Here is a 112,928-nt window from a genome sequence, read left to right on the forward strand (position 1 = left end):
CCACGCTGCGCCCACCCGAGCGGCTCAGCAGTCCCAAAAGGCCCGGAACACACGGGTGGCATCGTGCCGAGGCACCGGCCAGGCACCCGCGGGCTGCTCCCCATCGTTCCCCGCGCCGAGCGGCCCCAGCACGGGCGAGCGCACGGAGACACCGCGGGGCTCCCGGCTCCCGTGCGAGCCGCGGTCCCGCTTCCAGAGGCTATTCCACCACGCGAACGGCCCATCCGGGTACCTCGGGAACGCCTTCTCCCGGCTCACAGCTTTCCCTGACCGGACTGACGGCCCCGCCGTTCCCAGCGCCGTGCCCGGCGGGCGGGCGGGGCCGCTCCAGCCCCGCGGCGGGCGGGCTCTGCTGGGGCGGGGCGGGCGCCTCCTTCCTGTTTCCGCTCGGGATCCCGGAGCGCGGCAGGGCCGCGGTACCGCGGGGCAGCGGCGGGCGGGGGGCGGCCCCGGCAGCGCGGCTTGGGCGGGCGCGGGACATCGCCGTCCCTTCACGGCGCCGTGTGTTCTCTCCGCCGTGTGTTCTGTCTCTCGGCTCGCCCTTCGCCGCTCGGCAGGCCCGGAGGTGCCCCGGGCCGCAGGTGAGGCGGTGCCGGCCGCGGCGGGGCGGGAGGCTCGCACAGAGGCGGCCGGGGCCGGGGCCGGCAGCGCTGCGGGGGTTTTGGGTGCCCCACGGCCGCCGCTTCAGTACCCAAAGCATTGCCGGGGCTCCCCCGCCTCCCTGGTGAAAACTACAGAGAGAAACCAGCCGGGCTGGCTTTCCTTCACTTCCAGGAAGGAAGGTTCACAAACTGCACTCTTTTTCCATTTAGCAACACATTCTTGGTAGCGTTTGTAGCTCTGTTGGATTAAATACTAATAATTCTATAAACGCTGAACTTTAATATAGGGTCAGTGCTTTGTATTGCACTTTCACATACTATGCACTGCTCTTAACTTCTAGCAAAAATGATCTTGCCCTTTAATAGTGAACAAGGACAACTTATATTAAAATGGTACTTTGTATCATAGAATCGGTAGGGTTGGAAGGGACCTCTGGGATCATCCAGTCCAACCCCATTGTGAAGGCAGGGTCAGCTAGAGCAGGTGACACAGGAACCTGTTGACCTGAGCTTTGCGTATCTCCAGAGGGAGACCCCATGACTTCCCTGGGTTGCCTATTCCCATGATCAGCCACCCTCAATGTAAAGTTGTTCTTCCCCATGTGAAGGTGGAACTTCTTGTGTTTTGTTCTTTTGTATGTGTGCTTTTATTTTGCTGAGTACTCAGAATTTATTTATTTTTTAAAATATTCTACAGGGTTTCCTCAGTAGGAGAACAGAAAAGATGTTCGACATTAAGGCTTGGGCCGAGTACATCGTGGAGTGGGCTGCCAAGGACCCCTACGGCTTTCTCACCACCGTGATCTTGGCTCTGACACCGCTGTTTGTCATCAGTGCGGCGCTGTCATGGAAGCTTGCAAAAATGATTGAGGCCCGGGAACGAGAGCTGAAGAAGAAACAGAAACGCCAGGAGAACATTGCAAAGGCCAAAAGAACAAAGAAGGATTAAATGGGCAAAAATGGCCTTCCTTGTGCAAATAATCCACTTTTAAAATGAAATACTTGTACATTTTGTGTTGCAACTGTCCTTTGATACTTGATCCTGTTATTTCTTGAAGTATGAAATTTAATACTTCCAGTGTATTTTTTTCCTGCTGATTTGTGTTAAAATTTGCCCAGGTGACACTTGTTAGAGTAATTTAATTTACTACTTGTATTCTAGTGCAGGTTACTTTTCTAAATTTGCATGTTAAATTAAAAACCTCTTGGATGGCTTTGGAGGTAGATTTTTTTTTCTCTTAGCTCAGCTATGACTTAACAAGTGTCTTAAAATTATCAAGTTTAGGGGAAAATGTGAATTATAAACTGGATTACAGAAATGCAATTTTTGGCATACCTTGAGCAGGGCTGTAGAGACAAGCTACCTGTAGCATTAGATAGCAGACATGACTGGTTTCATTTAAGGTCACTGCATATGGCTGTGTGTGCCCATAGTGGCTGCTGCAGTGTCTTTGATGGTGCTGCTTGTCTGCAGAAATAACCTACCTTAGCTTTTCCTTCTTCCTGAACTACAAGCCATCAACAGACTTTAACCAGCCCAAGTTCTAGGAAACTGATTGCTTGTTCTTATTAGCTTCATTTCTCTTAAGGCACTCATGTTCTATAAAATACAGTACTGTTGTTTGATCTTCTCTAACAATCACCTGAATGCTCCACCCGTAACTAATTTAGTTTTGCCTTCATAAATTCTTTATGCCTCAAAGAATAGCCATAAGCTGGGTGAGACTGAAGACCCAGGTGGCCTAGTGTTCTGCTATAGCAGATGGCTGTGCAAGGGTGTTGCACGAGCTGGTGACAGTAGTTCTGGTGACAGTAAACACCTGGCTACCTTTGATCTAAGACTTGAGTTTAGGTAGGATTTTTGTTCTCATGGCCCTTGAAACTCTACTGCCTTATGGGTTGCAAGATGCTGACATAGTCAAAAAAGTCAGGTTTGTGTTGTAAATACATCAAAATTATTTAACCTTATTTCCAATTAATCTTTTCTTAATAGACTTGATTAATTTTTCAAAGCCTAATTTTTTAATAATAGTCTCTGTTGTCCTCTACATAGTCTAGTTCAAAAGAGCTTGTAGCAGTCATTAAGATTTTACATTTTGCATCAGCACAGAGTTGTGCATTCTAGCAGCTACTCATTGATCAGGTTTAAAAATAAAACCTTAAAATAATACCATTGTTCAAATGAAGAGACCCATAGAGCTGGCTGACACCAAGGGGGATCAGAAGTGGGGAGTCTAACTGAAATTACTTTCAAGTAAATTTGAAGTTGATCCCCTTTCAATTTTGTTGGTGAAAGCAAGCATTATTAGAATATGATACTTGGGCATTTTATAAATATGTGAGATTAAGTCTCCATGTTTTGTATGAAGTGTTGTCAAATATGTATGTGTTCTACCTTTGATACCTACACAGCTTGAGACACAGGGAGGAAAACTGATAGGGGATATACTCCGTAAATAAATTTGATACTTTTTGAAAAAAATTGTGTGGTCTTCATTTTTATTTGAAGTTCTCAAACATCATCTCTAAGCAAATAATCTCTAAACTATGGCCAAAATGATCTCATCATCTAGGGAAGTCCATGGATATACAAGGAATAAAAACTAGTATTTTTTAAAATATTCATGACAGCCCCTTTTCCCAGACCTAGTGTTATTTTCCAGCAGCTTTATCAAGTACTTCTAGCTTATATTATAGCAGTTATATGTATTTTAACTGGTTTTACCCTGTGCAAATTGCTGTCTGCAAATCAAACATTCAATATGTTGACTGTTTTAAGTTACAAAAATGTCTCTATGATGAGTACAGTGCGTAATCAGTGTAGTGTCATAGTGATTCCTGTTAATGAAATCAACTTTTCCGTCTGCTTGCCAGCAGAAAGCATGCTGGCACTGCCAAGGGATGTATTCTGAAGAGATATCTTGGCCAAGGCTTGGGAAAATGTAAGTGTACAGACAATAATTCTTACATCAAGAACAGTTTTAAAACTAAATTAGGCTTCAAGGAAAAAAGCAATTTAGACTTTAAGAAAATTTAGATAGTCTTTTAAGTATGATTTCAAGAGTAACTGATAAGCAGCAATTGTCAAAACCAAACTTAGTAACACACTCTCTTTTTCACAAAACCCAAACACTTCAACAATACTTTGTCATGATCAAGCCTATTTGAATAGTTCTGCAAAAGTAACTCAAACTGCTTTAATACTACTTTATTGTACTCTTTATATATCAACTGTGTATGTCGTCTGTTAAAATATTAACCCATTAACAGCGCCTGTCCATTAAATTACTTATTTATTTTGACTACTACCACTGCCTGGTGGCATCCAGGCACCTGGCTGGAAGGTATTTGCAGTGCTCGTGGGGTCTTGTGAGGGCTCTTTCTTTCCATAGTAAGGGGCAGATGCATGGCCTTTAACCTGAGTATGACTTGGTTCAGCAACAAGTCCTTCCTCATACTCCTTGGCCTGAAGCAGCTTATCCTTTTCAGATACATCCTTGACTTTCTGCTTCATTTCTTCTCTGTAACTTTCATTCCTAAGAATCTCCTGAAAACACAGTAGAAAGATAATTAAGTCAAAAGCAAATGCTATATACAGTGTTTCAATAAAGCATTTTAAACAGTCGTTTATTTTCTTAATTGTATAACCCACATTTGCAAGTATTAAAGTAAAATAAAATGTGGCAAAATCGTTGGTTTTCCACAACTGCAAATTCAACCCTAACCGTATTGTGTCCACTTCACTATTCTCCTGGAGCAAAAAGAAGAAATAAAGAAATTAAATACACAAATGTGAAAGCACATTAAAACTAAGGCTACTTTTTGCATCGTTTCCTATGTAGGAGTAGATACTTACAGCTATTTATCATTTGCATGTGTTCTTGTAATTCACTATGCCTGTGGTGTTAGGTACCTGTCCCTCAGGGCACAGATTTGGGAGAAACAGATGTGCAACCTTTGGGGTCTTGCTTCTGCAAGACTACCAAATAAATAACTAAAATCACAAAATCACACATTGGTCAGGTTGGAAGACAGCAGAGTGGGTCATTTGGTCCAAGTTTATTCAACCTCTATGCTCCAGCAGGGTCATCCCAGAGCACATGGCACAGGATTGTGTCCAGATGCTGCTTGATTATTTTTCCAGTGAGAGAGACTCCTCAATCTCTCTGGTCAATCTGTTTCAGTGCGCAGTCAACCCTACAGTAACATATTCATATAAAGGTGGAAATTCCTGGGCATAGGTGTCTGCCCATTGCGTCTTGTTCTATTGCTTGGCACCACTAAGCAGAGCCTGAATCCATCCTCTTGACACCCTCCCATCAGACACTGATAGACACTCATCATGTCCTCTCTCAGTCATCTCTCACCAGCTTTTCTGGGTAGGACGGGTGCTCCAGTCCCCTAATCAACTTCATTGCCCTCTGCTAGATCTGCTTCAGGAGTCCCATTGTCTCTGTTGTCCTGAGGAGCCCAGAACTGGACACAGCACCCCAGCTGAGGCCTCATTAGGGCTGAGTACAGGGGCAGGATCACCTCCCTCCACCTGCTGGCAATGCTCTTCCCAATGCCCCCAGGGTACCATTGGCCTTCTTGGCCACCAGGACACACTCTGGCTCATGGACAGCTTCTTGTCCACCAGGACCCCCAGGTCCTTCTCCACAGAGCTGCTCCCCAGCAGGTCAGCCCCAGCCTGTGCTGGTGCCTGGGGTTCCTCCCCAGGTGCAGGACCCTGCACTTGCCCTTGCTGAATTTCAGAATGTTCCTCTCTGCTCACCTCTCCAAGCTGTCAAGGTCCTCTGAAGGGCTGCACGGCCCTCTGGGGCATCAGCCATTGCTCCCAGCTCTGCATCCTCAGCAAATTTGCTCAGAGGCAACTGTCCCTCCACCCGAGTCACTGATGAGTAACTTAAACAGCCTGTGCTGAACCCTGAGGAACAGCACCAGTGACTGCATCCAGCCAGGCCAGACCCTGGCCAGTGACTGCATCCAACCAGACCCTGGCCAGTGATTACAGCCCTCTGGGTTCTGCCATTCAGCCAGTTCTCAATCCACCTCACTGTCCACTCATCCAGTCCACAACTCTTGAGTTTTCCTACAAGGATGCTGTGAGAGCCACTATCAAAAGCCATGCTGAAGTCGAGGTTCCATTGCTCTCCCTTCCATCATCCAGGTACTTGTTTCATCATAAAAGTCAATCAGGTTGGTCAAGCATGATTTATCTGCAGTGAATCCATGGTGACTACTCCTGATCACCTTCCAGTCATCCATGTGGATAGAGATGGCCTCCAGAACTAAGAAAAAGGCTGAATTCTTTTCTCTATACCAGTACACTCCTCTGTGAACAAGAGACCATGATATTATTTTAGGAATTCGGGTGCTAAAATACATGGGGTACTGTCAAGAGTTTAAATAGCAACTATGAACACCTAAGAATGCTTAAAAGAAAGTAATGAAAGAAAACCTTATGTAGGGGTGTTGACAGTGGTCACAAGGGTTTCAGGGTGAAGGAAGAGACGAGATGGGCTCCATGATCAGAAGGCTTGATTTATTACGTTATGATATAAACATCTATTTAAACTATACTAAAGGAAAAAGAAAGGGAAAGTTTCCAGAAGCTGCTAGCTACCTAACAATAGAAAGTAAAGAATGAATAACAAACCAGCTCTCTCAGACTGTGTCCGAGAGATCTCAGTTCTGGACTGGTCACCAACTCCAAACATCCAAACTGGGCCAATCCAGGCAGACCTGCCACATTCCACAGCAGCAGATAACCTATTGTTTATGTCTGGTTGCTGAACTTCTCAGCTTCAGCAGGAAAATCCTAAGAGAGGATTTTTCACAAAAGAAATGTCTGTGACAGTAGGGGGTTGACCATGGCTGAATGCCAGATGCCCACCAGAGCTTGTCACTTCCCTCCACAGCTGGACAGGGGGAGAAAATACAGTGAAGAGTTCACAAGTTAAGGACTATAAGATATCATGCACTGAATGCCATCACAAGCAAAATAGACCCAATCCTGTTGCAGGATGATGATAAATAAAATTAAATCTTAAAATCACTTCCCCCCTACCCCTCCCTCCTTCCCAGCTTTGTCTCCTCCCCGTAGCAAGTGCAGGGAGACAGAAAATGGGAGTTATGGTCAGCTGGGATCTCCATGGGCTGCAGGGCCACAGCTGCCTCACCATGGTCTGCACTAAGGGCTGCAGGGGGATCTCAGCTCTGTGCCTGGAGCACCTCCTGTCCCCCCTTCTCCCCTGACCTGGGTGTCTGCAGGGCTGTTCCTCTCATATATTCTCACTCTGCACAAAAACTCTACAAAAAATTTTTAAGTCTCTTAAATATGTAATCAGAGAGGCATTTCCACCATTTCTGATGGGGCCAGCCTTGACCAGAGGTATGTCCATCCTGCAACTGGCTGGGACTGTCTCTTCCAGACATGGAGGAAACTTCTGGCAGCTTCTCACAGAAGCCAGCCATCCTTGTAGCTTCCCTGCTACCAAAACCTGGCCTATACACCTTATTTTAGAGGTACCATGGAAAGCAACGCCTTTTCTTGTTCTTAGCTGCTTCTGTACTTAAATTCACAGATACAGAGAGCAGAGGCAGAACCCTTTGCATACAAATGGAAATTGAATGGAAATACACAAGTAATACACAAATGACACAAACTGAAATGGGGTGAAAATTCTAACATGCTCAAATAGAAATATTGCCAAGCTTACAAGATCAAATTTTCAACAGTCAGTATAGCAAAACTTCTTTGTGGGATCTCTGAATTCTATTCTTGTTTACCACATGCCTATGTAAATCCACCACAACCTTACTGATTTCCAGGGGATTACTCCTATGGTGCTTGTGATAAACCCCTACTAAGAAACAAGTAAAGCAAACACCTTTGTGATAACTGAAGGCTCCATCATTGTCTCTGGTAAAACCATGGGAAGTGATTTATTAAAATACAAATACAACCTACTTATTATGAACAGCTATTAATTTAAAATCTCTTCAAGTGATTACTTCGACATAAAGTTATCTTAATCAGGTAAGAGCAGCTGTAACTAGACACCAAATGCTCCAAGTCCATTTTAAATGTTGATATATAATTTTTCTCTGGTTTTCAGACTCAAATAAGGCTCTTTTAATCAGCTTTCTGTGGACAAAGTATAATTGTGATAGAGTAAAATGAAAAAACTGGATCTCAAAAAACCCAAAAAAAACCATGAGAAATTATTCTTATTAGCAATTGCAAAAAAAAAAAAAAAAACCCAACTGAAGTGACTTATTCAGAATTTTCTATACAATTTACCATGATAAAATTTTTCTACTACAAACTGTACATATCCATTTTTGGCATTAAACTCATGTCACTAACACGTACACTGAAATCACTGGGTTCCTGTGCTCAAGGTAGAGAAAATATGAGTTGGAAATATTGGGTCAATTGGCATGTTAGAAAAATTGGGTCAAATACATTCTCACTTTGAGATTCCACTGCTAACCAACCATTTACTGTCTGATTTGCTATAAAAAGTAACTGAGGGCTAAAAGTTTGTTTGTTTGTGTGTTTTTTGTTTAAGTTACATTGTCAGGTTCAGAACACTTATATTCTCTCTTTCTTCAAGATGAATCACAGTATCTTATAAGATGGCTATCTTTACTAAAAACTGCCCCCCAATAGTTTTCTGCTAAAATATAAGTACACAAACACATAATGTGCTCTGACCATTAAGCAAAGTACAAAATCTTTCTATCCAACCCAGAGAACACATAAGCTATCAGATATCTGCAGTTTTTAAAGGATTAGCTTGTTCTTCCAACACTCTCTTTTTGCACAAATAAATTATATAAGCTCTTTGAACCAGCAATTCTCAGGAAATACATGGCATCTCAAGAGTACCAGAAATGTCCTTCACCAGTTTTACTAAAAGAAAATTCTAAGAACTGGGGCTATGCTGCAAAACAAAAAATGCCTTAAGATATCCAGCCACATTTTAAAGCAGTTGAACTCCCTACGTGCAGATGTTCACTTTGAAATGTATCAGCTCCCAGCATACAGAACAGGATACATATGATATGCCAAGAGCTACGTTCAACTACATGTTCTGCAGCTTATTTTTAGGTGGAAAGTAAAACAAGACATTTTATCACTGCAGGTTGTCCAGCTTTGGTGATTATTTTAAGTTGTATGAAGTTTTTAACACTTCTAACGCTTGGAGCTGCATGTCTTTCTTCCTTAGGTGGACAGAGTTTAAGAAAGTGCTGCCTAAGGTTTCCTTGAAGAACATTATTATTAAGGAAATACCAAAGTAGCCCTTTGTGGAGTTTGAGGCAGCTGTTTTTCATCCACAAAACTGCTGACTTCTGCATAATCTGACATCTTAGTATTGGTAACAGCTGCATGATCAAAGAATGAAAGATAGCCTGCTCCTAGGAGCAACACAAGCTCAAGACACGTTGCTGTCTTCCAAGGGTGTTTCTGCAAAAGGCATCGGGCTGTATTTCCTGCCACCAGCATGAAATTTTCACTTCTGTTGCAAACTATGTATTTTTTGAAGCTCTGACATAACTCCAGCAACTGAGTTGTATCACAAAGTATCCTCTGTGGCGTGGAAACTGTATTCACCTCCACTCCATACAAGGAGAAAAATCTAGACAAAGGATTTTGGATGCCTACCTTACTGTACTGGAAGAGCTGCTTTGTAGGGTAAATATTTGCAATGCAGTGTTTTTTTGCTCTTAAAGACTCCCATATTGTCACTCCTTTCCCCTTCCTGAAAAAACGAGTAGCCTTACAGAATGAATAAAATGAGTTGCTCTTGGAAGGAAGATGTCATGAATACAAAAGAGGGCTCTCTAGACACACTCACTCCTTCAGGCAGAGTCTGGCTCAGTAGTGACCAGTCTTTGCTGAACACTTCTTGCTATTCTTCTCCACAGGCAGATGGTGTTACTGAACCCTTTCTGTCCTGCAGCACCTGCTGAACCCCACACCCTGAGGAACCAGTTCTCCCCTCTCTGTGTGTCCCTCAGTCCTTAAGCTAGTCATAGTCACATCAGCACCTGCCTCCCACAAAACACATTCCAACTCCCAGGCACAAAGTGTGAACAGAGCTCTAAGGACGCAGGTAAATAGGCAGTACTAATGTACAGTCTCTAAGGGGCGGGGTTTAAGGGGTATTTTAACAGACTGGCACTTTCCAGAAGGTTTTTTAACCACCTAACCCTTTCATTACAAGGGTTTTATTTATTATTAATTTTGAGAAAAATATCACTTTTTTTCAGATGCATTTGTATTTTGATTAAATTAGAAATAAATAGTTTCTTTATGTTGTCTTAGAAACTATTTCTACTTCCCAAGTTACCGTAAGTTGAAGTACTCCTGATTTCTCTTGATTTGCCTCTTGTTAGCTAGTTACTATTTGATGCCAGAACTGAGAAACAGCTGGACAGATTTTCTAAACTGTAGATGTGCAATTCATAGAATACTCACATTTTGTGTCTAATTTGAATATTTTATGTTTAATTATGAATTAACTTGAACTTAGAACTCTGCCTGTTAAAAATTCATACCTGTAGGTTGACAAAAATTTAAAAAATAACAAATGGGATGAAAAAATTGTTTTGGCAAAGTATTAAAGAAATTGATGTAAGACAATTTAACATGTCAGAATTTTTCTTCATTATCAAATTAACTGAAACTCAAGCAAAATCCTAAAAGTTAAGCTGAATCACTATTTTTTAGAATATCACCAAACTATTACACTAAACTACATTTTCCAGTTTGACAAGTTAAGTAGGCAAGATGAGATAATTGGCTATTACATCATATTTCAAGAGTAGGAGGCAGAGAGACGACCTCATCTTTGGGAAGCACTAAATGTTGTGATCCAGGGCAGGTCTTGATATCTCAGCAACTGAACCTAAGCCCAGCAGTACCAGCTTGGGAATGAGAAATAATGTGGTAAATGAAAAGCTGTCACTACACGGCAAAAACAGAGGAGCAGTTTGAAATAGAAAGGCTTATCTGGATTAGCCAAAATAGTTATTTAAATCAAACAGTGACTCAACTGACTGCTAATTTTGTAAAGAACATACACTAAATATCCTTGATCCATCAACAAACAACATTAATCAAATAAATTTAAGATTTGTTTTATGCAGGTTCAGTTTTTGAGCAATATTACAATATTTAGTTTTACATGCAGAGCTAATACCACATTTACTACCATGCTAAGTCAGTTAAATATTAATCATAACTCACACTACTTTTTGTTTAAATTAAATCTGCAGACAAGCAGTGCTGAGTATTACTGAAGTACTATAGTGCTAGATATGAACTACAGAATCTCTGGCATGAGCTGATATAGTTTCTAGGGCACCACAGTGTAACACACTTGTGTTTGGCAAGAACATGTAGCAAGAGGCAAAAGGAAGAGACACCACACTGTAAAGCATATCACCAGCACATGGAGACAGTAGGGGTTTGTGCCTGAATTATTTTTACAGTTCTGCAAAGGTATTTGTCCAGAACTACACATATATTCAAGATCACAGATGAGAGTTTGTAGAAGCAGCAAAAAACACAAATTAGCCTGGCACCACTGCACTCTGCCTTGAATAAAGGACAACACATAGCTCTGATATCCACAAAGCAAACGAGGAACTGTAGCTGTGACACAGTTCAGTTTGGTCCTTGCTTTCCCTAGTCTACATATGATGTAATTTGTACCAGCCCTTTTCCTGGTACGCTTCCCTTTGCCCTGCACCCCCGCTCAGCTGTGCTGTCAGTGAATCAGGACACAGAGCCAGTGTTCCATGAACTCCTTCCCACATGGACAGGAGCAGAAAAGCAGCAGCAGCTCTTTCCTCTGCCACCTTGGAATCTGCAGCATGGGCAAATTAGAAGCAATGGGAAAAATTGGTGCCTCAAAACTCCTCTGTGGAGGTTGGGCAAGAAGTTATATTTCAAACTTGAAGAGAAAGTAAAAATGAACAAGAGGTAAAAATCCAAAAGATGATGGCTTCTGCAAATGCTCAATTTTTTTTTATTGACTGCTATGACTACTCCCTTCTATTTAAGGTCTTTGTAGCTCAGTTCTTTATATTGTCAAATTTTATTGCCCTTTTGCATCAAATAATAATCCTCCCTGTAAAGCGTATCACCAGCTTTACAGGGATCCATATCTCTGGAATCATGCATAATTTACTGTGCAAAATGCTATTTAGTGCAAATTAAGTTACTGAATATGGCCCAAATCCTGGTTGTGATTCTGGACAACAATGGTGGGAAATATCCCTGTGCTTTTAAAATGTTTTTTCCTTGAACCTGTTAATCATACTACAGCTTTTGGTAGCTTCAGAAGTAAATTACTCATGCACTAAATCCTAATCTCTACGTAAGAATGTACAATCTCCATATCAGTTCTCATTTTACAATTTCTCAACTGAAGCATCTGAAAGCAGACAGAGGCAAAACTATAACATGCAATCCCCAACAGTGTCAAACAAAGCATTTTTCTAAACTGCATTCCATTCTCCTTAAAGGAACGTAAATTCTGTGTAAACTACTCTACATGAATGAACCTGCTTTTGATCTCTCAAATAAGTAATACTTATGATCAAACAAATGGGAAGACTGGATATACATTGTGGGAACTAAATAGAATTTAATTTCAATGTAATTATTTGGGGGTTGAGAGGAAGAAACCTTATGCTTATTACAACTCACTGAAGTATGTTTTTTCCTCACTTGACAAGGAGTTTCCCATAATTATGGATACCCTAGAAATAGTTTGAAAGAATAGAGTTATCATCACATTAGGTTTTTTTAGCATTTAACCTTCTATCCAACTGTGCAATTCAGAACTCACTGAATTTTATTACTGTGTAACAAGTACATACTGCATGAGAAAAGCAGCCATTTACCGTGGTTTTCAATTTCAACCTATTTTCAGGATCTTGATGCTAATTAAAGGAACATACAATTCTACTTTACATCCCATTAAATGTATGTACTTCCCACTAATGTAACACACACATACAGAGCAACAGAGAGCTTTCAGTTCAAACTGAGATTTGTGGCTGTGCAGCCCTACGTGTGCTACAGAGGAAGCAGCTTCTATATCAACAGGGAAGTGTTATCTAGTACAAAGACCTGTGTACACAAAGATGTGTTACTATGGGTTCACATCTACCACTTTCAGGATACCATGATGGTGGGTTCAGAGATAAACCACATTTCCCTCCATACCACTTTCTCTCAGCATTGCCATAATTGCAAGTTTCCTGATTAGTTTTCTGACACCCCAACGAAGTCTGTAACTTTATTTCTGTCTCCATTCTACAGACGTGGCCTTAAAGAATGCCAGGTTTCTCAGATACCCTTGAACTTCAGGACATTGTCAGAAGTAGTGTGTAACTAGAAGATCTGTAATGGGAGAAAATAAGGGTTAGATTTCCAAATATATTTGGATATCTCATGTTATAAATGGCAGAATTCTTTAAAAGCTTCTGCAAATCTGATGCCCTCTAAAGTAAGAGAAAAAAATCAAATAGAAGTTAGGCACAGAAAGGTCTGAAGAGAGGTTTCCTCCTTGTCTTCATGAGCATCTTTTCTTTCCTCTCCAAACAAGATACAAAAAATCCAAAATATAAAGATGCCTGTTTTAAATTTCCATAGCCAGAAGGAAAACTGAGGGGACGGGGAACATGTAAGACAGCACATTTACATTTAACTTGGAAATTTTTGCATGAGCTATACAGAAGGTGGACTATGGCTCAAAGAGGGGAAGGGAATAGCCGCTTAAAGAAATAATTTCCATGGATGGGACATTCTTTCTATAATACAACTGCTATATTTCAAGACAACTTTTCTTAATAAATTCTAACAACATTAAAGCTGAGCAGGCGAACTAACACACATGAGAAGTGATAAATTATTAAATCTGCTTCCATGAAATAGCATTTGATTAAAATTATTTTAATATTAGTAACCTTTAAAACATTCTCATTAATTTAAAACTGTAAGGTCCTTAGACAGTGACATATTTCCTATTTGCCAAAACACTTGCTACATACATCTAGTTTCCTATAAACATAATAAAGAAATGTATTAGTCAACTTAGTTATTAATCCCTAGTTAAATTGGTTAAAATATAATTTAGAGCTGCACAGGAATCAAGGTAATGATTTTCCTCAGCCAACCATATATGATCATACTCAATACACATATAAAGGGAGAGATGACAAGATGCTACGGTACTGCAAAAATATTTGTATTCAATCTCAGATTCTCACTGTTACTAAGGAGTATATATACACATACTGTACACATGGTCAAACAGGACAAAGGTGTGATCCAGAATTCTACAGCAAGACAGATTCCCCGATTACCATAGGAACAGAGTATGTTTAAGCAGAACATCAGAAACAATACGATCTGCACTAATTCGTCAAGTTATCACCCTTATCATAACTAAGCTGAGACTTAGCATATTTCAAGCTGTAAAAAAATCAAAAGGCAACCAACTGTTAACCAGTATCCCAGAAAATTATTTTAAAACCCAAGGCTTCCAGCATTAACATTCCTTATGTAAGTGGCCAGGTTAGAAATAATGAAGGTGATGAACAGCATTCATGAATTGTGTCTAGCCAGACACAGAAGGCCAAGTGACTTCCTTCAAAAATGGGAAAAAAGGGATGGGCAAACAAGGAGGAAAGAAACCATTAGGGATGTGGTATATTTAACACTGCACAGGATGACTAGGAGCATTCGTCCATTAAAAAAAAAAAAACAAACAAAACAGGAGACAGAAACTAAAGAGAGAGGTAAAGCAACTTCTTCTAAGCAAAAGTGAAAACTTTATAATGGAAACAAGCAAACAAACAAACAAACAAACAAAAAAAATCAGGTGTTTGTGGAAAAAAGAATGGCTTGATTACAAAACATTATCAAGTCTCAAGAAAACCACCAGCAGACTTAGCTTGATGTCATGACTCAATTATTCTGACCACTGTCAGGGATGAACAACTCACATTTGTTCTCACTTATAATGACTGGCACGTCCTGATGATTATGAATGACATTTTGTTACCAAACCATTGGTTCCCAACATGTGGTCCTCAGTGTGATCAGTAAGATCCAACTGCTTTGTGAAGCTGTAACTCTGCAATATATTCAATTAAAAATTCATAATGAAACCTGGTAACCTGAGTAGTTGAGCAACCTCTATCATCAATAGCCAAGAGCTAATAAAAGATAAGACAAATATAAAAACCCCATATATATGATTCAAAAGGGGGATGGTAGGCTAACAGAAGTGGAACAGAAATCGTAATAAGTTTAACATATATCATTTGATATCAGAAAGAAAAAAATGAAGGGCAAAGGACAGGAAAGAGAGGAAAACCATTCAAAAAAGTATTTTTACAGACTGCAAAGGTAGGAACACAGGCACAGCTCCAGAAACTTACGCTTTAGGATCTTTAGGGTTGTTACAATAAGATGATGACAGCAAAATGTCATTAAAGCAAAACCATAAAATTTGTGGGGTTTACATCGTTTTTCAGAAATAGTCTGGTCTCATGAGAAATACACAAAACAACAAAGATTTGTTATACAGGATTTCAGCATGGAATGTGTCACAAATATTCCCTTGTTTCATAGCTGTCAAACAGCAGTTTATCATACCATCTTTACGGTCAAAAGGGGAATATAATATGGAATAGCAGCCAGTAAGGTTTATGTAGCTAAAACACTAAATCAAATCAGCCCTACAAATAGGGACCAAACAATATGCTATATGTACTTCACTACTGTAATTATATTGAGACGTAAGGATTTGTGCCAGTTTCAAATTAGGAGAAAAGTAGATCCTATATAGGGCGCCAAACTATTCTCCATAATAGAGAAAAAAATTAGGCTTTACTATCACATATTAAAAATATGACTTTTTTCGAAATATTAGGAAGAATTTTTAACATACAAATATTTGAACTACTTTTTCTTACACAGGAAAAAAACTGTTTAGAGATTACTTGAAAAGTTAACTATTTTCAAATTCCTAGTTTATAATTTCTGCTCTGTGATATGGTCAATGCACAGCCCTGCAGGTGAAGTACCTAGCTGCTAAACTATTTCTCAGATCTATTACCCCACGAAACTAAAAATATAAGAAGTCCTGTAACTCTGAACGCACCATTAGTCACAGCAATCTTTCACTCTCCATAAATTGCTTTTTCTGGAAGGTAAAATATTTAGAACACTATTGTTCCACAATTCTCTCACCTGTGGAGACTTCTTGTTCCCTATTTCAAAAATGAACCAACATCTCTAGCACCAGAAGGAGTTTTATTGCACCAAGACCAGACCCAAGGCTGCCTGTCTTGGAGATTTACCTCAGAGCAACTATCAGAGCAGCCTGGCTCACAGAAATGATAGAACAAAAGACACACAACATTTCCCATCTTCAAACATCACCTTAAGTGGTAATTTCAACAATAAAAGTTGTTTGCATAGAATTGGTATAAAGCCAGAAGTAATTAAAATTAGGTCAGCCCGAACTTAGATGGAGCAACTGTTGTAGTATCAGTTCCATGGCTCTACATAAGTAACTAGACTGGGGAGGAAAGGGAAAAAAAATAAAAAAAAAAAAAAAAAAACCAAAATCCACATTTACTACTTCCCTGAATAGGTTTAAGGATAAATTTAACTTAAACTTCTTTCAATCATGGATATATTATAGTCCTTACTGTCTCTATAGCCTCAGTAGCAAGTGTGAAAGAGGGGCAGAGAGAATTAGTAGAAAAGCTGTATGTTGTGTAGGAGCTTCAATGACAAGGTTCCCCAGGTCATCTCAGCTCACAGGCAGTCAGGACAACTTTTCACAGGCCAGGATGTTCCAGAAGATCTCAGCACCCAAATGGCTGGATATGCCAACATATCTTCAGACAATGCTGAGCAAGTCATGTATGTGTGTGTCTGTGTCTGTGTGTGTGCATGTGTATGCATCTGCATCCACAGACCAGCAGTCAAACTTGTTTCTAAACTCCTTACAAACTCATCAGCATAAAAGACACTGGGGGACATTTCTCTGCTTTCTCTTATGGAAAAAGACATAGCTGCAACTCCCCGTAGCATTAGCACGGTAAAATGCTAGTGCAATTGGTTTTCCTGTTTTGATAAATCCACTGGCAGCTGGGTTTGAAACCCACATTTTAGTATCAACTACCATGAAAAAACCTTACATTAATTAAAAAGCTATAGCAGTAATTTTAAGAATTTTTTTAATTGAAGAGACTCTTCAACAGTTACAATCATCTTAAAGAATCTATGTATATCATAAAGGAATTAATACAGAGAATGACTAAAGAATAATGGAGTTTATTTTACTTTTTGATAAGTGTTAGATATCTAGTCAGTATGCATTTTCCTCAATTAGGCAAGAAACATACTAAATTCTCCTCCGTAAGTGGCAGATTACTGCACAGATGAGTCCACTATAAATTAATTATGGTAGTTTCATTTCAATTGAAAATTTAAAGACATTTCATCTCACCTCAATTGTGGGTGGATCTTCTCTCTTTTTTCTTATCCATGCTGAAAAAAAAAATCAAATGGATTATTTCAAAGATCACAAACAGTATTAAAACTCAAAATTATTATTAATTTGTAACAGAAAGCAAGTATTTATGAAAAAAATACAACAGAATCCACCACAACCTGGCAAACCTGTCATTTCCCAAAATGTAGGCACAAGATGTTATTTCCTGTTTCAATACTTGGTCTTCAGAGAAGGGAGAGGTGGGGGATGGTGTCACCTCTGCGTGGAGACATTGGGCACAGTTTACATACCACCTTAGCTGTCAAAATAGGGCTTAAAAAGCAGGACTTATGGCACAGGCTTATTGTTGAGCTTGCAGTAGAGTTGAGGTACACTCTAAGAAAATTACAAGCTGACTGATGGAAAGAACAGCCTTAGACCACTCTGGTGAAAAAGGATTCCTGCACGTGGTTCAGACATTCTTAAAGCTGAAAATTTTTTATGTTACTACCAGGTAGAATTCCTTTACAGATATGAAAGGTACAGCCCCAGACGTGACTGAGAGACTGCAGAGCCTGGACTGAACACATCATGTGGCTCTGTGGGATTGCTCACTGCCAGGAGGGGCAGGTACTCTGACTGGGGGAAGGATCCGCTGGAAAAGACAGCAGAGGAATGGAGGAATGAAAGCAGTGGTGACGAAGCTGTCCTGTGGCTCAGGTTTCCTGAATAAGATCCACGGATATTTGTCTGCTCCCATCACTATCACTGCTGTTAGCTGGACTGTCAGGAGGCAACAATCCAGACACCACACCACAGACACTGACAGGTCTCACTTTGTCAATGAATTAAGAGAGAGAGCTCCAACTATTACAGACATTATTTAGAGGAATGACCTGACACCACTTTTTAGAAATACCACAACTGTAGCATTTTTTCATGGTGTTTTAATCTACACAATTCTTGGCAGATTCTTGGTTTTTGGTCAGATACTTCCAAGACATTTGTCCTTTCTGCACATATTTTTCAAATTAATTAGTAGCGGAATGCAAGTAGCCACTAATGAACAGAATGACAAACATAAGGAAAGCCACTTCCAAGTGCTGAGATGCAGAAAAATGTTATTTCATATGTTTGTTTGGGCAATTAAGATTTTTGTTACTATGCTTGAAAATTACAGCAAAAATAACATTTTGCTATAACACACTCAAATTCCTGGCCTCACCTGTTGCCATCTATAAAATACAGAAATGTTTTAAGAAGTAAATATTCCATGTTTTAATTTTCTAATACCATCTGTGCTGTATTTTGAAGGGAACCAGGGAATGATTTAGACAAGTCTAAGACACTAAAACCTGCACAGTCATAACATCACCTCATTTCTGAAAATGCAACTACACAGAAGGTGAAACACTAACACCAGCAGCAGTATGCAAACTGATTTTAGGGAGAATAGGTTCCAATTAACATAAGAACAAAGGGAGATGAAATGGTAGAACAGCTTGGAATTTATCCAGGACAGCAAGGCCAACAGCCTTGGTTAATGGTAAAGTTTAATGGTAAAATACCTGCAAAGATATGAAGCAAGGTAATACATTTGGTTCTTGCCTATCAGATGCCATCTCCTGAAGATATGTACTTTTAAATGTCTTTCTCAGACTACTTTTCTTAAAAGCAGCCTCTGTCATCTCTTCTCAGCATTCCTAACAAAAAATAGATCCAAATCTATTGTCATTGTGGAGGAGTGACAGAGCTATGAAGAGTTAGCATCACACTTCCTGCAAGTTTTATGTCAGTGGAAAGAAAAACAGCCCATTAATGTAATTCAAAATAAAACTAAGTGACATTCTATTAAAACTATAGAACTTTGGAACTTTTTGCATGTACCTGTAGTAGCACTTACAAACATTTAAATTCTACCAGGACTTCAAACTGCAAAATCTGGTAAGATGAAAGACTAAACTGAGACTGCCACTTCTCAGCTGGCAGCCTTGCATACACTCTGTAACAAAACCAACCATGCTATTGAAGAAAATCTTATCTTATCACATAAGCATTCCCTCCTGAAGGAAGTTACCTTTGTCCATACTCAGCAACAGTTTTAGATTACTGAAATACTTGGCAACGTCATTCAGAAAAAAGAAAAAAGCAGTAGAGATTTCAGATACAGCGAAGTGTGTATACTAGACACTAATCAATAAAAGATACAGCTGGAGAAAGAAAGGGAAAAATACTAGTTCAAAATGTCTTATAAAAAGTAAAGCTTAAACCATCCAAATTTAACAGATTACTTTCAACGAAATATCATCTTCTACCTTGCCACGACTTGCTTCTGACCTACGGAAGGATAGTACCACTGTTTTCAATCCCACAGCTCTCAACATGTAAAAATTGCTTTACTCTATTTGAAATTGCCAGTATTTTCTTAAAACACCAGCTGCATTTTAATTTCAGATCTTTATAATAACTGATCCCTAAAGAAAAATTCGAAATAAAAATTAAGCTGCAGTCAAAAAGTACTGCTGAAATATAAACAGTACAATAGATTTTTTTTCAAGAGCACCTGTGACTTTTAGCAGTTCTTTGACTAATGATTTTCAGATGAATGGAACACTTCTAGCAAATGATTTTATAATTTAATTATCTACCACATTTTAAAAGCTGCAAACAAAACAGTGAAGGGTAACCCATATGTCCTGTGAACAGAGGCTGTGAAATAAGGACCACTCCACAATACGTTTTCATTCATTAACTGAACTCAGCACCAACACTCAAAAGCAAAGAAACAAATGTTAATTCAGGAAGAGTTTTCGTATCAAGCATTCCATATAGAAGTGTATCTATTTAAATACATTAAAATGCACACAGTTTTAACACTGTGCTCTTTTTCTTTCCAGTTATAACAACACTTGAATACTTTGTTTTATTTGAGCTATTAACCTTTCTGTTTTCTAATAAATGTCAGGGGTACAAATATTTTTCAGCTTAACGGTACATAAAACTTGGCACAAATATTGATACTATTTTCTGAATTACTACAAGTAAATTTATTTTAATATCTCTCATGAACTGCATAAGAAAGTCATTATTAAATGAAAGATTTCTTCACTGCCATGTAGCTGAGGGAGGAATATAGTATGAAAATTTACTAAAATCTTCGTATATCCATAAGATGAAGTTAGTTAGACTTAATGTTATCATACTTGTCTGTGCAAATCCACTTCTCAAATATTCTTCATAAAGCTCAAGAAGAAATATGAGCTTAAAAGCAAAGAAAATTTCATCTGATTTCAGTATATTTTAGCACACTGCAGTTTAGCATCCAATAGTTTTATCAGTCTTTCAAAAGAAACACATTTTCCTAATAATTCACCGGACCACTTAATCTTTGGGGCTAAGAATGGGAGGACTCTTAATTCTCACCAGTTTTTATGTGGTTGTCTTTGAGATAGGAGATTTTTTAAAAGCCTTTAAAATCCTTGACTTTTAAGTTATCAATAAAATTATGAGCACCCAATACATGGTTCAAAAAAAGCACCAACACCTCATAACTCAGATGTAAGAGAAATTCATGGTAGCAAATGGAGAATGAAGGTGTACAAAAATATAACTGATTTCCTACTGAGTTAGCACTACGTTTAACAAAATTCAAGTAAATAATACGTTGAAGTTTATACATTTTGCATTCTCTTTATTTATCTGCATATATCCAGATACAAAATACATATATCTGTGTATACAGCTGAGTAAAGAAAAAGTTCTTGTACTTTTCTTTATGATCTGCATTACACCTTTGGTGAATGCATTTTTAAATTACTCAACAGCTTCATACTATAGTCAAATATTTGTTGCTGGAAACAAGGTAGGTAGGTAGGTGCTTTATTACCTTTTATTTGAAAAACATATGCACACATATATATACTTAATTAAAAGTTGACAGTTATAGCTGGTAAAAAGTTTTTCATTACATTCTCATTCCCCAAGCTAACAAAACGAAATGCCTTCACAATTGTCAGCCAAGATGTTTTAAACCTGGCAGAGAAGGTAAAATGAATGTACTGAGTGCAACCAAAACATCCCCCCCTGCACCTCAAAACTTTGGCTAATGAATCATTGCCCCCATTGAAAACTGCTGCTTCTAATTTTATGTGGATGTACTCATGTTAATTACACCTTTGTCTAAAGGGAATTTTGCAAGTAAGCTGGACATTTCCTACCTTGAGACATTCACATTCTTTCATCAGCACTCATTTGCATTCTTATTAGTATGCATGAAATTTTCATTGAACTTTAAGTCTCTTACTGGCAGATAACACACTGCAATGGCCATAAAAGTGAACATGCAAATTAAGACTCCCATTAATCACTAAATGTTACCAAGAAAAAGAAAATTGAGATTAGGAGTAGATGGCAATTAAATGCTGTATGAAGCACGCCTTCTCCTGAATCTCTGTGGGCTGTAAAATTTCAGATGTCCCCTCATGAGCACTACTGACATGTCTTGAGGAGATGTAAATCACACATATTTAAGTAGGTGAACATTCAGAACTAAAATACAGAAATGTTATCTGTTGTGTGCATCCATACTGCCTAAGGAAAAGTAGGCACTCACACTCTGAAGTAAAATATAAGAGACTTCACTGAAACAAAACCAGGCAATATAAATATTATTGTTGTATACAAATATTTGTATATGGATTGCATTCTAAATTTAAAACTACAGTACAAGAGGAAATACACTTTTGGATTTTTAAAATTAAAATTAAAGATGTACAAAGAGCTAACATTGAGGATAACACAAGGGATTCTGTTTTAGCTTTACAGAAGCCTTAATGTACATTCCAGAACTTTTAATAATATTCAGAGGTCTGAGAATGTAGATAATTCAATCCTCCAGAGCACTGAACACTAACATCTTTAGGATAAAATTTCCAGATGAGTCCTTCAGGAATAAACCCTTGCCCTTCTATTCACTAAACTCCCAGGATCAGTACACAAACAATCTCTCCAGAGTCAAAGGAACAGCTTGCACAGATTGAGTCTGTGATCTAGATGATGCTTTATAGCTTTCTACTTGGTCTCCCTTTACTTTATTACATGTTTAAAACTTGATAAACACAGTACCAGAATCAGTTCCTTATGTTACCAGCTGTCCAAGTTGGATATCTTAGGTACAGAATGAGATTTAACTTGTCCCCTCTTCCAATTTCTCTACAGCCAGTTCCCACTCCTTACACTATCCTTTGTCCCTGGTTTCATGTAAGTTCTCCTCAGACAAGTGATGCCTGTCAGTATCTCCAGGGATGGTACTTTCATTAATTTTGGTCATAAGAGGTTTCTTTTTCTAGTCATACAGTCAGTCGTACAGTTGTGCAGGGTAACAAAGAAAGGGAAAGGGTGCTGGGATGACTGCTTTTAAATGAGGTGGCCATTTAGAATTGTCCACAAATAAAAAACCCTGAGTCCTGGCAGAACAAAGACAGTACAGGTAAAAGCAGCTCTCTACAGGTCCAGAGAAAAGGAGCAGATAAGGCAACAGACTCTTCAGCACAGTCCTAAAAGTGAAAAGCCTGAGAGGAATAGGAAGGAGAGCCAGCCAAAACTTAAGCAGAGGCCATGGATGTCAAAGTACATACACAGGGTTTGGAGAGGAGGCACCTGGAGATGTGTGTGCCCAGCAGAGTCCAAAAGCAAAGAGAAAACAAAGTAGGAAATAACAAATAAGATTCTAACCTTATATTTATCTTTTACTGTTCAGAGGAAACAGCAAGTATTTTAGAACTCCTTCAGCAAAGTCTCAGGCTATTTGCTGGAATGATCAGCATCCATAATAGCATGAATTATAATGTGAACACCCACAGAAAGAATGTACTGGGATATTTTTAAGCATCTGGACAGAAGACACACAGTGAAAGTTCAGCACAGGTCCTGTGGGCCAGGGAAACTTCTAGACCAATGTTAAAGAGGAAAAAATTGGGACAGAAATGTAATGAGCATTTCAGCAAGGAGTGTCTAAAAATCTTGAATTAAACTTTTCTTACTCAGATAACTGGCTTCTATAGTAGTATTTGAACTATCTACACTTTCCATTCTTCTCATTTTAACTAATTCAGAATTTCTTTTTTACAAGAAGCAAAAAAGAAATAGTGATGAATTGAAATTCAGAGCATCCTAAATCCCTCACACCCCACAATATGCAGCCAAGATATAATAGGTCTTTCAAAAGCTTCTCTACCCATAGCAGAAGTACCAGTTTTGGCTTGTTAAAATTCTACATCCATAAAACTGTTTGCAAAAGTTAGACTAGTATAGGACAAAAAAGTACAGGCTAGCCTTTTTTCCAGAATTCCCATCTTTATCTCTCAGAAGTATACACTACACACCCTTCTGGTTAATAAATTCACTGGGGAAAAAAGCATGCATGTATCTCTTCTTTCTAGAGAAATTCAGCAGTGTTGTAGTTGAGGAATGGGACTCTCCAGTTTACTCCACCCACAAAAGTTCCCCAAACCACACTGCCAACCACTAGCTCCCTCTCCCCTCCTCTTCCACCCTTCCCCACTGAGGGTGGCCAGGGAGGAGAAAGGGAGGCACAAAAGGGAAAGATCATGGGGTGAGACAACAATTTACTGGTAACAGCAGTGAGGTAACAAAACAAACATAAATTAATGCTCATAATAAAAGCATACAAAAGAGAGGGTAATTTACATGCAAAATGCTCACCAAGGATGATGTGAGATGACCACAGCCATGCTTTTTCCCAATCAGAAGCTACACCCTTTTTCTCAGAAGCCAGAGTCCCTTTCCCCTACTCCCAGCAATGACCTAAGGTAGTATTGTATAACATCTTGATTCTGGCCACACCCTGTTAGCCACACCCTCTCCTGGTGATTACAAAAATTAACTCCATCCTTGGCCAAAATCAGGACAAGTACTTAAGAGGAAAAGACTATTACTCAATCTGCAAACTGCAAATCTTCCTTTCCTCTGTGAATTCTTTGCTGACAATGTATTTGTATTTGCTGACAATATCACAAAGAGAAAACCTCACAGTTACAAAGATGAGGAAGTTAAGCAATAAAAATGTAAACATAGCTCATAACAACAGGACTGGCCAGGTAATCGCTTCTTCACTAAAATCTGAACAGGATGCCTTGATTTGAAAAGTGTGTCTCAGGTCTGCCAGCGGCAGCTTTTTAGACAAGGTCCATATATACTTCAGGGTACATGGTATTTGACTTCAAGGTCTTGTCATACACACCACATCCCAAAAATCTGCAACTTTCAAGGCACTATACTGTCAAATCCCATGGATTTGTGCGAAATTTCTGAAGAGAGATATAGCAGAGGATTTTTAGTGCTACACAGATCCCAATAGCACGAAGCAATGGGTTTGTATAGCAATTTGTTTGAACACTGCAGTCTAACCCCATTTGGGAAAGGATGATTAGCCCACACCCATCTGAGACAGTCTGACTGTCCGTGTTGTGCTCCTGTTAATTCCAGACAAGTGCAGACAGAGACTACCAAATTGTCCTGGATGAGAATTCCTTCACAGGGGAGCAGAGTTACCTGAAGCTTCATATATGCTTCTTGGTGACTGTGATGCAGTGTTTGCATGACGGCCACAGAGAACTAAGATGAGCTCTCACTGATAGTTAGAGAACTTTTGGACAAGGAAAAAGACCTTCAGAAAGCTGGATGAATAGCATTCATCCAGTCAAGCACCAGATGATTTTGTTAGGACAAGCCTAAAAGGCTGCTACTCTCCTTCAGCAGATGGCTCTCTTGGACTGACAAAGAAGCAGAAACATATAGAGCAAGACTTGCCAACCCCCTGTGGGTACTGCAGCAGTAGAAGACAGAATCTGTTGATACCGTGGTTTCACCATAGCTGCCAAACACTGCCAATAGTGTTGAAACACTTTCAGAAGCTTTCTGTTCCTAATACTAGCCTCAGTTGATCACAGCAAAAATCCTAGGAATTAGTGTAGTGACAATGATAAAAAACAAGGTAAGAATGTTTTCTATTTCTCCACTGACTCCATTAAGGGATATAATGGGCCTGAAGTTTTCTTTTTGTTCAGTATCATCTCCCTCAGGGAAGAGCATCAAGCATAAAAGAAAGAAAATGAGGTAAAGCAAGTATAAGACATTTCCTCCAAACATGTTGTAGACTCAATTCATTTGCAGCTAATTGACAAATGAAACCACAGTAATATCTGTATATATAACATAAGAACAATTTTTCTTCCACCAATACTTCTAATCTCTTACTAATTCATGCAAACTTCCAGCAAGTAGAATAGTCCATGACAAGGAATTCCAGAGCTAAACTACATACTGCTTAAAATCTGTTTGCTTTAAACCTAACAATTTCAGGGAGATGTCTAGGTATTTTACTCTCCCAAAAGCATGTTGAATAATGGGTAGCTTCTACATACTATTTCAGGGATTCCTTGCTTTATGCTACAGAGTCCTGGATTTTAAGTCACATTTAACCCCACACTTGGCTCAAGCACCTAACAACCTCAAAGACCAACACATACTCCTCTTGTTTTTCTCTAAGAGCTGATCAGCTAATCCTAAGGAAATGCACTAACTTCCCTGAAATGTTTATTATATCACAAATTTTCAGACAAGAATTTAATCAGTAGCACTTGGACAAGATGGTTACTTATTAACAGGTTCTCCAACTCTCTACTAGATTGCGCAAGGGAGAGTATAGGAAACCAAATACACCATTAAAAAGCAGCTCCATCACTGGTGACACAAATATGTACATCAACTGACCTACATATTAACACTGCAGTGAAGGAATAATAAGGAAGTTTTATTTTATTTAATGCACTTCATGCTGGTTATTCAATCAGATCCTCCACAGGCATAAGTGCTTTCACATTTAATAGAAGTCATCTCCACATAGGCTTTACTTTCATTAAGTACTGACTTCTTAAACAAAATTTATCCTATTTTTAAAGAGGCTACTTTAAGAATACATACTGTTATGCAGTTAAATAAAAGCCTGCCTTACCAAAAATGAAAGATAACAAATGACTTGTTCACACAGTCAGGCTTTCCCTTAAAAATACAGAGCCTACATTCAATGGCAAAATTTTCTTGAAATAAAACCAAAATATTTACCTTCCCATTCTGCTGGAAAGTCACCAATTTGATACTGATACGCTTCATGATTTACTGCTTCTACAAATCTTCTTTCTGGTATAATCTGCCCTAAAGCAGAAAAAAAAAGAATGAAAAATACATATCTTTATATTATATATTTTCTATATAATCTTATATAGCTATATATATTATATAAAATATTTAATTATATTTATATATTTATATAATAGGCATTTTATATTATAGATTTCTATATAAATTTATAATTGCTGATCACCTTATCATCTCAAAATAATGTATTTATTCACGAGTGCAATGACATACAGGATGAAAATGAAAGATTAAAATACTGAGAAAATTATTATCATCTAGATGCCAATTTGAAACATGATATTTCAGTAACTTCAAGAAAAGCTTCCATGTTCTATTTTGAAGTTACTTGTACTATTGATTATGAAGAACAGCAAAGTTCACTGGTTAGGTTTGCAAAGCCATCAGGCCACATCATCTCCAACCACTGGCACCTGCCTTGTGCTTGTGAGACTTTTCACAACTGCCTGTAAACTAAATATTTTGTCAAAAACCAAAAACCAGAAGGTAGGAATCTGACAGGGAACACTCAGTATATTGAAAGGCTAGACAGTGTGGGGAACCTGAGTCTACATCCCACATTCTGATTCTATTACTACCAAAGAAGAATAAAAAACTTTGAACTGTAAGATGGAACACAGGAGATCAACTGTCAGATATTATGCTACTTCATGGAAAAAGAGTATTTTAAATTGCTTTTTAAATTAGCTGGTTCTGGAAATATATGCAAGGTTCCCATCCCTCACAGGGGAAAAACCCAACAGTATTCCCTAGGCTCTTTCTACCAGCTTCTTCTCTTCCTGGGGTGCTGATATGGAGAAATTTGACTTTTTGAGGAAACATTAAGTATATCTGCATAAAATATTTTATTTCATAATGAAGTTATTAATGCAGTTCATTCCTTTGGTATGCTTTCAACAAGTATTTCAACTGAACCTATTTTAAAACTGATACCAGCTGGGACTTGGAACCATTAGTAGCTAAAGTTCACACTATTATTCATTATTAAGTATTTATTACAATAAAATAAGAACTTGTATATAATGTGAAATACCGTTTTTAAGATTTTTCTTTAGCTTCATATTTTATTTTTAAGCAATGCACCATTTTTATTTTTTCAAGGTATGCAATCAGGCAAAGAATATTGTGCAGAATGCCTCCATCTTCAAAATTAGATATTTTTCATCAGTGTTGGAAGTTAGATGATTGATACTTATTTGTAACACATTTTTTTTTCAACATCATGGATGATTTAATTTCTTACACTGTTCATCTACAACAGTGATGAACAGTGTTTTTTTGTTCGTCAACAAAAAAACAAAACCAAAAACTCCAGAATTACTTTCTTCCCATGCAGAAGATTTACAGAAAAGCTGAAGAGGTATCTAATTAGGGCTGATCCTATACAAGTCTCAGAAAAAAACATTCCTCTCCAATCTTGTAAAGTTACTAGACTTTACTGTAAGAACAGCACCTTTTAAAATAAAACTGTTCTTGAGTATTCTTGAGTATCATCTGAATAAAGCACTATTAGAAAGAGTAGTGAAGAACTGTTTTTTTCTAACTGCCACCACAACTTGTGGTGTTTTGTACGAGTACAAGTTATTGTGCACTTAATACTGATATTATTAAACAAAATATTCCACTTCTTATTCTGCTGCAAGCTTTCATAAAACTCACATAAAAACTCATCTTCCAGATCCCACAGTCAAATCACACTGTAGAGCTAAACTCAGAAATTATTTCCCAAATGTATTATTTTGAGTACTGCTGGTGGCTTTTAAGCCTCTCTGCAGTTGTGATGCACACATGACACTAATTAACTTCAACTGTCTGATTTGCCATATCCCCTAGGTTTTTTTTGGCAGACCACCACTGACAAATAATTTACACAGGCTTTTGTAGGGAAGATCACACTGAGGCCTCTTTAGAGGTAATTAAAACATTTTACAGTTTAGGGAAGTGTTTTTCATACTAAAGATTGACTTTATTGACTGTTCTGCTTCCTATTAATTCATCCCCATATTTTCAAACAAATACTTGGGTCTTTGCTACTCCAATGCAAGAAACTTCACTTTTAAGAGCATACATATGAAACAAAAATAGCACCATCAGAACAGTTTTAATTTTAAAATTAACTTCATTTGCACGTGACCACTGGGTGCTAGAAACACTGAAGAACCATAAATGCATCAAGTTGGGATTATATACATAACACAATATATCCAATTGCATCTTGAAAAAATAGCAGGTCACTTCAGAAAGAATTTAGCAGATGCACAGAACACTAACACAGAATATCAGATACAACATCATTTTACACTGAACACCAAAGCAGCCAAGATTTGCAGGAGTGTTCAAGCCTGCAAAACGGCCAAGAAGACTACGCAGATGAGAGATCTTTCAGCAAGTGATACAGGATTTACATTTGTTACATTTATATATTTTCTCACTTTGCATATTTTCTCAAAACCTTTCAGTCCCAGTCAATGCTTCATGACTGAAGTGAATTTGTATAAAAGTCCCAAAACAAAAGTGTTTAGCAGAAGTTTTGAGGCCTGCTGGCATAAGAAGGAGACAGTCAAATCCAGCAAAGGAAATACTCAGTGAAACAGAAAGGGGTAGCCAATGTATAATGAAGCAGTTTCTAAATATCTACAGCCTTATCTATACTCTAAGGAGACCAGAAACCAGGTAATATTTTCACAAAAAACCCCATGGTTAACAGTAGATATGCACAGATGTTATAAAATTAATATTTTAATTTTTCAGTAACTTCTAAGGAAGAGTCTTTCTATGGACAAAATATCCTAGTTAATCCATGGCAGTCATTAAATATTATATATATATGTATTTACATTTAGAAAAAGCCATTGAAGAACCTTTCAAATGAAAATAATGAATCCCAAAATTGTGGTGTTCTATGAACAAATTATTACTATTCTGACACCAATTTTGGGAGGAAAAAAAAAGTATACACACTATTCTAAAGATCTTCAGGAGCCCTAGCTTGATTTTCACTGCTTACAAAAGCATTATTTGAAAAAGATTTCCTGTTAACCCTCAAACAAGTTTGTACAATGCATACAGCTAAACAAACTATGGCCCACATAATGAGTGAGAGCAGAAATGGAACCAGGAACAGGGAACTGGATGTTTCTGGTACCTCAACTGAGCTACCTGAACAAGAGCCCCTGCCAGATGTAAAATATTGGCATGTTTTGCAGTCTGCAAATGCAAATAGGGTCTCCCTCTCACACACTACTCATGTGAAAGTTACCAATCCCCATTCAAAATGAATGAACATCAGATGTTCATGAGAACTCAGGACCAGGACTCTTTTGGCTTGCTGATTTGCAACATCTGCCTGCTAAGAGTCCATGGAAGAAACACTCCACTAAGATGTTGGGGGTTTTTTAATGCACAGACTGAACTTGCAGCTTTGTGAATTTAAGGCAAATGGCCTAAATTCCATTTTGCACAGCAGCGCTCTAAACTTCATGATGAAAAACACACTTCTAAAGCATACTTTTTTACTGAAGTGATATGTAATTTGAGGAGATTAAATTCTACTTCATTCACTAACAGCCTATTATTTCCTTGTCAGCAACCCAACATAAACTTCACTTACTCAAAACAAAGGTTTTTAAATTTTTTTCAGCAGTATCTTACAACACTCAAGTAACAGGTCACCCATTTCTTTCCTGTTTGGTAACCACCAAATAAACTATAGTTTTTGCTAAATGTGAAGTAGTACTTAAATTACCAAAGCACCTGAACCAAGCAAAGGAAGAACTACTTCTCTAAAAGTAACAAACGTATCTATAGGCTGCAGAATTTATGTATCTATAGGCTGTAGGAACAGTCCATCACTATCAGAACAGGATCAAGAGTTTTCATCTCCACTGAAGAAAGGAAAAAAGTTTGTTATAAAAGACAACCCTTTTAAAGGTGAGTATTAGTTGGTGAAACCACTATCTTTTCTTTGCATAGATTTTTAGCTGAGAGAGTCTGTTCACTGATGATTGTGTTTATGTTACCTCATGGCCATATTTCCAGTGTTTCTGCAATAATTATCTTTAACTTAGGAAAGACAAATATTTTAAAATAGTATCTTTTTCCCAAAGAATTATGGGGTTTTTTTCCAAATTTAGACTGCTATGAGGTTAATTAACTTTTGGTTAGTGAAAAATTAGTAACTTCCAACAGTTCATTATATTCAATAATAAATAAATACAATATCCTGAAATAAATACAATATCCTGAAATATGAAAAATATTAACTATTTGCACCTAACATCTATCACTTACAGATGTAGTTATATTTTCTCCAATAAATAACACACTTGAAATCATCTAAAATATTTTATGCTTTGTAAAATCATAACAGAAACACATTTTAACTTTTAAGAGCTAGCAATGCCACAGACGTTCAATGGCTCTGATTTCCATTAACCTGAAATGAACCAGACCAGTGATTTCCAGTTTTACAGCAATGCAAGATCAAGCAATATTAAACTTGTTAAGTGCTGACTCCGCAAGTCCACAAGAGCTGTAAATACCAGGCATTCACAGTCAAGAATTGTGTTTCAATTTTGCTACTTATATTTACATTTTAACAGCAATACATTTGGCTTTCCAGAATTGCCTGCAAGTACTAATTTCTTCCCAAAGGAAGACACATTTCCTCAGACTTCTACTGAAAATTTGAAGCCAGGGAAATTGCTTCAATTCTTGGGAGCATGTACTGTCAAAGAAAAGGACTGACATACACTACAAACATCACAGTCCCTTTTCACTTCCCAAAAGGATTGTCAGCTGACAAAGTCAGTAACTTTCTCTGGGATAAGTGCCCATGGAGTTCATGTATGTTCACACAAATCTTGTGTTTTGAAAACCTGCTGTGTCTTAGAGTGTGGCATTTAAATTAAGTAATATTTGTTCAAGAAACAATTTCCTTCAAGGGACAGACAAATCCTTCTGCTAAATATCCACTGCCATTGTAGCCCCTGGGCTCCCTTAATCTGGCTGCAGGATGCAGCACCACCAGTTCCCACTCCCTGCTCATTGGAAAGCCTTATGTTCTGTGAAGCCCATGTCTTTAAAAAGAAGCACTGTTTTGTAAATGAGTCTACAATAAGCCTACTAGAATTACACAACATTACATTGTTTTGGGAACACAAATGCAAACGATAGTAGTACAAATGACAGTTCCTTGGAGAGCTGATGGAAGCACAGTGGTCTGTCACAGAGAAGCTTTCTTCCAACCGTTCTTTTGGTCCATCAGACTCAAGAAATGCTTTTCTATCAATTACTGTCAAAATGTGAACAAATCCAAGAATGAGGCGCTTAATTTATTCTGTAAATGTATGGGAAATGGCTTAAAATGTGAACTTAGCATGTATAAAGGGAATTTAGCAGGTTGATAGAAAGTGCACAATAACTTGTACTCGTATAAATAAAAACATAAGGCAGGGAGACAAAAAGGCAGTGATACAGGGAAGAGAAACGGGTAAATGACAGCAAGAGTATGAACTGTAAATAAAATTAAAAGAAAGTCACAGCTGTGAAGAACGTCCATTCTGCAGTATGACAACACAGCAGTATTACGGACTGGTTTGGATGATTCATTACATTTCAATTAGAAATGAATTTTCAATGAAGCTTTTGCAAAAACTCATTTACCATCTCCAGAATACTTTTTTACTTTTTCCAGAATAAATAGAATTATTACAACTAGTTGCACATACATTCTCAGGGTACTAATGCTACTTTTGGGGGTTAGAATATTTTAATGAATTTTACAAAAGGACTACAGCTGTGAGATTTGCAAAGAAAATTCAGTCTCATACAAGGTCTGAACACAATTACAGCTAATACTGTACCGCACTTGAAGAATTAAAGAATACTGGTACTTCTATTTTATTGTGTTTGCTTTTCATTGTCGAGGTTAGGAAAGAACACACGTGTTTCAGCCACAGTCAACCCAATAGTGAAACTTCTGAAGAAAAGTTAGCTAGTGTCCTTGAGATGTATTACCCACTTCATGTATATGCATATCCTACAAACATTTCAAGAGCCTTAAATGTTCTTCTTTTTTCTACAAAATGGCATCTTTAATTTACATAGAAATAAAGAATGTTTAGTTTATTTGGTTAGAGTTCTAAATTAAACAAGTATTTCAAAGGTTTTAAAACTTTTTAAAACAATGTTAAACAACACATACTAGTAAGAAATATTTTAGTTGATTAATGGTAATGTAAAACCATTTACCATTCAACAGGTTGTTGTTTTGGGGTTTTTTTATTACCCTCTAGCTTTACATTATTAGGTTACTTTCAAAGTTCTCTTCAAAAGTTTGTTTCTTCAAGCTGGCCTGTGCACATGCACCCATTAGTTAAGGTACTTTCCTGCAACACTGATCTGGAGGAAAAAAACACATAGTTTAGCTGATTTTGGTGGGTTCAGAGTGGTGTAGGTGGTGAAAAAATAAAAAAAGTCTTCACATACCCAGGAATTGCAGCAATACCTGATCTGCTTTAAAACCTAATCTAAGCACAAAAAAACCCTTAAAGTGCAACAGCTGAGAACAAGGACTAACCATAAGTTGAAGCTTTTTACATCTGAGTCAACCCATTATTTTATTTTATTCTTCTACTCAACTCTCAGACTTTGTGTGGTCTCTTCTCAAGTTAGAATGAGCAAATGCATACACAAAAAGCAACACAGAGTTGAGAGTTCTAATTCCACAGTCCCAGCTTAACTAAATTGTAGATTAAACAGAAAAAACTGAGGTTTATGTGCTTTTACACTGTGTAGGTAGGTACCTAATCATCAAGTACTTCAATACCTATTTGAGTGCTCATTGATTTAAGAGCATTGCACCAGGGGCAACTATTGTAATAGCTGTCAATAAGTTGTGAAAGCATTTACCCTGATGTCAGAGAAAGAAAAAAATGACCACTTTTGGATGGTGACCTTTAGAATTGTGTAGCTTGTAATAACTGTAATACAAATGTTTGACACGCAGAGTTTACAGCCACCAAAAACACAAGCTGTGATACTTATAAACTCTATAAACAAATTTCATTTCTTTATATATTAAAGACTGGAAGGTACCTAAGTAGTACTACCTACTACTGGTAGTAAAATTAAAAACAGTTACTCTATTATGCTTTATCAATTTAATGTCTAAAATGCAAACTCTTAGAAATAAAGACACAGAGATTCTCATTATTGCAAAGTTGCCAAATTAACCTAATTAGCATTCTAGCTAATTTTTTGGTGTGAGCAGCTAAGGTATAAGATCCCTATGTCTTTGTATTAAGATGTCACACAAGCACTTTAATTCTTAAGTATCAAAACCACATGACTTGTGTCTCACCATACTAAATTCTCCATTGTCCAGCTGCAGAGAATTCCCTTTTTAGATTCTGCAACACTTGAGTGCCTCCTGATGTCAAAACTCATATTTGTTGATCTTCCTTAACTGCAGCAAAGGATGGCACCAATGCAGACTACAAACTATGAGGAAAAGGCTTCTGGACACAGCTTGGTGTGTGTAGCTGCCTTGTAGAGCATTGACAGCTACAGGCAGAAATCTCTAACATCAAGATTATAGAAAACATCTCAACACTGAACTTCTCCACAGTCTCAAGATGCACAGATATTCAGAAACAAAGTTGTCAATGGATTGACAACAATGATTGTTTTAATGCTTTACTGCTTCTATTAAAAAAGAAGATACTTCAGAAATATTTGACCTTTTCCTTCTCCTGCCCTCTTTATTCCATAAAATCAGAAAGGGATAGAAATATATAAAATATTGTAACCGAAGAAGATAACATTTGTTATATTCTACCATACTATTTGTCACACTAGCATTTCTTACTATTTGTTTTGATAACATGAATCTGTTTCTTGTAACTGGATTTTTTTTGTAAATGACAAACATAATGAGACTTGTTACTCAGACAAATAAATCCAAATCTTACACATTATCTCCTATCTATGTATGTGTATGAATGAGAGGGAGCATGCCACAGATAAGATGAGATTTTCACCCCTAAAAAGATAATCTATTTTAGTATATTTCAATACTGTTCATTTTCTACCCTGGGAGTTCATTATACAATCAAATCACATGTGTGATAAATCTTCTGCAATTATCGGTAAGAGTCTTTCAGTTTAAGGACACTTCTGATTTATAGTTGCATTTTACATACTGCACAGATGACTGCATGTGTATTTAAAGATCAAAATTCAAATATCTTTAGTTCAAATCAGTTAAACTGAAAAATCTTTCCTGGCTGCCTGTATTTCTCTTTAATGGTGGTCAGATCGGATCTTATTACAAGCAATTTGTTACTATAGGACTGAGGAAAAAATGCTAGCCTCACAAGTTTTGTCATTTTTCCCCCCACTTCCCCTGCAGGCTGCTATTGTTGATGGCCTTTATGGAAATATAAATTCAATCAGCAGCTGCAAATTTCATGAGACATCCATCTTCATGCTGAATTTCTAACTGAGTGTCAAAACAATCTGTGGATTTCTCCCTGATGAAACACACTTTGAATTGTAAATTCCTGCAATTTTCCCATGTTAGAATTTGAGCTGCACTAAAATAGAGCCAGCCCAGATGTAGTGCCTGCCAGATTGAGACAAGTAATTTTCCCTTTCATTATCTCAACTCTGACATTGAAGGGGTTAAAAATAACCCATAAAGATTATCTGTTTCTTTTTTATTTTACATAAAAAATAAAATCCCATTTGTTCTTTTTAGCAGAAAAATAGAAAGGCCTTCAAAACACGCCAAATATTCTCAAATCAGTTATTTGAACCTGCTATGCATTTTACAGTATTTTGAAGAGATAAACCCCCAGCAAGTAGCTGCAATAGAACCTAAAGAATTTCCCGTGGTGTCAAAATAGTTCATAGAGATAGCTCATTTCTTCTAAGTCCCAATTTACATTAAATGTTGATGGAAAACAGAAAATAGATGCTTAAATTACAAAAATCAAAACTTTAGTGGAGTCTTGTACTGTTTCCTGAACACAATGAAACAAAATAAAGTTTCTCATTCAACTACTGTTTCTTGTAGTAGCTTAGGAGGCACATGTAGCTTACCAAGTATATTATATCAGTTCAAATATTTTGCTTTAGATAAATATTTGTTTCTCTCTTCTGTAGGCATTGACATGAAATCTATAAAACAATACCACAACCAATTTGCAAGCAAATTAATTAGTCTGTTTATTATATAGAAAGGAAGTAAGAAATATTCACAGAAAGAAATTCACTATTAATGATGATTCATCTATTATCTATTCATGTAGTTGAGAACTACTTTCTGTTTATTTTCTGTTTATTTTGAGAGACTTTCTGTTCATTTTCTTCTCTCTGGGATAAATATTGTGATGGGATGGGTGAAGGGTTTACTGAACTGCACTTCACCATCACTGAAAAGAATGACATTGTATTGGATGTTTCCGTACAAATACCACATTCTAAAACACAAGACTGTCTTTCAGTTTAGAGAAAATTCAAATAGGCATCTTTTTTTGTGTACACCAAACTTCCAGTTCATTATCAGAATGAGAAAAGAAACCTAAAAGTGAGCTACAGAGTAATTCCATTGCAAAAGACTTTCAATGTACTACAGTTTTATCACTCTATCATTTCTACTTCTTTTATCACAACATCATTTCTTCAGCTAAGTCATTCCACATTCCCTGTCCCCCTCCTTCAGTTACCTGCCCTGCATTCTGGTTTATGTGAACTGGAATGACCTGAGAGTTGATCACAATTCCAAACCCTCAAAACTGATCTACACACTTTTCCTAACTGGTTTCTTAAACTCGAGTATAATTCACTGATTTAAAAACAATAAGTAGGCAAGAGCCCTAGTCTATGTCAAAAATAAGGTTAGTCTCCAAAAAATACCCAAGGAAAGAATGCTGGTATGCAGCTGGAGAAGGACTTGCACTAGTTAGGTGAAATATTATGCTCTGGCAAACAGTAGGTCAGAGGGGCACGTTACTCAGAGGAAAATTACAGGGCTTCCGACGCTTACTAAACTGACTCTTATAAACTTGCTATTCTTAGAATGTTTCCTACTCAGCATGACAAAAACACCCCTCAACTTTGCTGAAAATGTTATTTTGACAGAACTCTGATTTGGTTTTATTGAGTTACAACATCCAGATCAAATAATCTTGATACTTTCACATTTAGCTGTCATACACTTACTAGCTTTAACAGCAAAACAAGGACACACACCAATCTCTCCTCTAATACAAGTAATTTTATATAGTGATGCAGGTGTTCTGTCCCACATGGTTTCCAGTCACAAGTTTTAGCTATAAATTCTGCTTGGGTAGGTAGCAAGAGTGGTAATTACTGAATGTACTATAATAGCTTTCATTACAACAGATTCTTGAATATTATTTGGTTATTTTTATCTGCAGAACCTACCAGAATGGAAGGTAGGCATAACAAGACAATCTAGTTCTATTTCTCAAAATATTGAGAGTACTACTTATAAGAGTTTGTAATAATTTCAAAGCACAGGAACAAAGAATCCTTCCTAACTGTATTAATCATTACATAATAGCTGGCCTCCTTATGATTTAATTTTATTTTGTATTATTTCAAAACCTCACCATTTCTCAAAAGCAATTACTTCTATTTTATCTATATCTTCTAAGTTCTAGGCCATGACGCCTTGTAAAGTGCAGGGTGTTGAAGCACTTCCAAAGGACGCTGATTAAACTTCCACTGAATCCATGAAAGTGCAGAATTTTCCAATTTATGTGTGCAATCAGGTTTGCTAACCTCTAGGCATCCTACCAAAACTGAAAACACCAAAGTAATTCAAAACGTAGGGAAGTAAATGAACACTGAAAACAGTTTGAATAAGCCACACAAAGCTATATAAAAGAAAACACACATTAATACAAAGCCAACTGTGATCCTTTAAAAACTACTATGATTTATTTACTTCCCCAATGCCATCTTCTGCATTGTAAAGCCACTGAAGAAGTGTGATTCTCTTTTTCCTTCCAATATAACCTAGGAAAACACTAAACTTGTACTTTGGCAAGGTATCAGAAGTACCACAAATAAGCAAAAATTGTAACTTTTATGGTATTAAGGAACATCACCTGCAGATTGCATTATTTTTCCTCCCACATTAAAAGCTTTGCTCTTAATTTAGTAACACCTCCTGCACATACATGCATAGAAGATTTCCTTTTTCTCACCTTCTTCCTAAGACTACTAGAAAAGTTTGTAAATGGCAAGACTGCTTATAAAGATTGGAAGCACTACTACCTTATGAAGCTGATTTTTAAAATACAGCATAATCACTGCTAATACTGGAAGCAAGCAAAAGTGAAGGGAATAATAATAAAAAAACAAAAGATCCATTACTTTCTCGTCCAAAGTATTCTGTTGCAAGGCAACCCCTATGTAATCTAATCATTCCATTCAAAAAAAAACTTGAAAAATATCTTGTTGGAAATTGCTGTGAAGTTTAACCAAGTCTTATAAACAAACAATAAATAGTTTCCAAAGCAGGCACATGCATGGTTAAAACTGAATTATTTGGAGGACAGCCAGTTGATTCACCATAGGCATAAAATACACACCCTCTCTGGGAACATGAACTCCCATATGTCCTATGTGGCCTTCAAAGTTTATGGGACTTTGACAAGGGAGAAGGGATGTGACACACAAAGAATACTGCAACAGTGGCCAGCTGTTCAGTGCCATAACCTTGTACCTAAATTCTCTAAGAAAAAGCTTGTGGAAAAGCATTTGCACACCAGAAAGAAGAGAAAAAAGAAACATTACAGTTGTTACCACTGAGAGAGAAGGAAACATAATCACAGTACTTCCATCAGCTGATGGATCCCTAGAGAAAAATTGTCATATTAACCCAGTAAAGTCCCAGAGAAATTAAAAAGTGAATGGAAATGTCAGCTTGTCCCTCAGGCAAAACCTGATTCACTTCTAGAATTCTATAAGCATTGCTTAGATAATGGCATCTATAATAACACTGCATTATCCCTAACATACACAATGTTTATATTTTAAAAGAAAACATGGCTAATATCCAGCCTCCCCAAAAAAAATTCTCAATATAATAGAAAGCTGTATGCAGGTTTTAATGCTTGTGTTCCAGACCTTTGAACCATTAGGAAAACTGTAAGAATAATCGTGTTGCTTAGTGATCTCCAGTATCACTATTTATGATAGCCTCAAAAGCCTCATCTGGAGTGACGCCATGCTAATTAATGCATAATCAAGCAAACATTATCCTTTTTCTGTTATTCTATACATTAAGTGTAATTTTCAAATGTTTTCCATCAATGAGATGATCAACAAAAAGAATTTCGAATCACCAAAAGAACCTCAAAAGGCTGTGCACATAATATAAGACTTCTCTAAAGCTTGATGTAAAAGGAAAAATATAATCACTGAACAATTTCTAGGTATCTGCCATCAAATCCTAGCCTTCCATGTTCATTAATATTTACAACTGCATTCCTAGTCCCCACTAAAACCAGCACAAGTTTTAATGTTTTTCTTTCACTTATACAAAGATTAGCTCAAACTGCTTTGTTATTTGCCTATTTTCTCTTGACAAAGGGAAAAAACCCAGCTAACCAACTACCATCAAAAAACTGTTTCACAGTTGTTTCCTATGACATTGCATCTCCTCTGTGAAAACTTCCCTCCCACAAAGGCATGAGTCTTACAGAACTTAGCAGCCAACAATGCAGACAGAGACACTAAAGTCTGTCTAAGTTTAATTTCTCTTGTAATCTGCATCACAAAGAGCAGGTTCGTAGTACTGTCCTACAGAGAAAGTATTGAAAGGACAGCACTGAAAAGGAAAACTGAAGTGTGGACTTTGTATGGATTCTCCCATCCAGGGCTTTCTACACCTTTGGAATAAAAAAGAGGCAAGCATAGGAGATCCACCTTTTTTTCTGAAGGCAAACAGTGGAAGTCCTGTCTATGACAGAGGGTGGTATCCACCAGACTAATCCAACATCATATCCTATACTTCCATCAGGCAAGTTATCTTCTAACAATTTTTTTCACCATTTTATTTTCTTTAGCACCTATGAAGCATCTATTAGTTACACTATCTAAACACTTACTATACTGAAGAAACTACCAATCGCTTTCCTTTCAGTCCACTATTTTGTTGTTTTTCAGATGCCAACACGGTATTTGTTAGGTCTTTATTATACTTTAAAAAATATCTTAACGAATAATAGTTCTATTCTCCACGTTAAATATGTTTTGCATTCTGTCATCCATTTTACGACAAGCTCCAGGTTCTCTTTCTCTACATAGAACTAAGTACTGTGTTTCAGTCCTCATTCATCTTCAGCAATTTTTTACTCATCACATTTACACAGATCTTCAGATGCATCCAATAGCATCTTTTCTTTTGAGCCAACTCTGTCACCTTTTATCCTTTTGGCCAACTTCCTTATGCTGTATGTTTTCCTAATTAGCAATGTCATAATTTTTTTAGTCAGCTCAATCTTCCTTCTAGTCTTCTCTTTTCTCCCCAGTTTAGATGATCTAATTGAAATAATTTCATTTAGTCCAACTAGATATGGGTAGACATATATACTTACAGATCCAAATCCAGAGCCAATGCATTCTTGAACTTCATTGCACAGAAATAGCTCAGTATTTTACAGAAACACATCAGAATCTCTGCATCCATGCCTGTTCACTTAAAAATGCATCAGAACCCCATTATCCCAATGTCACTCCAAGAGTTTGCCATCTTATTCATGCAGACTATCCACTCTTGCCTAGAAATTACCTCCTATAAACTGTTTCAATTCATAAGTAGTTATGAGGTCTTCTATTACATATGATTTCATATGTAACAGAATGATGAAAACATCATTTTTTAGAACACTAAATAGATGATGAAAACGTCATTATTTTAAAACACTAACACTTTAAAGTATTAAATAGTGATGATTTTACCTACTGTGTGAACTTTACAGTAACATAAAAGTTTCAGTCTGCCAATAACTCTTAAAAAATAAATCTGAATGCCTTTTGAAAAGACTCAAAATAAAGCAATACTGAGTAAATTACAAACCGCCATCTAAGAACACAAAAATTTCCAAATTCACAAAAATATTGCCTTCATTGTCTGCAAGGTCTTTCAGCACAACAGAAGGCAAACTGCAGAACACGCCTTGGGAAACAACCCTGAGAAAAAGAGGCATGTGCAGCTATTCAGATATATGCTGGCTACAGATGAGCTGGGTAGTCAAAAGGGGTAAAATGTTATTGCTACTTGTGAATTGTAACTAAAATTATGCAAAGTGCTTGCTATACTTTTCACAGCTTGATGGTATGAGGGGGAGGCAAGTGAAAAAGAGAGAATGAATATTAGTGAATACTGCACACATATCATAATTTATGTGGCCCCTGTAGGGCCACAGAACTGACAGAAAAAAACTCACAATTTGAGATAGGTCAGTTTTAAATATAAAATCACTTCTTTCTGAATCAAAACTGTACCAAGAGTCACGTTAGTATAAATAAAACTTAAAAAACCCAAAAAAATGGAATATGTTGTCAGTTTTAGAAATCATTATGTGCTTCCAAGATTAAACGTTCTCCACAACTGAATAGACAGAATTTCTTATTGTTTGTTAACTGGACCAATACTTAAAATATAGTTCAAATTAAACTGAAAGACACTGCCTTCTAAGAAGAGGTGCATAATCCCAAAAATAATGAGTGCTGCAGAGATTGAGCTGACATCATTATATCACATTATACATTTATGCAATACTTAAACTAAATGTTAAAGACTAATAAACAATGGCTTAATTTGAGGGAAAACACCCACATTTCGTATTGGTAGTTGTCATCAATAAACGATCTTTTGTGTCTCTGTTTAGGAGGAGTCTGTAATTTTGTATCTGTAGTTATTTGCTGTAATTTCCTGACCATTGCTGCTCTGCTTGTTAGTAACTGGTACTTTTTCATTTGTATCTACTCATATTCTTTCCTTACTGATGGAATTGGTTGGACCAATTGGATTGGAAAGGGAGGGATTGGTTGAACCCATAAATGGAGGAAACTCATTCTGAAGGGTTCACCTTTAGTGTCAAACCAAGACAGCAGAGGAAAAAAAAGAACAAAACACTGCAGCATGATACTCCTCTAACTCTCAAATGCCGATACATTTCTACTCACTTTCCCCCTCTGAAATGTTTTATTAGTTCAAAAATCAGTTATAAATACAAATACAATACAAATATCAATCACCATCCAACATTAATAAAGCTCCCACGAAAGAGTGCCTTTAAAATTTTCCAGTCCTTTTAATTCCATTTGTTTTTTAACTATATTCATTATGAGGAAAATTTCTGGTTTGATCCAACCCTTTTCCACCTCACCCTATTGTCAATGCTTACTGACTTGGCCTTTCATGACATCTCTATAAAGTCTGTCAACAATACTGCTTTCAAAAAAAAAAAAACCAAAAACAAACACCCTCTTTCTCACTAGTGTTGCATTTTCTCTCTATGCTACTTCATTGGCTTCTTGCTTTTTCTGTCTCATCACCAAGATGAGCTAGAAAAGCTCCAGTGTACTACTGCATTTACAGCAATGGTTCTAACAGTTACACTCAGAAATACGTAACTAATAATTATCCTGCAGTACTTATAGGGCAAGTGCCTCATGGCACTGCCTGTCCTTCATCCCTGCTTGCCTTCCTGTGTTTCACCTCTGGAGACACTGCAATCTCTGCAACAAAAACACTCTTCAGACAAGTATTTGTTGTACAGATACCACAACATAAATCCAATCACTTTTACTATTTCTTTCTGATTCAAATTACTGCTAAGCATCCTCCACAGTTCTGCTGAATTTCCTATCAATGTTCACCCATCTTATATACAGAAACAAATTCTTCTCTACTAAGAGTTTAGTCCTGCCTCCTTCTGTCTTACCATCTCTCTCTCTCACTGGCTTCTCCAACACATGTATAATTTTCCTATAAAAATTGCATGTCTAAACCAGGTCTTATTATCCTCCCTTTCACATATTCATGATCAATGCCATCATTCTCCTCCTTTCTTTTTTGGTACTCAGGATTTCTCTCTAATGTATAGATTCTTTCTGTATGATCTTTCTGATTTTCCATGCTGCTAAATCTGCCATTCAGACACAACTACAACAACATAATTCCCCCATGTCAAGGCATATGCATTCTACTCTACTCACAAATTTGTAACACTGCTGCTAAGATTGGTTATCTAGTCAGGAACCATGGGAACTCAGTTGTGTCTTTAGACCCTCTACAAGGTTTCTACTTTTCACTTCGACTACAGAGTACTTTGTTTTCAAACTCCTATGCAAGGAGGAGTATCCTTTGTACTCTTCTCCTCTTTCTATTGCCTGAGATGTGGACTTCAATCACATATAGGTCTGTATCAATCAAGCAAAATTTATTTTCTGTTTCTATTAACTAAATGGAAGAACTCCATGAATATCCACAAAGTAATTTCAAAGTTTTTTTTTACCTTCTATTTGACATGAAGTATAAAATTTCTGCCATGAGTGGGTTGTGGTTTTGCTAATAAGGATAGCTATTACTATCCATATTTACCTACAGTACTTCTTAGGCATCAACTTTAAACACCATGAATAAAGGCTATCCTTCCATCTTAACGACCAAGTAGGTACTAGAGATGCAAGACACTGCTGTGGCTCATACGCATAATAAAAATCTAAAAATAAATTGAAACAAGACAGATGGGAAAAATAGTGCCACACTATACAGGATGATAAAAGAAAAGTAGATATGGCCCTTGTTCTTTTCTCAGCAGTACAGAAAATTTTGAAGTAGTTCTACAGCAGATCTTTTCCTACTAGAAGATCAAAAATTTGAAATAACTGTATGTAAGCAAATACATTTCACCAGCAGCAACTGAACCTCATTATTCTTCCAATTTAATTTTTTTATTCTAGTTCCAAAAGAAGGTGCTTCTTTTCAAGGCTTTTGGGGTGTTTTTTTTCTGTTTGGTAGAATATGGAAGATAGAAAACAGGCATCTACTAATAATGAATTTGCAGTAAGGAGGAAGTTAAATATTTGATATTTCCTAACTTACTTTTTTGTTTGATTTTTTTAAACACCTGAAGGGAGAAAGAGATAGTAAGGGAGGCTGACAGAAAAATGACAAGGAATCATCACTGCTATTGCATTATGTTGAGCAATGCCAGTATATGAGTCAAGATGCCTATAATCCACTTGGTAGCCTTGTGCTGGTTTTGGCTGGACTAAAGGCAATTTTCTTCCCAGTGACTGGCATGGGGCTCTGTTTCAGATTTATGCTGAACACAGGGCTGACAATACAGAGATGTTTTTGTTATTGCTGAGCAGAACTCACACAGAGCCAAGGCCTTTTCTGCTTCTCCTACTGCTGGTGGTGAGGGGACTGGGGGTGCCTGGGAGGCTGGGAGGAGACACAGCCAGGACAGGTGACCCCAGTTGGACAAAGGGATATTCCAGACAAGGTGACATCACACTCAGTATACAAAGCAGGGGCAAAAAGGAGTAAGGGGGGGACATTTGGAGTGATGGCTTATCTTCCTAAGTAACCATTGCTATCACTGAGATGGCTGATTTTCTTCTACATATGGCTTTCACTTTCCCTATTGAACAGTCTTTATCCCACCCCTCAAGTTTTCCAGCTTTTACCCTTTCAACTCTTACCCTGATCCTGCTGGTGGGGGAGGAAGCAAGCACTGCATGGGACTTGGTGCCTGGCTGGGGTTAAACCACAAGCCTCTATAAATTCACACTAGATAACACGCAGAACACATGATCTAGCATCAGTGATTTTATCATTTAGTAGTGCCTAATTTATCTAATATATCTATTACACCTGAAGAGCCAAAAAGCTAGACGCTGAAGTCAGACCTGATCTCAGGACTTGTTTGCCAACAGAAGAAAAAAAACCAAAACCAATTTTACAGAACAGCAGGTAAAATTTATTTCCTTCCCTCACCCATCTATAAAGAAGACCCACATTTGCACTTAACACATTTGAACAGGACACAGCATCACACTGAGTCTGTCTTTGGTTTCCACTGTGCTACTATAAAAGGTTATCAATTTCTTCTCTTCTAGCTCATGTGGTTTATTTCCACTTAATTGCCCACTTACATTTAGGTAGTTATAGTCCTCCCTCATGTTATGCCACACTTTGGTACTAGAGAATCATTTCCTTCATGTGCTCTACGCCAGGATAATACAGCTATAGGGATTCAAGAACACTTGAGAAGGAACACAAGCCCTTTCAGCTTAAAAGAGGGACAGAGTCTGCAAGTTGATGTATTTTAATCCCCAGTTCCTTTGTTTTGATTAACAGAGGTAATGTAACTTTGTGCTGGCACGTCCATTACAACTCATTTTAAAGACTACCAGCCCTTCTGTAAACATGCACCACAAACCAGATTACTGAATGCATTCAGTTTGCATGGTAAGTACATGGATGTTGGTAAACAGTCTGAAACTAAGTTTAGATATAAACTTCTTGCTGTTTTAGACCTTTAAGGACAATGCAAATGAACTTTTTCAAGATGAAGAAGTCTTTGGAAACGTTTCAAAGCAAAAAAAGCATTCAACATAACAGTTTTTCCAGCACAACAGATTCCTAAATTTTAGCAAGGAATGGCTAACACACAAATGCTTGAAAGCCAGTTTCCATCTTCACCCATAATCTCATTCTCTCTTCTTATCCAAAATAGCCGCAAGGTGGGAAACTCAAGAAAGTGCACCTCTACTTTCCTACAGTTCCTCGTGCTAAAGTCCAGGAACAACACCAGTAAGATTTTCATAGCCCCCGCCCCCCCCCCGTGAAAACTTAGATCATCTTTTAGATTGGAGAGCCAGCAGTATAGAATCTGAGAGATCTCCCTTTTCCCTTGGGTAGGACAAGATGAGTGTTTGCCCCTATTCTGTCACTCCCCCAGAACCACACTGGTTGTGATAAGGTGACTCCCTCTCATGCCCAACTAAACAATACTTATACCCTAATCAATCCAGTGGTAAAATTCAACAGAGTCTTTTTTGGGTTGTGAGATAGTAAATAATACTAAAAGACCTGATGTCTTATGTACTTCAATAACTTACAAATGTATTATACTAGATAGTTTGATGACTACCCTTCATGCTAAAGGTACAAGTGCAGAGATACAGTCATAATTTGTAAAAAACAGATACTAAGAGACAGTGCCAAGCTGTCACTTAGGAGGCAGGTTAGGATGTGTAACTAGCTGAAGCCCTCTTTCCTTTTTAGACGCAACTGTAAATGGCTGTAAGGTGCTTAGGTGCCACATGCCTGTTTCTTTACTTCAACAGTCTGCTCACCAGCTGCTTCAATATTGTTAAAGCAGATCTAATACACAACAACTAACTTGTGACTTATAGAACAAGCATATTTTTTGCTGGTCTTCTGGTACATTGAAACTGTTTTGGTAGGCTCATACGGTTAAGGATTCAAGGCCTCTAACTCTGATTTGGATCAGCCAACTTTCTTTTACTGAGGGGAAGATGTGAACAACCAAAGGACATGGAACAATCAGGCTTATGGACTGTACTGAACTGTCTCGTTGCACAGAAAGCAACAGAGCAGCAGAAATCAGTTAACTGATTAATTACTCCAGAAACTAATTAATTACACCTCTTTGAGAATACCTATAGTCTGTTTCAGAGGATAGAGTTAGGTATATTTGGAAATAGAGTTAGGCACATTTGCCTGTTGCAAAAGTCTAAAATCTAATATGCCCTGCAGGAGACTGCACCTTCCTAACTCCTCCCTGCTCTGAGAGGAAAGTCCTGGTGTGGAATGGACAAGGATCTCCTCAGAAGCATTACCTTACTATTGTATAGGATCTCCTCAGACCGCACAGACCTTTTAGTAGACATTCCATTGGCAAAAAGTTTCTATAAAGCTTGTTAAAATACTCAATTTGATTTCTTCTCTTCTTATGACAGGGTTAAATGGCTTCTTCCAAAACTGAAAAACAGTTTAATATACCTGCCAAAACATTCTGATCATAGCAACAGATCACAGTAAGCTTCCTATTTCAGCAAAAATTACCTTCTTTCTCAAACAAGAGATTTGTTTTAATCTAAGACAAAACAAAAATCAAAATCTCATTAGTAATTCAATAGAAACACTATGGAGCAAGCTACATAAGGAGGCATGTGTTCCCCTGGCAGCCTTCTAGGTTCCTCCACCCAGAGTCACCAGTCTCCCACCGCACTTTAGCTCATAGGTTCCACCCTCTTTCTTTGTCCCATCCTCTTAACTCAGAGAACCACAAGCTCAACTTTTTCAACTGAATTAAACTAGCTCAGCAACAGTTCTCATGAATGCTACCTTCAGCTTGAAGAAAAGAAGATAAAGGATGAATGAGATCTCTCCCTTTCATCAATGACAAACTCACGTTAATCAACAGAGCCAACCTCATTTCACCTTCAGGTTCACAACAGACTCTGGCTCCAGTTCTTTGGACTTTTTCCCACGCTATTACATATCTGGGTCAGACACAAATCCGGAGCAGCCCATTTTCCAGCTCTGGCTCAGTAATTGCTTACACAGCATGTCTTTTCAATCCGAGATGATGAAAATGTCACAAAACCAGATGATTTCATAAACTACCTGTCATCTCCCACTTAATCATTTCAAGAACAACCTGGGAAGTTTTGGTACATTACGCTGAACCAGCGTCAATGCTCATGGATATTGATTCTTGGTTCTTAAATCAGGGATAGACTAAGCAAAATTTTTTTCCTGAAATTAGAAAATATCCAGATAGAAATATCAAGTGCATTTTAATAGCATAGAAAAATGTCTCCATTTTGATCTGAAGAAACTCTTACAGAGTTACAGTAATTACACTGAGTAGTAAAAAAAAAATCCCGAACAGATGACAATGATCACAATTTATTTCTAAAACTACCTTTTGATTATTTTATAATCATTACATAGGTTTAATCTAGATTTTTGTTTTGTATAAAACAACAGTGGCAAAGTTCTATTGCTATTACAAATGAGAACTAAGAAAAACAATATTTGCAATCAGTATTTGCAAATCGCCAGAGACAGGTAAAAATGTAGCCTTTGACTCTCTATAATTACCCAGATTAGTAGTTCAACTAGCATTTCAAACTAGAGGAGAGACAGAAAGTAGCCAACTGGGATTGTTCTCATTCCTAGATGCTTTTTAGCTCTTCACACAGCTTGTGCCATGAACCAGACAAAGTAACTCCTCTTGCTGAAAAAAATCAGCACACTAGGTTAGATAGTTAGACCTAGCACAAGGCTGCACAAACACTTGTAATGAGTATTAGAAAGCAGACATGAGCAGCCAGAGGAAGGAACAGGACCACTGGTTTTTGTCAAAACACTAGACTCTAACAACTCAGATCACATTTACTTTATCACACAAATAAATATGGATAATAATTTTACTATAGCCAAGTAGTTTTGCAGAAAATTGAACTATTAGAAGTTTAATTTTTGGCAGTTTTAGAGTTCAGTGTTTCTATCATTTTGCCTAGATCAAGTATTTACACTTTAAACACCAGAACATACTACATGCATTAAATTAGCCATTTAAATACAGAACTCTCTCAATACATATTTTCCCAAAATGACAAAAAGTGGAATTCTCAAAGGTAACAAACATTCTGTCATTGACTTCAAAAGAATAAGTTCTGTCTCATTTCTTATGGAAAACCATTCAAAGTCTGCGTTTTAAAAACCTTATGTAGTAAAAGAGGAAACATAATGATTCTGACCATAACCAAGTTATCATATATCAACAAACATTTCCTAACTGACTAAAAATAGGAAAAGATACATGATAACTGCTTATGAAAGTTGTGTCATTATACCTGAAACATTCATAGTTCCACAGTTAGAGGTTGTTGGCACCATACCAAACCTTTTTTAACATTTCTGGAGGACCAGTCCATCTGGAGCTTTAGATGTTTCAATACTGTGATGACTACACTGACCAGCACTGTAGCTAACAAACAGGGAAAAGCCACCACTTTTAAAGTACAAGTATATAAGGTCTGATGGCTAAACATCAATTCTAGCAGTTTTCAGGCATACTTAAACAGGTTTTTTTTCTTTGCAGTCTCCTGGTACTCCTGCTCTGTCTGAACCTTTCACAATTCTCACACAGCAATGAAGTTCTAGTGCATGAAGGAGGCTTATCTGTTTTTTAGTTTCTTTCAACACAAAATGAAGGCTTGTTGAAAGGAGAACAAGGAAAGCTCCTAGATACAAAAAAAGTCAACTTGCTGTGCCTGGTTGGCCTTGGGCTTGTCTGAAAAAGTAGCAGCCAGCACCACTTGGAGTGAGAGTGCAGGACCATCAAGTAGACAACACCTACTATCTTTAATTGCAAGGTCTTTTAAAATTGCCGAAGGTTTTGGGGGTGTTATGTCCTCCTCACCCCCCATAACTGCTACTGTTAGTAACTGTTCTTCTTTACAAATTAAATCATTCCTGATGTCTGGTCATGGGAGCAAGTGTTCCTTTAATACCTTGTTATCCGGATGCATCTGCTCCAGGTAACAGCCACCAGTCTGGAAAACACAGATCTTGACATTCTGAGTGCCTGGGAACTTTATTTCCCCCTTCCTCAATTCCTAATCAGTAGGTCTGCTTTACAGGAGAAAGAGCAGAAGCAGCCAGCAGCCTCCTTTGAGTATCAATTTATTGTACTGAAGACGCTGAATTAAGACACAACTTCTAATTCCTCTCTTATGCACTGTACATTCTGAGAAACAGTATCAATATTCGGCTGATCTAAGTTTAAATATGCAGCAATAAATTTACTTACTTACCAACCTCCATGACCAACCTTTATACAAATCAGATATGAACTATACTCCTGGATGAATTCATCCCCTGATTCAGGCAGAACCTTCACCTTGACTGCTATCAGTCTTTGGGTAGCCCATTGTAATCCAGAGAGCAAAACATGATATCAAAGAGCTCAATTTGTTTATCTGAATTTCTTCATTACATTGTGTATCTTCCTGTTACAACTACTAAATTGGGGTACTCTTGGCCATAATGAATCACTGGTATATAAATAAATAAATCAAATAGGGTTTGTGTGGCCAGGTTCTGTTAGTAGAGGGGATGCCTCTTCCCTGAGAAGCTGTGAGAAGCTCCTCCATGTCTGACAGAGGCAAGGCCAGACAGTTCCAGCACAGATCCATCACTGGACAAGGCCAAGCCCATCAGCAGCACTGGTGGCACCTCTGGTATAAAACACTTTACAGAATTCACAGAACAACTAGGTTGGAAGAGACCTTCAAGATCATCAAGTCCAACACATGCCCTAACACCCTAACTAAACCACAGCACTAAATGCCACATCCAGCCTTTTTTTAAACACATCCAGGGATGGTGACTACACCACCTCCCCAGGCTGACCATTCCACTACTTTATCACCCTTTCCATGAAAAACTTTTTCCTAACATCCAACCTGTATTTCCCTTGGTGCAGCTTGAGACTGTGTCCTCTCATTCTCTCAGCTGCAGCCTGAAGAAAGAGACCAACCCCCACCTGACTACAGCCACCTTTCAGGGAGTTGTAGAGCGTGATAAGGTCACCCCTGAGTCTCCTTTTCTCCAGGCTAAACACCCCCAGCTCCCTCAGTCGTTCCTCACAGGGTTTGTGCTCCAAGCCCCTCACCAGCCTCGTTGCCTCCTCTGGACCTGCTCAGGTGTCTCTATGTCCTTCCCAAACTGAGGGGCCAGAACTGGATGCAGCACTCAAGGTGCTGCTGCCTCACCAGTGCCGAGTACAGGGAAGGGTGACCTCCCTGCTCCTGCTGGCCTCACTATTCCTGACACAGGCCAGGATGCCACTGGCCTGTATGGCCACCTGGGCACACTGCTGGCTCGTGTTCAGCCGCTGCCACCAGCACCCCCAGGTCCCTTTCTGCCTGGGCACTGTCCAGCCACACCGTCCCCAGCCTACAGGGGTTACTGTGGCCAAAATGCAGGACTCAGCATTTGGACTTGTTAAACTTCATCCTGTTGGACTCTGCCCATCCATTCAATCATTCCAGGTCTCTCTGCAGAGCCCTCCCACCTTCCAACAGATCAACACACACTCCCAGCTCAGGGTTGTCTGCAAATTCACTAATGAATGACTCAATCCCCTCATCCATGTCATCAATAAAGATATTGAACAGAACTGGCCCAGCACAGACCCCTGAGGGACACCACTGCTGAGCAGCCACCACCTGGATGCAGCACCATTCAACACCACCCTCTGGGCCCGGCCATCCAGCCAGTTCCTAACCCAGCACAGAATGCTCCTGTCCAAGCCCTGGGCTCCCAGCTTTTCCAGGAGTGTACTGTGGGAGACAGTGCCAAAGGCCTTGCTGAAGTCCAGGTACACAACATTCACAGCCTTTCCTGCATCCATCAGGCAGTCACCTGGTCATAAAAGGAGCTCAGGTTGGTCAAACACAACCTGCCCCTCCTAAACCCGTGCTGGCTGGGTCCAGTACCCTGGCCATCCTGTACGTGCTGTGTGCTGGCACTCAGTATAAACTGTTCCATAACCTTACCTGGTACAGAGGTCAGGCTAACTGGCCTATAATTGCCAGGATCCTCCTTCCCATGCTTTTTATGAATGGCAGTCACACCAGCAGCTTCCAGTCCTCTGGAACCTCACCAGTGAGCCAGGACTGCTGGTAAATGATGGAGAGTGTCTTTGCAAGCTCATCTGCCAGCCCCCTCATCACCTGGGATGGATTCCATCTGGGCCCACGGATTTATGAACATCCAAGGGGCTCAGCAGTTCTGTGACAGCCTCCTCCTGGATAACAGGGGGACCATTCTGCTCCCTGATACCATCGATAAAATAAACCTGCGCAGATGAAATTGCAACCAGAGAAGAATGAGAATATGTGTGACGTAAAACTCTGCAGACACCAAAGTAAAGCGAAGAACGAGGGTAAGAAGGTGTTCTAGGTGTGAAAACAGATTTCCCTGTAGCCCAAACTTGATCAGATATGAGTCTTTTGAGGGTCTTCTTGTGGTCACTTGGGAACACCCCATTCCTCAAAATTCACTTTTTTGGTCCCAGATCTTCTGATGAATCTTCTTTCCTTGAGAATATCTCAAATATGTGGTCAGGTCATGATGCACTTCTCTTATCATGCTTTACTCCAGCACTGTGTGTTCTCAAAACTAAGACATCAACTAGTACATATTAATCATTAGTATAAATTAACAATGAAGCATTAGGTGTCACAAGACTTAATAGTCACAACAGGGAGTTAGCACAAGGCCACACTGAACTCTGGTATTTGTACTAAGCACTGTGTGGTACAAAACTAAGCACTAACGACAGGTCATTCACTACTGTGTGAGAGTTAAAAGAATTTTCCTGCATCTTTCCCAACTGCTGCACAGACTTCTACTTGAAGAAATATCACTTGTTCAGTAACATCTGTAGTGGATGTTCTGTTTAGTGGACCTCCTGCTACATATTGCTATGTATCTTTCCATTCTATCTTTCTGTTTGTAGTTGACTGCACTAACTTTTCTTCATCCTGGAGTTTGATATCCCTCTAACAGACACAAAATATCAATCAGTACATGTGCTTAATCATTCCAAAGCCAGTAACATTTTCAATTCCTACAGCACTGACCAACGCCTGTAGATGTCTCCCAGAATCCACCCATTCTTTGACCTCTTCTAAAAATTTCATACTGACTGCAATTCCTGCTGATGGTGTCTCCAGTTCATCCAGTTGAAAGAGCCTAGTCAAATCACTCCTTCACTTCAAAAAGGATGAAATAACATTGTTTTTTGTACACAGATGGCCATAAACAAGAGATATTTGGATTTTAAGATCTCACCTCCCTATCTCATCACTTCCATTCCCTCAACCTGTCATATTCCTTTCTCGATGTTCTTCCCTTCTGAACAACCCCTGTGCCCAGAGCCTGAGTAGGAAACTGACTCTACCTTTTCCTCAAAGCAAAACAGTTCTTGGATTGGCAAACCTGATGTTAAAACTATAAAGCCTCTGATGACAGAAACTTTGTTATTTTAAAGATTTATAAAGAGCACAATAAACTTATTGCACAAAGCAGAAGCCAGACCTAATTCTTTACCACTTTCTCTATTCTTCAGGAGAACCTTAAAAGGTTATAGTGGCCCATAGGGTAGCATGCCAACATTACTCAGCTATTTTTCATCTCATGGTTTCTCAACTGCAATCTTTTGTTAAACTCTTTGTGATTTTATCTTTTTTAAAATGACACCACTGGTGGGTAGCCCCAGCACTTTCATTTAAATGCTTAATTTTGTTTGCACTCTTATTTGACACTAACAAACAATTCCTAAAAGAAGATACACCAAATGAGGTACCAGCAAAAATGGACACCGCAAATTTTCACATCCAAATCACAAGTAACAAAGCATGTATACAGTATTTAAAATCTTGTTTACCCAAATTCATGTAAATAATGTGCTGAAATTAATTATACACACACATAATAGGAAAAAAGTTGCCTGTACCTGCTACTGACTACTTGCACTCTCTTCTGTAAAATCTGTTCTTCATTCCACAATGTAATTTCAAACCCTAAAACTTTAAACACAGATTTGTTCTTCTTATGCATATTAATGATGGATTGTTTTCCTCCTTTAGAAGCAGAAAAGTAAGTTGAATTCTCCTTGTATTTCAGAATAATGAAACTAAAAGGCATGGAATTTAGTCACAAAGCAAGCATGATGATTTACCAATGGTCCTGATTGATCTAATGATCCTGTCTGCAGCACACTCAGCCCTATTACTCTCAGCTCTACGTTAATAGCACTACACCACCTTTTTCTCTCTATACACCATAGAAGAGAGTTACTAATACATGGAATTTTTTTAATACTAACACATGGAAATTTTAGAATTTTTTTTTAACTATCTGATTTTTTGGCAACTGAAGAAACCTAAAAAAAAAAGATACCCTTTCAAGTACCTCTTCATACACCTCTACTGAAAGAATCAAAACAGCTTTTCAAGCTAAATGCACAATAATTAACTTACAAATGTACAGCATATGAATGTTAATAGCAGCATGCAGAATTCAAAAAGATCAGCATCTCAGTTTAATACCAATATACATGCTGAAGATCAAACCTGGTTGTAGCAATGGCCAGATAATATGCAAGTTATTACCTGCCCGCATGACTACTTATTGCTATTCCTGGTTTTTCAAGTCAGAGAGATTAACACCATGCCCCTTGCCAGTTTGCTTCTGGCAACTAAAAGAAAAACATATGGAACAGATTATCATGAGTGCTCTCATGCGGCACATCCAGGAGAACAAGAGGATCAGGTCCAGCTAGCGTGAGTTTAGGAAAGGCAGGTCTTTCTTGACCAGCCTGATCTCCTTTTATGACCAGGTGAGCTGCTTAGTGGATGAGAGAAAGGCTGTGGATGTCACCTACTCAGACTTCAGTAAAGCCTTCAACGTGGTGTCTCATGGCAATCTTCTGAAAATGCTGGCACTGTCACTTGGACAGATGCACTTATCTCCCTAAAAACTGTCTGGATAGCTGAGTCCCGGGAGTGGTGGTGAATGGAGTTCAGCCCAGGGAATGGTGGTGAATCCAGCTGGTGGCTGGTCACCAGTGGAGTTCCCCAGGGCTCTGTATTGGGGCCAGCCCTGTTCAATTTCCTTACTGATGATCTCAGTGAGGGGACTGAATATGCTGTCAGCGAGTTAGCAGATGACACCAAGTTGGGTGGGAGCATTATCTCTTCAAGGGATCTGGGCAGGCTGGATCATGGCTGAGGCAGATGGTGTGAGGTTCAACAAGGCCCAGTGCTGGGTCCTGCCCTTGGGTCACAACAACCCCAGGCAGCTCCACAGGCTGGGGCAGAGTGGCTGGGAAGGACCTGGGGGTGCTGGTGACAGCAGCTGAACATGAGCCAGGCTGTGCCCAGATGGCCAAGAAGGCCAATGGCATCCTGGCCTGGATCAGCCATGGTGTGGCCAGCAGGGCCAGGGCAGGGATTGTCCCCCTGTGCTGGGCACTGCTGAGGCCACACCTCCAGTGCTGTGTCCAGCTCTGGGCCCTCACTGCAGGAAAGGCACTGAGGGGCTGCAGAGAGTGCAGAGAAGGGCAATGGAGCTGGGGCAGGGTCTGGAGCACAAGTGCTGTGAGGAGCAGCTGAGGGAGCTGGGGGTGTTTATCCTGGAGAAAAGGAGGCTCAGGGATGACCTTATCGCTCCATGACTGCCTGGCAGAAGGGTATAGCCAGTGTAGTGACACCAGTGGAGGAAACAGCCTCAAGTTGCACCAGGGGAGGTTCAGGAAGAATTCAGGAAGAATTTCTCCATGGAAAGGATTGTTAAACATTGAAATGTTCCGCCCAGGGAAGACGTTGTGTCACCATCTGTGAAACTTTACACAAAACCACTGGACACAGCAGTTACTGCCATGGCTCAGTTGACATGGTGGTGTCTGATCATAGGTTGTAGTAAATGAACTTTAGAAGTCTTTTTCATACCTTTATGATTCTATATCACCACAGACAAAGACGGGTTTTTCAAATATTAATCTTTTATAATTTGCAATGAGCTCTCCAAAGTGTAATTGCTTTGCTACATAATGAATCATCCAGACTGAAAAGCTGTTTTGTCATTCCAGAATTACTGCCCTAGAAACTAGCAGTCTGCAGTGCAAGTTTTACTTCTTTACAAACATACATACACACAATTATTTTAGAATTCTGTTTCTGTATTCTAAAATCTCTCCATAAAGGAATACTCAAGACAGCTGTCAGCATCTGCTGCTCTGTTTTTGAAACAATGTTGCCACCACCTGGACAAACCTCTACCTGACGGGCATTGCTGCGGTGTGAGAGTCTGTACATGAAAAAAACCCCAACAAACTCTCACTTTCTCCATAGAATTATTTCCATAACCAAGATAATTAAACAGTCCAAAATTTTTTTCTATTCATGAATGAATATTCAAATTCTGTGTTTCATTAGAATTTTAACATTAGACATGTAAAACTAAAATTTATTAGCTTTCCACCAACATTTGAAAAGCTAACTTGAGAAGCTTCTTTTTATGTTCAGTAATATGATATACAATTATCTGCAGTTCTCAATAATCAGCTTACAAATGCTTAATAAAATCACAACCAGTTTCTGTCTCTTCCTCAGACTTCATTCCTGTTAGCGAGGAAGCTAACATTCAGACTCAGAAGAAAATCATAGCTTTTATCTCTGAAGACATGCTTTGGAGATTTGTTGCTTCTTCCACTCTCTGCCATAAAGCACTACAGGAAAGCTTCAGTCTAGCCTTCAATAAAAAGCTGTGTTTTATAAAAGATTTTGAAAGAAAGTAGAAATTCTACTCTAAACTTCTGATGCACAGGAAGGTGACAGGTCACTGCCTGAAACAGGAAACAAGGAGCAACTAAAACTACCATGGAGGATTCCTTTAGTCTCAACAGAACCTTAAGTCTTTCTAACTTTCATTAAAAAGTGTACATACTTCTACTGAAGACTGGATTCAATCAGATATAGGACAATTATATATATATATAATGCAACTGAATACTTAGTACTTTTCCTTATATAGGTTCTTATTTATTTACACTTTTTTGGTTTGTTCAAGATTTACTGCCCAAGATACAGGCTTATGCAAATGTGAGTAGGCATTTCAGATGAAGAAAATGTTTCCCACAGAAGTCAGTGCACGCATTCAATTATTAGCAACAACATTTACCACTGAAACTTGGTAATGCCACATGTATTTCTCAATGGTATTTGATAAGACTACTGAGAAACTTTAGCTCATAGCATCAGAAACTTAGGCCACATATGGCCCCTAATGCAGAGCTTGTGCAACATATAAAAACCTATGGAAAACAGAATGCTTCCTGCTTTTTCCAGCAATTCCTGGTAAGCTGATAGTCTAAATCAAAACAAACCTGAGTCTGCTGCTCACATGAAGAGAACTTTAAAACTTAAACCATGCTTTTAACACTCCTACATCATCTTTGAAATAAACTGACTTCTTGATGATAACCTACTGTTCATATAAAAATTTGCATATGGTGGTACTTTACAGGGCTCATTTTAACTCATAATCATTACAATACATAAGAGTGCAAATGAACATATTGAAAATGTGCAAATATAACCTGCTCAGCCTTTTGATGAAAAAATTATATACCAGATCTTGAGTATTTAGGGCCCTTTATCTTCCTGCGTTTTTAAACTGAAATGGTTATTAAGAGTCTTTATAAATTATTTTCAGTGGAAAATGGAATCAGCTATTTCCAAAGACATATTTGGCTGTAATAAATGCATAAATTGTATGAGGAATTTGTTTTTCAATTTAAAATATACGAACACTCTAAGTCCTACTCCATGTTCTACTGCAAGAACAATTAGTCTGTACCAAAGCTATGGCAATGGCCTGGCAGTATGCTATATAATATAAGAAAAATAAATTACTTACATTGATAAGTCTAGTCTGTTTAGTGAAATACTTGTCCAAGATACTGAAATGAGTCATTGATCACTATTACTCAGTCATCTATTGCCATCTTTTATCACAACCAACTGAACCAACTCATCTCAGAGTTAATGAGTTATGCTGGATGTTCCTCTCATGACAAGCTTGGTATAGTTGCATTTTATCACTGTTGTCACTTTAGGATCATCTTGTAAAAATCCACCACTTACAGAATGTCATTAAATACAGAACCATCTTTACATTCAAATAAGCCCATCTTACTGTGTTGTTGAAGGTGTGACCTGGCTTTCAAGACGACAGGTTCTTCCCCATTTGAAAATAAAAGTTGTTGATAAACAGTAAACAGTGTACCTTGTCTCAAGTTTCATGATTTCACGAAATTAACTACTCTAATTTTGAATTCTCCCATACTCCTGTTGGCAGTATAGTTACTTTTTTAGGATCTTTTCCCTCTATATTGGCACTCAAATTTTTCTTAACTCTTTTTCTATTTCTAGCCATCATTTTCTTTACTGAATCTAATGACTTCTTACTCTTACAGTCTAGGGACTTTGAACACTCACTTTCTCTCTTTCAAGAGAAGTAAGACAACCAGACTGAAGCAGCATTATTTTATATCCTTCTTCCCCTCCACTTCTCAAGGCCAATCCTTTCTATATTCACCCCAGAGAAATACAATACTCTTGCAAACTCATATATTTTTGCCATTACTCATTAAAACATTTTGAATGAAGGCAAAACACATGTTAAATCAGTACTTGCACATCACTGACACTTTAATCTCCACAATTATTCCCTTCATCCCAATAAAACCTATTCAAGTTGCTGGCTCATCTAAGAATGTAATTACTCAGAGACAGGCAAAATCAGGAACTTGAGGTAACTTTCCTATGATGACAGAGGTAAAGGTGGTCTCAGGGTAAAGTTGCTATACCTTGAGTTTGACTTGGACATCCAAGACCTTAGGATATTGCTGAGACTACATCTACTGTAGCGACTTGAACCAAAGCAAGAGTAGTTTTGTTAATCCTATGTTGCCTTTATTTACCACATGCTGACTTGGATTTCAAAGCAGTTTTTGAGCGCATAACTTGCTTTTTTTTAAGAAGAAACCCTCATTTGTAAAACATTTTGAAAAATAACAGCATATTAGGTGCTGTGGTAATGTGAAAGCCATACCTGCAGCATATACCTAAAAATTTTGTACCCCTTTGACATGTCCATGTTCCATTCAGTCCTGGAAAACAGACTAAATTTAAGAAGCAAACTTTCTTAATCACAGATGATGGAGGTATAAGGAAACTCAACATCAACCACCTGTATATATTGACCTGCTCCTACTGTACCTTACTACAGACAAGGCCTCACATTCCAAAAGTGCTTTGGACCCTGAACTCAGTGTAGAAGAGCACAATTCACAACAGACAGAAAGAAAACATTAATTCTTTGCATCACACGGTCCACTATTTCTGTCCCAAACCCCTGCCAAAGACCAGGGCAGGCCAAAAGAAAGGTGTCAGATGGCTTTTGATCAAAGCAGGAGGTGGCACAGACACTACCTATGCTATTAACACTCACCTCCAGCTTAAGGCGGGATGGTGGTCTGAAACAAAGCCCAGCCTGTCCTGATAGACCAACCCAGTCTAAGTGAAGAGAGAGAAAGCAAGACCTGCCTGTTTTGCACACTCTACAATATATTGGATCAAAATCCATTACGGTACAAAGGGATCAAGCACATCAGGCCTGGCACTGTGACAGACCTACTCAGTCCTCCCTAAATCCATAGGCGGACAGCAAAGCATGGTGCAGACACACTGCAGTGACCTTGCAGTGAAACCTGCACACATCAGCTCACTGGGCTCATCTACAACTCCTTTTCTTTCTAGTGTTGTTCCAATCCTGCACTGGTCTCTATGGTTAGGACACTGGGTGAGCTATGATTTATATACGCAGCAGATCTTCCTAATGTACAACAAATAATGCTGCCCAACACTTGAAAAGAGAGCATTGCTTTCTCAGCACTTTTTAATCCTAGTTTCTTTTAAAAACAAACCGTCAGAAATTTTTGGTGTACATTTTACTCTCTATAGGCCTTCCTCAATCTCTATTACCTTTGTAATCCATATCCTTAAACTTCTTCACAAAGTTATTAAAGCCCACGAACACCAGGTGTGACCCTGTTTGTACAGCACAGGATGATGCTCAAAAATATTGTGAGAGGCAGCTGGTTACCACCACCCACAGCAGCGGTTACAACCATCTGTAATCACTTCACTAGTGTCAGAATGATTTTCCTCCTCAGCCACAAGCCTGAGGGAGAACTGGCATACTCTCCTGCCCTGGAATAGATGAAACTCATATCTTTTCTATACTGGCATCAGAAGGATGGCCATTCACAGAAGTAAAGCCATAAATTACAGTGGAAATAAGTCACCAGTGTGTGGGGAAGTACAATCTCCTACACCCAAGTAACCCCAAACAACAAAGGTCAGGGAGCACTACATCTTAAAACAATAATGAACATTCACAAGGAAGTCCATTTTGTAAGGAAAGTGGATGACAGCCTGTCAACTGGAAATGGAGGAAGAAAATAGGAATTCAAATTAAGAGATCGCAGAAATTAAATTTGTAGCAGCACAATACTTTGATACATGCTGCATTACAGAAAAAGCAACATTTGAACACTTTCATTTAAAAAAAAACACATCAATTTCTTCTTTGTTAGTAGAAGGCATGCTTATTTCTTTCAGAGTTCTGCCATTCTCCTGATGCTGAGCGATTAAGGTTTTTTAGATCAAGCTAAAGCACAGTGACAAATATACAGAAAAAAATCAGATTTTTCACAAGTAGTACTTGCACAAAATCGCAGCAGTAGTACTTCCCATACGAACTCTCCTATTCTCTATTTACATACAGAATAAGGGCATCCAAACTCCTGGAACACAGGCAAAAACCTAGAAAAGTATTTTCTACAGGAGCGGGATAAATACACATGTAAGAATTAATTTCACAGAATTACACAACCAGTTAGGTTGAAAAAGACATCTGAGGTCATCACGTGCAACCTAAGACCAAACACCACGATGTCAACTAAACCATAGTAGTAAGTGCAATGTCCAGTAGTTTTGCGAAGTCTCAGGGATGATGACAACACCTCTTCCCTGGGCAGGCTATCCCAATATTTAACAGACCTTTCCGTGCAGAAATTCTTCCTGTTGTCCATCCTGAACCTCCTCTGGTGCAATTTGGGGCTGTTTCTTCTGGTCGTGTCACGGGTTGCCTAAGAGAGGCCGACCCTGGCCACAGCCTCCTTTCAGGCAGCTGTAGAGAGTGATAAGGTCTCTCCGAGCCTCCTTTTCTCCAGGATAAACACTCTCAGCTCTCTCAGGTGCTCCTCACAGCACTTGTGCTCCAGACCTTGCCCCACCTCCATGCCCATCTCTGGACTCTAGCTTTTATAAGCTTATGCAGAAGCGCGCCGAATTACCAAGAAGAGCAAATAATTGCTGCCTACCTACCTAGTACAGGCTGCGCTCTGAAACCCTCCAGTGAGTGGCTTTACGGTTTTTCTGGCATTAGAGCACCAGAAACCCGCACGTGTTTCCCCATGCGCAGCACTTTCCTTCCCGCTACTGTTCAGCCGCTATAATTTTTTATCAGCCGCCATGCCGGCTGCGGACAGCGGCGGGCGAGTGAGGGGCCGCTCAGGGGCGCAGCGCACGGCTCCCCCCGGGCCCGCCTGCCGCCGCCGCCCCACTGCGTACCTGCGCGGCTCTCGTACTTGGGCACCCGGTAGTACTTGTTGCCAAACTGGTCGGTGCCCACCAGCTCCTTGGCAGGCCCCACAAGCCGCAGCCGCAGAGCGCGGAGAGCCTGCCAGGCGCGGCTCATGCCAGGATCCCGACGGGAAGGCCGCGGCACCGCCGCCCACGGACACAGGAGGACATGGGGCGCGCACCGCACCGCGCCGCGCGTCGCGTCGCGTCGCGTCCCAGGTCCCAGTCCCGCCGCCTCGCGCCCGCCGCTGCGCAGCACCGCCCCGCCGATCCCGCCTATGGGCGCCCGGCGCGCCAGCAACGCCGCTGGCCATTGGCGCGGGCCGGCCCGCCCCGAGCAATCCCGGCCGCGCCCGCCACAAGATGGCGGCGCGGCGCGGAGCGGGCCGGGTGCTCCTGCCATGTTGGGGCTCATGGCTGCTCGCCAGGCCGGGCTGGACGACCCCGCGCGGCTGCGCCGGGCTGAGTGCACCCGGAGGTACTGGGGCCGGGGCGGGTGTCCCCGCGCGGGGAGGCCCCGGAGCGGCAGCTCCTGGCTCCGCCCTACCGCGGAGCCTCGCTTGGCCCGGCCCGCAGTGGGGCAGCCCGGGGCGGGGGGAGCGGCTGTGCTGCCGCAGCCCCCGTGTGCGCGGGGGCCGGGGCGGGGGAGCTGCCGCCGTGGGTCGGCAGGCCTGGTGTTTGCGTACGATGTGCTCAGCCCTGGGCGGAGTGTGCACAGCGCAGTAAGCTGTGCCTCACTCCCCGCACCGCGGAGTTACCGCCCTTGCGGTCCGCGCGGTTCCTCCAGGGGCTCTAACTGCGTGCGGTTGTGCTCCGCTTGGAACAAACAGGTGTTTGTACCCTCTTCTGCTCGTCCTTCCTTTTCCCAAACCCGGCCTCTTGGCAGGTTGAAGAAGAATCAGATGCAGGGGTTTTCTTAGCAGTTTTTGTGGGAAGTGGTGGCAGCATAGATGGATTTGTCAATGTTCTTGGTGAAGGTTATAATGTGATGTTTGTTCAATACCAGAGAATCTACTTCGCAGATGTATTTCAAGATAAGTAAAGCCTATCTTAGTTCAGTTACACAACTTCTGGATCTATGGTGGCGATTTATGGCTTTATGACTCTATATCATTGTAAAACAAATATTTAAAATTGAAATTAATTTTGGTAGCTCAGGAAGCTTGTTTCTGGGTGCATTTTGACAACACAGTTATGTCCCTTTGTGCCCTCAGCCCTCATGCAGCATTCAGTGTTAAGAACAGTAACCCACTGGATGGACTTAACCTTACTTGCACAATTGTCTGCGTAGCATTTCCCTTCCTGAACTTTTTAATTTTGACTTTAGGAAAAAAAAAAGGTAGTCTTAAATGGATTTTATTTATAGCTGCTATTTTGAAGTTATGTATTTCAACACATTTCCACAGGAGGATTTCTTGCTTCCTGAAATTCCATCTGGAGCTCAAAGTTTTTAAGCTGGGTATCTTGTGTATGTCAGAATTCTTATTCTAGGTGAATTCTTGCATAATTATATTCCACATAGTTTAAGAGAGCTTAAATGATTTGCTGCTTTTATGGCATGTCTACAGACATGGTGATGGGGGCCTGCCTGTAGTAGCCTAAGGTTCTCACATCAGGATTTTTTGCCCCTTGAGCTGAAGCTGAGTAGGGGCACTCTGTCTCACAGCTTTTCACTTACTTACCTAGTTATGTTTTTGTTGTGGTGGTGTTGTGCTTTGTAATAAATGGTGCCGTAGGAGACTCTGATCATGTTGCAAGGCTAAATTTTATATCAGGTAGTATGATTTAATGAAGTAGAATATCTCTTTTTTGACTATGCAATATTAACATATTCAAAAATACAAGCTAAGAATTGCAGGTCAGAAAATGTTGCCATGGAAGCTTCATCATTGGGGGTCACCTAGTTTTTATTTAGTATTGCAGAAAATGTAGCATACAAACTTCATTTCATTAAAGGAAGTAGTATAAACTTGGTAAACTGAATTACTTTGTCCACTAGGTGTCCGTAGTTCCAAGCAGGATGAAGCCTGAAAGGATGCTACATGATGAAGCTTCAAAGTAGCCAATGTTTGTGGTGATTACAAGCTTCTTAATGTTTCTTTTTCTTAGTGTTTTCAAATTGCATTCCAGGCTTTGTTTTAATATGTTGACCCAAAATGCAGTGTTGCTTTTTCTTTGAGCCCGTTTTATGTATTTATTTCTCTCTTACCTTCCAAACAACAAAGTATTTTTTTCTGCCAACTTCACAAGACTTATTTCTATTGTAGTATTGTGTAGTTTTGCAAAAATTGTCAAGGATAAATTAAATGCATTGAAGGAGCATGAAATTAGGTTTCAGCTGTTCAGAGCTACATAATAACATTTTTTTTCATAATAACATGTTTTTCATCTCTCTTTCTTTCTTTTTTTTGTGGGTAGGGTTTTAAGTTTGGAATTAAATAAAGATAGAGATGTGGAAAGAATACACGGAAGCGGTATCAACACCCTTGATATTGAGCCTGTTGAGGGACGATAGTAAGTATATACTTTGGTTGGTACAAATGTACATAAGCAATTCACTGTGTTTGGGTACTATGGATTTGTTGTCTTGTTGAACACACTCATTATATTGAGCATATTGAGATTATGAGTGTTTTAACTCCTGTGCTTCATTAACACTTTCAGCATGTTATCTGGTGGATCAGATGGTGTTATTGTACTTTATGACCTTGAAAACTTGAGCAGGAAGCCAAGTTACACGTGTAAAGCACTTTTTTCAGTTGGAAGGTAAGTACTCTGAAAGTACTTACTTTTAAAAGTACAAGTAGTTCTTTTGTGTCTAGAATTAAACTTGCATGTTAATGTCTGTTTTTATTTTTAGGATAAAAAGACTGTAGAAGATACTACCAGGAATCTTTGAAGGCTAGTAGCAGGAGCTAATTGTTTTATTCTTGATTTGTCTACTCTAATAGTTACAATATATGTACAGTGACTCTGCTATTGTTTGAGCAAATCTATAGCAATTTCAGAAGTTAAAATGGAGGATATCGATTGTACTCACATGGAAACTAAAGTCAGGCAGTCTTACTTTGCTGTAGAGACCACAAAAAGAAGGCAGACCTGGTATTCTAACCTCATATTTTAACACTAGAGAAAGAAGACAGGGAAAAAAAGAAACCCAGACCTTCCTCTAACCCATAATTTCTGACCTGTGAGTTTTCTTAATGTTTCATTTTGACATTTGGTGCCTCTATGCCAGTAACTGAGAAAGAAGTTTTGGTACTGCTGTAGAAATATTCCCGGTATTCCCCAAATATATATAATACATATATTTGAGTAAATGCACTTTTAAGCAGGATTATTATGCAATTATTTGCATAATCCTTTTCATCTGTTTGGAGAAAAATCTAACACCTATTTGCAGTTGTTTGTTTTATTCCCCCTCTCTCTCTTTCCTGCTTTACTAATAGTTACTTTTAGTTCATCAGGTGTTCAGCAGGTACAGAAGTGATTTGTACAAAACTTCTTAAGAACATGTTTGAATGAAGACAGGTGTGCTACTGGAAAAATGGGATGTATTTTTCTAAAGAACAGGGTACTGCCATGCTGTGTGCAATCTTTATATGGAGTCTAAGCCTTTATTGATTTGTCAGGCTGTCCCTGCAGGCAGTACAAATTTTTCCATTACAGACATTAAGTCTTCTAGCAAAAGCTGTTTTTTTCCTTTATTTGGATAAAGGCTTGTCTAGTAGGTTAGAACTTCACCTAAGACTCACAGTAAGAGATATTCTATTTCATAATAGATTGGTAGCTGCATTTTCCCCTTATTTTTTCCCAGTCTACAAATTATTTGAGGTCTGAGAGTCAGAGGCTTCATGAGTCAGCTATACAAGAACAGAACAGATTTGTAACAATAAAAGGCCTTAACAATATCTTGAATCATAGGAAAGAAAAAGGCTAACAGAACCTAGCTAATAGAACAAGTGTTGATGGCTGGACTTCTTGCACAAAATTATTTTAAATTGTGGTTAAGAACATATAATGACTATACATCTCTAAATCTCAAAACTGAGATGAATTCTGAAACAGATGCAGCAAATTGAAGAAATTCATGCTAAGAAGGCACAATGTAAAAGCTATCAAATCTGTGTTAAAATCAGGCTATCATTAACTTCAGTTAGGTCAGTAGAAATAATCCATCCTCGAAGATTCTGTTTAGGAGTATGGTTAGTAGGTTATCTATTTCTTGAGTAGGTGTTAATTTGCATAGCTGTGTCTTTTATTTCTTACCACTCAAGGCATAAATTTTATTAGTAGAATTTGATTTTGTGTGGCACTGCTCTAAATGACAGGCTTATGATTATTATTTCTTAAATAATCTTAGTGGATTTCTTTCCTCACTTATTTTATTTGTGGTATTCATGAAGCTTCCTAGTATGTTTTAAATACTTTCTAACTAATTAGCTACAGTTTATATATATCTTCAGATATTTTGAGTATTTTTCAGAGTTCCTGACTTAATAAATGAATTTATACTGCAGAAGCACTTTCCTAGGACTGTCTAGGTACTATCTTTGAAGGATGTAATGCTGATGTCTCGTGAAAACCTGTTGTCCAAGACTGCAGGGCAGAACACAGGTCTGGTCTCAAAGTCACTTAAATATCCTGCTAAAGGCCCTTTAAAGCTGTTTCTTAATACACCCCTGAACTGGGCTTGCTGATGATCCAGTAGCATAGAACAGCAAAAGAGTAAATTCGTGGTAGTAGGCTGTGATTTACCCCATGTTTCAAGTCTGGAATATAGGGCTACTATTGCAAATACAAAAATAAAACTTTTCCTGTTTTCCTGGGAGTCAGCACATATGAAACCTGGTTTCATATGATTCATGCTGACCTGGGACAAAAACTGGCATTTGAGTATAAACAAACAATACTGTTTCTAGATAATATACAGATAATGCCTATGTTTAAGGTAGTCTCTACTACTCAAAACATGTCTAGGAAGAATGAATGACAGTGATCTATTATCCATAGAATTATTTGTATTTGTCTTTGGTAGAAAAGGCTGGGATATTTTGAGTAATGGATGAAAATACTTCATATGGAATGAACTGGGAATGATGTACATCCTGAGACGTGAAACTAGGCTGAATGGTATATAGCCACTGCTAAGCTAAGCTAGTTCAAAGGTGGTTCCTGCAGAGCTACTCAAGAGTTTGTTAGTTCATTCCTCAGCCCTGTGGATTATGGGAGAATTGATAGTTCTTGTGCAGAGTTGATTATAGTCCAATGTTGTACACTTATAGTTACTGTACCCAGATAATTAGTTCCATGTATTGGAATAAAATCCCAATATTACTGGGTGGAACGTGCCTGGGCTTGTCTGGCCCTCACTGCCTGACCAAAGGCGGCAGCTGTGGTGTTTCACCTCAGAGACACCTTTGGTTAGCTGTATGCTGCAGCTAGGCTCTTGGAACAAGTCCAGGCAACAGGAACTCAGGCTCGACCTCTGATGAAGAAGCTTTAGGCGAGGCAAAGAGGAAAAGGAGACGGATCCGGCTCGGGGGTCATAGTCCAGAGTTTATTCCTGGGCACGCAGGCCTCTGAATGTTGCGACAGCTCCAACCGAATCGCGACCGCATGGTCCTGTGTCTTTTTAAGCTCAGGGAAAGGGGGAGGGGAAGGGGTAGGTGAGCTACCAACCAGGTAGGAGGGGGGGAAGCTCAGGAGACAAATGACATTTGGATGACCCAATTGTCCCCAGGGCTGAGAGGCATCTTTTGAACTTCACCTATCAGACAACGGCCTTGCTGACTTACTGATATTGATGGACAGCTCTCAGCAGGAGGCAGGGAGAGGGGAAGGGGGAAGGTATTACTACACCTGGGAGGAAGTGGGAAAGCTAAGACAGGACATTGCTTCACACTGTAACATCCATGGGTTTAGATTTTTCTGCACAGTGCATGGAAATGCCTCTCCAGGAGTAAGCTCACTCTGAGTCAAGCTTGATTTCCTGGCTCTGCAGGTACTGAAGATTTTTAGTTTGCCATGGTTCAACTCCAGCCAGCAACCAAGTTCCGCATAGGTACTTACTCACTCCCCTACCAGTGGGATCAAGGAGAGAATCGGAAGGGTAAAATCTAGAAAACTCTTGGGTTGAGATAGTTTTATAGAGAAAGCGAAAGCTGCAAAGACAAGCAGACCAAAGAATTAATTCACTTCTTCAGCCATCTCCGGGAAAGCAGAGCCCCATCATGCATAATTGTTACTCAGGAAGACAAATGCCATCATTCCAAATGTGTCTCCTCCTCTTTCCTTGTTGCCCCTAGCTTTATATACTGAGCTTGATGTCACATGGTCTGGAATATCCCTTTGGTCAGCTGGGGTCACCTGTCCTGGCTCCTCCCAGGCACTCCCAGTCCCCTCACCAGCATGTCAGTATGAAAAGCAGAAAAGGCCTTGGCTCTCTGTAAGCCCTGCTCAGCAATAACAAAAACATCCCTATGTTACTAGCTCTGTTCAGTACAAATCCAAAACGTATCCCATGCTAGGCACTGTGAAAAAAATTGATTCTACTCCAGCCAAAACCAGCGCACCTCCCTGAAGAATAGAGGTATAAAATTTGTTGACTTTTAGCACTGTGCCAGAGTAACAGGCCATTCTAGGATATGTGTCAGAGGTGGAGGAGCAATGCAGAAGTCATTAAACTAAGCTCAAAAGTTGCTCAATATCTCCTGCTTAGTATTGTCAGTGCTGGCTTCAGGCTAACTCTCCTTAAAGGTGTCTTTTTTGCTTTGTAGCAACCCAAGTGAGCAAAAAGTTTTATTAGCTCAGATGAAATCAGAACTGTAAGATGTCATGTGAAAAGGGAAGATTTCCTCAACCCCTAGTGTTAGATTAGTCTGTCAGTGCCCTAGGAAGGCTGAGACCTTTGTGTCCAACCAGCCCCTCAGCACCCTCTTATAGGGACCCTTCACTGAATAGTCCTGCTGGATGAGAGAGTGGTTCAACTGACTTGTTCAGGGACACACACCAACAGCAGAAGAGAGACCCCCCTCAGTGGGATTTCCCACTTTATCCAAGTATATTACCCACTGCCACTGAGTGCCAGTGTCCATGAAGAACTTACTCTAACTATGTAATGACATTCTTTATTAATAAGAAAAAATTGTGACAGGTTAAGGTTTGACGCCTGACAGTGATTAGTTTCTGACTGCTAACACATGTTCAGACCAATATACAGACAAAATTTAATCCCTAATAAAATGCACATACAGTAGGGTTCTTACTAACAGGCATTCCTCTGGGGACGAAGACAGATCACCTTGTTGGCTGATCCCAGGAGTTACAATGGAATCTTGCCTAACTTCACAGTTTTTGACTTACTTTTGTTCCATTATTTTTATTTGGAGCTTGAGGTATTGTACCTTTGTGACTAAATGGTGTAAAATTCTCTCCCTTTGCTCTTAAAACTACAGTCCATAAAATGCAGAGCACATGCTCAGTGAGGGGTGATCTTACCCTGGAGGTGGGTAACTTGAGGTTTGCTCAGTTGATTAGATCATAATGCCAGGGTTGTGGGTTTGGTTCCTGTATGGACCATTCACTTAAGGGTTGGACTTGATCATCCTTGTGTCTGCCTTCCAACTGAGAATATTCTGTGATTGTGAACTTTGGGTTGGGGGTCTGTATTAGTATTACAGTTAGATAATAATGAACCAATTTCATCCAAGGAGAGCTATTTCACCACAGCTGCTGGTTCAACAGAAAGAGGTCTTCTCCTGTCTCCCTTGGGGAACAGGTGGTATGTGGTTTATCAGATACAAAGTACCCCTCCCTGCTGGGATTTCAACAGGTGTCTTGGCTCCACCCCCCAATTTCATCCCCCTTAGCAGGTGCTTGAGGTTGTACGCTTTTTGTATGGGGAATCATTGTGGAATAACTTTCAGTCATGCTCACCATGTTCCATGCAGAAGAAGCAACTGCACTTTACCCTGTAATTCCTGTATCATTATAACTTCTATTAGGATGTGAATATAGCTTTGCAGTTTCCTCCCATTTTACCCCCAGCCATTTCCGCATAATCCACCCATGACTAGTCTCTCAAACTTTACAATATCCAAATAGAATTTGAGAATGTTTCACACTTTTATACAGTGCAGATCATCTAATACATTTCTAGTGTGTGGTTATCTGGTATTAGTGAGGGTAGCCAGTAGGCTAATTGTTTCTTAATTATCCAAATCTTAACATACAATAAGATTATTAGAACAAAAAGCAAAAGAGTTACCATCAACAACATGACAACAGGTGAAGCACTCTGTTGAGAATTCTGGTAGCTTTTAGTAACCATCCAAAAAGGGTGTCCCATCACTTTATTCACATACTCCATCTGATTTGTTTCTTCCATATCATGATGGACAAGTCTGTTGTCCGTTTTTTTTGCATTTGTTTTCAACAAGCAGCTCAGGTCATCATGCTGTAACAATTTCTTTAGCAGCATTAGGTTTGTACCAATGGGAGTAGGCTGCAATCTTGAATCAGAGCATAAATAGATTCTAATGTTTTAATAGGATACAATAGGAGCTGAATAACTTAAATTAAATTCCATAATGTTGGCAAGGTTATAGCAAAAATATGGTGGTTACTGTGGTTACTTGTGTCTACAGTAATGTTGTCCACAAATACAAAATCACAAGAGGGTCTCATAAAAGCTCATTCTTTACCAATATACATGGTTTCCAAGTTTTCATTAGGATGAATCTCAAAATGAGAAATATTTTGCTCAGCGTCATGACAAATGCCTTGGGTTTTGATGTTGTTACATTCACAAATGTATCTTTGTTGCCCTCATTCAATGCATATGTTGGCATCAGTAGTCTTCCATTTATTTCCATCATTTCAGGCCCATACTCTATATTCCAGAGGATGAGTATAGTTCTGTTGTAGTTTAATCCTAATGCAATGACTGGGTATATATCATATAGTGAAGCATTGTGTATTGTTAACACAAAAGGTGTGGCTGTGTTGCTGATGGGATCATAGGTAAAATTGACTAAGTACCAGCAGAACTGGAATTCCTTTGAAATTCATTTGTATTATCCCAAATTATCTCTCAAATTTCAATGATTAATGGTTTCTTTGTCTTCCCTTGTGATTGTAGCTGTCATCAGTGCATCCATAGTTGACCTTGCATAGAAGTAAGTGCTAAAGAAACATTGGTTTGGACTATGCTAAGTGCATCTGTGATCATTTGATGATCTTTTTCATTAACGCCCTCCCACTGAAGTAGTATATCCATTTGAAACCATTGATTAGTTCTGAAGGCTAAAAGGGAAGATCATAGAGGATGTTTCAGTTTATTTAAGTCACTGTTTATTGTGACTAGTTTTGTTCCTTAATAAGTCATAGTTTTGCTGTTTAGAGCTCCCCATCCTGCTCCGAGGATACCAGTTACATCCTTCCTGGTTTGCCTAGAGGAAGTGAGGATTTGTTTATGCAGCCATGCTGTCCATCATGCGTAAGAGGTTTTCAGGAGCAGTGAGCGAGCTGATTGGATTGTGGAAACATTATTCTGCATCAAGAGTTCAACTTATTTGAGAGACTGTGATGAGTTAAATAACATTTACTGTTGACCTGTATTCTTGACTGAGAAGGAACCAGTGTTATAAGTGTGAGGAGATAGTTCGATAAATGGCTGAGGCTGAGTTGTTAAAAACGGCACTTCAGCATTTTTGAATTGAAGGCCCTTGTTCAGTCAAGAGTTTGGGTCTGTTCAAAGACAAATGACAAGTGTTGGATGGGATATTTTAAAGGTATGCCAACACTCATGTTTAGAAGAGCAAGTATGTGTGGTTTTCTCTGTTTGGCATAATCCACTTTGACATAGCTTACAACAATGTGAAAGACTGTTGTCACGCATTTAGTTATTTTGAATTCAGCATATTGAGATGTCAGCATCCTATTGAGAAGTTTAATCCCCTTCAGAGGTGAAAGGTGTTGATTTTCCTTTGTGATGATCCACTCCTGCATTTAAAAGGTAGTGTTATGCAGTGCTGCTGTAGACAAATTTAGGCCAGGCATAGGTACACTGATAAGTGCATACTCTTCTATACATGGCAGTATTGAAGATCTGCATCTCTTTTTGCATAATGATACCCCTGCAACATTTACTGCTTGTGGAGGCCAGGACATTTGATAGGACAATGCAAAGATAATAGCTGAAGTAATGAAATATCATGGAGCCTTTTCTAGCTGCAATTTTGCCATAAGTACTCTATTTAGCTGGGATGGAGTTAAGTTTCTTTGTCATAGTTTGTATAGTAGTACGTTTCAGACTTGTAACCAGTCTTGATAGCACACTGATGTTTTAGGGAATGCTGACCAGTGCTTGGTAGTGTCAAGGCATTCACCATTCCTCACTGCCCCTTCAGGGCGTGAACGGTAGGCTGTGAGGAAACAGCTGGAACACCTGACCCACATTGACCAGAGACATACTGATATTCCATACCGTAAAATGCCATGTGCAACCATCTAAGCCTGTGGTAAGGGGTTACTTTTGCATCACTTCACTAGTTGGGTGTTATAGTAGCTTCTTCGAGCCAGGTCTCATAAGCTCTTGGAGGTCTATAACACACCCAAGATAGCTTTAGCTTGGAGGCCTAAAAATCAGCAGGATGGCTTCTGTTGCAGTGTTGGAAACAAAAAGATTTAATAAAAGGCAAAATGACAAATAGAGAAAAACCAAGTCAGGTGCAAGAAGTTCTTGCTCTTGGTAAAACACCTCACAAAAGTGATTAGTTTCTTTGTTCACTTCTTTTTCTAGTAAATTGCCCAGGTGGGACTTTTTGGCTTCTGTCCAATTAGCTATCCTTAAGTTTGAGTGAAGTCCCCTAGGTCTATTAGGTAGCTTTTTCATTTAATCCAGGAGAGAAATTTCTAGGCTTCTTTCCTTTTTGAGTGGACAAAAGATAGTTTTGTCAGTCTGTCAACAGGGGGCACATTCCTGCAGCTGGGGGTTTGTTTTGTTTGTTTTTTTCCCTGGGTTCACAGGGTTTGTTTTGATTTGTTCCCTTTCACTTACTAAAATGTATTTTTCTCAATCTACAACTTTTCACACCTTCACCATTTGTATGCTCTCCCTCATCCCACTGCAGAGGGTAGAGTAAGCAAACAGCTGGTTTTGGGCCCCTGAAGCTGGATCCATGTGCATCCAGCTCAGATACGAGTTGTCTGCCAGGTATTTGAATTACATACATTATTCAGAGCCTGGTCAGTTGAGTCTGTATCCTGGAGCTGTCAAGATTGGCTCTGCTGTCTGTTCTTTCTGCCACAGTTAATTATTAATTGTATTGCAGTCTCTAAATATCCATAGTTCAGTTGAAACTTTCCTATTGTTCTTCCTCTTTGATTTCTGAATGCAAATATAAATGACTCTCAGTAACTTAGCTGACTGCTCTCTGGTGACTTTGTCAGACAGGAATTGCCAATAACTGTGTAGCTGTAATTATTTGTTAATACTAATGAATTTTTTGAACTGTATGTGTGATTGTATTTTTCAGTGGATCCATTTCTAAGAAGCATAAATGGTTGGTAGTGTTAAGCCATCACATTTAACATAAGATTTGTAAACATTGCAACTTAAATATTTCAAAAGACAGTTTTTATGCTTTATGAGTGTCTTGACATATGCTACAGTTACCATATTTTGAAAAGTTAATGATCTGTAGTTTCTTGAAATGAAGACTCTTCAAAGTAATGACTATTAGTTAAATGAAAATCAAGCCAACAAAAATACAGTTCTTCTTGAAAACCTCAGGACAAATTAAGAAAAATGTTTATGTTTTCAACTTGTCATCAAATGCCAAGACAACTGCAAGAAGATTATCAAAGCTCTTAACCAGTTGGAGTATTTTCCTTGATTTTAGGAGTCATCCTGATGTACATAAATTCAGTGTGGAGACAGTCCAGTGGTATCCTCATGACACCGGCATGTTTACATCGAGCTCATTTGATAAAACCTTGAAAATATGGGATACAAACGTTTTACAAGTAAGAGAGTTTCTACAGATTGCAACCTTCTTTGTGTATGTTATTTATTGCATATCTGAAGTTCTCACAGAGGTGAACAGGACTATGCATCCTGAAGATGAAAAGCAGCCACTGTTAGAACTGTGAGTGCAGCAGCAGGGTGGTGTGGTCCTGGTATTTGTGTACACCTTGATGTGTACCTGCCCATTTCTGAAGACCTGAATGTCTAAACTGTAGGAGAGCTTGGAACCCTTGGAACAGTTCCTTTCTGCTTTTGCTGTGAACAGGAATACAGCTAGTTGAATTTTTGCTGGGTAAACGTGTCCAGCAAGGTCTAGTCTGCAGTTCATTCTTGGGGATTGTTGAGTCTAATAGCAGCGGCTACTTATTTTTAATAACCAGCATCTAATAACCAGTACTTTTGAAGGACTGGTTGTCTTGGCATACAGGATGCAGGTCCAGAATTCTGCTGTTGTAAGCACTATAAGCACCATTTCTAAAAATCAGTAGATAATGAGAGAAACCATTAAAAACACACTAACCAATGTAACTGACATTAATAAGGTAAACAGATTATTTAGGAATTTATGTTGCTTTGATTCAGTAATCCTGGCATCTTGTGTTGAACTGTGAATTCATGACTGTGGCTTGTCCTGTTCCCGATGAACATTTACACTGGTTCATAGGATCTGGAATTTACATTGATACTTTACTGCTTTTTCACACATGGCGAAATATTTTTTTGAAAAGAGGTCTGTCATTCTAGGGACATAGCAGGGAAAAAATTCAGCTTTTTTGGTTTGGCTTGGTCTTCTTTCATGGTTTTTGGGGTTTTTTTAAATATAAAGCTATGTTTGCAGTTGCTAAATCTTCTCATAAAAAATTAAGTTTCCAGGTAGTTAGATAGTTTTGTGACCATCTCTTGAAAGACACAGTGTACACATAAAAGTTATTGAATGACCTGTTCTGCTACTATATGGTGTTTTTGAAAGTACAGACAACTCAGTTTTAAGAGATTTTTCATATGCAGTATTTTAGAATGAGACAAAAAAGCAGTTTACCTGGAAGAAATTGTACTTATTAAAGTAAATATTAAAGCTTATTAAAGTAAATATGCTCCATTGGTTTTAAATAGTCATGAGGCAGATAATAGTTTTATATGGAACTATTTTATTTTTTTGGGAGTTGAAAATAGTGTGTGATATTCGTGAATGAAAAGGGTCTTTAAACTTAGTCTGAAGTGCCTTTTTCCTGTTGACTCTATTTCCATATTATAACCTTTTTGTTTACTTACTAGCTTTATTAATTTTGGTAACTGTAATCATTTCCATTCATGCTTCTCATTTGTCAGTTTTCATGGTCTGTCTTTTGGGTCATCTCTGAGCTCTAGTGCTGTCCTGCTGTTGGAAACAGGCTTACTCTGTGATGTTTGTGTTATCTGGCTTCTAACCAGGAGAGTTATCATTACTATGTAAATAGTAATATTTGTATTAGTCTTACTTGTAGCTTTTACTTGAAAAATAATGGTGAGCATCTACATTCTGCTAACATACTTGCATTGTAATTAATTTAATATTTTTATTATCAGCCTGCAGATATATTTCATTTTGAGGGAACAGTCTATAGCCATCATATGTCTCCAATTGCTACAAAGCACTGTTTAATAGCAGGTACGTATGTTTTTAAGAAACAGATATGTAGAGGTAGATAGATAGATAGATAAGGTTTATAATAATAAGCAAGTAATATTTCAGTTGGGTTTTTCCCCCTACTCTGTCTTATTTTTACATAAATCAAGTCTTGATAAGATGTAAATTTACTGGTACAATAAAATACTGTCCATTAGTTGGATGATGTCAATGATAGTATCATATTTGTTCTTCTGAAATAATGCATCAATCAGTTCTCCTTACTGATAAAATTCTTAGCTGTAATTAGATTCTTTCATTAGATAAGTTATCATTTAAAGGTTGTTAGATCCAAATATAGTAAATTTTGTATATAGATCTGTGTATTGCTTACATGTATACAATTTAACTATGTTTAGCAAAAAAATATTTGAGGGGATATTTTTAAGTTTCCCAAGTATGATCCTGCTTACTTCCAGTTTCTAAATTTTGTTTGTTACATGGTAAATTTGTTTGGACTAAAAATGTAAATCTATTATTAGAAGCATTAAGCATAAAGCATCATATTAATAGAAGCATTGCTCTGACTGAATGAGCAGTTATGCAGCTAGCATTTTTCTTCTTCTTTTTTTTTTGTCATTGCTAAGATTTTTTTGTTATTGTTCTTTCAGATGCTGGGAGATTTTTTAGCTGTCTTTGTTTCTCTTGTTACAGTTGGTACCAAAAGCCCCAAAGTACAGCTCTGTGACTTGAAGTCTGGATCCAGTTCTCACATTCTGCAGGGTACTTTTTAGTCTGAAACATAGATGTTAAACAATAACTACTTTGAGTAAAAACAAGTCCTGTAAAGAAACACTGTATACAATGTATTCTTTGTCAGTAACATGACTAATTTATTTGTAGCCAGTTCTGAAAGTTACACAGTGGCAAGAGGTTCTTCTGGGTGTTTTTCTAGAGCTAATGAATTGCAGAATACAAACATTAATCAATGTGCAGTTACTACCGATGTTTGGGCATTTTCATGGTCTAATCAATACTGATTACTATTTATGGTTAAATGTAGTCATTGGTTTGGGGGGTTATGGAGTCAACAAGTGGTGTTTTACATGGTCTTTAAAAAAGAAAACCAAGTAAAACAAGAGAAACTCCCCACCACCCCCCAGAAAAGAAACAAAAACAAAAAGAAAATTTCATTGCTTTTTAAACAGTATCCCATGGAGATGATTGAATGGGTTTGTTTAGAAGTTTCTCATTTCTGTAGAACAACCTTTCTGTTAGAAGGATATTACGAATCACTTCTATTTTCCTAGTTCAGTTAAATGTAAGGTTTTATTGTTCCATAATCCATTACTTTTGTCACTCAGTGAGAATTTGCCTTTGGTGGCCCTTTTCTAATGTGTACTTTCTGGAGTGTCGGTGTATATACACATGCTCAAGAGAAGGCAATCATGAAGCAAATCTTCATGCTTTAACTGTAGAGAAACATTAACTCAGACACAGCAGTGTGCAAATGCAGCTTTATTTCTTCACTGGTCAGCTAAGTCTCAAAGGAGCCTAGGTGATTTTTTTTTGTGATGCAGAGCTTAAGCTGTTAAACTTCTATGAACAAGCATGTCATGTTCTGTTCCTAGAACCAAGAGCTCTAGACAGGGCAGTGACCAAAACAGTTCTCTAAAGATCCTGTCTGGTTTCATTAGGGCTTCTTAATTTTGACACAAGAGTTAATACTTTCCAGGCACAAGCTCCGTTGTGTCTTTGTACACAGCCTTTAATAGCCTGTTACCTCAAGTGCAATATTGGAGGAATAAGTGGAAGGAGAATATATTATTCATTAGGGATAATCTAGTAATTCTTTGCAGAACTGAAGCAATCAGTAGTGTCTTGAACATGTGTATGAATATTTTCACATAGGCTAACTCTAGCAGCTGAAATGTAGGTTTATGCATGGCTGTAGTTTAATTAATGGATCCCAATAAATCTGTCTGCTCTGAGCCTTCTAAGTGTATCCTGTAATACCTGTATCTTGGAGGTTTTTCCTATTATCCTGGTCATTACAGTGATTTGATTAATTCAGGTAATGAGAAAGCACCTACTAGAAGATGCACCAGGAACAAGGTGGTTCACACCACCTCTAAACTGCGTTATCAAAAATGTATTTTATGATTTAGTTCATTTTTCAGCAATATGCTTCTGTTATGGTGCGAAGCATGATTGCAGTCTTTCAATTTAGGACTGCAATTTTCTGTACTTATTTAACATAACTTGCCAAGTTTTAAAGTGTGGGCGTGTGCATCTGTGTGTATATAAAAAAAAAACAAACGAACAAAAACATGTGCATTTATATATATATAGAAAAAGACCTTTCAGATCATTGAGTCCAGCTCTTAACCCAGCATTGCCAAATCCACCACTGAATTACATGTCTAAGTGGCACATCTATACATCTTTTGCATATCTCCATGCGTAATGACTCAACCACTGCCCTGGGCAACCTGTTCCTGCCAGAATTTTATTTGTAAAGTATGGGAATTTTTCCTAACAGCCAGTCAAAACCTCCATTGGTGCAACTTGAGGCCACTTCCTCTTCTCTTGTATGTTACTTGGGAGACTGACCCCCCCCACCTGGCTACAGCTTTTTTCAGGTAGTTTTTGAGAGCAGGAAGGCCCCCTCAAATCTCCTTTTCTCCAGACTGAAAACCCCCAGCTCCCTCAGCTTTCCTTACAGGACCTGTGTTCAACACCCTTCACTAGCTTCATTGATACTTTAATAGTTAAGGGAAAAATTACCACAAATTCAGGACAAAACTCTTAGAGGATAAAACGAGTAGTTTTAATTGTAAGTATGTAAGGTCGGTATAGTTTAAGTTTAACATTATTAAAGGATTTGAAGAAAAATAAATGGAAAGTTCCTTCCATGTGTGAAAATACCAATGCTGTACAAAAAGCTGTGACTGAGCTGTAATGTGTTTTGCATAGGTAAAACCATCTTTATTTTCAAAAATTATGCACATGTAATACTGTGTGTATCACTTTCTGCTCAGTACAATCCCATTCAGGAAAGAAGAAGAAGAGAGAGAAATAACTTCTGTCCCAAAATAATACAGTTTCACAAAATTTAAATTGATGTTACAATTTGAATTATTATTCTGGCTTGGTGAATCCTATACAACTAAATATTTTCTTTTACTTTCAGTTATTTACACAAAATGGTGTGTATAATAAGCTTTTTCATGTAATTCTTAGGTCACAGACAAGAAGTATTGGCGGTGTCTTGGTCCCCACGTCATGAATATGTTTTGGCAACAGGAAGGTAAGGATGTTGCTGAACTGTTACATGCACTGGAATATTGGTCAGTAAAAATTTTATACATTCTTTAGCCAGACTTACTTCAATTCAAATGCACTTCTGGAGTTAATTTTCTTTGTTGACTTTTACCTGTTCACAATTTTATAGCTTTTCCCTAGAAAAATGAAACCTGAGGAACTGTCAACAAGTCGTGCTTATTTTATAGCAAGTTTGTACAGAGTTTTGATATACTAACTGTAACTACTGGTATAGGAAAGTGGTAGAATATGAAGGATATACTCACTTCTTACTGTTTGTTAGTGTGCGCCTTGCTAATCCATGTTTTAATAAAGCAAAACATGATAAGCTCAATTTACCATTCTGGTAATCACGCTTCCTTATGTCAAAAAGAATAACTTGGGTAGCTTATCTGATGTAACTTTCCAAGTGACAGTAATTCAGTGAATATGGATTGTATGTTGATATTCCTGGGCTTTTTTTGTTTTCTGTCCAGATGTTTTTAATGTAAAAAATCCTCTTGGCTATTCTATAACTTTAACATATGTTAGCTTTTGATTATAGTGTGACATTTCTCTTCTCGCTTTTTAGCTGTGCTTTTTTTTTTCTTTTGCAGAAAAGAACAGCTATTTCGTAAGTTTAGTGGAATGGCAGTTTTATCAGTTTAATGAAGTTACCAGATTTGCAAACCTTTTGTTTCTGAAGTCGGGCTTCTGAAAGGCTTATTGAAGTTCGAAAATGTTTTAACAGTGTGTTGTTTAGGGATTGCTTTGTTTATGTTTGTTTGTTTGAGGAGTTTTTGTTCTTTTTGTCTTGTTGTAGCAGGTGAAAAATTGTTTGCTTGTAGACAGCTTCTGTACCAGTCATACAAGAGATCTGTGATAACAAAACTCCAAATTCTCAGACCACTATTACAGACAATGCTGGAGTCTGTAGCTGCAGTTTAGGCAATAGAAGATTTAGCAAGTTTATTCTCAGGCTGTGTGTGTATGCAAGGGTGTTACGTTGTAATCAAAGAGATAAGTGTATTGTGTTACAGATGATGATTCACTCTTAGGTCCTGATAGTATAGCAGCTGAAGTTATTAATACCTGTAAATGAAAGTCTGAAGTCTGCCTTGAAATATTTTTAATGGAATTCTGTTGACTTGAGTGTGCCCACATGATGAGTGGTTCAGAATAGTTGCTGGACCAAGGTGAATGCCAGGTGTGTTGACCAAAGACAGTTCCTGAACCATAGTGCATTCAATTTCCCTAATTTTAGCAAATCTGTTTTTCTTAGTGCTGATGGTAAAGTAAAATTATGGGATGTGAGGAGAGCTTCTGGATGTCTGAGTACACTTGATCAGTACAATGGAGAAAAGTCCAAAGCATCTTCTGAGGCAGGTAATACAAAATATAACTGATGGTAATTCATATGTGACTAAAGTCATTCTTATATTTCATGAATGTTTTGAATACTAAGACTAGCAAGGGAAGTAGTGGTAATCCAGTTGTTATTTACTACATAACAGAGGCTGTTCAGCTTTGTTCAGTTAGTTCTGTTATAGAGTCAGTTTTTGTTGTTTGGGACCTTGTTCAGAGAGATTGCCTAAACAATAGCAGTGTATCTATTCTAAATGCCTTTCATCTAAAAAGGAAAATTCTGTTAACTTTTTTGTGAGTGGAAGAATTCATTTATGCTGTGGATTAGCCTTTATGTAAATACAAAATTGATTGAAGTTAAAAAAATTATTGAGAGGAAAACTTTCTAAATAAAGCTAGTACTTGGTCAAAAAAGAAGAAATCTTGTTTAATGAAAACCAAGATTTAATCTAACTCCAAAGATAACTAGTGCCATTTCATACATTTCTTTGAAAAACATGGTGACTTCTTCAATCACAACATCTTTCTGTTCAACTTTATTTTCATCAGACAGGTTCAAGATGATTCTTGGTTATCTAATATCCATTGTAGAGGCATGGGTATTTAATTTATTGAAATGTATATGAACTAAACCAATAGCAGGTAATAATTATTTTCTAATAAAATCTTTAAAAAGCAGTTCATATTTCTACCTAAAAGGTATGTCTAAATTAGGTACTGTATAGTACAGAGAGACCTTATCCTGACTGTTTCAGAGCTGGCCAAGAGCTACAGCATGTTGTTGAGGGTGTTGTCCAACTGCCTCTGGAACGCTGACGGGGCTGGGGACATCAACATCTGGATGATGGATCGAACAGAACTGGGCCTTGAACTGCATTCTGAGGAGCACTGCTGGTGGCTGTTAGCGGGCCAGATGCCTTTATAAACAAAAAATTAAATTATTTTTAACTGAATGTTACCATTCAAACAGCACTTCAGTGCTCCACATTGAAGTAAAAATGTATACCAAGTAGCAACTTTTCTCTAGAGACCTGAGACAGCTCTTTTTCCCGCCAGCAAACACTGCTCACAATGGGAGAGTTAATGGTTTATGCTATACAAATGATGGACTTCACCTGCTAACCGTTGGTACAGATGATCGGATGCGACTCTGGAATAGCTCCACTGGGGAAAACACCTTAGTAAGTTTTCAAGGAACTTCAGATGCATTTTTACTTTCATTTAATTTTAAGAGATTTATAATTTTTGCACTTCTCAGTTGAACTTGGATTTCATTTTCATAAAGGATGTAGCCGCTTAATTTCATCACTAGAACATTTGGTGAACATTGTTTTCTTTCAGACTTCTTTTCTTCTACTTACTGTAAAGAAAAATAGTATGAAGAAGCCTAATCTACTTAAAGATTTAGTATGGCAACTCTTAAGTTCCAGAATTTGAGAGTATAGCTATAAATATTTCATACAGCAATAAAAGCTTGAATAAGCAGTGACTGTTGGTAGAAAGTTTTGGGATTTTTTAAACTATTAGTTACCAATGTACTATATGTGGCGGTGTGTGAAAGTCTGAGCCCAAGTAGCCCACAGGAAGGCACCTCAGCAGCCTCGGTGTGTGTTGGAATCACACAGCAGCAGGAATGAGGGGGGGGAAATGTGCTAAACCTCTACTGATATTGCAGTCTTTTCAATGGCTTTTGGATTTTTTTGTGCTGAAGGTTCTTGTTTTATTTTTCTGTTCAGTAAAGAAAATAGTTTTCTTTGTTTATTTTGAAAGACAAACAAACTAGGTAAGTCAGTGTCCATGGAATTTCAGTCAGCTGTAATTATGGTGTGTCATTGCTATTAGGAAAGAAAGAAATTTTGCTATACCTCAGAAATCTTTTAATTGTGCTGCTTAGTTTCAGAACAGAGCAAAAATAATTCCATATAGATATTTAAATAAAAAGATTTCTCTCCATCCTACCCATATTTGCCAGCTTGTTCTCAGCACCTCATACACAAACATCACCACCACCAAAGTAGATAATGCAGTTTATTCACTCTCCTGTTACCAGCTGGATCACTTTTTTTTTTTTGTTTTTCTCTGCCTGTTAGTTCATTGACTTGTTTCATAGGTTATTTTACAGTTTTCTAGTCTGGTGTGGAATAGCTTGACCCTGCTTTGCTTTTTAAAGTTCAGAGTTGTATTGTCCAGAGTACTGTATTTTCACACACTGCCCAGAGGTATTGCTTAAAGTAATTTTAAGGCATCAGCAAAGAAATGAATGCACATACAACTATTACAATTTTACACCATAGTCCTTTATTTCCCTGGCTATCCTATCCTTTTGACCTAAATATTTCTTTTCCATATCTTTCAAAAGGTATAGAAACTAAGCCATACATATGATTTTCTTTTAGCAATGTCACTGTTGTGTACAGTATTAGCAAAGCTCTCTGTGTTAATCTTAAATCTCCCCACCTAAAACTGAAAACGTAGAGTTAAGAAGGAAAACAATTCCATTTGTGAAATCTTTTGACTGTAAGCTACGAAATTTGTGAAGTTCATCATGTAAATATTTGAACACAGTGCATTTTCTTCATGACAAAATAGTCCAAATTGTAATGCTTTGTTTTAATTAAATTTGTTTTGAGAAAGGCTATACTGTTTCCATGAATATATTTATTTATCACTTCATAAATACACTTCTGATGTTTGATAGAACCTAATTAGACTGATATAGCCAACTGGAATATTTCCAAACATGTTTGGAAACTTCGCTTTCAATCTTTTATGAGATTTTTATCTATATGAAACTTGTTAAGAGCTTGAAACTCCATGAAACTGTAGCTTGAGACATTAGGACAGGTGTTAATAAGGTTCTTTTATACTATTTTAATTTGCAAGACTTCCCTTACACCTCAACATTAGGGTCTTAGAAATTTTTCCTATCAAAGTTACCCTGGGAGAAAACAGTCCAGTACTTTTTTGTTGAACTTGTAAATAATTTCATTGTCTCATACCTTTTGTTGCTAATACTTTTGTTACTAATTGTTGCTCTTACTGTTTGTTTTTTTATTGCTATTTCTAGTAAATTGTTCTTATCTCAATCCATGATCTCTGCCTTTTGTGCTTTGAATCTGAGACAGGAGAGTGAGTGTACTGAATTGAAAATACCATTCCTAAACCACAACAGGTGGTAATTCCTGAACCATGTCTAATTTCAGTGAGGGTTTAGGTGCTTGATGCAGATCTGGCATGCAACAGCCTGTGCAAATCCTATTTCTTAGTGTGGAGTTGCTAATTTTTAGGCCTTTCGTTCTTTCTTTCGTTCGTTCGTTCTTTCGTTCTTTCATTCTTTCTTTCTTTCGTTCTTTCTTTCTTTCGTTCTTTCTTTCTTTCTTTCTTTCTTTCGTTCTTTCGTTCTTTCTTTCGTTCTTTCTTTCTTTCTTTCTTTCTTTCTTTCTTTCTTTCTTTCTTTCTTTCTTTCTTTCAGTAAACTTTATTGAACATAAAAATAATTATCTTGATAGACATCTGTACTTTGAAATATCAAGAGATTTATTAACATAACCCAAAATTAATTTTATTGAATATTAAACATGAAGTAAAGTTTACTTTTTAATATAATTTCCTGGGGTTTTACTTAATAGCTGACTATGTAATCTATGTAATCTTTCATTTTGCAGGTAAACTATGGGAAGGTCTGTAATGAAAGTAGGAAAGGACTCAAATTTGCCATCTCTTGTGGCTGTAATCCAGAGTTTGCCTTTGTTCCGTATGGAAGTACCATTGCTGTTTATACAGTTTTCACAGGAGAACTGATAACTATGCTTAGAGGGCACTATAGTACTGTCAACTGCTGTGTATTTCAACCTCATTTTCAGGTAAGTAAAATACAAGCAATATTCCAGACAAGCAGGAATATTTATGCAGATTGACATACCATTTGCACTATAAAAGCATTCACTTTTCAGGGATATGCTTTAATCAAAGATGATAAGAAGGAGTAGTGTGGCTTACGTGTCATCCAGGAAAAGTTTAGTCAAGTTTTTGGTATGACATTTTCTGGGTTAGGTTCCTTCCACTGTTTGTTTTGTCTCACATATGTAACTTCTCCATATACCTTTAGTAATTTTTTGGTAATCATTAATAAAGCATATGTGTGAAGACTTTTGTTTTCTGTAAAACTGAAGAAGAGTTATCTTTCTCAGAGACTAATCACATTAAGAAAGACTGTGAAGTGCAGTAGTACTGCAGTGAGTACTGAGAAGGCTCTCAAATGCTTTGCTAAGGGGATCTTGCTCAAGTGCCTGTAGTTACACTTTGGATAAAGTGCTGACAATATCATGAGGTTCTTAAATTTATCAGAGAATATTTCAGCTGAGAAATACCACAGCATTACAGGGACTCATGGTACTGACAGATTTTTTTTCTTCATCTCTGCCTTTTTTTTCCTTTTCCTATCCCACTCTGGTGTATTTTTCTCTTATAAAAAAAGACTTAAGGATAACAGAAGTTAATTTGTTATGAGATCCTTTAGAACAGATTGTTCATGTGGCATGTATTGTGCCAAGAGCAGAATGTATGATAGTATGGATTTTCAGGCCGTTACATAGTTTCCCCCCTATATTAAGCATCATACTTCATGTCCCAGCTCTACCTTCCTTGCCTGCTGTTTCTGAGTATTCTTCCGAGGCAGAAATACTTGAGGCAGAAGGGATGTGTAGATACCATTTTATGACCTCTCATCATAGAAGTGACTCTGGTAGCTTCTGCCTTGTGTCCAGTAGCTTTGATTGAATCACTGAGCCTGTGTCACTGAGACAGACTTCACTGAAAATTATGGACACATTATGGACATGCAGTAGACCTCAAGCTAATAAACCTTGCTAGATCTGGAAAGCAGTTCTGATATTAAAGTCAGTGAGATACATCGACTGCAATATTCACATTGTGGCTAAAGCACATCTTTTCCAGAATGTTCTTGAAAAGCTTTTTGTCTTTTCAAGAATAGTTTCCCAACAAAACTTCTAGTGTGTTTATATAAAGTTATCTTTGGTGTTCTTCTTGATAAACTGAAGAGGTGAGGCTAATTAGGTCTCTCTGTAAAACATGTTTTACTTGTTTTACATGTGGTGTCTCTACCTCGGCATTTGAGATCCATTGTAAAGGATCACTCACATGCATATGCACACAAGAACTACATCAGTCACTGTATCTAGAAGTTTGTGATGTCAACAACTTCATTTGCTTATCTGATGTGACTCCTGATTCTCTTTCAGAAGCACCCTTTTCCAGAGTTCAGTTCTATACTGTAGAAGTGTGACTGGATTTTCTTTTTTCGTAAATGCTGTGCTTTCAGTTGTATTAAATAGTTAGTCTGAGAAAAAACATTGCTATATGTCATGGTTTGGCACTGGCTTAATACCAGGCGCCCACAAGAGTTGTTTGCTTTCCCTCTCCTGCTACAGTTGGGCAGAGGAGAGAGAAAAAAAGAATTAACAAAGAGCTCATGAGTTGAGGTAAGGATTGGGAGAAAAACATTCTAAGGGCAAAACAGGTTCAAATTTAAAGGTATAAAGTAAATTTATTATTATCAGAGTCATAGGAGGATAATGAGAAGTAGAACAAGCCTTTTAAACACCTTTTTCCCCTCACCCCCTCCTTCCTTCCCAGCAACAGTGCAAGGGAGGCAGGGCATGGGGGTTAGGTCAGTTCATCACTGGAGATCACCTTCTGTTCACTCAGGAAGAGGAGTCTTTTCTCTGCCATGCTGTGGGGTCCCTCCCACAGGCAAACAGTCTTACCAAAACCTGGTGTGGTGTGGGTCACTCGCCCACAGGGTGCAGTCCTGTAAGAATAGGCTACTCTACTTTGGAAGCAAGGGCTCTCTGGAAGCAGGGGCCCTTTTTTTCTGGACAGGTCTCCCACTAGATCACAGCTTTCTCTGCATCCACCCACTCCAGCATGAGCACTTTTCCCATGGGCTGCAAGTGGATCTCTGCATCTCCTGTGGACTTCATGCATTTCAGGGGGACGGCCTGTTTCACCATGGTCCTCACTGTGGCTTGCAGAGGAATCTTGGCTCCAGTGCCTGGAGCACCTCCTCCCCATCCTTCTCCACTGACCTTGGTGCTGCCATGTTCTTTTCCCTCACATGTTCTCGCCTCCTCCTCTTCTCTGTCTAGAAGAAAAACTGCTGCTCATAGGTACCATTGCCAACAAGTTCCACGAATTCAGATTCCTGCAGGATCCCACAGTGCTGAGAAGTTGATCTCATCTAGGTTCTGTGCTGGGGAGTCGTTCACCATGTTTGTGCAATCAGCCATGTGGCTGGGCCAGCACCATGTGAGCAGTGGTGGCTGCCACAGGCGGCGCCGGCGCTGTTTGACACCTCACCTCCCGTGGGGTGCTGGAAGGGGAACCTGGGAACCTGCTGCTGCCCCTGCCCTCTCTGCCTGCAGCACGGCTGGCCAGGGGCAGGGGCCAGGCAAGGGGAAGCCGTGGGCTGCACTAAGGTAGTGGCATCCATGGTGCCTCACTACCCCAGGGAAAAAAATGCGTGTGCGCTGTTTTGATTTTCTTGTTAAATGTCATCACAGAGGCGTTACCAACCTCCCTAACTGGGCCCGAAGCATGTCCATCTTCAAAGCCATCAGAGACTGGCTCTGTTGGACATGGTTGAAGCTTCTAGCTGCTTCTCACAGAAGCTACCCCTGTGGCCCTCCCCTGCTACCAATAAACCAGGGCATGCCAAATCCACACACCCTAATCAGGATGTCAACACCAAAGGTAGTGCTACTGTTATTTTCCGTGTTCACACATGTACTTCCAAGTATCTTATCCTATCTTGACACAATTAAGTGCATTCATCCAGTCTTCATGTAATTCCGATAGAAATTACAATTTGCCAGTAAAATTTCTTTCCTGAGAATGTAATATTGTTTGTAAAACTTAAAGTCACCTCTTCTATTTTACTCTCTCAAGTATTATTAAATCAGCATGCTGCAAAATTATTCCCAACTGTACATTTGTATTTTGTTACTAGTTTTAGGTAAAATCACTTTTGCTTAACAAAAACATGCTCTATTGCAAATTCTCTTGAGTGATATTTATAGCTCTATATTTTAACTTTACAGTGACTTAATCATTTAATAATCTTTTCCACTGTCATGTTTAGGATTAAAAAAATGGCAGTTCATTCTTGTCTATATTAATCTGCCTTTTTTTTTCTTTCTGAATGGCATATCAGCTCACTTTCAGCTTTGGAATTTTTAAATACATATCAAAACATAATTAAGCAAGCTGGAAATTTTCCTTGATGATTCTTCTAAGTCTCTGTGATGTAAGCCATGTATACAGTGGTGAAATGTGTAGCAATGGCTTTGTAACTTTTTTGTTACTTGTTAGCACTTAATTGGACTTTATGTTCATGAGAAACAAGATCTACATATTTTCTGTAGTTCTGGCCATTTCCATCTAGTATTCTCTGTTGTTGTTAGGTGTTTTTCATATTAACAGTCTTATAAACTTTTCCTGCTGTCTTTAACACTGGTGACTGATTTGTGTCCTACCCATCCTTAAATCTGGTCCTTAGGTTTTTCTCACTATTTTTTACTGTGTTCAGAATTCCTTATTAGTATTGATTGCTGTCAGTCCCTCATGTTCTTCTTGTTCATTAACTGTATTTTAATTGCTATCTTTGTTTCATCTCATAACTAGAATAGGCTCTAAGAAGAAACTTAAACTTTGCACCAATTACGTATTTGAGATGAGAAGTGTCTTATGTTTGCTTGGAACCATATAATCAGACATGATCACTGATAACCAAGCAGCTAGTTATTTGAAATTCAATTATACTAGTCTTTATCTGTTCTTATCCAAATTAATGAGCATGTTTGTGTGAAATACCTTTTATGTTTGAGGTGCAGTACAGAGCTGTCTCCAGAGAGTGGTATGAGCTTTAGTTAATGTGTGTATATATGCCTTTTCTGATTCTAGGAACAGAGCCATAAAATCCACTATATTATTGTTTGCCTGTACTGTTCTTACATAAATATCTCTGTAAAGTTAATAAGATGTTTGACTGCTTGAGTAATAAGAACTGCAGAATTTAGCCCTTTAATAAGAAGCATTAATTTAATAGGAGGTCAGTAATTTCAAGGGTGGTGTGGAAGAGAAAATCTTCATTGTGCAATATCTTAGATGATGTTTACAGTTGGATCTAACATACTAGATGCCAGTGTGCCTGCTTAGAATGATTCAAATAAACAAACAAGACCTATGTTTCCCTTTCAGAAAAAGAAATCGTGTAAATCATCACGTATGAATAATATAATAGGTGTGCAACAGGAAGCAATTTTTATTTAAATCATACTGCTGCTCATACTGCTCAAGAAATGCTAGTGACATCTGCAAAGGTATTTGGTAAATCCAGTAGTAGGATATTACATAAAGTTAACTGAAAGTTAAATTAGGTTTTATTTGCAGTCTTTCTGTATATTGCACTATAAACATGCATGAGCATGTTTGTAGTGCAATATATGTGTCTGTCTTGCATTATAACATAATTCTACATAGAGGTCACTGGCTCTTCTTTTGACTGACTTATGGTGTGAGTCACCGGTTCAGGTAGTAATAATTAATTGTAAGTATTGCTTAATGCAGTGGATATTAGCTGAAGATCTTGCCATACCAGGATCAGAAAGTGAGACAAGTGGTAAGAAGGATTAAAATGGAAGAATGCGGATGTCACTGTGACATTGCTCATAAGGAGATATTTTGGCATAGAAAGATCTTTTGAAGTTCTTAGTGATATTCTAGAGTCTGTCAAAGACAGAAGACCCAAGTAGAGTACTGCTGGCAGAATAAAGTAGAATTTGGCCTATACTTTGGTGTACCATATCTTCTTTTAAGCAAGGTAAGTAGGATGGTTATCTCTCTTAAAATTGTAAACTCTTATCTTGAATGTTCTTTATGCATGAACAACTTCATGCATAGTACCAGCTTTTGAAAAGTATGGCAGCTCACTTGAATGAGATCACCCACATAAATGTTTATAGGAATTGAGCATTAAATTTCTTTACCAAATGTCAACATAATTCATGCAGTTCTAATTATATATAAATTATATAGAAGACTTCCTGCAAAGACAGACCTGTGATAATATATTGAGCTTACATTGAATCAACATACTCATAATGTGCACATATGCAGAGAGTTGCTAGTTTAAGTGTAAAAACCAGCATACATAAAGCAAGGCTTTCATTCTTCATACTGTCAACCTGAATACTACAAAAAACCCCATATGTCTCACTCAGGCAGTTTAAATATATGACAATACTCAAGTGTTGTCAGACATAACATATAATAAGCAGGAATATAATTCAGTATTGAAGGCATATGAGAATGTCTTCATACCTGTTAATTTAAGCGTGTCGGAAAATGCAAGTGTTATAGGTGCAAAATTAACTGCAAAGATGGTGTTAGTATTTCTCACCAGCAAAATTTTCTCATCTTAGAGTGACAGAGAAGTCTGTATTTCCTCTAGTACAGAACTACAGTACTGTTCTTTAGTAAGAACAGTAAGAAAATTAAGATATATTTGACTTAGGGCTATTTGACATAAGGACTGTTTGTTGCCATGTGTTGCAGGGTGCCTTGTGCAATGGGATCTCAGTCCTTAGTCATTACTATAATAACTAATAAGAGTTATTTATTTTAAAAGTAATAAATTATTCTTTCTGATCCATGTCTTCCCAACGGGGTACAAGCCTCATACTGTACTCTATTTTTTCTTTTCCTTCCCTAGGCATACTGAAACTATACTTGCTTAATATTTCTTTGTTCCATACGTATTCTCTTGTCTGATGTGTCTTACTAGATTCTTGATTCTTCTTAGTTTATTCCTGGTTTCTAATTACAATAATTTTTTTGTTTGTTTGTATGTTTGTTTGTGTGATTTTTTTCAGGTTTTTTTACTTGTCCATGAAAAATCTCTTAAGGTGCCTAACTGTTAAAATAGGTGTCTTTTCAGGAGATTATAAAGAGGGACAAGAAGAAAAATGTATTTAAGCAACACAGTTCATTTCAATATGGTTTTGCTGTTTTGGTGAGCAATCTGGGAAAAAATATAAAACCATATTAATTTTGTTTTGGCATATTATTTAAAATACTACTTCTCCAGATTTATAATATAAATTAGAAATTGACTATTTGCCTTTATTTTTAAATAATATTCACTACCTTTTTTTCTGCCCAGTATGGTATCTATGTCACTATTCACTAAATTTGTGTGAAAGTAACTTTAACTTGTTTTTTTACAGGAACTTTATAGTGGTAGCAAAGACTGCAATATCCTTGCATGGATACCAGCTCCACGAGATCCAATTCCTGATGATACTTCTGAAAAGGTAGTGAATTTTTGAGTTTGAACTGTACTTTTTAATGGCTGTTATACTTGGGCAGGTTGTGTGGAAAATCAATATGAAGTATGTGATTCACCACCAATATTTTTAACAATTTCTAATTAAGAGAATCATCTATTATTGCACAGATTTCTGTGCAGTCTTTTGTTTCTTGTAGGGTTTTGATAAAACATTTTCTGTTGTAGTCTAGTCAAATCTTTTGGAGGCTGCTACCTTCCTACTTAGTTAAGAGTAGTTCATGTCATTTGACGATGGGTCTTTCAAATTCTGCTTCTTTCATTTCCAAACTGCTTTCTGCAGTTTGTCCTGTTTTGGAATTGTAGAGGTGCTAGATTGTATTTTAAATTGTTTAAGAATATACTGTGTATTAAATAGTAAGATTAGGGACACCACACTTCATACACAAATATTTTTGATGTGAAAATCAAAGGCCCAGGGCAAGACATTCAGGGTGATTGCAGGGAAGATCATATGTAAGACTATTTTCCAGTAGAGTACTTTCTCTCTCTCAGACAAGAAGTATTTCAGTGAACAGCCTGAGTGCCAAAAAGTCTATATTTTAAGGAACTGAAACCATTCACAGGATCAGAGTCTGGCAAACTGAACTGATGATGAAAAATGAGGATGTATTAATGTTCTGGCCCATAGCATGTGAAAATTCCAGTTTTTAAAATTTCAGCATCATTCCATTTTAGATGGAGAAATTATAAGAAGCATAAAATTGTTGTAACATTTGCTTTTTGTAAGTTTTTGTATTTCAAAACTATCCTGCACTTAAGCAGAGAAGAAAAATATAGTTCCAAAGTTTTGATACTCTAAACCCAAATTGTGTTGACCTGAAATTAACATTTTTGCCGTGAAAATTTTGATATGAAGAAATTGGATTTTTTTTAATCTGAAAAACAAAAACCCACAGCAACAACTGTGTTTACTTAGCTTGATTAGAACTGCTTCTTTAAATTTGACACAGTGGCAGTATGTAATATATGCCATTGTTTTGAAATCTGTTAAGCTACAGCTGCTGTTTGCAAATGCTGTAGATGAGCCCTATAGATGAGATTTCTCTGTAAGAAGCTGTTTTGCTGCCCACAGGCCATTAATTCACGTTTCCTCCCAGGTGCTAGAATAGGTATTTGAGTGCTTGTATGACCACAATCTGAACCCAGAATAGAAGTAAACAAGAAAAATAATTTACCCTAAGTCACTGCGATTCAGTGCACTGCATAGCTACACAAACCCTTTAGTTGGACCCTAGTGGGGATGAGGTGAGAATTATTTCTTGGATGTGGGTAGAGGCCAGGGCTGCCTCTATCTATGAAACTGCAATGCTAAGTTATGATGGGCTGAGGATATTGTGATGTAAATTAAAGCTTTGGCACACAATAAACATCGTTATAACATTTGTTACATTTTGTACCAAATATTTGTAATACTTCCAGTCAGTCCTCCAGATATTTTATGCTGAAATTGAAATTAAATACAGTACTATTTCTTTTTGTAATTTATCATGTCTCAAATCAGCAGAATTTCTAAAAAAGTAGTTAAAAACTAATCCAGTACTGATGGGAGAATAGTTTGTCTACATGTAGTCATTTAAAAAGTGCATTTAACTTCGTCTTTATTTGATTGTAGTATTTTTAATTAAGCAAAACACTGAGAATTTTTATTTTCCCTAGTCTCTGCCTCAACAACATGTAAATCCAGCATATGAAGACACATGGAGCAGCAGTGATGATGAAGGCTGAATTTAAATTATGAGCTGATATAAAATTGACATTCAGGCGCTGCATTCACAGGCTTTTACAGAATTGGACATTGTTGGATTTCACACAACTGGATTTTAGGTACAGTTCTGTTAGAGCAAGGTCTTTCAGAAATAAGTTTCCACTGTTCTCTGTGTTTCTTTGTCACTGTAAAGTTAAATCCAAATGATTACTTTTTCATACTTGCTGACTTTTGTAATTACACATTGGTAATATTTTATTCAGTGTTGAACAGCTGATAAAGAAAAAATAAAAGCCCTTGGGACCAGTTGAAATTACATTGCTTCTGTTATCTTTAGTACATGAGGCGATAACCCATTCATTTCCAAGACACATGATACAGAGGATTTTCCATGAAAGAACGGTAGCTCAGAAATACTTCCAACTTTTATCAATGTCTTGAAGGAGCAGATTGCGTCCATTTTCAAGTGCTTATGTGCTGTGGGAGTCAACAGATGTTTGTGCCTGTTCTTCTTGCATTTTCAGTTTTGCATATTTTTCCATAAATGCCATATTCACTTCAGAAAAAGGTATAGCAGGGATCCTCTATTCAAGTATTTATATAGTGCCCCTATCATCTAATATCTGACTCTGCCCCAGAAAGCTAAGAATAGAAACTAGTTTAGAGTTTTTGTTGCTCCTGTTAGCAGTTTTTAAGATTAGCCTTCTATGTATGAATCACGTATCTTTAGCAAACATGAAGAATTCCTGGACAGAAACAGGGTTGAGGTACCATACAAGGCAGTGAATAGATCACATTTCAAGTTAAAAATATTGAATGTAATCCTTCCAAACTGTTTTCATCTAAAACATTTTGTGGTCCTAATGCCTGCTCTGTTTTGAAAGGGAGGAGTTTTGTGGTGTTATTGCTCTCATCTCAGTCACTAGTTTGTGCTTCAGACATAATGTAGTCTCTGTCACTACAGAGACTAAAGAACGTTTTCAGATTGCTTAAAGCATCACCAGCAAAAGTATTGGTAAAAACAGGTCCAGTATAAAAGCAACAGCAGGACAAGGTTCGTTGGCAAGGTTCACTCTTAAGGGCGCACTGAGGAAAAGCAAATGAAAACCTGGACTCAATCAGTCCAGTCCAAATATAAACCAAAAACTATGCCACATAACTTATAACTGAAGTTGAATGTTTTAGCAAAGGGTTCATATAGGATTTACTATACCACAACAGTAACTTACTTACAGACCTAACTTACAAATCTAATGTACTTAGAGAATCTAGGGGAGCAGCATTTCTTGTGCACTCGGCACAGAATCTGCACATTTGCATGCAGACAGACACAAAGAGCCTGTACAAGGTGAAAAATTCCCCTCAAACTAGTGAAATACCCACTTCAGATGCCTTTGTGAAGGGTGGAGCCTCAAGGAGTTGGGGGATCCTCCACATACATGTTTCCTCCCAGCAAACATGGGAGTTCTCTGGCCCTGAGAGGCCCCACTCACAGGGCCTTTGCTGGTCACAGCTGCTGCTCCAGGAGAGCTCAAAGGGTCCCACTTTGGAGCACTGTTTGTTGGGCTGCAAGAGAGGGCCTTTGGTCATAACAATGTTCCACCCTGGCCACACTTCAGGTTGGAAACGTTCTTTGGAAGTGAGAGAAGAAAATATATTATCACACTTGGGTTCTTATTCAGGCAAAAATGTGTCCAAGGCTGATCCTTAAAACACAGGATCCTTAAAACACATCACAAATTCCTGGGAACAGACAGTGTTTTTACTGGTAAGTCAAGAGAGGCTCAGTCTGGGTGCTGTTCCTAAGGAGCATTTCTCAGATCACACTGGGAGAGGGATTTGATGCACTATTGCAGAATAAACTTTTAGACTTCCATTTTTGCCTAAGTTACACCATGAAGGATTCAGCTCAAGAAGATGTCGGCTGTGAATTATTTGTCCAAGTATCTTCTTAGCCAGATGCCTTTGGGTTTAGTGTCTCAAACAGTTGAAAACAGAAATTAGTTGCCTTGGGGGCTTCTTGCACCTACTGGCAACTAATATCTTCTTCATAGGCGTCCTTCCAAATCCTCTTCTGATATCAGTTGTTGCTGGTACTATTCTCCTTCTTGACTGTTGTCCTCTGTTGGAGGAGAGGTGTTTCTGATAAGGGAAATGAGAAACACTTGTCTGTCCTGTGGGCAAGAATCCAGACACATTCTACAACCCAGCACCTGCAAGCCTTCTACGTAATGGCAGTTGCTGACATGCAGTGTTTAGTTTGCGAGTTTTAAAACCTCTTGGTACTAGCCAGCATCTCAAACACCAATTTCTGTGAAAATTCTACTTCGAAGAATAACATTTTTGCTATTATTTCCTTCACTACTTCTTTCTGTGGTTGTGTTTTTTATTTAAGCTTTTCTTTTAGAAAAAAAATTGTATTTTATATCTTCTGCATTCCTATGGCAGCTGTACTTAATTACTGAGTGTTGGTGTCTTCAAAATGAAAAATTTTAAAGAGCAGTAAAGGTATACTGTATATGATTTTTCACTGCCAAGAACTAGGTACTAAGCCAACAATATCAGTTGCAACTGCAGTATCTTTCTTGTATGTAAGTTAAATGTTAAAATTAAATCTAAGTTTTCCCCTTTGTTTATACCTTTCTGCTTATATGCTTATGGCATGTATTTTAATAGTATCAAAACCTTTCAGAACCCAAAGTGGAACAAGTAGATTGGTATAGACTTAATCACACTTCCCATCCTTACCCATCGGTCACGTAAAAATCAGACATCTAAAAATCCAGTCAGGTGTCAAAATGAGTGCTCTGTTCATACTGAAATAAAATTATTCACTTGAGAGTCATAGTTAGATTCTTGCTGTTAAGAGCAGTATAAGTTAAGAGTTTAAGGAGAGAGCTTAGGCTGCAATGAACTGCATTCTTATCTCACTAGTGGTACTGGGATTTAGTCATACTGTATCAGAGAACATAGAGAATCTAATCTTAGATTCTAGAGAATTTAATCTCTTCTGGCTGAATTGAATATTGCTTAGAAGACTTTCTTTGCCTGCCAAGGCAGAGATTTTTATTTGAACTTGATACAGTAAGTGTCAAAAGATGGAGAAGAATTTATTTGTTCTTACAAGAGATCAAAGAGTTTTCTTTTCCTTCTAGCCTAAAGAAACAATGAAGCTGGAGTCAGACTGAGCTAGTCCAACTGAAGAAATACAAAGAGCCTAAGACAAGTCTCCTTCAGCTTAAGTGGAAGTTGAGTTCTGTGGAGGCAGTAAGATAGAACTCTGATTATTTATGCCTAGGTTATGATGCTCAAGTACCTGATATTAAGACTGCCAAGAAAAACCTTGTTCTTTTTTTCTTCCTCTACACAGATCTGGAAGAAAGTATTAGCACATGAGAATTTCTATATAACTATCTCTCCAGTAGAGGAAATAAGTTAACACCATATTCTTACTTCCCTTTGCCCTTTTTTTCTGTGCCTGGTGTACTAGCTCTTGCACACAGACTGACAAATCTTGAAACTTAGGGATTTGTTTGCCACCTTTTTTGCATTGTTTGGGTTTCTTGTCAGGCCAGGCTTCTCACAAGACACCTGGGTTTTTTTTTTAAATTAAGAATGATTTCCTCTGTCAGCTTAGGATACAAAATTTAAGAACCCCATCATAGTAAACCTGAAAAAATCTCAGACTTGCCAACATCAATAAGATTGACTGTTATGTTTTTCCTCCCTTTTTTTAATACCTGTATTATAGTTCTTATCCTACCTTGAATGTATACATACACATATGCACAGAAGATATAAAAGTACTTGAAGTACCACTGCTTTGGCACCACTGGAGGATAGTTCTTGGTTTTGGTCCTACCTCATTTTTACACAGAGGTAAGGGTCTGTTTCACATAGTTGAGAATTGTAGGCTCTTTAGTGCACATGGGCCTAGCATCTGCCATAGTGAATGGGTAAACTTACTGCTGGCTTAGTACACACTAAGTTTGCAATACCTAGTCACATTATGGGCATATCAGTTAAACAACAACATCTGTGCAAATAGAGGTTTTTTTAGCATGGTGAAAGTAGTCCTTAAAGAGCTTGAGTATTGACTGCTAAGTGCTATGGTTATGCAGCTATTCTTACACTTAGCCACCAAGATGTGTGCTGAGGTTTTGACACCTGAGAGATGTTCTTTAAAGCAGTATCTTAGTTTCAGTGGTCAGCAGTTAGTGGTTATAATACCAAACTAAACAAAAGTATGTAAAACATATCAATAAAGTCCCTTTGTGTGGTTGAGGCTGAGTTATGAAATGGACATGTCTTCTTCCATCCTCCACCATTTTTGTTTTCTTTTAGTCTATTTTATAAAAATAATGGGAATGGAGGGTAAAAAGGGATGACTAAGTGGCCAGGAATTTAGGCAGGTGCATAACTACTCCCCACATCTTCATCCCTTCTGATCATGTCTGTCTGTGTAGTCAGCCTTACCCATCAGCCCACAGGCTTTGCCCAGATGACAACTAACCAGTGTCATCTGACATGCCGGCAACCCTTAACCACGCCCAGTCCTGCCAAATTCCACTGAGCCCAAAAGACTGAAAAAAAAATATTTGGGGCTATTAAGGAAGCATTTTATTTACACATGAAAGAATATTTTAATTGCATAGGCATACAGCATTGTTCCTAATTTTCATTTTATCACCATTTGCCTTCCAAATAAATTAGAAAAAATCCAATATATTTTTAGTGACATGTTTTAGCTTTGTGCTAAGGAGTCTTTCAGACACTCACTAAGATCTGTACACTGGGAATATTGCAAATCTACCCTTTTCTTACAGCTGTGAGGCAGAGATACATCTGCAGTCCTAAACAAGTTTTGTAATAAATTTCCTCATGCCAAAATGGAGATTATAATCAGCAGTTTAAATCAGTCCAACCAGTTATTTTTACAGCCATATGTTTGTAATCTAAAGTAACATGTTTAAGCAAGAACTGGGTAATGTATTCAGCAACAAAGTGGTATGTATATGCCTTTGTTTAATACAAAATGGGTTAACGTGGGAGGCAGAGAAAAGGGGATTATTAAAAGATTTTTTTGCTGTTCTCTTCACATTTGGAAAATACTGAGTATTGTCCCTTTCTATTGTTTCTAATTGCAAGGCATTTATTGAATAGACTAAAGGTCTTAGCTCCCAACATAATTATTAAAACTTTCTAAGAAAATTTTGAATCATATTTTTGGAAAAGTTATCTCAAAATACATATCACTATAAATGAAGAAATATTATTTTGCTGGATATCACTAACAAGAATTAAACTTAAATTTGTAGACGGCCAGTTCCATTTGTATATAGAATTTAAAGCTGATTCTTAATCTTCTGTGTTAGTAGTCCAGGATGGCCTCTGAAAGAAATATAGTTATTAATGCCTGCCTGCAGAATTTTAATTTCATCCACACAAATATATCTTGATCTGTATGATGGCTCTTTAACATGTCTTTGCCATTTTAAGAAAGGAGGAAACTCCTCTGAAGAAAAGAGAGCCACAAGAGAAAAAAAGATAATCATTTTGTCGGGCTTAGGGCATGTCTGATCTGCAGGCAGCAGCGTGACACAGAGCTGTGGAGTTCAGCGGATGTGAGCAGCCCCACCACACGCCGATCCACCTGCCTGGGGGTGCTGTATTGGTTCACCTGGATGGATGGAGCTTTGCTGATAGGCTTCTTTCCTATTTTCTGTAGGTACACTGTGTCAAAGGACACAATGAACGTGGCTGTTTGGGGAGCCCGTGTTTGCTGTGATAAAAGATACACCAGAGAGTAGGTGTATGTTAAGAATATCAAGTTCTCATGTTTTGTGGCAGTTAGAAGGGAGTGTCTTGTGTTGCTCAACAGTTAATTACTGTTGCTATCACCTCGCACACTGTTCTGTAACACCACAGGAAATCAGCTGAGGATTATTCTCATGCTAGCAAAGATGAAAAAAAAATGTTTGGGGACTTTATAAAATAATAGATTTTCCCCATCAGTAGTTCTTCCACGTGGAATATATGGCCCAGAGAATATATTTTTGTACCTGAATTGTGCATTATGGCCTATGAGAGTTGGAATTAAGCTAAGTTTTCAAACAGTCTGATGCTGTTCAGTAGTTCTGAACTGTCACTACTGCAACAGGAGCCTTAGACTGAGTGGTTCTCCTGCAAATCTATGGGAAATGGTCACACTTGGCATGTGTTTGGAATGTATTGCATGTTCTCAGAGTAGTGCACAAATTGTTTCCCAAGAAAAAGTCATCTAGTTTAGAGTTGCATGGAACTTCGACATCTGAATACTATTCATCATTATTTATAAAGTAAGTTTCCAGAACACTTAATTGTTTTGCAGACAGCTAATATACCTGAGGGCCTAAATGAATGTTTGAAATAGCTGCTTCATCCTGTTCTGCCACTCTGGTTAACTATTGAAGTTTAGGTTGACTAATGGAGTGTATCAAAGTAATTTAAATAACACTCAGCAATGAGCTGCTGTATTAAATGTAGATACCTGTGATAATTACTGAATCTTGTAGCATAAGAATTATACTGCTGCTTAGCAGAATTCCCCTGTGTTGGACTATAGGTTTCACTACTTAAGGAGGATTGCTTTGTGTGGCCTAAACATGTAAAAGATCTTACTGGAACATCTCATATCAGTAAGAAGGTTAATTATATATTCTGGTGGCCTTGAAAACTGTGCTAACAAAGTTTTTTCCCTGCCAGAAAGAGGAAAAATTATGCAAGTCAAAAGGTAGTAGCTCAAGCACTAAGTGTGACAGGCACAAGAAAAATAAGAGTGTCATGGCTTAATCTCAGAGAGCGACTAAGCACCACACCACTGGTTGCTCACTACCCCCAATCCGAGAAGGATGGAGGGGGGCAGATAATGGAAGTGTAAAAGTAAGAAAACTCATGGGTTGAGATTACAATTGTCTAATAATTGAAATAAAATATAATTACAATTGTAATTGTAATTAAAAGGAAAAAGAAAAAACGACATACACCAAAAAACCCCCACACCAACAAAAGAACAACCAAACAAAGAAAAAACCAAACCACAAAGAGATAGAAATAAAATTCAAGAAAGATGATTGAAGCTAATAAAAACAATTGCTAACACCTGACCAGTGCCCCTCCCCACTCTTCACTTTCCCTCAGCTTTATATGCTGAGCATGATGCCATATGGCATGGAATATCCCTTTGGTCAGTTGTGGGCAGCTGTCCTAGTTGTGTCCCCTCCCAGCTACTTTTGTGCCCCCAGCCTCCTCACTGGGGGGACACAGTGAGGAGCAGGAAAGGTCTTGACACAGTTTTAGCAACAGCTAAAACATCCCTGTGTTACCAACACTGTTTGCAGAGCAAATCCAACACATAGCTCCATGACAGATACTGTGGGGAAAACTAACTCTACCCCAGACAAAATGAGCACATACAAGGAACAAAGGAGCCACTCTAGTTTACAGATGAAAAGGTCGAACCCTACTTGTGCCGCAAGATACACAGAACGTGCAAATTCAACAATCCTCCATGCTACAGTGGTGCATCACCAAGGTTAGTGCTCACTTCTGTGTTGCCCTGATCTTCCAGACCTGAAGGTGAAAGTCTTGCTTCATGTGGACCAGATCATGGGAGCTGTAAAAGCAATGCTTTTCACATTGTTCCATCCTCCCTCTATCTCTGTTGCTTTATCAAGAGTAAATTAAATACAGGTCCTTCATGGTCCCTAGCTTCTGTCTCGTCTCTCCCCAGCAGGCTGTTAATAATCTTTTCTATTAATTTGCCTCTCCTTTCTCTGCTGCACACAGCCATGCCCACACAGCTCTCCAAGCCAGGACATAATCCTCACCTGTCTGTACACCAAAGTCCTCAGTCCTTTATACATCCATTGTAATTCATCAAGCTCATCTTAAAATTGGTAGTTCTGTTTGCTTTTGAAGTATCACCCAGCCTCTCTGGGCAGTCCTTAGGCGTGTCCTCCCCTTTCTTTTCAATTTCCATTTGTTTACCTGCTTAGGTGCACACAGAGGTTTGCTAATTCAAATAGTGTTTTTAGCAGAAGAACTTGAGAACTTTGATCTGAAAGATGTTTGACTGTGTTAGAGCAGAAATGTACCACAGAATAAGGAAAATGGGAGGGAGATTTCATTAGCTTTTTCATAACTTGGTATTAACATATACATGCAGTTTCTAGAATCACACTGGCTGCTTGTTAACTCACTTGGACCCAGTACAATATTTTTCTATGAGCTAGCAACTCATTGGTTTTTACATTTCGAGCATTTATTCATTAAAGTCAGTCAAAAATGCTGTCTTGAAAACTTGGCATTTTATTTTTTTTTCATTTTATAATTGATCTGTGTTCATTATTCTCCTCAGTCACCTGCAGCTTCTTAAAGTCTTGCAGTGAGATACAAAAGTGATTATATAAATCAAGGTCTAGTTTATCTGAAGAGACATAGTTAAATAAAAGTATAGCTGGGCTATTACAGATATCTTTCTAAATCGTCATCGCTACTACTACCAACTGCTGTATTAAAGTATTTCTCACTTTTATAATAATTTTTGCAATGTAAACCAACTGTCAGCTTTGTTATTTATGCTCATTTGTAGATGATCTTTCTTTTTTTATCCAAATTGCTGCCTTTCACATCAGGATTTGTTAAATGCAAATCCAATCTGTCAAATTTAAATCTAGTTTCACTAGTCCAAACTGAATTAATTTCTCTTAAAATGTTCTCATTGCCTTGTCTCTTGTCACTATGTCCAAGACAGAAGATTTGATGGTACTGAGCTGCAAGGCCTGCTCCAAGCAGAATTGAGATTTTACTTTATAAGATGATTCTGCTGCTTTCAACAGCATCCCATGCCATCCCATTGTTGTAGTGTCCCATGCTAGTATTAACCCAGAAAATGGACAACTGACCATAGCTGACAAACATTAGACCTTGCTTCTTTTGCATGATCGTATCACCCACTCATCTTCTTTTCTGGTATCCTAAAGCTTTAACCCTTTCAGTTGTCATACCACTGAATGCTATTAGCAGAGGTATATTAAACATATGAATGATTTCATAAAGGATGAAAACCTTAATCTAACACTAACAGAAAAGCAGAAAAGCATTGTATTGCATCCACAGATTATAAATATTGTAAATTGTATTATAAATTATTATAAATTGTTATGGGATAATTAGCCAAGAAATAAAGGGGCTGTCTAAGTAGCATTGCTTTACAGTGCCTTGACAGAGACACCTGGCTTTGCTAAAAGCTATTGTCAAAAATGTCTTGACAAAAGTAAGAGTTCTCCCAAATCTCATAAAATCTGAGCTCATGCTACACAAACCAGAGAAGATTTTCCTCATTAGACTCTGCAGAAATCTGCCAGTAAGTAGTTACTCTGTATTACTCCAAACCCACCAAATGTTATTCCAGACAGAGCTGTCACCTATTCAAGAAGACAAAGGTATTACCAGAGATGACAAAATCAGGGACAGCCAGTCCTGTTTACCACTCTGCCATCTCTGCCATCTCTGCCTGCCTGCAGTTTTTGAACCACAGTGTTTACATTTTTGAACCTCTCAGGACTGTTAAAGACAGCACAGTTGGGTACAGGGATGTCCTTGGCAACTGGGTGATAGAGTTCAAAATGATTAAAATTTACTTTGCATCACCTCTCCTCAAGTGGCAAGAAAGTGAGCTCTGCTGCAAAATTGGGTTGCTTCTTTGCTCTCTATGAATGAAAATCCTCTTATGTCTTGTTAGATTCTTAAAAATGAAATGCAACATAATTAAAGGAGTTTGTAGGGAAACTCTTCCGCTACATCTTCTCTGGTTGCTTCTTTTCTTTTTTTCTGCTTTATCTATTTCCGTTTTTATATTACTTAGACTGTTCTCCTCCCCACCTTTCTCTGTAGCCTGTTTGAAAAAATAAGGTGTTTTCTTAGAAACTCTAATCTAAAAACCTTGTAACTGTTAAAGATTAACCAGTAAAACATCGTGAAAAAGCATGCACTTCCCTGACATTTGACTCCATCCTGCCAACATTGAGAAACTCCATTATTGTAATGCTTCAATAGCTTGTTCACACTTACCAGATTGACATGAAGGCACGAAAGCAGGCTAATGTCTTGCCACATAATGTCAGGAGCTGCAAATGCCCCTAACCATTAACGGGTTTAGGACCTGTCTTTCAGTGGCACAATCTATTGATGATTTTGATTGCAATTAAGTTTTCTACTGAGTTTTCTGAGAGTGGTTTGTGCTCCTTCGGAGTGGAATAGAGGAGGGTTGCATGAGTGCCTGTGCACAGAGAGAGAGGGATGAATACAGCAAATCAGTCCTAGGTAGAGGACATAAAAAGAGCTTTTTAGTAGTTGGTATTTGGTTGACCCTGCTGGATGTCAGGTGCCCACCAAAACTGCTCTGTCACTACTCTCCACAACTGAACAAGGGAGAGAAAATAAAAGGCTCATTGTTTGAGATAGGGATGGGGAAGGGATCACTTATAGGACAGAAAACAGAGCGAACTTGGGATATAAATTGAATGTATTACTAAAAACATCAGAGCTGTGTAATGAGAAAATTAAAAACCCCTTCCCCTACTCGTTCCTTCTTCCCAGCTCTGTCTCCTTCCCCGTAATAATGCAGAGAGACAGGGAATGGGGGTTATAGTCAGTTCATCACACATTGTTCCTGTCATTGGTCAGGGAAAAAAGGCTTTCCCATGCTCCACCATGGGTTGTCCCCTAGGGGAGACAGTTCTCCATCACAAATTCTTCCCACAGGCTACAATTCTTCAGAAACTGCTTCAGTGCGGATCCCCTTCCATAGGGTACAGTCCTTCGAGAAAAGCCTGCTGCAGTGTGGGTCCCCCACAGGTTCACAAGTCCTACCAGGAAACCTGTTCCAGCATGGGCTCCTCTCTCCATGGGTGGGCAGGTCCCTGCCAGCGTCTGCTCCAGCACAGGCCTCCCACAGGGTCACAGCCTCCTCTCAGGCCTCCTGCTCCAGTGTGGGTCTCCTCCAGAGACTGCAGGTGGACCTCTGCATCCCCAGGGACCTCCACAGGCTGCAGGGGCACATCTGCCTCGCCATGGTCTGCACCCTGGGCTGAAGGTGAACCTCAGCTCTGCTGCCTGGAGCACCTCCTGCACTGATCTTGCTGTCTGTGGAGCTGTTCCTCTCTCCTATTCTTATTCTGCTCTTCTCTGAGTGCATTAACATCTGTCCAACAACTTCCTGTTCCTTCTTGGTTTGGCTGTGGCCAGCAGTGGATACATCTTGGAGCCAGCTGGGATTGAATCGATCTGACATGTGGGAAGCTTCTTGCAGCTTCTCACAGAAGCCACTCCTGCTACCACAACCTGGACTCACAAACCCTATACAACGATGTACATGTACAGCTGGAAAAGCAAAGCTTTGGAATTAGTCTTTTAAATCACATGATATTACTTCAGACAAGAAAAGTCAGTGCCCTGGCATTGATAGGCGTTTTCCAAAAGGTATCACACATGTTGAATTTGGGGGCCAAATGTGGTTCAAATTTTCAAAACTTTACAACTTTATCTGAATTTACAGGGTTAACAGATATTTTGACCTTTCCTGTATACAAGTTGGTGAAAAGCAGTTTCCAATGTCATTGAGAAGTTTCCACTTGGCATTTTGCATAGTCCTCTTTTAGTGATATTAAAATATTTATTTATATCTCATAATAAAATCATGGTAGAAACCATTTCACAGTTTAGATTGAATTAGACTAGACTGCTAAATTTCTGGGGTTTTTTAGGAATTTCAGTAAAATTTCAAGTTGCTATTCAATTTTTGCCTTAAAAATAGAAGTAATTACTTTTGTTGTATTCTAATTTGTGATCTGGAAGCTTATGAATCCCCTAGCAGAGACATATACCAGATGTCCAAGAACAAGAAGTAGCCCAACTGATAATCAAAAAGAGAGTGGGAGAAAGGGAATATTGTTGGTTTTTTCTCATTTATGTATTTTTAGTTTTTGATGTTGTCATTGTTGTGGTTGTTGTAACACTAACTTCTATATATATGTAGGGTAACTTCCTTCAGTATTCTCTGCAATTTGCAGAATCTTAGACCAGAGGATTAGGGAGTATGTCCTGACAAAGGCCATTAATTCCTGTATGGCTTCATATATCAAAGTATTGCCACCAGAAAAAAAAAGCAGAAGTGCTTGGATGTAACTTCTTCTCCTCATCTTCAGTATCTGACAAAGAGACAAGCTGCCTTAAGAATGAAAAGAGTGACTAGAAAGTAACAGTAAGTAGTAATCCCTTTATTTTGGTTACAATTACATTATATCTACCAAGAAGCATTTCAGCTGCTTTCAAGAACATGAAATGTCTCTGAAAATCTTGACCTAAGTTTAGAATTTCCATTTTGTTCTCTTACTGCATCTCTCAATAGAAAAGGTGAGCACAACAAATATAATAAATATAATACCTCAATTGCAGTAACTCTCTCTATGAAACAATAGTTGTCAGTAAGGGAAACAATTGAAGAGGAGGCTTCAAAATATTCTTTAGAAATACTTGAGAAGCCATGTCAGAATCACAGAAATTACACATAGCATCATTTATTAGTTTTCTGCTTTAGTTTAAGAGAATTTTTTAACTTCTAGAAGCACTGAATTTTTCCTATGCTCTGTCTAGAAATCATTGGTTTTGCATTCGTGGGTGTCACAAAACAGTACCTGAGGTGCAGAACTGGTCTATGAATGCAGGACTTGCAAACTGCCCTGAAGATTTAGCCCCTAAAATGTCTCCATATGAAAAACATCAGACTATGTATTATTCCATAACAGTCCTTAGACCTGATGCAGAGGTAATAATCAAGGAAGTGCAGCTTTTTTGAAATATAGAGATTTAAAAATAAGATTCAATTGCAAACAGTTGCATTATGCTCATCCAATCTCTGTTTGAATGTTCTTATTACCCATTGCTTTGCCTGTGGCTACTCTAGAGTGGGTGTAAAGGCATGTCAAAATGGGTGGAGGTATGAAAACAAGCACCCTTAAAAGGACTTCACCAGAAGAAATTCTTTACTGTGAGGCTGCTGAGGTACTGGAACAGGTTGCCCAGAGAAATTCTGGATGCTCCATCCCTGGTGGTGTCAAGGTCATTTGGATGGAGCTCTGAGAAACCTGGTCTAGTGGAAAGTGTCCTGCACATGACAGGGGGGGTTGGAGCTAGATGATCTTTATGGTCTCTCCAAACCCAAACCCCTCTACGATTTGTTTTCTCAGTACCCACCCTCACCTAAAAGTGAAATTATTCTCTGCCATTTGATATAAAGCCACATTCACACTTTCACATTTTACTTTAGATCTATTTAACCATAATAAAGAAAGACTAGGAGGTGAGAAATAAATACAGCACTACTTTGAAGCACACTGTAAGACATAATGGTGCCTTGTGCAGGTGCTTAACATGTCCCCAGATGCAGCTGTGAAAAATGCCAGAAGTCTGCCTGGGAGAAAGTTCTCATCATCATCATAAGCCCGAGATATAGCCTGTAACAAAAATATGCCCTGATGCATTTTAAGTCTCTTGCTGACGAGTAGAATTGCTCAGCTAGAATAGAGAGATAGTGGTCTTTTTTTTTTTTTTTTTTTTTTGGAAGAAACCACTTGGTTTCTGAGACTGTATGTTTCACTAGTTTGTTTGGTGGGGGTTCTTCCTTCAGTACTGGATTGTTGTCTTATATATCAAGAGTTCTAATGTCATTATAGTGCAAGGATTCCCTACCACCAGAGCTTTATGCCTCCTCAATGTTTTCTGTAAGCAATTCTTCTAAGCACTGACTGTTCTTGATCCTTGCAGTAGTCATCTGACTACAGTTCTCACTAATCCACTCTTTTATACCACCATTCTTATTGGCTACAGGTGTGGCCTGTTAAGATCAGGCCTGCTCCTAATCTTTAGTAATTAGTGCAGCTGCAACTCGTTGGGGGATAAGATAACATTCTATACCACATTCATTTATCTATACTTTATCCCCCTAGACTGGATTTAGGCTCCAGATTCTCCAAGGCAGAATGTCTTTTTCTAGGCAGGTACCTATTGATATATTTAAGCCTAGAGCCTCACTGTTTGATAATTCTGCTTCCCTCATTTAAACAGATTAAGTAGCATCTTTATCATTGTAAAATTCATTTTTCTGAAATGTTCCAAGTGCCATTTATGGTAAGTGGAATGGAATAAAAGAACTTCAAGCACTTGGTAAAAAAAACAGACTACTTAGGCCATCTCTGCAAGCATGTCACATCTCTGCCTGCTAGTAGTGTCTGCTTAAAAGATATTCTTGTGGCTGTCTGGAAGATCAAGGATAATAATGGCAATGTAAATGAATCTGTGTTGGCCTGCAAAGGGGTATGCAGGACTTTCTGCTTGAGCTGATAATAAAGTCAGGCCAGTAAAATCCCCAAAGTGGATTGATGCACAGACAAATAACAGCTTGGGCAACTTTTGATAACCTCATGGGGCCAGCTCCTCTTCTGTCACCTCTCCTCCTGACATGGTGCTTATTAAGTACAGTTCAGCTTTGTCAGGCTAGTCAGACTGAAGAGAGTTTACTCAGTCCTTGAGGAAAGCTTTAGTTCTTTGCTCTGGGTTTATTGTTGCTGTGGTTACAGACACTTGAGCTGGGAAGTGTAAAAGGAGTTCAGATATGTTTATGTGAACTCTTATGACATGCATATGTAAATGCATATCCTTTAGAAGGAGAACATTAATCACAATAGGAAGGCATGTCTTGATGTGCTGGCTGCATTGTGATGGATCAGTTTTTCCTGATTTGACTGTAAAGGTTAGAGAAAAGAATAAAAGTTTCTGTAACACTGCCTTCTACCCCATGGAGGAAAAGATAGTGAGGTATATGCATGGCTGCATTAGCTAGTCAGGACTGTGTAGACAGGATCAGAGTATTTTGTTTGGAGGAGGCTAGAAGTAGTTTTATGTAAGTGAATGTTGAGTACATCTTAGCTATTTGAGCATGTGGTTTTATTTTCCCTTTGTTTTGTTGAGGTCTTAAAACTCTCTGCTACCCTTTGGAGAATGTTCAAAAGGCACTAAAGAGAGAAGATGCAAAATAGGACATTCTTGATGCCTATTTCCATGGCATAACCTTGTTGCCAAAGAGGAAGGAGAAGACCATGGGCAGAACAGAGCATGAAAGAGCTTTTCTTTGGGTAACAACAGTGTGAGGTGAAATCTTTGTCATCTCTTCCATCCAGAGTTTTGGTGTACACATTTTCCGTATTTGCTTCAGCTTGTTACTTGAAGGGACTGTCCTAGCAAAAAATCTCTCTAAGATGCTTCAGGTAAGTCCTTATAAGATCTTACCAGGCAGTTTATCCAACTGTTCTGATCAGTGTCTTCCTCAGTCCAAAGAGAAACATGAATGCCTTTCCCACTGAGGGTGGCATATGGTGCTCTCTCACTCTCCAGATTAAAACAGATCTATGACTCCTCCAGCATTTTCTTCATGACTGCCACTGCTACTTTGCAGCACACCTGCCATCTGAACATGCACTGGAAGATGATGAGTTTTTGTGACTTTTTGAGTGTTTGTGACTCTTAATAAGTTGCAGATGTAACTGCATGTTTGCACAGTGCAGCCATTGGGTGTCCACATTTCTGCATCATAAGAAAAGATATCCATTATGCCTTTTGCAACACTGCTAGAAAAACAAATACATGAGTCAAGAATTTTTTTCTTGTTTGTTTTATTTTGGTTGGTGCTTGTTTGTTGGTTTTACTTTGTTGTTTATTCTTCTGCTTAATTTCAAATGCCTAATTTAAAATGCCTGATCTGTGGTAGTCTTACACATATGGGACACCACAGAAGTGTCATTAGCCATGAAATATAACAAAGATTTCTGTTTGATTGATTAGTAATTAGCTTATGCAACTTCTTTGTCAGGAATTGTCTGTCAGGCATGTTGCCAATGAAGATGCTCAGTTTCAATATCAACCTGTTTGTGTGTGGAACCCAGCTATGACAAGACAGTACAAACTATATGCCACACAATAAAAAATTTGTTGAAATTCCCAGTCTATTCTTCTTAGCATTTTCTCCAAAAATTAAACTAAATTAGCATGTTCTTACATTTGATAAACTGGTCACTTCTAAATTTATTGGAACAATAATTTAGACAGAGGCAGTGCTTATTTTAATCCATTTGAAAAATATCTTGCCTATGGTTCCTTTACTGAGTGTCTTGAACAGCATGTCTGTCTCACAACTATTTTCCCATGGTTTACCTTTCCTTGAGTATCAGTAGCTATATCTTCAGTTTCAAAGTAACTTCTTAATCTCTGGCCTGTTTACCAAGCACAGGTGACATAATTGTCATGGGGAGAATAGGAACAAAAACACCTTATTTTTCTAAAATCAGATGGGGAGTCCTACCAGGCATAACTGTACCATATTCCCAGAAATGTGTTGAGTACCTCTTTCCCTTGATTATCCGTTTATTTACTTTTATTTTCCTGCTTTTCTTCCCAATCCCATCTGCAGAATGCTTTTATAAAAATAAATAAATGAAAATCCATTAAAGGATTAGATTTCCACAATGTATTGTTAGGTGCATGTAATGTGATCAAGAATCAATTTTAGAAAGTAACTTCTTGGTATGATTTTACTTCAGTTTTGCATTCCTTGAGTAATGTTGTATTTGTCAAGGCAGAATGGACCATGGATTTGTTCTAATTAATCATAAAGCTCCCTTTTCTAGTCTTTCATTTTTCTTCATATCTCAGAGACTGGCAGAGAAAGGGAAGAAAAACTGCTTCACTGTTAGGAAGGTTATGCAATTTTTATGGGAGTCCTTGTGGACACTAGCATAAGAAATATGAGAAGGGATAGGAGAAAAAAGTAGATAGTTGGTTTTTGAGCAGGGAAAGATGAACTTTCAATGGCTTCCTCCAAAGTTTTTTAGATTTCTCTTTCTCACTCTGACACTCAGTTGCCTTACAAGTTATGTCCTGAGCCTTGTTGGTCTGAGTGTGAAACAAGTAAAATAACTCAAGGGTTTTGATTTGAAGGTCAGTTCTCATTCCTTCACCCAGGTGCACCATCTTTGTAATGCATTCTCACAACAAAACGTCCACAATCTGGCAAAATTAGTAGAAGCTTTTGCATGGACACTGAACATAGCAGAGAGAGAGCTCTTTGTCAGCATACCTGTCCCTCCAGTTCAAGGAACACGGCAGCCCATGAACTCCTAGAGTGTGATGATTCACTAATGAAGAAATAGGAAAATTATATGAGAGAGAGCTACTTATACATCTGGCAGTATCACCACATGCTCCTGGGATAAAGAGTCTGTCTCTTTCAGGTTTAAAGTGCAAACCAGCAGGTACTCAAGCTTACACCGAAGATCTTATTTTTTCTTACCCTTGCAGATGTTGTGCAGCACATGGCATGTGGAGATGATACAGACAGCTACATCTTCATTAGCACCAAAGAGTTTCCACAGGCTATATTGGTTTATCTTTGTTTGCCTCATTAACTTGCTTGTTTCTAAAAGCCCAAAACAAACTTTTAATCAGGTAAAATCCTTGTTGATTGTTCTGATTCGGAAATGGTGTAACACGTACTAGTAGCCTATTGTTATTGATCTTCCTACTGCTCTAAGCCCTTCTGGTGGATCGCATCACAGCATGCATCTGTCAGCTTGGCCAACTATAACCTAACCAGCACTGTGCAGGTGTTCTGCAAAGGTGACATTCACTTCTTTTTTGACCTTTGGTTTTGATGTGGTGGGTTTTTTTTTTTTTTCTTAATGATACATGTTAGCATCCTTCTGGAGTCATGGAGTTCCTACTCTCTAAAAGGAGCTTATGTTTCTAGACATGTTTATGCACCCAGTTCAAGGATAAGGCTATGATTAATTACAGCATGCTGTTCTCACCCAGGAACAGCTAACAGGTCCCATAGCCCTCCAGCATCCTATAAAGATTGCCACTTCCTTTAGCTTTGTCTGTGTGAGTTCCCACAGGATAAAACTTTTGCTCCCATCAGTGTTAGTAACACATACAGGTAAAATTTGACTTATGAAAGATTTAAAACAGTTGGTAGATAGCATCTGAATTAGAATTCTCATCTGTGCAAAGCTGAAAGATGTAGGCTCCAGAACAGCCACTGTCCTACTCTTTTTTCCAGACACAGTTTTCAGACATGGGGCAGACTAAAATGAAAAATTTGCTGATACAAGGTTATGATTTTTGGGAACAGGCTGGCCAGTTGTACCTTGGTTTTCTCATTATGTTCAGTCAGGCTTCTTTGGCTGACTGCAATGCACTTTTTGTGGGTGATTTAATTTTCCTTCCTGGTATAGATTGAGTTGCAATCAGCCTGCATTCAAGCAATACACTCTGAGGAGGTGAGTCACTACCAGTATTCATTTGAGAAGCCCAGTGTGTATATAATAAAGTGCATTATATAATATGTGTTTGCATGCATTCTAAGTTTATTTGTATATACAGTATATTCTACATATGTTGTACTATATACATCACGAGAAAAGTTTAAAATATACACATGTAGTAGAATATATATATTACATATGTATATTAGAGATGTATAACACCATGACACTGCTTCTATTAAACATCCCCTTTAATGACATTTTTCATACACTTAAGATTATTTCTTATATTTTTGCAACAGTCATTATTCACCCTACTTTTGTGGCACCTTCTTCCTTCACTCCTGCCTCACATCAATCTCAGAGGCAAACCAACTTTCTATGGACATAATGGTTTTAATATTGTTATTTGAGACAGGTGGGTTTACATGGAAAATTCTATATCTGAATAGGTTTGTCATATTTGCAAGAGTTCATCAAATTCACTATTGTTCAAATGTCAAAACTGGAACCCAACATGTAGGTCAACATGTAGCTATTAAAACAGGCTGATGTGACAATAGCCGAGTATGCTGTGTGTGTTTGTGATGCCAAGAAGCCATGCAAACCCAGCAGTGCCTACTCACTTCTGTACAGTCACCTGCAGTGACTGTGTCCCCAGACAGAGGGGGAAACCTCCCTGCAAAACTCAGCTCATCCAGAGAGATATGAGCAGGACTGAGTCATCTCACCGTGTCCCACAGAAAAGCTGATGATATATGTCTGAGAAAGAATTCCTTTGTGGTGTGGAAACTGCTCCTGGAAAGTCACTACCAGCATTACACAAGGGGCCTCCATAGTGTTCTGGAGGAGACCTGGGCAGAAAAATTATCAGAAAGCCTCAGCTAAATGAAAGGCACTATTCTGCTCAGAGGGTTAGGAGAAGAAGCAATATTTTCTGCAACAAGCAGTAAGAAAAGTCTGAAATGACTCCAACTGGAAAATGAGAAGGGGCATAGAGGGCCCTTTTTTTGCCAATCCAGCTGCTTAACATAGTGCTGTGATGGCTGTGGGAGACTGGCCACGTGCAACAGAACCTGCCTCGGACAGCTTTGGCAGTTGTGACTCAGAACACCAGTACAAGTGCACAGGCAAACCAGGTGCTCTCCAGAGAAGCAAAGCTTGCCAACAAAATCTGGGTTACCCTGTCATCTCTCTTCAAGATTGGTGTGCAGATATCTGTTGGTGTTCTTGGGATAACTACCTTGTACTGTGTCAGTAAAAGCAGCTAACACTGTTGGTGGAGTAGGGAGTGGTTCCTATGGTTCTCCTGCTGATCAGCTGTTCAAGGCTTCAAATACAGCCCTAGCAAGCGCTTGTCTCTAAAAGACTCTCAAAGCATATGAGCTACTTGGATTCTAGTAAGACAAAAAAAAAAAGGTAAAGCACTGGCTATCACTATTCATGGCAAGCACAGTTCTTCATTCATCATACACTAGTAGTTGTGTCTTTAGCATCTTGTAAAGTCCATTGGGCTGTCTCCAGAGTCTGTGTTTATCTCCTGTCCTATTCTTGGATGGGGCATGTAGTGAACTTAACAGATTACTTAAATTTATAGTAAATATCATGTGCAGCTCTCACATGCTAAGAACTGAGAAAACCTGTCTGCTGCTAGCTTCTCTTTTACAATGTAAATGTCTCTGTTTCTTGGTTTTCTTTGTGTGTGTAGGGCACAGCTGTCTCCTTCATGCTGCCTTTTTCCTGATTCATGTTAATGATTTACCTACCCTGAACAGGTCAACCATTATTTCTGTCCTCTCCCAACATTTACAAACTTGCTTGATGGTTCAAATTACTTTTGCTCCTGAAGTGCATGGAAAGCAAGGACTCTTACTGTCTTTATGGGCTCCAAAGAAAGAAAAGCTGTTGATGCGCTGTTGGCATCAAATGTGTTAGAGCTGTTAGTTTGCATCTGGTTGTTTTTTGGCTTGCTTTTCTTCTTTGCATGAATGACAACAGCTGTGTATTTTTGAAGCCTACAGGTAACCTACTTTTTATCACTATGCACCCCAGTGTCACATTTTTTCTTAGCCAAGGCAGCCCTATCAGACATGGCAAAACAGATTTTGCAACACAGGAGGAGTATTAGTTGCTGGCTAAGCCACATCCCTCTGGACAAAGCCTCAAGACAAAGTCTCAAGACTTACTACCCTCGAGACTCCCAAGAACTCTGTCTGAGCAGGGATGTGTTGGTTCCTAAAGTTTGTTTTTTGTTTTTCCTGCCCAACATTTCAGACAAAAAATATGGGTTTGAACTAAGAAATAAAAGATGGTTCCAACTTCTGAATGCTGAAGGGAAAAGGGGATGATTTAATTTTGTTATGTGATTGTTCCCCTCCTAGGTGAGACATACAGTATTGCTCAATGGTTTATCATATTTTGACATATGCCTTTTGGCCAAATCCAATGATCTTATTAAGACATTCTTTCAAAAGCCCAGAGATTTCATAATCTGTCATAATCCTAACAATTCCAATAGAAACATGAAGCAAATCCTAAAGGACAAGATCGTCTTCCTACACCCCACCCTAATCAATCACTCAGTGTTATGGAGCTTCTGCAGGATCTCTGTTACAAACTGTTTTCCACATCCTGCCATCTATTTGTCAGCTTCTCATAATGTTTTCACACTTTTAACCAGCTTTCTGTGCTGGTTCTGCCTCTTGTTATCACAAACTTCAGGTTTGAGCTTTGAGCTTCTTCTTGTCCTCCAACTCAGAGACTCCTTATGCATCTTTGCATTGACATTCACCATGCATTCATTTCACAGCATTAGGTCACAGACCCTTCATTTTGTGCATTTCTGTACATCTCGAATGAATTTGCCTCTTTTCTTCAAGTTGCCTTCATATCCTCTCCCTACTCATTGTTTTTGCAGTCTTTTGACTCAAGCAATCATCTCCATGCTAACCATCTCAAAAAGCTGTAATTTCTAGCCTTTTGTGGACTAAAATGATAGACCAACTAAAATGATGCACCTGTTTACACACTAGAAATTCCCGGTTACCTTTCTTTATGCCCCATACTTGTCTAGATGGGAGTCACTGGGGACAGTTACTGTCATGCTGAACACCCTCTAAGAGAGGAGTACTGCATTTTTTGGGGTGGGAGTGTTCCCAAAAGCAGTGAGCCAAAGCTGGCTGGTTGTGTTTTGTTTTTAAAAAAGGAATGTTTACACTTTCCTGGTGTTGCCTTGGGTGACACTTAGCTGCCGCGGATCCCAAAGCAACACCAAGAAGCTACATTGCAGTTTTCACTCCTTCATGCTAGT

At 38.4% G+C, this 112,928-nt stretch overlaps 3 protein-coding genes across 6 annotated transcripts; 2 read left to right on the forward strand and 1 right to left on the reverse strand.

Moving 5' to 3' along the window:
- Window positions 1-373: 373 nt before the first annotated feature.
- On the forward strand, window positions 374-3,084 carry SMIM15 (small integral membrane protein 15). The gene is made up of 2 exons (XM_030968299.1): window positions 374-581; window positions 1,300-3,084. Exon 2 carries the CDS (start codon window positions 1,327-1,329, stop codon window positions 1,549-1,551), a length of 225 nt encoding a protein of 74 aa, XP_030824159.1. The 5' UTR covers window positions 374-581; window positions 1,300-1,326; the 3' UTR covers window positions 1,552-3,084.
- Window positions 3,085-61,000, reverse strand: NDUFAF2 (NADH:ubiquinone oxidoreductase complex assembly factor 2). Its single transcript, XM_030968298.1, has 4 exons — window positions 60,755-61,000; window positions 26,288-26,377; window positions 17,159-17,199; window positions 3,085-4,149 (listed from the first exon to the last, which is right to left on the reverse strand). The coding sequence occupies exons 1-4, from the start codon at window positions 60,879-60,881 to the stop codon at window positions 3,892-3,894; spliced, it is 516 nt and encodes a 171-aa protein (XP_030824158.1). The 5' UTR covers window positions 60,882-61,000; the 3' UTR covers window positions 3,085-3,891.
- Window positions 61,001-61,116: 116 nt separating this feature from the next.
- Window positions 61,117-91,518, forward strand: ERCC8 (ERCC excision repair 8, CSA ubiquitin ligase complex subunit). 4 transcript variants are annotated; one of them, XM_030968676.1, is made up of 13 exons: window positions 61,134-61,244; window positions 62,766-62,840; window positions 63,185-63,280; window positions 63,431-63,532; window positions 72,673-72,796; window positions 74,364-74,445; window positions 75,118-75,186; window positions 77,647-77,713; window positions 78,989-79,092; window positions 80,128-80,252; window positions 82,737-82,934; window positions 89,376-89,462; window positions 91,154-91,518. In XM_030968676.1, the coding sequence occupies exons 2-13, from the start codon at window positions 62,809-62,811 to the stop codon at window positions 91,220-91,222; spliced, it is 1,155 nt and encodes a 384-aa protein (XP_030824536.1). In that variant the 5' UTR covers window positions 61,134-61,244; window positions 62,766-62,808; the 3' UTR covers window positions 91,223-91,518. The 4 variants fall into 4 exon arrangements, with proteins under 4 accessions (XP_030824535.1, XP_030824536.1, XP_030824537.1 ...); XM_030968677.1 differs by lacking the exon at window positions 61,134-61,244 and adding an exon at window positions 61,265-61,596; XM_030968675.1 differs by lacking the exon at window positions 62,766-62,840 and having other exon boundaries at window positions 61,117-61,244.
- Window positions 91,519-112,928: the final 21,410 nt, after the last annotated feature.

Source organism: Camarhynchus parvulus, chromosome Z (genome assembly GCF_901933205.1).
Source record: "Camarhynchus parvulus chromosome Z, STF_HiC, whole genome shotgun sequence".
Lineage (NCBI taxonomy): Eukaryota > Metazoa > Chordata > Aves > Passeriformes > Thraupidae > Camarhynchus > Camarhynchus parvulus.

Coding starts and splice junctions, on each gene's coding strand:
- SMIM15 (XM_030968299.1), top strand. CDS start 1,327: ATGTTCGACATTAAGGCTTGGGCCGAGTACATCGTGGAGTGGGCTGCC.
- NDUFAF2 (XM_030968298.1), bottom strand. CDS start 60,881: ATGAGCCGCGCCTGGCAGGCTCTCCGCGCTCTGCGGCTGCGGCTTGTG. Junction 26,378..60,754: donor CAAGTACGAGAGCCGCGCAG/GTACGCAGTGGG, acceptor TTTCTGCTTTAG/GGCAGATTATACCAGAAAGA. Junction 17,200..26,287: donor CTTTCCAGCAGAATGGGAAG/GTAAATATTTTG, acceptor TTTTTTTTTCAG/CATGGATAAGAAAAAAGAGA.
- ERCC8 (XM_030968675.1), top strand. CDS start 61,168: ATGTTGGGGCTCATGGCTGCTCGCCAGGCCGGGCTGGACGACCCCGCG. Junction 61,245..63,184: donor CGGGCTGAGTGCACCCGGAG/GTACTGGGGCCG, acceptor TTTTGTGGGTAG/GGTTTTAAGTTTGGAATTAA. Junction 63,533..72,672: donor GCACTTTTTTCAGTTGGAAG/GTAAGTACTCTG, acceptor CCTTGATTTTAG/GAGTCATCCTGATGTACATA.